Raw genomic sequence first — 144,179 nt, forward strand, 5'->3', positions numbered from 1 at the left:
AAATGTTGGAACATGTGAGGCAATACTGACCCTACGACTTATCTTAGAAGAAAGATTAAGGAAAGGCAAACCTACACTTCTAGCATTTGTAGACTTAGAGAAAGCTTTTGACAATGTTGACTGGAATACTCTCTTTCAAATTCTGAAGGTGGCAGGGGTAAAATACAGGGAGCGAAAGGCTATTTATAATTTGTACAGAAACCAGATAGCAGTTATGAGAGTCGAGGGGTATGAAAGGGAAGCAGTGGCTGGGAAGGGAGTGAGACAGGGTTGCAGCCTCTCCCCGATGCTATTCAATCTGTATATTGAGCAAGCAGTAAAGGAAACAAAAGAAAAGTTCGGAGTAGGTATTAAAATCCATGGAGAAGAAATAAAAACTTGGAGGTTCGCCAATGACATTGTAATTCTGTCAGAGACAGCAAAGGACTTGGAAGAGCAGCTGAACGGAATGGACAGTGTCTTGAAAGGAGGATATAAGATGAACACCACCAAAAGCAAAACAAGGATAATGGAAAGTAGTCGAATTAAGTTGGGTGATGCTGAGGGAATTAGATTAGGAAATGAGACACTTAAAGTAGTAAAGGAGTTTTGCTATTTGGGGACCAAAATAACCGATCATGGTCGAAGTAGAGAGGATATAAAATGTAGACTGGCAATGGCAAGGAAAGCATTTCTGAAGAAGAGAAATTTGATAACATCGAGTATAGATTTAAGTGTCAGGAAGTCGATTCTGAAAGTATTTGTATGGAGTTTGGCCATGTATGGAAGTGAAACATGGACGACAAATAGTTTAGACAAGAAGAGAATAGAAGCTTTCGAAATGTGGTGCTACAGAAGAATGCTAAAGATTATATAGGTAGATCACATAACTAATGAGGAGGTATTGAATAGAATTGGGGAGAAGAGGAGTTTGTGGCACAACTTGACAAGAAGAAGGGACCGGTTGGTAGGACATGTTCTGAGGCATCAAGGGATCACAAATTTAGTACTGGAGGGCAGCATGGAGGGTAAAAATCGTAGAGGGAGACCAAGAGATGAATACACTAAGCAGGTTCAGAAGGATGTAGGTTGCAGTAAGTACTGGGAGATGAAGAAGCTTGCACAGGATAGAGTAGCATGCAGAGCTGCATAAAACCAGTTTCGGGACTGAAGACCACAAGAACAACAAGAACAACAACAACTGTAACGTGCACACTTTGCCCCCCCCCCCCTCTCTTTTTCCCCTCACCCACTGTGAGGTGAGTTGGTTTCCAGTTTAATACCTTTCTTCTAGATTATAACTTCGCATACATTTTTCACACTATTGAGATTTGGTCTCCTTTTTAGCCTCTTCATCTGAAGTGTTAATACATCCCTATCAGGGAACTTCAGCCTTATTAGATGCCCTGTTTAGCCCATAGTGAAACATGTATTGTTGAAACTTTGCATCATGGTAACATGGTTTTCTCAAGAAATCATGGTATGAGTTGTGTGTTTTTCACCCATCCTCTGCTCAGGGGTCCCACTAAAACATTGAGTACATATCTGTTTTGTGCATCAATGCTATCGTCTAGTATAAAATACACTGCATCTCCATTTACTATTCAGGTGATTTGTGACTTTTTTCCTTCATATACAGGCTGAAGACTCATCAAGAAGAGACTTTCGAACTCACTTCTTCAGATACAAAGTAGTAGAGGGGTTTTGTGGGCGCACGACAGCAAGGTCTTCAGCGCCCGTGCAGCATCATAGTGAGACGGGTGTCAAGAAAAAAAGCTCAGAACATTTACATAAAACGGAACATAAAACACGGGGAACAATCATTGGAAAATATGTGCTCACCCACACCGAAGCGTGGGATGAAGCAGGGCGTCAGCAGTAAAACATGGACAACACAGGAAGAAAATGAGAGAGGGAGCTAAAACAATGTAGCAGATGGAAGTGTCTGGCTGACCGCAAGGAAAAAAAGGGAGGAGTCAGCCACTCTGCAATACACTAAAACCTCCAGCCTAAAAGTTTAGGCCAGAGTCCAGACACATCACAAAACTTAAAAACCCTAGACACACACGTCTCATCGTTTGCTAAAACACAAGGCAGATCCCCATCAACTTGTGCGTCTGCCCGTGCATCACGGTATAAAATGCAGTCTGTTAAAATGTGCCGGACAGAGATGTGCACACCACAGGCATCACAAAATGGAGGATCCTCCCGCCGTAATAAATAGCTATGCGTCAGAGGACAGTGCCCGATCCGAAGACGGGTGAGGGCCACCTCTTCCCGCCTGAGCAACCGGCAGGAGGAACGCCACGGCCGAGTGGTTGACTTTACAGACCGCAGTTTATTGGCCGTCACCGCCAGCCATTCGTCCTCCCACAACTCCATGCTCTTCCTGTGGAGTGCAGCGATGACTGACTGCAAGGGGATAGGACACTGGACCACATCCTGCTCTCTGCAGGCCACCTTGGCAGCCCGATCAGCCCGTTCATTGCCCCATATGCCGACATGACCAGGCACCCAGCAGAAGGATACCTCTTTACCCCGCTGTTGAAGCAAGTACAGTTGGTCATGTATCAGCTGGACCATCTCCTCAGTCGGGTATAGGTTCTGCAGTGATTGTAAGGCACTAAGAGAATCGGAGCAGAGAAGAAATCGATCGCCCCGAACACGATTCATCTGCTCCAGTGCCTTCAGCATCGCGTGGAGCTCCGCTGCGAAAACGGTATATTCAGCAGGGAGGCGAATCCGGGTAACATGATCAGGGAACACCACAGAACAGCCAAGGGAAGTCTCCTGTTTGGAGCCATCAGTATAAACGACAGTGAAAGCGTGATGCACATCTAAAATGTTAAAAAACAGTGACTGGAATGTAAAATCTGGCGTGCCATCCTTCTTAAAACGAGTCAAATCTAAAATAAGTTTGGGTCTTCGGAGGAGCCAAGGTGGAGATCTGCTCCAACCGCGACGTAAAACACGAAGACCAGCCATAGACATTGCAGCGAGGCAATCCTGTGCGCGAATCCCATAGGGCTGCGTCGCACGTTGCCGGTTATGAAATAACCGTGCCAGAGGAGGCTGAGCAACGGTATGGTATGCAGGGGTGTATGGTGTGGACAAAGTTTTATACGCCTGGCGGACCGTAAGTAGCCGTCGCCGCATATGAAGTGGCGGTTCACCAGCCTCTGCACAGAGGCTTGGTATGGGGCTAGTTCGGAATGCCCCAGTGGCCAACCGAAGCCCTTCATGGTGCACAACGTCCAAAATCTTGAAGTAAGAAGGCCTCGCGGACCCATACACCGTGCACCCATAATCGAGCCGAGATCGCACAAACGCCCTGTAAAACTGGAGCAGACAAGTCCTGTCAGCTCCCCATGTACTGTGGCTAAGACATTTTAAAATACTTAAAGCCTGAAGCGACCGCCGTTTCAGGTCTTTAAGATGAGGTAACCACGTGAGCCTCGAGTCAAAAATGAGCCCCAGAAATCTCACCGTGTCTTTAAAGGACAGAATAGTGTCCCTCAAGCGCAACTCAGGAAAGGTGAAAATCGAACGAGAACGGTTAAAAAGAACACATACAGACTTCTCGGTGGAAAACTTAAAGCCACTCTTCAGCGCCCAGTCATCCAAACGCCTAATCGTAAGTTGCAACTGACGAGTTGTCGTTGCAAGGCTTGAAGAAGAGCAGAACAAAGAGAAATCATCCACAAACAAAGAACACTGGACAGGACTTTTCACTATGGACGTAATGCTATTAATAGCGATGGCAAAGAGAGTCACACTTAAAACGCTACCCTGAGGGACACCATTCTCCTGCTCAAAGCGATCAGGCAGGACGTCACCGATTCGGTATCTAAAATATCGTGGCGAGAGGAAAGACTGAATAAAAAGAGGAAGACAACCACGAAAACCCCATTCGTGAAGCTGCTCCAGGATGAGACGCCGCCAAGTGGTATCGTAGGCCTTCTCGATGTCGAAAAAGACACCTAAAAGGTGATGACGGCGTAGGAAAGCTTGTTGGATAGCCGCCTCCAGGAGGGCAAGGTTATCGAAGGTGGAACGAAACCTCCTGAACCCACACTGAAAGCGACTAAGTAGTTGCCGGGATTCTAACATCCAGACAAGGCGGCGGTTGACCATCCGCTCCAAGGTCTTCCCTATGCAACTAGTGAGGGCAATACTACGGTAGCTACTTGGGCTCGTGCGGTCTTTCCCAGGTTTTAAAAAAGGGATTAAAACTGCCTCACGCCACGCGTCAGGAAAGTGACCCGATGCCCAAATGGCATTAAAAAGTGCGAGGAGGATGTCTTTGTTGCGCATTGTGAGGTGCCATAGCATACTGTAATGGATCCTGTCGTGACCAGGGGAAGTGTCACGAGCTCCAGACAATGCAGAATCCAGCTCCCACATAGAAAAAGGGCAGTTGTAAACCTCATGAGAGGTGGGCTGGAAGTTCAGACTACACCTCTCAGCAACCGCTCTATGGCGCTGGAAACCTGGATCCTGACTGGTTGTGGCAGTAACTGTCGCAAAATACGCTGCCATAGTCTGGGCAATGTCTCGCGGATCTGTGTGGAGAGTGCCGTTATTCATTACAGCAGCTACGGGGTACCTCCCTCCTCTGCCAGAAATTTTCCTAATGGTCTCCCACACAATGGAACTTTTGGTGGAACGATTAATGGTGTTCAGGAACTTTTGCCACGACCTCTTCTTGCTCTCACGAATAATGCGGCGACATCTCGCCCTCGCCACCCGAAAGGCTGCAATATTCTCAGCAGTCGGCCGACACTTGAACCGCCGCAGGGCCGCACGCCTGGTCCTGATTGCAGAGCGGCATTCGTCACTCCACCAAGGCACAGGTGGCCTTTTCCGGTGGCCTGTGGACTGTGTGATGGATGCTGCAGCGGCGTGGTGGACCGTTTTGGTAATATGATCCACCCACACCTCAACATTCGCACAGTGTTCGAATTGGGCCAACTGGCTATAAAGTGTCCAGTCAGCTCCACTGAGCACCCATCGTGGTGGTCTCCTTTCAGGGCCCACGCCATCTGGCAGGTGAATCCAGATTGGGAAATGATCACTGCCGTGCAAGTCAGCGACCACTTCCCAGTGAGCACTAGCGGCAAGAGCTGGAGAGCAAAGCGAGAGATCTATGGCAGAGAACGACCCAGTCGCCGTGCTGAAATGAGTACTCTGTCCTCCATTGAGCAAGTAGGCACAGGATGACAGGAGAAGCCTCTCAATTGCTCTACCCCTGGGGCATGGAAGTGCAGAGCCCCAAAGCACATTGTGGGCATTAAAATCACCACAAATAATGAATGGCTGGGGGAGCTGTGTAAGAAGGTCGGTGAGGGCCGCTTCATCAAGTGCATCATGTGGGGGCAAGTAAAGTGAGCATACAGTCAATGGATGACGCACGTGCACGGACACAGCGACGGCCTGTAGAGTCGTCGTAAGTGAGAGAGGCGAGGAGTGGTAGTCCGTCCTGACGAAAATACCTACGCCTCCTCCAGCTCTCTCTCCACGCAGGTCGTCCTTTTTGTGGAGTGTATAGCCTCGTATCTCAGGGGAGTATGATGGATGGAAATACGTCTCCTGGAGACACAGACACAGTGGTCTACCCTGAGAAAGTAGACGAAGTTCATCCACATGCGTCCTGAACCCTTGCAAGTTCCACTGGAGTATGGGAGCCATCTATGTTGGGGGTAGCACCTTCATCCTGTCTCTCCGACGGGGTGGGGAGACCGCAGCAGGTGGAGGGGCAGGCGTGGGACGAGATGATTGCCCCACACATACATCGTACTCCATCAACTCTGGGGAAGAGTCAGATGAAGCCTCGCGTAAAACAACATCCGCATGGTCAGATGGTTTACCACGGGATTTGACCCGCTGTTGCTGCTGCACAGTAGCTTTCTGTGGCTTGGTGGACTTTGGGGGAGAGGATGTGGGAGTGGTAATTGGCGCACTGGGCTTGGGGACAACCTCAGCTGTTGGAGGCGCAAGGGGCTGGACCAAGTCCGCCACTGTACCTTTGTCTGCCGTGCAAGGAGGGGCTACTGGCTCTGGAACACTGGCTGCGCTGCAAGTGCACTGACAGCTACAGGTGTTAGTGCCAACACTCACCACCTCAGTCTGCGTTGAGGCATCGACTTTTGGAGTAGGCTTCTGTACCAGGGATGCAAAAGATGTAGCAAATGTGGGAGGTTCCATCGGCTTATAAATCTTCTTGGCCTCACCATAGGGGATACGCTTGGTTGTTTTTATTTCCTGGACCTTGCGTTCCTCTAAAAATATGCGGCAGTCCCTACTCCAAACAGGGTGGTTCCCAGAGCAATTAATACATTTAGCCGGAGACGAGCAACCAACTCCTTCATGAGCAGCCTGACCACAGTTTCCACAAGTCGCTTCGCCTTTACAGCCTAAGGTGGTATGCCCAAAACGCTGGCATTTGAAACAGCGCATTGGGGCCGGGAAATAAGGCCTCACACTAAGGCGAAGGAAGCCAGCTCTAACATGTTCAGGAAGTTTTGTGCTACTGAACATCAGAATAAAGGAGTCGGATTTGACAAGAGTGCCATCAACCCTCTTCATGATGTATTGGACATCAACGATACCTTCCGGAGCCCACTCACGTTGCAGTTCTTCCTTGGGAATATCAGCTAGATCCCGGCATGTCACAACACCTTTGCTATAGTTCAAGGTGCTGTGCAGTTCAGTGTCTATGGCATACTCTCCAAGGCATTTAGCAGATTGGAGGTTAGTTGCTTGCTGAGAAGTGGAAGTTTCCACTAGCAAGGTCCCATTACGTAAGCGCTTCACCGATTTTAAGGAGCCACAGATTCCCTCCAATCCCTTTTGTATATAGAAGGGCGAAACCTTCTCGAAACTACCCTCCTTCCGTTTCACAATGAGAAACACATTCGGATTACCAGAATGCATTCTGTTACCTAAGACTGGACTGTTCAAAGAAGCGCCGGAGTCAGGGGGACTGACTGCACGGGCCCTCTTAAGAGACTGGGTGTTAGAACCTTCCAGCGGCCCACCCTTTCCGCTGGGAGGAAGAAAAGAAGATTTCGAAGGATCCATCTCGGTCCCACGAGCAGCTAGGGAACTAGAAGTCCACCTAGACAGAGCCCCGCGTGCCTAGGTAAGCCTTATACAACTGAGGTGCGGCAGGTTCCCCAGAGGTTGCCCGCTATCGACTGTTCCACCTCAACAGCCATGCATCTCATCGGCGCGCAGCACACCTTGAGATTGAGGGGTTTTTTATAGAGGTTTATTCCATCCTCGCGATCCGGGCGGTCAAGCCAAGATCCTCATTCCCTGAGACACACAACGTTCCACCGCCGCGCCGCACGGAGGTCGCTGAAGTATGCTCAGAGCTTACGGTGACAGGGGACTGGCGGCGCTTACCAGTCCCCAGCTCAGGAACCCCGGGGTCGCCAAGCCCGTACCCAGCAATTGAATGCTGAGCCCCTGGGGGCTTCTTCAGATACAATTTCAGAATGGAACAGTATAGCTTGGAAAGGGAAATACCATGTTACAAATACCACCTCTATGCCATAAAAAATTCATTTCTACTCTTCAAACTTGGAGATTGCAGTGCCTCACCAATAAACTCCTGTCTCACGATACAGTTGCCAAGTTGTACTTCCTTATTTTTGGCATGCTTTTCACATGCTGCTGAGCACAATTTTGTTACTGCTTCTTATAAATTCTCACTGAAATGTTACAAAGTATTCACCTTACTAAAGATAAGGGTACAAAATTTACTGATGTCTTCTATTCACTCTCTTCCTAACTCATGCTCATTTCTAGAAAGAGAAAAATGTATTCAAGAATTTTTTGCAGGAATATTTTTTCTCTAGACATATGCTGAAGAAAGAAATACAATTTGGTAATACAAGACACTATAATGTCACATCATAACGAAGAACAAATCTTGTAAAGGAAAAATAATAAATAAATAAATAAATCAGATTGAATAAGGTACGCAAGAGAAAATAGATGAGTTCTAATAAGAGCAGTCAGTAAATCATCTTTCTTTCTTTCTTTCTTTTTTTCGTTCTTCTTCTTCTTCTTCTTCTTCTTCTTCTTCTTCTATATGAAGCAACAACGAATGGCCACATATATTAATAATATGAATCAGTTTTAAAAATTATGAGCATACCTGGCAAGGCAGACTATTTAAGTACATCAGTTCTACAAACAGTTGCTATGCTGATTATTTTGCAGAGTGCCTGTCTCGTGACCACTCCTGAGCAGAAGCAATATTTGGCTCAGTACATTAAACACAGCAGCGAAGTAGTGAATATAGCTTGTGTGACCTTTAGTGCTCTTCTGCCTGTATGATTTTTCTAATTTGCCTACAAGATACCAAAATCGAAAATGAACACTGGGAAAATGAATGACACCGTTTAACAGTTTAGTAGTACAGTCTTCAAGGGAATCAATCTGTTGTAAAGTACACATTTGTAACATCTCAATCACAATTTATAAAATAAAAAAATAAAAAAATGTTTAATTGCATAAATAAAAAAATCTACTCACCAAGCGCCGGCAGTCGCACACATAAAAGACTGTTGTAATTGGCATGCTTTGGTAGCCAGGGTTGAAGGGGAAGGAGGAAGGGTGAAGGAGAAGGACTGGACAAGTCTAGGAAAAGGGGTACAGGCAAAGGGGTAGATTTTGGGAGGACAGGTCTAGGAAAAGGAGTACTGGGAAATGGGTAGATTTTGGGAAAGTCAGCCAGACCCCGAGTCAGAGGAGACTTACCCTTCTCCTAGACCTCTCCAGTCCTTTTCCTTCACCCTTCTACCTGAAGGACGAGCCACTGGCTCCAAAAGCTTGCCAATTACAACAGTCTTTTATATGTGTGTTCTGCCACTGCTTGGTGAGTAGATTTTTTTATCTATCCAATTACATAATTTTGGCAATTTATAACAAGCAACAATGAAGTCATATTCAGCAACACATGGAAGTTGCAATGCATGTGAAGAATAATTAACTACAGAATGAAAACATTAGGGTGAGACAGAAGTTTATTGGTGAGACACTAGCAACTCCAAGTTCAAGTAGTAGAAATTATCTTTTGATACAGAGGCAGCTTGTATAATACGTGGTATTTCACTTTCCAAGCTCTACAATTCTATTATGAAATTATGTCTGGAGATGTAAACTCGAAAGTCTGTTCTCAATGAGAGTACTTGAAAAAATACATACAGTGTCAAACACCCAAAACTTGCCCCACAAATATTCAAGAAATGGAAAGTGCAATCGTTTTACTGTTTTCATTGACTGGATTGGTAGTCAGGGGCTCATGCTAGTAGCCAATCAACAGACTGTAATAATGCTCAGAAAAAGTACTTTTTCTGCAAACACACACTTTTTTAAATGTAAAAAAGTCTATTGATATTAAAAAACTACAAGTAGGGTACAGTAGAATGTCAGTGGTATTTGTTGTAGGATTCCAGTGCAAGTCGTTCACAAGATATATTTTGAAAAGTTCCCACACTGACGCTTGTACAATACCTGTGTTAGCACACATTAAAGAACAACTCAAGTGCATACACTAGTTATGTGAATTCTGACCAGTAACTAGACAACTGACCACCACAGCTTATGTTCAAAATGACCACTGTCAGTGGAAATACACACTTCCAGTCTGGTATGGAACGACTGCTGCACACATGCTAGCATTGCAGGGGAGATGTCTGAGCAAGCTGCACTAATACATTGATGCATATCATTGGGTTTAGTTGCTATGCCCACGTAGAGAGTGTCTTTCATCTTTATCCATAGAAAAAGATCTACAAGCATCAAATCCAGGAAACTGGCCGGCCAAGGTACAGGTCCTCTGCATCCAATCTAACAATTTGGAAACAATTTGTGAAGATATGCTGTGGTACTTCATGCACGGTGGGCTGGACAGCCATCATGTTGGTACCACAGGTTCTTCCCAGTCTGCAGAGGAACGTCTTCTAGCATCCATGACAGGTGGTCTGTTAGGAGGCTGCAATATTTGTGCACTTTCAGTGTTCCACCTGTGAAGCACAGATCTATGAGGTGATAGTCCACTACCCCACAGACTCCAAGGACACTGACATTCCACTTGACAAAGCCAAGGTAGATAGTCAACAGAACAATGGCACATGTTTCGGCAGTTTACCTGGCCATGATTGGTAAACGTGGCTTCATATCTAAACAAGATACACGATACATCTGGAGTATCCTGCCTTAATGCCCATGTACAGAAGTTAACACGATTCTCATAATCGTTTCCATGCAGCTCTTGATGGAGAGAGATGTGAGAGATTTAACCACAGTCAATGGAGAATGCATGGGACACTTGCCTGACTCATGCCATTTCCTCAAGGGATTGTGCAGGTGCTAATGTGCAGATTAATTGCAACAGCAGCAAAAACATTACTTTTCCCCTCTTCTGTCATCACTTCCCTTCCTCTGTTACACCGCCTGTGTGTTACACTACCACTTTCACATAACTGGCTGAAGAGGTTGATAAATAATTGCCAAGATGGTTGATATCTATTGAGATATCTTGTCACATACAGCATACAAGAACGAACTGCATTCTTCTTATACCCGCCACACACCATGAGCATGTTAGCTTTTTCTGCAGTCATAAATCCTATCATCCGCTCATGACGTATGACTTGGACTGTTCCACACTAATTGACTAGCAAGTGAACGTAGCAACATCATACCTAGCAACTATGTACATTGAATGGCACAAGTATTGACATGGGAATATTCCAAATACAATATTTCATAAACAACTCACTAGAATCCTACAAAAACCACCAATGACATTCTTCCATTCAAAAAAAGTGTATGTTTGCACAGAAAATACACTTTATAAGTATTATTACACTCACTACTCGCTAACAATACGAGCTCCTGACCATCAATCCATTCTGTGAAAACTGCGTGTCAATAGCACTTTCCATTTACGAAATATTTACAGTGCAAGTTTTAGGTGCTTCACCCTGTATATTCAGCCCCTGTATGAAGAAAAACTGTCACAAATCACATGAACAGTAACTGGATATCCAGTATATTTTATTCTACATGTAACCATTGATAAAAGGGACAGATATCTATTGAATGTTTTAGTGGGCCCACAGAATGGACAACTGAAACCCATACAATTATTAACTTGATTTCTTCAGTAAAAAAGAAAACATTACCACAATACAAAGTTTAAACAATGCACATCTGTGTGTTGTGAACTTATGAAGTAAAATATCAAGTACGGTTAGTGGTTAAAGATCAAGCTTCTTAGATGTTGATTGCATTTTTTGAGCTCAGGTCTATGTTCTGTAACCCAAAATGCACGACCTTGCACCATGAACACCATTCATTGTGTTTATGAGGCCTTAAAAGGAGTGCTCACATGTGAATGAATTTAGATCTTGCTTCAAGAAAATCTTGAAAAAGCTGCTACTAAAATACAGAAGTACATACAAATTCCTGGAATCCTTTTATCGTCCTCTGTCTATCCTCACTAAATGCCTCATTCAACTTGTTGAAGAGAGTATTCTAGCAGCCACTGAGAAAATGGGGTGCATGAGCTGCAGATTGTGGCACACACTGGAATAAATGATACCTGTTGTTTGGGCTCCAAAGTCATTCCAGCGACTGGCAGAGAATGTTGAGAAGACCAGCCTCGTGAATGGAGTTTCAGTGAAGCTCACAGTTTCCAGTATTGTCCCCAGAACTGACCATGGCCCATTGGTCCTCAGTCAAGTAGAAGGAGTGAAACAGAGACTTCGAAGGTTCTGTGACAAGCTAGGCTGTGACTTCCTGGACTTGTGCAATAGGGTTGAGAACTGTAAAGTCCACCTAAATGGGTCAGGTGTGGACTATACATCAGAGGCTACTACTAAGGTAACTAACTGCATGAAAAATGAAATGATCGTATGGCACTGTTGGCCGGGAAGCCCCATGCGGTAGAGTCCGGCCGCCATATTCTAAGTCCTTTTTAGTTGACACTACTTCGGCGACTTGCGAGTTAGTGATGATGAAATGAGAAATATCAGTGCAAAATTGAAAGAAATACCTCCCACAGTTGACAGTATTAAAATCCTTATGGTTAGCTGCTGAAATTTTTGCAACACCAGAGATTGAAGTGCTCACAGAAAGCAGTGAAGCTCACATAGTACTAGGTTCAGAAAGCTGGTTGAAACCTGAAATTGATGGCAGCGAGATTTTGGGAAAATTTTAAGTGTATATCAAAAGGATACGCAAATGTGAAATGTACGAGGCATATCTGCAGGGAGTGGCAACTGACCCTTAACATAGACAAATGTAATGTATTGCGAATACATAGAAAGAAGGATCCTTTATTGTATGATTATATTATAGCAGAACAAACACTGGTAGCAGTTACTTCTGTAAAATATCTGGGAGTATGCGTGCAGAACAATTTGAAGTGGAATCATCATATAAAATTAATTGTTGGTTAGGCGGGTACCAGGTTGAGATTCATTGGGAGAGTCCTTAGAAAATGTAGTCCATCAACAAAGGAGGTGGCTTACAAAACACTCGTTCGACCTATACTTGAGTATTGCTCATCAGTGTGGGATCCATACCAGATCGGGTTGACGGAGGAGATAGAGAAGATCCAAAAAAGAGCGGCGCGTTTTGCCACAGGATTATTTAGTAACCGTGATAGCGTTACGAAGATGTTTAACAAACTCAAGTGGCAGACTCTGCAAGAGAGGCGCTCTGCATCACGCTGTAGCTTGCTGTCCAGGTTTCGAGAGGGTGCGTTTCTGGATGAGGTATCGAATATATTGCTTCCCCCTACTTATGCCTCCTGAGGAGATCATGAACGTAAAATTAGAGAGATTCGAGCGTGCACGTATGTTTTCCAGCAGTCGTTCTTCCCGCGAACCATACACGACTGGAACAGAAAAGGGAGGTAATGACAGTGGCACGTAAAGTGCCCTCCGTTGGGTGGCTTGCGGAGTGTAAATGTAGATGTAGATTTGTCACAGCAGACAAGACACTCAAATCCACTGAGTTGAGGCTGTATGTGAGATTGTTTGGACAAGACTCAGTATCAACGGTGGGCATAAAATGAGTGGATCCCTCCATCACTCACCAGACGTATCTCCTCATGTAACCGAAAACTTTAGAGAAAACCTCAGTTCGCTTGTAAGTTCCCCAATCATACTGTACCCATCAGTGGAGACTTTAATCATCCAACAGTTAATTAGAACACTAGAGTGTTGTTAGTGGTGGGCGTAATAAAAACATCTGGTGAAACATTGTTAAATACCTCCTCTGAAAACTACCTAGCGAAGATAGTTTGGAACCCCACTCATGGTGGAAATATATTGGATGTAAAGGCAACAAATAGACCTGATGTCCTTGAGGATGTCCACATCGAAACTGGTACCAGTGAAATGACACTGCAGTGGCAACAATGATTACCGAAGTACAAAGGTCAACTAAAATATGCAGAAAGATATATATGTTCAGTAAAAAAAAAAAAAAATGAGGAACTTGAAACTTTCAGCACAGGACAGGAGCGTGCTGAGGAGCTATGGCTCAAGTTTAACAGAATAGTTGATCATGCACTGGAAGGATACATACCCAGTAGAACAACTCATAATGGGAGGAAACTGCCCTGGTATACAGCTGCTGTTATTGCATAACAAGTGTAAAACGAAGTGTAGGGCTACAGATAGGGAGATGCTGAATGAAACACGTAAATGATATTTCATAAAACCCAAAGAAATTCTGGTCACATGTAAAGGCTGTTAGTGGCACCAAAGTTAGCGTCTAGTCCCTAGCGAATGAGACAGGAACTGAAATTGAGGTTAGCAGAGCAAAAGCTGAAATGCTTAACTCAGTTTTCAAATGTTCCATTACAAAGAAAATCCTGGGAGAATTGACCCAATTTAATCCTCGTACCACTGAAAAGACGAATGACATAAGTATTAGTGTCAGTGGTGTTGATAAACAGCTGAAATCATTAACATTGGACAAAGCTCCAGGGCTTGATGGAATCCCCATCATATTCTATACTGAATTTGTGGCTGAATCTCTCTTCTATCTGTAATCTATCGTACAGCCCTAAAAAAAAGATTTCAATGCTTTGCCAGAAATTTCCCCCCAGTCTTTATTTTACACAGCAGAATTAAATCTTCAGGTGGGATAATCTGACACAGTGTGCGCTGAATGTCATCTGTGGGAGGGGAGGAGATCATTGAAAAATTATCATCCCACTGTGGGCACTTCTGCGAGGATTTCCCCAAAACACCTGCACTGGCTTGCCACATTTCACCCGCTCCTGACAAATGCACCATTGTTGATCTTTGGGACCAAGTGGAACAATTATTTCTGCACATAAATGAAGTTTAAATCAAAAGCATCAACAATATTCAAGTAAATCATAAAGATTACATACAAATAGTAAAAAACAGTCTTACTTGATTTTCTCACCCTTGGAGCAATCTACGAGTACGAAATTTCATGGAACAATAAGTTACAATGATCAACTCACAAAAACGCTAACAGGTGCAGCAGCATTAACTCTGTCCCCCCCCCCCCCCTCCCCCCGTTTTATGACAAGGGAATAGCAAGATTCCATGCAGAACATAAACAAAAATCTCCATCTGTACTTAAAACATTAGTTGCTAATTGAATTTCAACTACTACTTCAGTAACACCATCACAATAGGTGGAAGTGTATGCCAGAATGTCCATGTTGTTATATACCGTAGGGTGACTGATGCCAAGACAATGTTCTGCAATAGGAGGTTTGCACAGCTGTTGAAACGTGTGATATTTATGCTCAGGACACCGGTCCTCCACAGTCCTGATAGTCTAACTGATATATGGCATGCCACAACTGCAAGGAATACGGTAGACATCGACATTACACAGACCAAGATCACTCCTTATGGATCATAACAGGGCCCTAATCTCAGACAGTATTAAAAAAACACATTTCACATCATATTTCTGAAAAATATGACCAATCTTGTTAGAAATGCTTTCTGTGTAAGGCAAAACGGCCATAGATATTCGTGCCACCTCATTACTATCATCGCTCACCCAGTGCGTGGTTTGTCAATGGCGCAACATGCGTCTCATCTGTCTTTTGCTAAGGATGTAGGTTGCAGTAGGTACTGGGAGATGAAGGAGCTTGCACGGGATAGATTAGCATGGAGAGCTGCATCAAACCTGTCTCAGGACTGAAGACCACAACAACAACCATTCTGTCAAAAGGTGACCTCAAGAAGGGCTAACTCAGCTGACATACTCTCAGAGTCCAAGATGACATGGGCCCTGAGAACCAAGGTACAAAAGATACCTTCACACTGAGTTGGATGGTGACAATTCTCATCCTGTAGGTACAAGTCAGTGTGAGAGGACTTCTTGTCAATGGCATGTCCCAAGTCATCATTATCTTTGCTCCTGACCACACATCAAGGAAGGGAATGGAGCCATCCTTTCCCACCTTCACTGTGAAACAAATATCTAACTGAATTCTGGTGTTCTAAAAAGTTGTTCAAATTCTCACTGCCATGAGACCAAACAATGAAAGTAACATACACAAATCTAAAGAAAACAAGCTGGCATCAAAGCCACCAACTCCAATTCATGTTCCTTGATGTTTTCCATACATAAACTGGAAATAATAGGTAACAATGGGTTTTCCACTGCAACTCCGTATGTCACTGAACAAAAAGCAAGCACAAGTCAACTCACAAGTACATAGATTCATTAATTCAAAGTCCAACCTAACCTCAATTAACCACAACGAATCAGACAGAGGAACACAAGTTAAGAGAGAGACCACATCAAAACTTTCTAGAATAACAGAGTCATCCAGAAACATTCCCTCTAATCAAAATAATAAATCTTCCAATCTTGATGTGATGGTCACATTAATGTGTTTACATTGGCCAACATTTGGATTTTGTTTCCAGAGAACTGTTTTGGATTCATTTTACAACTGCTTGAAAAATAACAGCTTTTTCTTGGAATTGGCTGGAAGGTGCCACATGGTTGCAGTCTGACAGGGAATTTCTGCAACTGCCTGGTATTTGAAAAGTTTCTGTGGCTTGAAGTCTAGTACTATATCTCAACATTCTGTGATGAATCGCATGGAAAAAGCAGCTTTATCCATGCTAGGGAATGGTTTAAATTTTGCACTGATGCCCAAGAATTTTCCAGTGGTTGATTGTATTAGTTCTGTTGCAAAGGGTGTTTTTAAACTGTCTTCTGATGTTGCAGAGGAGGCTAGGAGGGAAGCCTGTCATGTGTTGACTGGGACACATCCAGCCAAGAGTAATACAACAGCAGCTGAGGGAGCTGCTTTACATTCACTTAGAGTTAATTCAAATATTGTTATTTTATCTATGGACAAGGGCAATGCTACGGTTATTTTGGTCAAGTAGGATTACATTAAAAGAAATGCCGTTTTTATTGTATGTTACAGTGTTTGGCAGACCCCCAAAAAAGTGTACACAGGAAAACAGGTTCCTGGAGAAAAGTACCTTGTGGCAGGAGACGAGTAAGAGTATTAATTATTTGAGTAACATGCACTGGAGTTGACTTTGAAATCTGTGTGCTTTTTTTCAGGTATGCATATGATGCTTTTGTTGTTTGGCCTCATGACAGGGAGCATCTAGACCACCAGAATTCAATCCAGCCGAATATTTGTTTCATGACAGAATTGGTGTGTTGGTCAATAGGAAGGATGAGGCTACCTCGTACCATGCCATGTATACGAAGCCTACTCACATTGTATTTATAGGCTGCTACTTGTCACCACCCACCTCAGTGTGAAGGGGTATTTCATACCTTGGCTTGCAGGGCCCATGTCATCTCAGACTCTCAGAGTTTGTCACCTGAGTCAGCCAATCTTTAGGGCATCTTTCATCAGAATGGATATAGTGAAAGACATCTCAGACTGTGTAGCACTATTGACCAAATGTGCACTGAGTGAGTGGCACCAAATGTAATGTCCTCTTTACCTTACCTCAGAAGCATTTGCAACAGAATTGGTCATATTTTGCAGAAATACGATGCAAAATGCATTTTTTTTTAAATCATCTGTGTTTAGGGCCCTGTTAGGTTCCATAAAGAGTGATCTTGGTTTGTGTAATGTGAGTGTCTACCACATTCCTTGCAGTTGTGACATGTCGTATATTGGTCAAACTATCAGGCAAGTGGAGGATCAGTGTAAAGAGCAGTTGTCCCACATGCTTACAACAGCTAAATAAATGTGCTATTGCAGAATATTATCTTGGCACACGTCGTCCTATGGAATAAAACAACACACACATTCTGGCATGCACTTTCAGCTGTGTGATAGTGTTATTAACAAAGTCATTGGAATTAAATTAACAAGTATTCTTATAAATATAGGTGGAAGTATTTGTTTAAATTCTGCATGGAATCCTGCTCTCTCCTTTGTCAAAAAACACACACAAGCATAAGAGTTAATGCTACGTCAGCTGTGGGTTATTAATTTTTCAGTATCAATAACTTCCAACGTTGGTGATCTGTGGTTGTGTGACGGTGCTAGTGTTAGCAGAGAATGTGACTGTGACTGTGTGTGCGTATCCTTTGGGAATTGCTCCGCAAACCAAGTTGTTACATTCCCTTGCATGGTTGTTACTGGCTGCAGTTTTCCTTTGAAAATGACACGGTGTGCATTTGTCAAAATATCAGCAGTTGTCGATGTCACCAGACTACATCCCCATAAGTTACTTAAACACTGTATATGCCAGGAGAAATTTGGGGAAAACATCAGCAGCAGCCCCACTCTTTTTTAAAAAAAATATTAATTAATTAAAAAAGGAAATCACTGAACTGTTGAATGTTGCTTGTTTCAATAGTTTTCTGAACGAATGACTTATGTCAGTATGTCCAATGCCCGAGTGAATTCTTTTGGGAGGCTTCTGATTTAATGACTCATATAAGCTTTCCATAGCAAAATTTTCTTTTCCAATATTGGAATTTCTTCACATGAGACATTATACCTTTTCAATAACATTTTTGTACCTAAAACTCTTAGGTTAAATAATAATATAACTATGATAATATTCACTTACTTGCAAATAATTTGAGGAACAGCAAAACATTTAGTCCCCTCCTGCTAATAGTCTGCCATGCGGACAGATGAAAATAATCTGAAAACAGCAGCCTCTAAATTCAATAAACATTTCTTCCCTGTAGCTGAAAATATAGGAACACAAAACACCCACCCTCCTTTGGAAGCCACAAAACAATTTAACCTTACTCAATACATACCAACGGCAGTGCACTTCAAATGAACCTAATGAAATTATATCATATGATCCCTAAAAAGAATCAGCTCTTCTGGCTACTGTTGAATATCAGACAGGACATTAAAATTATGTGGTGTCTTAATCAGCAACACAATATGCTATTTATGTAACCAGTTTCTGAAAACTGGGCTATTTCCTTATAGACTAAAACATGCTACAGTGATGCCAATACACTATGGTGATGAGAGACATGTTAATACCCAACTACCAGCTTACCACTCTGCTGCTAGTTCTTCCAAAAACATCTGAGAATGTTTACAACAGGCTACATGTACATCTAACACAACATGGCTCACTGACACCCTCCCGGTTTGATTTTCACAGACAACTCCCCAGAAAGAGCAATATTCACACTTTCACAAAAGAAATTCTAAGTAAATTAATTATAAAAGATATCCTACGAGGATGTTTTGTGATCTTGAAGCTTCTGACGGTGTAAAAAACTTTCACAGTATGGCATCAAAGACCAACATTAGCTTGGGTAGAATCCTACTTACATAACAGGAAACGAAGAATTGACCTGACAGGTGAAAGTCAAACAATAAAATCAGAGTGGAGAACTATTAAATACAGTGTTCCCCAAGTCTCTAAACATGGAACACTATAATCTTCTTAGATAATAATAATGACCTACCGGCACTCGTAAACAAGGCAAATACAAGAATGTTCACTAATGATATAACTGCCTTGATAAACAGTGTGAAATCCTCAAGACAGATTACAACTGAAACATCAGGTATACAAATGGTTCACAGAAAATAGTCTATCATTAAACCTCTCAAAAACAAATATAATACAGTTTCAGACAGCAAATAACAAGATACAAGGTTTCGGAGGATGTATCAATGGTCAAGAAATTCATGAAACTCCACCTATAAGATTTATAAGCTTACAAACGGATTATCAATTAAAATGGAATGTACATATTGATCAGGTCAGCATGCTTTACACTAAGAGATATTTTGCCCTATAGAGCCAGGAAAGTAATTTTTGTCATATTATGCTTATTTCCACTCTGATTTTCGTTTGGTGTAATATTCAGGGGAACTGCTGCAAATGTGGAAAAAGTTTTTAAACTACAAAAATAGACCGAATTTGATCTGTGGTTGGACATCCTGTAGGCACCTATCCAAGACCCTTGGGATACTGACTCACAAGTCAGTATATCTGCTCACTGATGATATTTGTAATTAATAACAAAAAGCTTAACCAAACCAACTGTGACTCTATCCCAAATTATTCGCTGAATGCGGATTTCATGACATCAGCTGCAATGAGCACAGATGTACTGCCCAGTTGCGACATATGAAAAACTTTGTCAAACTGGGACTCAAACAGTTATCGGTTTAGGCTAGAATATGTGTTTGGATAGCCAAAGAGGTTAAGGCAACTGTTTGCAATAAGTGGGAAATCCAGGTTTGACTCCCAGTCTGGCAAAAGTTTTCATATGTCACAATTGGGGAATATATCTATACGAATTGTCATGAAATTCACATTCAGCGAATAATTTTGAATAATCCTCAGCCGTAACACAAAGCAGACGCAAAGCCTTCACAAAGGCTCAGTAACTCAATATAGTGCAAAAATAGTTATAAAGTCTTTAATATGGGTTTGCAATAAGCTTATACTGAATATAAAAAGGGGCATTGACAGGCCTTATATTCTCATGAGAAAACTGACAATTCCTCATAAACCATATTTAATTAAAATAAATTTCTAGAGCTATAAGTTGTGTAAAACACATATCATTATAAATGATATTGTAATATTGTATGCCTTGTATGTAAATTGTTTGCCATATTGTTTTCACTCTCTTATTATCCATACAGTATTGTATTCTCTGACTTCCCCTACATTACAGGACAACCTTTGTCCAGAATATAATTTAAGATCATGAAGTAAAAATCAAATCAAATTAAGAAATGGACCCTGTTGCAACTAAATTATTTGTACTGATCTCCAAGCAGAATGAACATATTTCCTTCCCCAGTACATATTAGTGTTTCCTGAAAAGGCAGTGGCCATCACACAAGCTCATCACTTCATAAGACCACTGGGAACAAGTTCCTGATCCTGTGTCATTAAGTGTATTATAACATCAGCTCCCCAGCAAGCTGGAAAGGCAGCAAAGTTCATCTTATGAATATGATGCAGAAGGTTGTTGAGCCACACTAATATGGAACATGGGTGAACTTTCTCTCAGTACCTATGCAATGCAGCAAGGCATTCAAAAAAACAAATATGTGGACCTCCTCCCTAATGGATGCAACACACTTCACTTCAGACTTCTGATTAACCCTTATTTCAGTGCACCCGGACGTTACCGTAACTTAAAGCATGGACATAATAATGCAAAGAAAGAAGAGTTGGAGAGAGGAAAAGAGAGGGGGAAACCACCAATGCTATAATTTACAACATATTTCCCCAAAAGAATGTGGGTTATGGAGTGGACATGAGCTGGATAGCACTTAACATACATTAGGAATATGTGATCCCATCGTGGGAAATTTTCCAATCACCTCCACAGGATAAAAATGAATGACACTAAACTTTTTTTGTCCAATTCAACTTCAGAAATTGGTTTAAATCACTTATTCTTGTAGTGTATGGTTCTTCCTCTTGAGAAAAGTGTTTTCTCACATATTACCAAAGCATCTATTTTTGGTTAATTTAAATACTCATGGTATGAATGCCAGCGGTTCTATTCACAGATTTTGAATTCTTAGTTTTTCCTCAAATTATTCTATCCCCAAAAACGTCCTATGTGTTTCCATATAATTCTATCCATTTATTGTCAGAAGTAAACTTCTTGTGTCTTCAAGTGTAACTAAATCAACAAAATCTTCTCCCTCATTCTTGAGAAGATAACATAAACTGTGACCTCTTACTTCCATTCACCTTCCATCTATAGCTCACGTGTAGAGAAAATTACATTTCGTAATGCGCAGATTGCTTCTGTTTTAATATTCTCTAAACTCAGTAATTACTGGTAGGTAAACTTAGTTATCCAATACACAAATACGTATTCCAGTGTTTGTCTAAAGCAACCCAAAGAAAATGTAGCAGAAGACAGGATTTCCAAATCTCCTCTCCCTTAATAAGAATGCAGTGACTCAATTACTGCACGACCATACTCAGGTCCATTATGTATAGTTATATTAATGTCTGATAATGTCTCCACCAAACCTAGAATCTAGCAGCCCTCTTTATTGTTAATTAACACTATCATCTTACCTCATAAAATTCTGTACAGTGTGTTGGCCGAACACACAATGCTGGAATGCTGGGGTAGCTGTTTGGCAGGTGGACTTGGGTGAGTGGTTGAGTCAGACGGAGTAGAGTGGAGTGGAGTGGAGTGAGGAAGAAAGAGGAGGTAAGCAGGATGAAGGGTGGGGGAGGGGTAGCTGGCACTTCAGATGGAGGCATCAGGTGGGTTGGTTAGGAATGCAGGAGAGAAGGTAACAAGTGCACGGGTCAGGAATGTGACAATACAGGCACTGGACCAATTGAAATTGTGCACTCAGCAAACACGATGACTCGAAGACATGGATTGGGATGCAATGATAGGACAGAGGAAGGGGGAAACATAAAATTGAACAAAAACAATGGTGAAATGATGCAAATTGGGAAAACACAAAACTCTCAATAGAAGAGAAAACAGCCATGCACAATCTCATAACAGACCCAATTTAATCATCTTCCCTGCAGACAAAGTGTCCACCATTGTGGTGATGAATAGCAGTGCTCACCAGCAGAAGACTTCCGACTCCCTCACCTACAAGCTCTGCCATAGGTATACCAGAAGTCCAACATAACTTCCAAACACTGATCAAATCCCTAAGCCAATTCCAGAATCTCTCTCCTGAACCCATCTCTCTCATCACCCCAATGACATCCCTGCACACCCACCTTCTACATGCCTCCCAAAATCCACGAACTGAACAATGCTTGATGCCACATTGTAACTGGTTACTGAGCTCCCACTAAAAGAATCTCCACTCTTGTTGGCTTACAGCTCCAACCAACTGCCCATATATCGGTATCAAAGATACAGCCTACTTCCTTCACTGACTTCCTGCTATCCCCACCCATTACCACCCAGATCACTACTCATCTCTGTTGATGCCACTTCCCTATACACCAAGGTCTCTCATGTCCATGGCCTTCCTAATATCAAATGTCCTCTCTCCCAAAGTTCTTCTGACTCCAAACCTACTACCTCTTTCTTTATACACTCTATCAATCACATTCCCATATACTATTACTTCTCCTTTGGGTGAGTGGGGGGAGGGAATTATAAAGCATGATTCACCTGCCTCTACCGCTGTCACTTTTGCAACCCACAATGTTATAACTGGCGTTCATAAACCACACTTGAAATTTTTGTATCCTCTCATTTCTATGCATTATTAGTCTTGCAGAAAAAGTGAACAGGACCTTTTTATAGGAGTTTTAATGTAGTTAAATATTGTGTTGGGATACTTTTTCATCTGAGGCTATAGTTTTTGAGTTAATTCAAGAAAAACGTACAAAAATAACCAAAAACAACCCCATTATCACACACAGCCCACACCTGCCATGGCCTGTTCCTGTCACAGACTTATTCCACACCATTAGAGACAGTACCAACTTGTCATATACCACTTATACCAGCTCTGCTACAATTACTGCACAGAATTTTATGTGAGCATGACCATCAACCATCTGTCAACGTGAAAAAAAGGTCACTGCCAAACTGTGGCCAAGAACAGAGTTGATCACCTAGTGGCAGAATGTGCTGCCAAGCACAACATGCCTTAGTTCTATGACTGCTTCACAACCCATGGCATCTGACCCATTCCTCCAGAACCAGCTTTTCTGAACTACACAGATCAGAATGATCCTTGCAACACATCCTTCACTCCTGTAATTCTCCTACCTCCAGTCTCCGCTAACCCACTGCATGCACAGCCTCTACTCAATGGAATCCTCCCCTCCAACCCACATATCCAATTCACATAATCTTCTTTGTGCACTGCATGAACTCACCAGTCTGATGCCCATGTGTCACATTCCTATTCCATGTCCCTGCTGCTTCTCCCTTCCTCATTCCTAACCCCTGCTCGTTCCCTCCAATCTGACAACTACCGCTTTCCAACCCCTCATCTCACTTCCTACCTCTACCATCCCAATCGACTCAACTCCTCACCCCAGACTATCTGCTGAACTGCAACCCTGGCTTTGCATGTTCAGATGACACAACGTAACAGCATAGGTGTGTGGGGGTGGGGAGGTTGGGGGGAGGAGCTGAGGATGGCATGGAAGCTAATTGGATAATTATGGTGACATAGGTGATGTGCAAAAATTATAAGATGGAAAGTAAGTAAAGGAAAATCTAGTGCTGAAGTAGAAGAGGGAGCAGGAGTTACTGAAGATGATGACTGAATGACTCTATTGAGAGCTAAAAATCAGCAGCTATCCCACATAAAAAGTAATGCTTACTTAGTTCACCAAGTGATAAATATATATATATCTCTTTTTCAGATTACACATTTGCAGACATTCAAAGGCTCTGACAGAATCACAAGCATTAAGCAACTTTACAAAAGCCAACAAGTCTTTGCTATTTCATTACTTACAAGATAAACATAGATCCTTGATGGATTATTTACACTAATGAAGTCAGCTCAAGCTTTTATAGTTGGTTATCTGTACTGACATATATATACTCTAAGTATTGCCAGTTTTAACACACAGAGACAGAGAAACAGTCCAAAATCTGCATGGGATACGATGTATCCCATATCCCAGAATGACGTAAAGGAAGCTGTAAGAGAGGAAAAAATGTAATGACTCACAATAGTGCAAATTTTCTGCAGTTTCAAAATTCAGCACGACATTCTGACACAGATCTAATGACTGTTCCCCTATCATAATATATTTTAAACCAGGCTTATTTAGCCTTCCATTCAACTTATCAAAATAATACAATGTCCACAACAACACTTTAGCACATAAGCTATGGTAACATATTGTTACAGCAATGACAACTTCACCATTTATATAAAACTGTTTACAAAATTCTTATAAGTACACCGAATTCCATTTTCAGCATTAACTTAATGCCGACCACTATCTCCCATAGAAAATATCACAGCTGCAATTATGAATTGACTAACAACATTAAACTGTAACAAGAGATTACCTCTTGTACTGAACATCATCAAACTGTTCACTCAAAAATCCACAAGATAAATTGTGAATACATGCAATGAATACTATATGTTCTCTTTGATCCATTCCTGTTAGAATTTGTTGGTCATTTTTATTTTCACCATGTTTTTATTCATTCAGAAGAATATTTAAGACAAATTCTAAATGCAATCGTAATCGCTCAACATCTTTAACATGACAAAGTAACATATCAAACAGACTGTTACAAGTGCATCAGTGTCACGATGTCAACGCAGTCTTTTTGTCAGAAGCATTTTTTCTGGACCAATAAATACTATTAATTTGCTAGTGTATCAGATTGCAGGAAAGTGGAGTTATATACTAATCTGATGGTATGAACACAACATATTATCACACTTTACAGGAATGGATTAAACAGTAGGAACTTCTAATACAATGATGGTTATGCTTTTCACCACTTTACAATTCTTTTTCATTCTATGTCCCACATACCACATATTACTAAAGAGAGAAACCTCTTGCGTACACACATTTAAGTTGCTTCAAATACTCTCTGCTGACTTAAAACATTAAATGAAATTTGGTCAGCTTATGAAACACAATTTTCACAAGATTAATGCTAAATTAAATAATGTTAAAATCATGACTTCATTTGTCTTTCTAAACTTTATGAGAAATAATTTCCTTTTCAGTGCACAAGTAACACAACCTGAGAATCAGTTCAGCAGTCTTACAAAGAGCAACATTATCAAACAAATATAGTTCATTCCACAGAGTAATAATACAGCAACTTTACTGATCATGCCTGAACCATGGCTGTTTAACAAAAATCAGAAAAGACTAATACCAACAGTCACAAAGCAAAAACATGATATAACATTGTAATTCTCTCTCTCTCTCTCTCTCTCTCTCTCTCTCTCTCTCTCTCCCCCCCCCCCCCTCCCTCCCCCAACACATATGATGTCCTTTACAGAAAACGACTGCAAAACAAAAGCAACATTCAGTAACAGTTTTAGAGTAACGCTACACCTACTTCATTACCTTTCCCTGCACATCCTTGTTTAACAAGAAAGCAACAAAAAGTTTCAAAACAGCAAGTAAAACAAAATGTTTGAAAATGACCATAATAAAAGACACAATCGAAGAATATTAGATTTTTAAGCGTATCCAGAAGTGTTCGTGTGAGCACATGATCACTGACAAGGCAAGGAAGAAATAAAAGGAACAGCAAAAAAAGGTCTTATATGTTATAAAATGCCAGAATGTTAAGAACTGCACAACAAGCATTCTTATAGCAAGTCTTTTATATGAACAAAAATTTCATGTGATTTTTTTTCCTATCCTTCATTTGGGTTCCCTCTCTTATGAGTGGTGTATCATCTTCAGTAAAATTAATTAAAACCAAACAACTGCATCCTGTATTTCAATAGAAGGGAAGGATAAGAAAAAGAAGGGAGTGGTGAAGAAAGGAAACACAGAAAAGTCACAACCATCCTGAAACTAGATGTAACTAAGCAACTGGACATTTGCTTCAACAAAGCAAGAAAGAAATGCAAACACATGGAGCAATGAACTTCATAGGAGATGTGTAGTATCTATTTAGATAACAGACTTTTTTCCATCGCCTATTAATGCATGGAACTGCACAAACTGCTGACAAGTATCTCTACAATCTGCAAAAGCAAGTTAACACCACATTTCAAGCCAGGTGTCACTACTTTTCGTGATTTCATCTTAACAACAGAATACAAACCTACTTTATGAAAACAACCAAGCAACTAAACACAGATGAATACTACCTACTGTGCTAATAGATTCCTTTTCACTCCAAGACCACCGGACAACTAATTAAAGAGTAAAATTATTTTATAGTTGGTGAAACTTATGTTCTGTTATTTATATGGACTTAGATGTGGACACTACTCATCATGTAATAAGCCTCTATAATTTCTAGGTTCAGATGAAATTAAAATGCGCTTTTAAACTTTGTAAGAGGGTCAAAGGCAATGACATGGAAAACAATGAAATTTGTCATATTAGTGTTCCACTCTAAAAAGGATCCAAAACAGATACAAAAATTGTTATTAATATGCCAACAGCTGGAACTACGGTCATGACATACAGATGAATGTAGCAAGATATTTGCCAAGATACGTACACTTCCTGCAAATCAAACACAATCAAATGAGTTTACGTGCCTCATCAAAAGGTAGGATTCAGTCCCAGTGGGTATCACATTATCCTCTGGAAAGGAATAAGCAGTACATGCTACAGACGCAGACGGGACAGTATAAGGTACCAACCTATATCCTTCTTACTGTTTTGCAATAATTCATTGCACAAAAAGAGATAATTAAACAATTTGTAAAAGCACATTTCAGATGATTATAAATACTGTCAGTTAAGTAGTACCAGTACTAGATTCTGATCCATTTTCAGAAAAGGGATGATAATAACAGTACTTAACTTTGAAGAAGAGCAGTGACACTAACATGACACATCTCTACCCTTTCTGTGATGATAATAACACCACTTGTGAAAACCGTAACCTATATAAATTAAATTTTCTGAAAAATATGAAAGGTATAAAATATCACTGTGCAACACAAATACTTTGATGCCTGTGTATTGAAAAATTACATTGAAGTTAAATTGGTATAATTATACAGGAAGTAATATTAATATTGATCCAAAATGGCCAGTAGTTAAAATGTAGCCACAATCATAAAAAAGGATCCACATCACACCTCCTTTGCAACATGGATGTCAAACACAAGCAATCTGGATGTCAAATAAAGAGGGCTGACTAGTATTTTTCTCTAAGGAAAGAAAAAAAGATTAAATACATCAATAAAATATCATAACAAATTTTGTGTGTGTGTGTGTGTGTGTGTGTGTGTGTGTGTGTAGGAATATTGACATCAGACACTGGTTGTATGACAAACATTGACTATAATCGAAGGAGCAACCTTAACACTTCCAGTTGTTTCAGTGGTTATGAATACACATTGTACAATAAATTAAAAAATACGAAAATAATATTTCTAGAGAACAGGAAAACAGTGAAAGATCTTTACACACATATAAAGAAAGCAGTATAAATATTCATGCAAAGACTAAGTTTGCATAACACTATCACAAATATCTTCAGTGATACTGTGGTAATCATTTCAGATATTTACTTCATTTGTCACACCATTCTTCTGGCAATATCAGAGTACATCAACACTTCTTCTGCTGTATAGCTTATATGCATACTTTCACAAGGAACAAAAATTATTCGCAAAGGAACTAATGAACCTCTTAGGGACTGAAAGTCTTACTTCATATCTCAGATGTCTTTGGGTTCACTTCTAGTGATCTTGCCACTATACTACCATCATTTAGCAGTCCACTTATATAGTATGTGATTAAGTAAAACTTTTAAAAACAGAGTATCCACAAACAATTTGCCCCATTTATTATATACTTCAGTACCATTAAAGCAATTATGGAAGTGAAATACACAATGAGGTTGGCAGTAACAACATTTCATTTCACGTGCAGGATTTGGCTGTCTTTTTTATGAGATAAGATGTTCAAGTGCCTGATCTCTGTCATTGTTACAGTTTGCCAGAGCTTCAGCAACACGGTCCTCAGGAAATCCTAGGTCAAGAAGCTGTGTTGTGGCCTCCAAACAACGTTCAGCTTCTTTCAGATCACATTCATTCACCGTCAGTGCTCGTTCTGCCCTATCTCCTGGATACCCTCTCTCCTCCAGTGCTTGCACCAATAACAGGAACTCAACCATCTATAAAACAGAACTGCTGTTAGTGATGACTAACCAACTAACAAATAAATAAATTAAATACTTCAAACCATGAGATATTATTGTAAGTTGTAATAATGACAATAAATGTATGTATGAAGAATTATCTGTATAATTCTTTAATCTGCCTGCTCCAAAATACTGTTCACAGCCAGAGGATTTACCACTCAAATTGTGAATACAAATATTCTTCTGCAAAGAGCATAGTAGCATATGCAGAAAATCAACATACAGATAACTAAGAAATAAAAATCTCCTTCAAATTAAATTTTTAGGTTTTTACTATCAAAAAGAGAAAATTTTGAGGAAGAAGCAAGTGATCTGAGACTGTTTTCAACCAGTTACAGATAGATCTCAGTTAAGTGTGCAACTTGGCATGCATCAGATGTACATACTTCAAACACTTTTGGAATGGACTGAAATTCCAACCTAGGATCATTACACTCTTTCCCATTTTCAATTAACTGTCTCATCAAACTTGGCATAAAATATAAATATTATAAAAGTAATTATTTTAATAAATATTTATTTAGAGATGGTGATCTTTTGGAGGGCTCACTACTTGCATACTTGTTTCTTTGAACACTAAACATATTTTGAGGGTTATTCCCTGAGCAAAATACAATTCCTTGTTTTTCCTCTCTTTATCCTTACATACTTTGGTTATATAACACAATCACGTTTACCACTACCACTGACTGTTCATGTTGCTTCCTGTCTTGCACAGATTGCCATCTGCAATTTTGTCGTTGGCGGTATTGGTTTTCAGATTGTCACAACTCTGTAAACCATATTCACAACACAAGAGTTTCAATGCTTTTTGGTTATCCAGTAGTCACGAAAGCACTCTGTGGTGGATGACAGAGAGTACATAAATTCAGAACAGCAGCAAATGTAGATGCACAGAAGTAATCTCCTTAATGCTTTACTTACAGAGCTAGCAACTGGTAATAGGAAAATCATTAGGCAGCAGTTCTGAAACCTCTCTGAGCTAAACATAGTCATGCACATAAGAACTAATACATGTTGTCTTCTTTCTTTTATGGCATCTTTTTCCTGCAGTCATAGCTATACAAATTGTCCATTAAACTGATTTTTGTGATTGTAAGAAAAGTCTTATTATGACCAAAGGTATTTCACTTTAAAATAAAGCATCTTCAGTGGTCACTGCAACAATATGGTCTTTCTTAGAAATTTGTTTGCTAGGATCATGAATAATTATTATGCTTTGGATATCGACTATAAACAGAATTAAGTAATTATTGTTACTCAAGCCCAAGCCCCCCTATACTTCTACACATGTTACGTAGATTTTAGCGCACATCACTTTCACTAACACTAACAATAATAATTTAACACTGTTTACAGAAGACAGTGAAAGCATAAGAACTACTTGTGATGTTAGCAAACAAAATTGTAAGAAACGACACATTGTTGCAGTGACCATTGAATGGGCTTTAAAGTAAAGCGATACACATTTAATCATAAGAGACTTTTATTACAGTTGCAAAAGTCGGTGTTAACCTATATAACTCAAATAAGAATTAAGTTTTGATGAAATTCAAAATTTTCATACATATGTTGTGCTTCATACTTCTAACATACAATAAAATAGTTTAGGTCTTTCCGCCAATCTCATGAAAAAGGAAACAGCCTAAGACATACATCATTTTAAAAATGTCACCTAAGGACAACAACCATTGTGTCTTGTAATACACAAACTATCTGAGACTCTCAATTACACTTTACTTTTCAACTTTATGAAAACTGGGGGGGATCAAATGACGAATTTACAGTGGTAGAAGTTGGAAAAAGTAACAGCTATTGAAAATGGTTAAACGGAAACCTCATTAATTCCTATTTCTACTTTGTTCAGAACAGTTCCTTGAATTATTGGTTTGATGTGGGCCGCCACAAATTCCTCTCCTGTGACAACCTCTTCATCTCAAAGTAGCACTTGCAACCGATGTACTCAAATTATTTGTTGGATGTATTTCAATTTCTGTTTTTCTCTACAGTTTTTACCCTCTACAGCTCTCTCTGGTACCATGGCAGTTATTCCATGATGCTGTACCAGATGTCCTAACATCCTGTCCCTTCTGCTTGTCGGCATTTTCCATATATTCCTCCTCACTCCTTACCTTATCAGCCCACCTAATTTTTGACAGTCTTCTGGAGTACCACATCTCAAATTCTTCATTTGTCTTCTGTGCTGGTTTTCCCACAGTCCATATTTCACTACCATAAAACGTTATGCTCGAAATGTACATTCTCAGAAATTTCTTCCTCAAATTAAGGCCTATGTTTTATACTAGTTGACTTCTCTTGGCCAAAAATGCCTTTTTTGCCAGAGCTCATCTGCTTTTTATGTCCTCCTTGCTATGTCTGTCATAGGTTATTTTGATGTCTAGGTAGCATAATTCCTTAATTTCATCTACTTCTTGATCATCAAACCTGATGTTAAGTTTCTTGCCATTCTCATTTCCAGTACTTCACATAACTTTCGTCTTTCTTCAATTTACTCTTAATCCACATGCTGTACTCATTTATACCATTCTACATCCTACATCCTGACATTCCGATGCAAGATCTGTAACTAAGTTTTGGAGCTCTGCGAAGTCTTTGGCCAGTAAGGCAATATCATCAGCAAATCTCAAGTTGGTAAGCCTTCTTCCATTAGGATTCCGAAGCAATTTTAGCACTATTGACCAAATTCTGACCGTTAGTGAAGTGATAAGAAGAGCGAATGAATACCAACTGCCTCTCTGCATTGCCTTTGTTGACTTTGAAAAGGCATTTGACTCCGTTAGCCATGTAGCTGTCCTCCAAGCTTTGAGTGAGCAAGGAGTGGGAGCAGCATACATTGAAGTGCTCAGGAAAATCTACGAGAATTCTTCAGCTTATGTTAACATCGGCGAATCAACTCAAGAATTCCGCATCATGAGGGGAGTCAAGCAAGGCAATCCCATCTCCCCAAAACTGTTCTCTGCTGTATTGGAAATGGCTATGTCAAAGTTGAGGTGGGAAGGTAAGGGAATTAGAATTAATGGAAGAAGGCTTACCAACTTGAGATTTGCTGATGATATTGCCTTACTGGCCAAAGACTTCGCAGAGCTCCAAAACTTAGTTACAGATCTTGCATCGGAATGTCAGCTGGTTGGCTTGAGCATGAACCTTTCCAAAACAAAAGTAATGTCCAACAAATGGGTCCCAGCTGGAGATGTGAAGGTCAAGGACAGTCTGCTAGAAGAGGTCAGTGAATATGTCTACCTTGGCCAGATTATAAATATGAAGGGAGACATAAGGCCAGAAATCTATCGACGCATCAAGCTTGGCTGGCAAGCATTTGGGAAGAATTCAAAAGTGTTCAGATCAAAAATGCCAGTAGATTTGAAGAAAGCAGTATTTGATCAATGCATTCTTCCTGTGATGACGTATGGCTGCAAGACATGGACACTGAACTCATTTACAAAAGGGAAACTTAGGACAGCACAGAGAGCCATGGAGAGATCAATGCTGGGCTATACAAGAAAGGACAGGAAAAGGGCAGATGACATCCGGTCTGTGACGAAGGTTAATGACATCTTAGAGACAGCAGGTTCCTTGAAATGGCAGTGGGCTGGCCACGTCACAAGAAGAAAAGACAACAGATGGATGAAGCTAGTACTGGAGTGGAGTCCGAGGGAGCACCGGAGGCCTAAAGGAAGACCACCAGACAGATGGGACAAAGACATCAAGAAGATCGCTGGTAACACCTGGCAGAGAACTGCCCAAGACCGTCCCACTTGGAGAAGACTGCTGAAAGCCTACCTGAATCCACGACTCGAAGAGGCCACATAATTTAATGATTGAATTGGCTGATGATGATGATGACATCCTACATCTATACTCCGCAAACAACCGTTAGGTGTATGGCAGAGGGTATATCCCATTGTACCAGTTATTAGGGTTTCTTCCTGTTCCATTCACATATGGAGTGCGAAAGAATGACTGTTTGAATACCTCTTAGAGAACTGTAGTAGATTCCTAGAGACACTAAAGCTAGTTCTGGAAACTTTGTTAATAGGCTTTTTCATGATAGTTTATGTCTATCTTCAAAAGTCTTCCAGTTCAGTTCCCTCAGTATCTCTGTTACACTCTACCACAGATTAAACAAACCTGTGACCATTCATGCTGTTCTCCTCTGTGTACATTCAATATCCCCCATTAGTCCTCTCTGATACGGGCCCACACACTTGAGCAATATTCTAGAACTGGTCATCCACCACCACTCCGCTTTATTTATTTATTTATTTATTTATTTTGTTGGTGCTTTAGGGTGTAAAACTGCTAAGATTGCAAGTACCCATATCATAAGAAAACACAAGCGCTAAATAAAAACCTGAGGCGAAAAAGGCAAAAACCCAATCAAGCAACTTTAAAAGAGGAGCAGCTAAGGACAAAGACATCCCTACAGAAAATTTCTCAGAATATCGTGAAATGGCGGAGGTCCTCACCAGGGGGATCAAATTTGCTTTGCAATGCCGCTGTGGAAAATAAAAAGTGAGACACGATAAACAAAATACACATCATCACCTGCTAAAACATCTGACAAAGTAGACGCCAAGCATAGATGTGAACATAAATATTTAAAAAACGGGCACTGGGTCAGAAAGCGGTACACCATCAAAGGCAGAGAGCAGTACACAGAGTGTGGGACATGGTCACCCCTTAATAAATGGCACTGACTAAAATGACAGTGTCAGACAGCAGCCGGGCTAGAATGACCACCTCGTGATGTGAGGCCTAGGGGAAGTCGACCATACTATTGGAAGAGATTTAATGTCCCGGAGTTTGTTCTCCAGGAGAGACGACCATTGTGCACTCCAAAAGGAACCTGTATCATGCCGACACACAGCAACACAAAGATCATTCATGGGAACAGAATGACTAGCAAGCTGAGGAAGAGAGCTGCAGCCTTTGCAGCAGCACCAGAAGCCTCGTTCCCTGGCACGCCACCATGGCCAGGAATCCACACAGACACCACGTTGGCTCCAAAGGGTGAACTGAGTACAGCATGCGACAGCTCTGATGAGTACTGAGAGAATCCGATCAAATGACTAAATTTGGAAGCCTGTGTCGCCAGACGTACTGGTTGGCCTGATGAAGGTCATAGAGCTTTATGGTAAAAAAAAAAATCTAGCATTAGTCAAGAAGGCAAAATAGCATCACCAAGTACAAAGTCACACCTATCACAATGGTTGGTCTTGGAACTGTTGGTGAAGACGAAGACACTGTCCCCAATCCGCATACGAAGTGCAAGAAACTACAATACACCAGGCCAGGACTGGTGTCCTTAGGAAGCAAATGGAATCCAAAATGAACACATACCTTGTCAAGAAGCCAGGGCAGCGTAGAGCTCACACCCATGGGGAACGTGGCAGGAAGCGTAAAGATATGCAGTGAACTCCTGGAGGCAACAGAGACAATGGGCAAAGCCCATATTGGTGGTCTAGAGAATCATCAAAAAGAGTATAGGATGGGTGACTGGGCACAGAAGACAGACAGCTCACGTGTCTGAGGAGAACATCCTGCTGGTAGGGCAACAGTAAGTCAGCAGTCTCAACATAAAGACTATCAACGAGACTAGTACAGAGGGCACCAGTGGCTAAATCTATCCCGTTATGGTGGATGGCATTAAGACGACGTACGATAGACTGAGGTGCACATAAATATACAATACATCCATAATCCAGTTTCGAATGGACAAGGGACTGGTATAAATGGAGGAGGATGGTCCAATCTGCTCCCCACAAGGTACCACCAGAAGTTCATACAGACAGTCTTGTCAGTGGAAAGCCAGAAGCCATTGCTGATGCTCCATGAGTAAAGATGATCGAGACACCACTGATGACACCATTCATGTAGACAGGTTCATTTTGAGAGCTGCAATAGATCGCAAAGTCATCAATGAAAAGAGAGCCTGAGATACCTGGCGGGGAACAACCCATAATAGGGTTAATGCCACGGCAATTACGACCACGCTGAGCACAGAACTCTGATGCACCCAGTTCTCTTGAATAAAAGTATCTAAAAGAGTCAAGCTCACATGTACCTTAAAAACAAAGCTGGATTTGTGCATAATACTGAGGATACTGTCTCCAAATCAAAAAATGACCGCAGTTTGGTACTTCCACAAAAAATTGTTCATAATATGACAAGATGACAAGAGGATCAACTGCAGTGTGGTGCCTATGGTATCCACATTGGGCATTAGTGAGGAGATTCTGAGGCTCGAGCCACCACACCATTTGACTATTAATCATACGTTCCACCACCTTGCAGACGCTACTGGTGAGGGAAATTGGGTTGTAGTTTGGAGTAAAATGTTTGTCCTTACCAGACATGGGAATGACAATGGCCTCACACCAGCGATTGGAAAATGTGCCATCTGTCCAACTGGGTTACATGTATGGAGGAGAATGCGTAGACCCTCAGGAGATAGGTGTTGCAACATCAGAATGTGAATGCCATCTGGTTCTGGAGCAGATGACTGGGACGAAGTTAGTGCATGTTTAAACTCCTTCATAATAAAAGCAGCATTGTAACATTCACGATTCTGGGAGGAGAAAGATATTGTCCTTCTCTCCATTGCCCATTTCAGAGGGATGAAGGCAGGATGGTAGTGGGTGAAACTCAAAATATCTGCAAAATACAGACTCAAAGTGTCTGAGATACCATTGTTCACTATGGTCAGACCAGGAACCGGGAAATAAACTGTGGTTCCTGAAAGTCAATGCATTTACCCCAAACAACTGAACAGGGAGTAAAACTGTTAAAAGAACTTTGAAAAGAAAGCCAACTAGTTTTTTCACTATCCCTGAAAATGCGGCAACACTGTGCATGTAGCTGTTTATAACTGATACAGTTCGCCATTGTGGGCTGGCATCTAAAAAAGTGCAGAGCTTGTCTCCACATGTGGATTGCATCGTCATATGCCTCAGTCCACCAGGGGATGGGGGCATGTCATGGCGAGGAAGAGGTAAGAGGTATGGAAAATTCTATGGCAGTAAGGACAGCATTTGTAAGGTCATCAATGCAGGGGAAATGGTGTTCACTGAAAGTAGCCAGTTAGGAGCAAAGCTGCCAGTCAGTTTTGTTAAGCTGCCAGTTGGTTGGATGCACAGATGGGATAGGCACTATCAAATGAATGACACAAGTGCAATTGTTACTCGGGTGTGTGTCGGAGAGAACAGACCACCCGAGATGATGAGCAAGCTGAGCAGTGCAGATCAAAAAGTCCAAATGGGAAAAGGAGTGTGTGGAATCAGAGAGAAATGTGGTTGTACCTGTGTTCAAACAGATTAGACTGAGCTGGCTAAAGATATCTACTAGTAGAGAGCCTCTCAGACAGGGGTGCTGAGATCCCCTAAGGGGACAGTGGGCACTGAAGTCACCGAGCAACAAAAAGAGAGGAGGAAGTTGAGCAATAAGTTGCAAAATGTCTGCCACAGTGACAGCAGAAGACAATGTTGAGTAAACGTTGCAAAGAGAGAAGGTGAAACCGGGAAGGTAAAGATGGAAAGCAACAGCTTGAAGCTGGGTGTTCCAGGAAATGGTGTGACTACAGACGCCATCTCGAATTAGCAATGTGACTCACCCACACGCCGGAGTCCCTGCCTCTGGGGGTAGGTCAAAATGGACTGGAGTGAACTGCCAGAGGTGAAAGTGATCATGAGGATGTAATTTTGTTTCCTGGAGGCAGAAAACCACTGGACAGTATCTGATGCTGTGAATATTCCATTGGAGAATAAAAATATCCAATGATAAACAGGAGGTTGTCAAATAAGGGGGCAGTAACTGTGGTGGCTGCCAAGTGCCAGAATTTGAACATGCACAATGACCAAGTTCAGAGGCTGGAGGATCTTCATCTATTAGTTTGACAGAAGTGTCTGTAATCACCTCCAGTTGGCCAGTGAACTAGTTGTTGGCAGTGCGTCCTGGTGAAATGGAGGTCAGCCAGGTGAGGGTATCGGATGGTGACACTGTTGATGAAGAACATCGAGGTGGGCAAATGGAAGATTGTTTGCCTTTGTTTGACTGCTTAAAACCTTAGTGTTTGTCAGGTGCAGATCCAGACATTGCCTGGCTAGATGTGCACACAAAGTCATTGTTCGGAACTACTAATTTTTTAATTTCCGTGTTCCTGTTTGCGAGGCATGTAATTTCGCTGGTGCAGGCAGAGGTTTGTTGGTATGGTGTGCACCCATAGCAGGTGAAGACGAGGGCGTGAGCTTTGAGCTGGACGATTTCAAAACTAGGCACTAAACTGGAAATCGCAAGTCTGCATAGCCATCTCCTTCATAGCTCGGAGTGTAGTTAGAACTGTGCTACAATTGCCAGTGGGTGGTGTACAATGTTTGTGGCTAGCCAATATTTTCTGTGTAATACGAATAGGAAGCTTGTTCTTCACCTGGATCTCCTGAACGGCTCTCTCATTGAGGTAGATTGGACAGTCACATGAGGAAGCAGCATGATCACCCTTGTAGTTGATACAGTGAGGAGGAAGAAGAGGAGACACGCACCCTCATGAGCAACCCTGCCACAGGTTATGGATTGGGCCGCATTTTCACAAGATTCATGGGTGTGGTTGAAGCACTGACATTTATAGCAATGCGTGGGATTCAGGATATATGGTCTGACAGTAACGGCTTTGTAGCCACCATTAACTTTTGATGGAAGTATCACATGGTCAAATGTGAGGTAAAGAATATGGGTTGGCACTAATTCTTTATCAACTCTTTTCATGACACAGTGAACTGCAGTGACTCCCTGTCAGTGAGATAGGCTGTTATTTCAGCCTCGGTCAGGCCATCAAGTAGCCAAGTATATATGACACCATGGGAGGAGTTCAGAGTGTGGTGGGCCTCTACTTCAACAGGAGAGCTGTGAAGAAGCGTTGCATTAAGCAGTTTCTGTGCCTGAAAAGCTCTATCCATCGCCAAAAGCAAGGTCCCATAACTGTAATCTAAAGTACATTTTCACAGGACCCCTTCTGTATAACAAACTGATTAACTGTTATGAAATTGTGACCGTCTTCCATGCGCAACACCACGAGGTATTGGGGTGCAGGCGGGAGAGCTGTTTATTCTTTCATCTCAACCCATTTACATTTGTGAGATGAGGAACTTACTGCAGAGAAATCCCCCATGATTTCCAGTGTTTCCAATGTCACACTTATTCGTGCTGCCCCCACCCCTCAAGGGGAGGAGGAGGGGGGGGGGAGGCTCACCTGCCTTAGGTGATAGCCCACACTTCAGGTCACACCTCCCAAACTCCAGACAGAGGGTTCAATTGGCATAGAGGGAGGTAACAGCTCAGGCAATCACCCCTCCCTGGGCCTGGCCTTTACCAGGGGGAATGAACGGGTCCTACTTGTCGATCTGGGACTGGGAATCATGTGTTGCCCAGTCACCTTTTCTGCATCAAATGTTTGGGCTTGCCTTCTTGGACGCACATGGAGGAAGAAAAAGTTAAGGAAAAAGAGACTACAAATACCAAAGCAGAGAAAGGGTAAGAAAAGGATGGACTAGGAAAGAAAGATGGATGGACACGATGAAACCATACACAGTTTTACCAAGAACTTTGGTTTCCTTAAGAAGGCATATGACTCATTCCCCAAGGGATGAGAAAGGAACAGGAGGGGGATAGACAATGCAGCACAGAAAGGAAAGTAGCACTGCAAAGGCTGGGGCCCTGTGGTAGCCAAGCACGTACTCACCAAAGAGTGGCGAGCCCCATGGGGTAGAACTGGTAGCATGAGTGATTTGTAAGCACTCTCCTTTGTAGGTTGATTGCACTTCCCCAATATTCTACCAATAAAGCGACATCTACCACATGCTTTACCCACGACTGAAACTATGTGCTCATTCCATTTCACACTGCCACAAAGTGTTACACACAGCTATTTGTATGAATTGTCTGATTCCAACAGTGATTCAGTGATACTCTGCTTTTTCATTTTGTAAAGTGCCCAATTTTACATTTCTTAACATTTAAAGCAAGTTGTCAATCTCTGCAATACTTTGAAATCTTATCAAGATCTGACTGAATATTTATGCAACTTCTTTCTGATATTACTTCATTATAGACAACTGCATCACCTGGAAAAGGCGTGATTTTACTATTAATATTGTCTGCAAGGCCACCACAACATGAACAACAAGAGTCCCAACACACTTCCCTCGGACACACGCGAAGCTATTTCTACATCTGAAAATGACTCTTCATCCTAGATAACATGCTGCATCCTCCCTCCCAAAATGTCCTCAATCCAATCACAAATTTCTCTTGATACCCCATGTGATTGTACTTTTGACAATAATCATAGGTGTGGTATTGAGTCAAATGCTTTTCAGAAATCAAGAAATACAGCACCTACCTGACAGCCTTGATCCAAAGCTTTCACTACATCTTGTGAGAAAAGTGCGAGTTGGTTTTCACATGATCAATGTTTTCGAAATCCATGCTGGTTGGCACTGAGGAGATCATTCTGTTCAAGATACCTAATTATGTTTGAGCTCAGAATATGTTCTCAGATTATACAACAAATCGATGCCAAGGGTACTGAACAGCAGTTTTGTGGATCACTTCTACTACCCTTCTCATAGATGGGTGTGACCTAGGCCTTTCTCCAAGAACTGGGCACAGTTTCTTGTTCAAAGGATCTAAGTCAGATTATAGTTAGAAGAAGGGTTAACTCAGCTGCAAATTCTGTATAGAATTTTACAGGGATTCCATCCGGCCCTGGAGCTCTGTTCAACTTTAACAATTTCAACTGTTTCTCAATGCCACTGACACTAATACTTATTTCATTCATCTTTTCAGTGGTACGAGGATTAAATTGGGGCAAGGCTCCTGGGTTTTCCTTTGTAAAGACACATTTGAAAACCAAGTTAGCACTTCAGCTTTTGCTTTGCTACCCTCAATTTCAGTTCCTTTATCAATTGCTAGGGACTGAACACTACATTTGGTGCCACTAACAGCCTTTACATACAACCAGAATTTCTTTGGGTTCTATGGAAGATCATTTGACAATGTTCCGCTACAGTAGTCACTGAAGGCTCTCTTGACAGCCAAACATGTTTTATTTAGTGTGTCTCTATCTACAGCCCTACACTTTGTTTCACACCTATCATGCTGTAATCTCTGTTTCTTTACAACTTTCTTTTCAGTGCCTGTATACCATGGAGGTTCCCTACCATTATGAGCTGTTATACTGGGTGCATATCTATCCAGTGCATGGTCAACTATTCTTTTAAACTTGAGCCATAGTTCCTCTACATGCTCCTCGCCTGTGCTGAGATATTACACTACTGATTTTCATCTAGTTTACTGAACATCCAACAGATGCTGTAATTCTTCTTCACTTTCAATGAGGATAGCAATGTCATCAGTGAATCTTATAATCAATATCCTTGCACACCGAATTTTAATTCCATTCTTTAACCTTTCTTTTATTTCCATCATTGCTTCTTCGATGTACAGATTGAACAGCAGGGGTGAAAGCCTACATCCCTGTCTTATACCCTTTTTAATCAGAGAACTTCATTCTTGGTCTTCCACTCTTATTGTTTCCTCTTGGTTCTTGTACATATTGTATATTAATCATATGTCCCTGTAGCTTGCACCATTTGATACTGTCTGACACTGTTTCCAGGTCAACAAATCCTATGAACGTGTGTCTATTTTTCTTCAATCTTGCTTCCATTATCAACTACAATGTCAGGACCGCCTATCTGGTGCCTTTACCTTTTCTAAGGCAAAACTTATCATCTGACAGATCCTAAAGTTTCTTTTTGATTCTTCTGTATATTATTCTTGTCAGCAACTTGGATGCACGAGCGGTTCAATTGATTGTGCAATAATTCTTGCACTTGTTGACTCTTGCAATTTTCCGAATTGTATGGATCTTTCTCTGAAAGTCTACTGGTTTGTAAACTGTCTCATATATTCTATGCACCAATGTGCATCGTTAAAAGTTGCTTTGTTGCCAATTCCCTCCATTATTAGTACTTTTATTTAGGTAGCAGAGTAATATTTGATATTCCTGATGCAGTGTGGGAAACAATTTATGATGAGAATCATTAAATTTGAATTTAAATTCAGGCAACCACCATACATGGATCCTGTTCGTCTATTAGTTACCAAGTTAACACTGAGCTGTGTACAATACTGTACTGTCTCCTTAGTGGCAAACATAAAATAACATCAAAGAGAATTAAGGTGATACTATACATGAACAATATAAACTTCGTAGAATGGATGAAAAGCAGGTTAATTGGTTTAAAAGACGGGGAAAAGGACCAAACTATGAGGTCATCAGTAGCTTGTTCCTAATAATCCTAATAAAACAATGCCCCAAGTGTGAGAATAAAACAGACGAGACATATAACACAACAGAAAGAAAGGAAAGACCACAAGAATGAAGGAAAGGCAACAAACACTAAAAGGAACAAAAGAGGACAATAGAACAACAGATAGATGCAAGACACAGTTAGACAAAACTAAAACAAGGAAGCAGATTACAGTGGCTGGCCAACCACGAAAATAAAGGAAAAGCCAGCCACCTTGCAACACATTAAAACCTTCACCCTAAAAGCACTAGGGTGGAGGACACAGAGAGACAAACGGCAGGCAATAAAACGCAGATCGAATGATAAACCCACCCTCAGAGATGAAACGTAAAACCAAATCAGCCAATGAGGCATTGCCTACTAAATTCAATGATAACAAGTCCAGCAACTGAAGATGAAGTCATAGGGCAGCCAAAGAAGGACATAGCAGAAGAATATGAGCCACTGTCAACTGGGCGCCGCACCGACACTGAGCTGGGTCTTCACGGCGCAGGAGGTAGTCGTGGGTCGCCCACGCATGGCCAATGCGGAGCCTGCAGAGAACCACAGAGTCCCTGTGAGACACCCTCCTCGAGGACTTGCACACATTTGTGGTCCCCTTAATGGCTCACAGTTTGTTGTGTGTACTGAGATTTTGCCATTCCGTCTCCCAAAGCTGAAAAGCCTTGCGGCGTAATAACAAATGCAAGTCAGTTGCGGGGATGCCCATGTCCAGGAGTGGTTTCTGTGTAGCCTGTTTGGTCATCCTGTCAGCAAGTTCATTTCCTGGGATTCCGAGGTGAGCAGTGGTCCAGGCAAACACCACTGAACAACTGGACTGTTCCAGGGCATAGATGGACTCCTGGATGGACATTACCAAAGGATGACGAGGGTAGCACTGGTCGATAGTTTTCAGGCTGCTCAAAGAGTTAGTACATAAAAGAAAAGACTCCCCAGGCCATGAACGGAGATACTGAACTGCACGAGAGATGGCCACCATCTCTGCAGTGAATACACTGCAGCCCTCGGTTAAGGAATGCTGTTCAATATGGCCACCGTGCATATAGGTGGAGCCAATGTGACCATCAGCCATCGAGCCGGCGGTGTAAACCACTTCAGAGCCCCGGAGCATGTCAAGAATCTAGAGGAAGTGACAGTGGAGAGCCGCAGGGTTAATGGAGTCCTTAGAGCCACGTGAAAGGTCCAGATGAAGCTGCAGCCGAGGTGTACACCATGGAGGCGTACGTGAATGGACTGCAAGTAAAGGTGGTAAAGGGAAGGACACCAGTTTGGAGAGAAGGGACCGCACGCTAACTGCAATTGTAAGCCCAGACCTGGGCCGCCGTTGCGGGAGAAGGACTGCTGCACGTGGGAAAAGGAGATGGTAATTCGGATATTCAGGTGAACTACGAATGTGTGCTGCATAACTGGTGAGCAGTTGTGCACGTCTGATCTGCAATGGAGGGAAACCAGCCTCCACCAGTATGCTGGTCACCGGACTTGTCCTAAAAGCTCCTGTTGCTAGGCAAACCCCACAGTGGTGCACAGGGTCAAGTAAATGCAATGCTGAAGGTGCTGCTGAACCATAAACCACACTCCCATAGTAAATTTGGTATTGGACAAGGGCTCCGTAGAGCTACAGCAGCGTAGATCGATCTGCACCCCAATTAGTATTGCTCAGGCAACGGAGGGCATTGAGGGGCGGCAAGCACTTCTGCTTAAGCTGAGGAAGATGAGGGAGCCAAGTCAATCGAGAATCAAAAACCAGTCCTAAGAATCAATGTCTCCACTACAGTGAGTGTATCATAATTAAGGTAAAGTGCGGGTTCCAGGTGAACGGTACGATGCCGACAAAAGTGCATGACACACGACTGTGGCTGAAAACTGGAAGCCGTGGGCTAAAGCAAGTGACTGCGCCTTGTGGATGGCTCCCTGCAGGCACTGCTCAGCAACACCAGTATTGGAGCAGCAGTACAAAATGCAGAAGTCGTCTGCATACAGAGCAGGTGATACGGAGGGCCTGACAGCTGCTGCTAGACCATTAATGGTCACTAAAAATAGAGAGAGACACTCAATACAGAGCCCCACGGGACTCCATTCTCCTGGATATGAATAGAACTATGGGAGGGACCAACTTGGACATGGAAAGTATGGAGCGACAAGAAGTTTTGGATAAAAATCAGGAGTGGACCCCAGAGAGCCCACTCATACAATGTGGCAAGGATAAGGATATAGCCAGGCCGTGTTGTATGCTTTCCGTAAGTCAAAAAAAGAGCAACCAAGTGTTGCTGTCTGGAAAAGGCTGTTTGGATGGCAGACTCAGTGGACACAAGATTATCAGTGGTTGAGTGACCATGGCGGAAGCCGCCCTGACATGGAGCCAGCAGGCCACGTGACTCCAGGACCCAACCCAACTGCCGACATACCATACTTTCCAGCAGCTTACAAAGAACGTTGGTGATGCTGATGGGCCAATAGCTGTCCACATCAAGCAGGTTTTTACCGGGTTTGAGCACCAGAACGATTGTGCTCTCCCGCCATTGGGATGGAAAGACGCCATCGCATCAGATCCAGTTGAAGATGACGAGGAGATGTCGTTTGTAGTCATCTGGCTGTGGATCCGATCAGGCCCAGGAGCTGTGTCGGGGCAATGTCGACTTCTTGAGTAATAAAACCCAGTACGTTGTCCTCGATGGTGAGTGTTCATCAGAGGTGAGGGTATCATCTGGAGTGCCCTATGGAAGTGTGGTAGGTCCACTGTTGTTTTCTATCAACATAAATTATCTTTTGGATAGGGTGGATAGCAATGTGCAGCTGTTTGCTGATGATGCTGTGGTGTACGGGAAGGTGTCATCGTTGAGTGACTGTAGGAGGATACAAGATGACTTGGACAGGATTTGTGATTGGTGTAAAGAATGGCAGCTAACTCTAAATATAGATAAATGTAAATTAATGCAGATGAATAGGAAAAAGAATCCCGTAATCTTTGAATACTCCATTAGTAGTGTACCACTTGACACAGTCACGTCGATTAAATATTTGGGCGTAACATTGCAGAGCGATATGAAGTGGGACAAGCATGTAATGGCAGTTGTGGGGAAGGCGGATAGTTGTCTTCGGTTCATTGGTAGAATTTTGGGAAGATGTGGTTCATCTGTAAAGGAGACCGCTTATAAAACACTAATACGACCTATTCTTGAGTACTGCTTGAGTGTTTGGGATCCCTATCAGGTCGGATTGAGGGAGGACATAGAAGCAATTCAGAGGCAGGCTGCTAGATTTGTTACTGGTAGGTTTGATCATCACGCGAGTGTCACGGAAATGCTTCAGGAACTCAGGTGAGAGTCTCTAGAGGAAAAGAGGTGATCTTTTTGTGAATCGCTACTGAGGAAATTTAGAGAACCAGCATCTGAGGCTGACTGCATTACAATTTTACTGCTGCCAACTTACATTTTGCGGAAAGACCACAAAGATAAGATAAGAGAGATTACGGCTCGTACTGAGGCATATAGGCAGTCATTTTCCCCTCGTTCTGTTTGGGAGTGGAACAGGGAGAGAAGATGCTAGTTGTGGTACGAGGTACCCTCCGCCACGCACCGTATGGTGGATTGCGGAGTATGTATGTAGATGTAGAATGTGCAAGGGCACTGAGGAGCTCCATCTCTGGGGCATTATAGGATTCACTGCAGCATGTAGTAAATGAGAGGACGTTCCCTTCCAGTCACTGTTTGAGTGTGCGAAAGGCTGGGGGATAATTCTCAGATGCAGACTCTCAAGCAAAGTGATTGGCAAATGCGTTTGCGTCAGTAGATAACACGCCATTTATGGTAACACCAGGGACACCTGTTGGGTCCTGGTACCCGAAAAGACTTTTGATCTTTGCCCAGACTTGGGAAGGTGACGTATGGCACCCAATGGTCGAGACTGCCAGGCAAACTACTCAAAACAATTCTTCAAAACAAACAGAACTTGCTAGAGACTAATGCGAACCTTTTTCTGCAGAGGTTGCCTCACAGATACAGGGAAAGTTGGAGTACTCCGCCGGCCTCCGCCGGCTTTATAAGGCCAGCGCAGCAGCAGTACAGCCAGTTCCTCGCCCAGCTAGGACCAGCTCTGATGGACCTCACTGACGCTCTTGATGAATGGTTGTCTACAAGTTACTGGTTTTGTGTGTATATAGTGATTGTTTGAGAAGAGTAGTTCAATTTCAATGAACAACATTATACTGAGTGTTCTACAATACTGAGTATTCTCCAGTGGCGACGAGTATAGTGGAACGAACCGACGAAATCATGCTTACGACAGCAGCACCTACGGAATGGCAACAATTCTTTCAAGGACTTCGACCAGTTTTTGGAAACTCAGACGCAACTGATCGCCGAAATCCGAAGCCTCCACTGCCCCATGACGCCACCGCCATTCCAAGCATTCAACAATGAAGTTGAAGAATGGGAAACATACAAACGACGTATCCGGCAACACTTCACGATTCATCAAGTCACCCAAGAAGACAGGCAGAACGCTTTTTTCTTGTCATGGAACCAACCAAAGATGTACATCCTGCTCACGAAACTGCAGCCGCTGTCCCCGACTCCCTCACCTTCACTGCCATCTGTGCGACGTTAAATGCCTACTACAAACACAGATATTATGTACTCGCAGCCTGTGTCAAGTTCTACCAATGCCAGAAGAAACCCGAGCAGACCTATCGTCAGTGGGCCACCGAGCTGCAAGGTCTCAACAGGAAATTTAAGTTTCACACACATCTTTCCAAGGAATCATACACTGATGACATAGTGTGTGACCACTTGATACAGGCAGTGCCAGATGCCGCTTTCTGCCACGACGCCCTCAAGTTAGAAGACCCGTCCCTCGAGCAGGTCATAGAACTAGCCTATAAGTTCGAAATGTCTACAGCCGCTGATCGTCGACTGGAATCCTGGGCAGATGTAGCAGCAATCCGTGATGATGCCATGACGGACACTCAAGACGTCGCAGCAATCCAGGGCTCAACGCCGCACTCCTACCCCCGCCGTGGTGGGAGATCGCCTCCACAACAAGACGCCGAGTCGCATCATCCCTGCCAGAGCCAGAAGCCACTGCAGCAACAACACAACCAGCAATGTCATCATGGGGATTGTCTCCGCCTGCCCTCCTGCCCCACCTGCTATTCAACACATGACAGAGAAGATTGCCCAGACCGCTGGGCGCAATGCGCACACTGCGGAAGGGAAGGCTATTTAGCGTCCGTTTGTCGTGCAAAAACAACTACCTCCAGCAACCGCCAGCCCAGGCCATATCCAGATGGGTTGAACAACACCCCAATGGATGTCAACCAGGTAGACAACTCCTCAACATAAATAATTTTTATAGATGTCACTATCAATAACAAGCCTCTGCGTCTGCAAGTGGACACGGGTGCAGCAGTATCCTTGATTAATTACACTTCATATCCCAACATTGGTTCACCACCCCTCTCTCCAGGCCCTAAGCGCCTACTGGCATACAATAAGCAAGAGATAGCTCTCCTAGGGCAATTCACGTCTCAAGTCAATTACAAATCGGTTCACCGTCCACTCACGTTTCTGGTTGTAAACAATTCGTCCACAGCACACTTATTCGGACTGGACGCCTTCTGGTTATTCGGATTTTCCATTGTGGACAATGTTCACCTAGTGTCTCAGCATGTTCCTTTTCCTGAAGTTGATGCACTCTGTAATGAATTCCAGGACCTGTTTTCACCGGGCATAGTCTGCGCCAAGGACTTTGAGGCTTCGCACCAACTCCATCCCACCGACCGGCCCCGCTACTTCCGGGCACACCACGTACCAGTGGCACTACAACAGCCACTCAAAGAACTCCAACGTCTTCAAGATGAAGGGGTTCTCCAGCCCATGTGGTTCAGCTTGTGGTCCACGCCTTTAGTCATCGTGCAGAAGCCAGGCCGCCGCCTTCGCCTCTGCGGTGACTAAGTCTACAGTCAACCCACAGCTTCTCGTTGACGACTATCCCCTTCCACAACCGGAAGATCTTTTTCGCAAATTGGCAGGGGGCTCCTACTTTACCAAAATTGACCTAGCAGAAGGATATCTCCAACTTCCTCTTGATCTTTCCTCCCGACGATACACTGTTATAAATACTCCTTTCGGCCTCTTCCAACTAAACCGACTCATGTTTGGTTTACCCAATGCTCCTGCAATCTTTCAAAGATACCTTGAACAACTTCTCACTGATATCGCGGGCTGTATAAATTACTTAGACAACATTGTCGTCATGGTGTCCTCCTCCGAAGAGCACATAGCCAACCACCGCCTCCTCTTCCTCCGCCTTCGAACTGCAGGTCTGAAATGTAATATTTCTAAATATTCATTTTTCCAACAATCTATTTCCTATCTGGGTCACATCATTTCCCAGAATGTCATTTCTCCATCTTTCTCTTATATCGACGCCATGAACAACCTGCCCCATCCCCAGGACCTTCATCAGTTGAAATCCTTCTTGGGCAAAATTTCGTATTACAGGAAATTTGTTCCTTCTGCAGCTCAAGTGGCAGCACCCCTGTACCACCTTTGCTGAAAAAATGTCCCATTCTGTTGGATCCCAGTCTGCGAGACCGCCTTCCATACCCTCAAACAGCAGCTCCAATCTGCTGCCTGTCTCATGCCTTACGATCAAAATCTTCCTTTGATACTTGCTACAGACGCCTCCGAGTATGGTGTGGGAGCTGTCCTGTCTCACAAATTGCCGGATGGCACAGAGCGCCCCATAGCATATGTCTCAAAAGCTCTCTCCACAGCACAAATCAAATATTCCCAAATCGAGAAAGAAGCACTTGCCATGGTTTTTGCCTGTTCCAAGTTCTATCCCTTTCTCTATGGCAAGTCCTTTCACATTATTACTGACCACAAACCGCTCCTCTCTTTATTTGCGCCTTCTGCACAATTACCGACCAAAACATCCCTACGTCTCCAGCGCTGGGCATTGTTCCCATCCCAATTTCGCTACACCAAGCATTTCCGTACCACCTCCCAGCATGCCAACACGGACGCCTTGTCGCATCTACCACAAGGTCCGGACCCTGCTTTTGACCATTTGAACCTCCTCGTTTTTCAGACTGATGATGACATCCAAGAGGCCCTGAAGGCATTTCCCATTACAGCTGTCAAAGTAACTGCACCCACCGCAGAACATTCCCTCCTCCGTGTCGTCCGACACCGCGTTCTCCATGGTTGGCCATCCTCGCCGCATCCTCAGGATCAACACCATCTCCGGTTGTACTATTCCATCCGACACCAGCTTTCGGTGGTGGATGGAGTCGTCCTTCGCTTAGCTTCAGCAGAACCGAGGGTCATCGTTCCGAGATCCCTGCAGCCGACAATCCTCCACATTCTTCACCAACGGCATTGAGGGATTGTTTGCACCAAATCCCTCGCAAGAAGGCATGTTTTTTGGATCGGCCTCACGTCTGACATCACAGAGATGGTGCAGCGCTGTACCGTCTGTGCCCAACAATTGCCCCCCCCCCCCCCCCCCCCCAAAATTCCTTCTTTGGCCTATGCCCAACGGTCCCTGGGAACGCGTCCACCTTGACTTCTTCAAAACAAACAGAACTTGCTAGAGACTAATGCGAACCATTTTCTACAGAGGTTGCCTCACAGATACAGGGAAAGTTGGAGTATTCTGCCGGCCTCCACCGGCTTTATAAGGCCACCGCAGCAGCAGTACAGCCAGTTCCTCGCCGAGCTAGGATCAGCTCCGACGGACCTCACCGACGCTCTTGATGAATGGTCGTCTACAAGTTAGATGTTTTTGTGTGTATATAGTGATTGTTTGAGAAGAGTAGTTCAGTTTCAATAAACGACATTATACCAAGTGTTCTACAATACTGAGTATTCTCCAGAGACGAACCTCTCGAAACACTTCTGCTTCAGTCATTTGTTAAGGTAGCAAACACGGGCATGGAGCCATTTAATATCTATGAGGTTCTCCAGGGAAGAATGCCGCTTATGCCGCTGTAGAGCTCACCGACACTCCTTAATCACTTCAGTGACTTCAGGCGACCACCGAGGGACTGCTTTACGCCTCGAGCACCCTAAAGAGCGAGGGATCGTGTTTTCTGCCACAGAAACGATTGTTGTAGTTACCTGCTCAACCATCACATCAATGTTACCGTGTGGGGGAGATTCAACAGTGACAGCAGAGGTGAAAGTTTCCCAGTCCACCTTGTTTAAAGCCCATCTGGGCAGGTGCCCATGAGCCTGATGCTGGGGCAGCGACAAGAAGATGGGGAAGTGGTCACTACCACATAGGTCATCATGTGCTCTGCAGTGGATAGACGGTTGAAGTCCTGGGCTGCAAATTGATAAATCAATGGCCGAGTAACTACCATGAGCCACAATGAAATGTGTGGTGGCCCCAGTGTTTAAGAGGCAGAGGACGGACTGAGACAGTAAAGTTACGACATCTCTGCCTCGGCCAGTAAGCATGGTACCACCCCACAAGGGGGTTATGGGCATTAAAATCTCCCAGAAGTAGGAAAGGTTTAGGGAGTTGATCAATCAGTGCAGCTAATACATTCAGGGGTACTGCAGCATCTGGAAGACGATATACATTGCAGACAGTTATTTCCTGGGTCATCCTTATTATGACAGCCACAGCTTCAATAGGGGTTTGAAGGGGCACATGTTCACTACAGACTGAGTTTAGGACATAAATGCTACCTTCACCTAACACTTGATTATAGTCGCTACGGTTCCTGTAATATCCCTTATAGCCCCAGAGGGCACGGGTCCGCATTGCCAGGAACCAGGTTTCCTGGAGGGCAATGCAGATAGCAGGTGCAAAGCTTAACATTTGCCGCAGCTCAGCCAGGCGGTGGAAAAAACCGCCACAAATCCACTGGAGGATGAGGTCATCATGAGACTGGGAAGGCATGGAACATTCAATGAGGCAGTTCACACCTCAGGGTCACCTGCTGCTACTGATTTCCTGAGCAGTGTATATACATTTTGTCTGAGTGTCTGGAGAGATCTAGGCCCTCAGCTGACACCAAAATCTCCACCCCATCCTCAGACGCAGACCTTGTAGGTAGTGGTGGTGTGGGTGCCAATGCTATTTCCTTGGTCATAGGGTTTTTTTTTTTTTTTTTTTTTTTTAATTTCTCTCGCTTCTACTTGGGTTTCCCTGGCTGAGAGGACTTCACTGGATCAGTCTCCGGGACTGAGGATGAGCGTGAAGCCCTACGACCAGCTGCTTTTGGGCTCTTCAGCCACTGGTGGTTGTCTTCTTTCCCACTAGCAGAAACCTGGGAAGGGAGGGACCCAAGGGATCCTTCCTATCAAGAGAATCCAAAGAAGACTTACGCTTCTCCGGCTTAGAAGTGGGGACAGACGTCCCCGATGGTTGGGGAGGGGTGTTGCTCCCAAAGTGGGTGGTGCAGGAGCAAGGGGCAGGTGTAGTCTTCAGGCTCTGAGAGGTGACTTGGGTTGGTGGAGCTGATGGTGCCAGAACTGTTGTAGCAGCGGCCTAAGACAATGTCATATGCACAGGATGCAGGCATTCAAATTTTCTCTTAGCCTCAGTGTAGGTCAGATGGTCCAGGGTCTTGTACTCCATAATTTTCCTTTCTTTCTGGAGAATCCTGCAGTCTGGCAAGCAAGGTGAATGGTGCTCTCCGCAGTTGACACAGATGGGAGGCGGGGCACATGGAGTATTGTGATGAGATGGCCGTCTGCAATCTTGGCATGTGATGCTGGAAGTACAGTGGGAATACATATGGCTGAACTTCCAGCACTTAAAGCACTGCATTGGGGGAGGCTTTACATCACAGCGGTAGACCATCATCTTGACCTTCTCGGGCTATGTATCGCCCTCAAAGGCCAAGATGAAGGCACTGGTGGCAACCTGATTATCCCTCGGACCCCAGTGGACACACCGGACAAAATGTACACCTCACCGCTCTAAATTGGCGCGCAGCTCATCGTTCGACTACAAAAGAAGGTCCCTGTGGAATATGATACCCTGGACCGTGGACCATATTTAAGCTCTTATGGGGCATGATGGTTACAGAAACATCCCCCAGCTTGTCACAAGCAAGTAACTCCCGTGACTGGGCAGAGGATGCTGTTTTGGTCAAGACTGACTCTGATCTCATTTTGGACAAGCCATCCACCTCCCTAAACTTGTCCTCTAAATGCTCAACAAAAAACTGAGGCTTCATTGTCACGGAAGATTCCCCATCACCTCTCTAACATAGAAGGTACCAGGGTGAATAATATCCGCTGTCATCCTTAGCCTGATATTCCTCCCATGGTGTGGCGAGGGAGGAGAACGATTTGAGGTTGTACTTCTGTGCGTTGAATTGAGCTCGGTATCGCTCAGAGACTGCTGGTGTTTCACCACCAGCAAGAGCTGATGGACTACGCTTCATCGCGTGTCATCTGCCCTGATGCCACCCACTCCGACCAGGGGCCCTCCCCACAGGTGACACCCAGCCGCAGCAAAGGCCACCTGGAAGGATGGACATTGCTGGGAGTCCCGATGCCCCAGGGGGATGGACATCTACCCTTTGGCATACCTGGGGAGTTTATGGTGCAGGCATCAGCAGAGTGATCCCTGTGTGGTCACGGGGCTACAACTAACAGGGTACATGGCGGCCCCACCACAACTGACTGGCTACCGTGCTGGATATCAGGTGCAAAGAAGTCCATGGTCATCATCAACGCAGAAAGTGACACTGCATAGTGCACAGTGGAAAACGCATGCAGGAAGGTGTCCTCGCCCAAGAGATGGAGAATGGGCGGGCTGCAATGTGATGACAAGAAAGTGGGCTAAAGCTCTCAATGCACGATGGACATGATGCACCCTGTAAGGTGTCCTTCCCCAGTTGGCTCGCTCTTCGGGAAAATTTTGAAGAATGGAGTTCAAACCCTACATGGGACCGTCACATAAAGGCCGAAACATGGGAAACTCCTTTAGTTGCCTCTTACGACAGGCAGGAATACCTCAGGCCTATTCTAACCCCCAGACCCGCAGAGGGAGGAAAGGCAATTGCTGTAAACCACTGCTGCTGTGTTTTGCAAGTATTCCAGCATGCTCAGACATAGGTGTAAATGACTTAATATGTGCCCACCAAATGACAGTCGCCCATGCTGTGGTATTATTTGTGATGACAAAATTTTCACTGTTTGTTTGTCTGCAGGCAATGATGATGATAGTGATGATGGATTAGCTCACTAAACTGGTGCTCAATATGAAGCCATTATGGCAGACATGGAGACTGCAATGCAGCTGGACCAAATAATTCTTTATTTATTTATTTGCAAACAACTTTGGTCAAACTAATGCTTATGAAACTCCTGTGTGTTTGTGTTGCACATAACCAACATATGGAACTGGCCCAGGAGAAACTTCCCAACTGTTCAAGAGCACAAAAATCGCTGGTTTTTTTTTTTTTTTTTCAGTATATAGTCAACATTTTTGTGAAAAAAATTATTATTTTTTTGTGAAATTAACATAATGTATGTTTTTGCAGCATGCAACCCATGTCATTCTATTTATGACTTTCTGGCCTTTTGATTATCCAAATGACTTATGGTCCCATATAAATGAGGTACCACTGGACTCCTGTCTCAGCCTAGAACTTAGTATACCTCCTATTGCTCTAACAGTATGCTCATTTCAAAAAATAGCCACATAATTCTTTAAAGATGATGAGAGCACCATGCAGAGCACCTCAAGTATGAGAGCAGATGTTCTTCCACTAATAAATTCTCATGTGCCTTGCACCCTCAGAGCTGCACAGAACTGTACTTTTAAAATCAAGTTGTTCAATTGAAAAGTTACAGACGTTCTTATTGTTTTCCCATTATATTTCACCAATTGTGTCACGCTCATGTGTATCATAATCTATTCCATATTTTTCAGTTATACAAAATTCATACAATATAGTCATTTGTAAACTACATTTGTGCTTCTGCATTCCCCCACCCCCCAATTCAGTATGTGGTTGTGCGATGAAATGTAGTTTTTGAGTATTTTTTGAAGCTCAGAAGTATTGTATGAAATGTATTTCATAGTACATCAATAGTTATGATCTAGTTTTTCCTTTCTTTGACCTTTTTGTTGTAAGTAAATGCTTGAATGTTTATGATCATGATATAAACATAGCTCTTATGAAGTCAAAAGGAGTGGCATAATATTGTGTTTATTATATTTTAAACAGTATATGATGTTCAATTTAATTTCTCTCTTCAACAGTACTGTTTACTGTCCACACTTGTAAATTACCATTATTTCCAACAATGTTGCTAGAGACAGTCTGTGATCATAAACTTGACAAAAATTCAAGACACACAGTCAGCTTCAAGAAAATCAGTAAACTTTATCTCAGGTTTTTATTCTGTTGTAACAGACCACTCTCCTGGCTGTTGTCTCTTCAGTTCTTAAAAGGAACCTGCAATTCTTCTAGAGTAATAGTTCATGAAACTAAAAGAAGAAGAACAAAATTAATTCAAAGTTATTTGTTTACTGTTCAGATGATTGACAATGGTGTCCTTGGGCATGGGATGAATTAAGATGCCACACATAAGCAACTGGAAATTGCAATGACTGCTGTCAAGTGAATGGAAGCTGCTATGAATGGGCATCTTGAGCAAAATATTGAGTGTCAGATACCAGAGATACCGAAGATACTACTACCCCCTCTCATTGATAATGTCACCTCTCCTGAAAATAAATGAGCTGTTACTATACACTGACTTCACTGCGAGTAATGTGTCAGTTGTAGGTGTAGGATCTTGTATATGGGAGGCAGAGACCAAGGAGAATTCTTGAGCATTAGAACAATAGCCCTTACCAAGAAGTCTGAGGTACTGTCTCATATTAAAACTGAATGTAAGCAAGTCGGACACATTATACGTTTTGGGAAGCATGTTGTGTCCTGTGTTAGGGGGAGTATGTGCAAAAGGCTAGGGGTCTGTTAATCACTGACAGTTCGAATGTACAGCAAATAATAGTACCTCTTATGAAAATTGTAGCAAGGAATGGGAAAGGGATCACTTGGTGCACTGTGTGTGACACTGGAGTCCACATTCAACAACTCAAGATGCTCTTCTGGACCCACAGAGGGAACAGGAAGCTACCAGCTACAGACAGTGGTGTACATTGGAAAAAATGATTGAACTGTACGAGACCCTAAAGTATTAGTGTAGGACCCCAAGTAATGCATCTATCAGGGAAGAATCTTAAAATTCTGATTCTTAACTGAAGAAGCTTTTGCAACAAAATCCCAGAGTTTGAAGTACTCCTAAAAAGTGGTGAAAGCACAGAAAACTAAAATATGTAAATGTGAAATTTGCTGTGATGAAGCACAATTATTACTTGATGGAATGTATCAGTCAACTGGAATATTTCACCCAAAACATCCACAAGCCCTACCACAGTGCCTCCATCCCAGAAGTCTAGCATAACCTACAATCCTTGCTCAAATCTTGCTGCCCATCCCAGAACTTCTACCCTAATACCGTATTCCTCCTCTCACCTCAGCTCTTATTGAACAACACCTTCCACTCATTGGCCACAGCCTGACCTCCCACATAGAAGACACAAATCAGCTCCTTCATCCTTGTCAACAGTTCTCATTACCACCTGGATCCCCAGTGATCACTGTTGATATCACAACCCAATACACCAACAATCCTCAAGGTCAAGGGATTGCTGCTGTCAAACATCACCTTTTTAAACATCCTACCAACTCCAAATCCACAAATTCTTCCTTTATACATCTGACTATTTATTTCATGACCCACAGCTTATTCTCCTCCAAGAGAAAGATAAACAAATGACGTAGCCATTGGCAAGAGTGTGTCACCCACATATGCTAAAAAGTCTATGGACCATTTACAGGAAATGTCCATAGCCACCCAAGATCCTAAACATCTTGTCTGGTTCAGATTCATTGAGAGTATCTTCATGATTTGGACCCAGGGCTACACATTTTATCATTTCCCTGGAGCTTCAATACCTTCTTTCCTATCCACTTGGTCTTTCTCAGTCAAGTGTGCCACATTCCCGGATGCTGATATCCACTTCTCTGACAGCTCCAAAAAACTTCTGTCCATATCAAGACCACCAACTATTAACATTATCTCCATTTTGTAACTGCCATCCCTTCCATACTAAAAAGTCTCTCCCATAGAGTCCAGCCACTTATGGTTGACATCTACATGATTAGCAGTCCCTTGTCAAATATTCTGAAGCTCTTACTGTCTTTCAGACAGGCACTGCCCTCCAAACCTAGTCTGCAGCCAGATCTCTCATGCCATATCCACATATGCCCCTAATTCTCCAAACAGATCCAGAAACCAGATGCAAAAGGAGCAACTTCATTCTCCAGTATCATCCCAAACCAGAAAAACTCAATCATATCCTCCACCAGGACTTTGATTATGAATCCAACGTAGCATTCCTCTGTCCACCCAATCTAAGAAATATTGTAGTCCATACTTATGCTGCAAATATTCTCAACTCCTTGCCACATGGGGCATATCTTTGTGGAAGACCCAGGGGCAAAATCTGTTCTACGCGTTGATGCATTACATCCTGTTCCAGGCCCATTACAGCCATATCAAGGCCATCTGTGAAAGTAGCCATACTATACACCAGTTCTAATGTAACTTGCACTGTCTTTATGTGGATATGACCACCAACTGCCCAAAGAGAACTGATCGGTACCACATTCCAATTTCATCACCCTGTTGCCTCTCCTTTCCTGTTGTCAGCCGTCCTACACTCCACCCTCTTTCCCCTCTCACCAAATCACACCAAGCAGACACAATGTGTGTGTGTGTGTGTGTGTGTGTGTGTGTGTGTGAGAGAGAGAGAGAGAGAGAGAGAGAGAGAGAGAGAGAGAGAGAGAGAGAGTGTGTTGAGTGTGTTAGGTAGCTCTGGAGGATTATGCAAGTTTACCAATTGTTCTTGACAGTTCTCTTGTATACTGAACCTATAAATAAAAAATAAGTTTCTAACTCTAATTCAGTCCACGTGAGACATTGGGAATGTTATGGCATCCAAATCTGGCACACAAAAATTAAAAACAGAGAACTACATATCTGCTTAAGTCTCACACTACCGTGATGAAGTGTGGAAGTTGTCTCAGAGAGTTCATACTAATGAGAGGTTTACCTTTAATTCTATTTATCCTCTCAGAACATTGCTCACCCTATGTTCGTGGTTTCTTTCCATGGAAGCCTGTGCCCCTTCTTGACAGAAAGCAATGTTCCTTGCTTCCCCCCCCCCCCTCCAAAATGTTCCTTGCTCCCCCACCCGCCCCCTCCACCAGCAAAGAATAAAATGTTCCAAACATGAGATATAATAAAGTACTGCACTCAAATCTAAACTGGAAAGGCCTGATTCCCCCACCAGATGTCAAATTTAGGTTTTCCATGGTTTCCCTAAATCTATTAAGGAAAAGGTTTGGATGGTTTTTTTGAAAAGGGCACAGTTGAGTTTCTTCCCCATCCTTTCCCTAAATCTATTAAGGAAAAGGTTTGGATGGTTTTTTTGAAAAGGGCACAGTTGAGTTTCTTCCCCATCCTTATCTGATCCGAGCTTCTGCTTCATCTCTATCATACTTCCTTCCATACAGTTTTCTATAACAAACCCAATGATCACAGCTGAAACATATACGTGGATTAGAATATTCTGGAAATGATGGGTACAACCAGTCTCCAGATACTAGGTGGCTGCATTCTCCCAGCTGACAGTAAATAGGCCCCTCAGAGACTTTCTGGTCATATAATCCTCTTTACCTTCTGTAACTAATTTCATTTCTACTGATATGACTCTCTTTCACTATCTTGATGTCATATTTATTCATTTATTTATTGACCAGATCAGGGCCTTACGGTCCACTCTTCCACTGGACCAAAAAGAGCACACAAAAAAATTAGAGACCATTCTCAATTTCAGTGAATACTTTTGGTTTGCTTCTGCACAGATGAGAAATAATTATGAGAGCAATTATAATTATGAATACAAATAATAATAATAATAATAATAATAAAAGACAATAATATTGGCTGACAAATATGGAAATGACAGACTGCTACTCATGGTAAAGACGAACACATTGAATTGCTGACAGGCACAATGGAAAGACCATTACACATTCAACTTTCAGACAAAGACTTCATCACATGCATTCACATGATTAAGCATACCTCAGTCGTACAGAACTGCTACCTCTGTCTGCTCAGAGCAGATAAACTGAAATGTGTGAAATGGAGGCAACAATCCATAGTGCAGGGGGAAAGGAGAGGGATAACAGGGTACAAGTAGTAGTGGAAGAGGAAACAATGCTGCCTGGCTGAGGGTGCATGAACTTACGAGGTGGCACAAGGTTACCTAGTAAAGTGCTGGGAGGCTGTGGGGAAGGGAGGGAAGGGAAAAAAAAAAAGAGTGGAAAGAAGGGGCACAGAGAAGGGGAACAGATCGGTGGGAGCACTGGTTAGAGAGCAGTGCACAATGATGGTGAGAGGATGCGAGTTGGGAGGATATGATAGGACAGGTGAGATGGATTGGGAGGAGGATGTGGGGTAAGTAGATTACACAGGTTGAGGCTCAGATGATTTCAGGAGTGGAGACCATCTGAGCATTTCAGAAAAGCTCGTGGTGGAGAGGAGGATCCTTATGGTCAGGGCAGTGAAGCAGCCATTGAAAGCAAACATGTCTCGTCCGGCTGCATGTTATGCACAACAGGGTAATCCACTTTGCTCTTGGTCAAAGTTTGGCAGTGGTCGATCATCCTGGTGGATAGCTTATTGGTCGTCACACCAATACAAAAAGCTGAGCACTGGTTGCACCATAACTGATACACAACATGATTGCTTTCATAGGTTGCCCAGTCTCTGATGGGGTAGGATATGTCTTAAGAGGACTGGAACAGGAAGTTTCTTTTTGGGGGGGATTGGGCAGGTCTTGCACCTGGGTCTCCCACAGGGATATGAGACCTGTGGCATGGTGGTAGGATTGGATTAGGAGATGCACAGGGATGGGCTAGGATGTTGCGGAGGTTGGGAGGCCAGCTGAACTCCATTTTTGGAAAGGTGGGAAGGATCTTTGTTAGGCTGTCCCTCACATCAGGGCATGATGATAGATAATCAAAAACCTGACAAAAGATGTGGTTGAGTTCTTCCAGTCCGGGGTGGTATTGAGAGCTAAAGGGGAGTTGCTTTGTAGCTGGTTCTCTTGGGTGATGGATGGATTTGGGGTGTACACTGATATAGCACAAGAAATCTGTTTGCAAACTATGTCTGGCTGGGGGTTAGTGTTTATCTGTTAAGATCTGTGGGAGGACTTCAGTATATTGGGCAAGGGAGCTGCTGTCACTGCAGATACCCCATCCTCTGGTGGCTAGGCTGCGTGGGATGAATTTCTTAGGAGTGGAAGCGATGACAACTGTCAAAATGCAGGAATTGTTGATGGGTGGTGGATTTATTGTGGACACAGATGTAGATGGAGCCCCCAAAGAGGAAGAGGCCACCACCCAGGAAGGTGGCACACTTGATGGAGAAGGATCAAGTGAAGTGGATGGAAGAGAAGGTGTTGTGGTTGTGAAGAAATGGCCCCGAGTCCAGGTCTTGATGATATCAACAATGAACCTGAACTGGACTTGGGCATTTTGGGGGGCTAGGAAAGCCGCCTCCTCTAGGTGGCCCATAAACAGGTTGGCATAGGAGGGTGCCATGCAGGTGCCCATGAATGTATTACAGATTTGTTTGTATACATTTCCTTTGTAGAAGAAATAGTTTTGTGTTAGGATACAGTTAGTAAAGCGCATAAGGAATGAGGTAGAGGGTTTGGAGTCTGAAGGACATTGGGAGAGGTGGTGTTCAATAGCATGAGCATGAGGGATGTTAGTGTATAGTGAAGCGTCATCAACAGTGACAAGTAGGGCTATCTTTGATGTGGAAGACTAGATTTTGGGCAATTGTTTGGAAGTCTTGGTCAATCACGGTCAAAACTCTTTCAGTGGAAGCACAATAACCAGCTCCAATGGGGTGTCTAGTATTGTAAAGTTTGTGGGCTTTGGGGAGCATGTTGAAGGTGGGTGTGCAGGGAGTGATAGGAGTGAGGAGGAAAATGGCTGCAGGGAAGAGGTTCTGGGAAGGGTCTATGGTTTTAACCAGGGATTGGAGGTTATGTTGGACTTTCAGGATGAAATCACTCTGGCAGAGTTTATGGATGAGGGGGGGATCAGAAAATTGGCAGAGGCCTTCCAGTAGTTAGTCACTGAGATTCATGACAACATTGGTGGAATCTTTGTCTGCAGGTAGGATCATTAGGCCAGGATCTATTTTGAGGCTGTGTATAGCTGTCTTCTGTGAAAATGTTTGCATTCTTAGTATGTTGGGGCCCAGCTGGAGGTAAGGAGTCCCTGGAAAGTGACAAGGGTGTGGTTAGGTGGTGAGGGGAGAATCATGGTTACATGGTGGTATGAATTGGGAGAGGTAGGGTTCAATGTTGGAATTGGATTAGCTTCGGTTGGTGCGATTGATGGCAAAGAAGTTGCAGTGATAGGGAGAAGGACACTAGGTCTTTGACAAGCCCAACATGATTCAACTTGGATGTAGGGTTAAAGGTGAGGCCTTCAGAAGGACTGAAACTCTGTTGGTCTGAGGATTTTGATGAAAAAGTTAACAACAGTGTTCTGGGACTGGTTCAGCTCTAGGTTTGGTGAAGTGTTGGAAGGGATATTTGGGGGACGTGGCAAGTTGAAAAGGTCAGCTACCAAGGTCTGGATGCTATGAGGTGGTGGTATGGAGGAACGGGGCGGGTAGGACAGGTGTTAAACAGTGGTGTCCCAAATAGCAGAAGGTTTTCAGCAGGCTGGGTAACTTATGGATGTAGAGCTATGAGTGCTCTTCCAGGTGCAAGAGATCAATTTCAGAGATGTGATGTACATATCAGGGACAGCGCACTATGAGTACCTTGCAGAGGGAGCAGAGATGGTTGTGGGATGTATGTACCATGGAGATGTGTTTTTGCATTACCAGGTGCATGAGGAACAGGGACTGACAAAATCTGAAAAGGTAAAGGTGACTGTGAAAGGTGAGGTGGGATCCAGAGAAAGGAATTTTTATAGTTATGCCACTGGAGGGGGAGATTCCATAATGCAGGCAGCATTTAAGGAACACTATGTGGGACTGCATTTTTACCCAGGATCAGGGATTCTTTGTGAGGGGAGCTGGTTACCAGAAGAAGTAGTACACAAATACATAAAAATACACAGAAATAAGCAACAATACATAAAAATACGCACAAATAAATATGTAAAAAATGTTCACATATGGAAAAAAGAATGGAACGAATGATATACGGGAATATGAGCATGGTGGGATCAGTGGAGAGGAGGGGGGTGGGAGGGAGGTTGGTCGAGGTTCACACTTTCGTACGGATGGGTAGGTGTGGATGACACATGCGAAAATATGTGACAATGTGGAAGGAAATGTGCTCACTACAAACGATAAAAATATCAGTGGAAAGAATTTAGGACAAGAGAAAGTGCACCAACAATCTGCACAGTCATGTAAGCATGTGTTCTGTGTGGACAAGACCACTGATACAGTGTGGCTCAGAAGTCAAAGCATATGCGGTTTGTAAGGGAATAAAAAACACAGGAAAGAAGACCCGGGACAATGAGGAGAGTAATGCTCTAGAGAATAGTACAAAAGAAATCATCATCATAGGATTGTGGTACAGAAGAAAGGCTGTTAGGCAAAATCAAAACAATGGAAAGCAACTCAAAGTGTCATTATGGTAGAAGAAATCTATCTTTTCAATAGTTATTGGTACTCCAACATGGGCAAAGGATCCACTACTGTTGTCATGAATCACTGTGACTACCTGGCAGAAGGCCTCCATCGATTGCCTGACCCCTCCCCCTATAAACTATGCCAGAGTGATCCCATCCTGGAAGTCCTACACAATCTCCAATCCCCACCGAAAGCCTTAGGGACTTCCCAAATCTGAATCAATTTCCCTCCTCAGCCCTATCACACCTCACATGTCCACCTTCTACAATCTGCCAAAAATCCACAAACCCAACAATCCTGGATGCTCCATTGCAGCTAATTATTGTGCTGTCAATGAAAGAATATTGTCCCTCACTGACCAACATCTCTAACCTATTGCCCAAAATTTAGGGTACCACATCAAAGATACCAACCATTTCCTTCACCGACTTTCCACTACACCGCTTCCCTATACACTAACATCCCTCATGCCCATGGTCTTGCCACTACTGAAAACTTCCCCTAGCAATATCCTTCAGATTCCAAACCCACTATGTCTTTCCTCATACACGTTACTAACTATATCCTAACACACAAACAAATACACGGCACAGTCATGGGCACTAGCATGGCATTCTCCTAAGCCAACCTGTTTATGGGCTGTCTAGAAGAAACCTTCCTAGGCTACCAACACACCCTGATCTGGTCAGGTTCAGTGTGATATCTTCATGATCTGGGCTCAGGGCTAGGGCATCCTATCCTCATCTCTTCAGAATCCCAACACTTCCTTTCCCACCAACTTCACTTGGTCCTTCTCAACCCAGTGTGCCACAGTGTTAACCTACACAGCCACACCTCTGTCCACTTTAAACCCACCAACAGTACCTGTATTTTGACAGTTGCCGTCCCTTCGACACCAAGAATATACAGCCTAGGCACCTGGAGATGGCATCCTGCTGTGATGGCAGCTCCCTTGCCCAGTACACTGAAGGTCTCACAAAAGCCTTCAGAGATAGACACTGTCCCCCAGTCCTAGATCCAAACAGATTTCCCATGCTATATCCCATCACACCCCCAACCTTCCCACCACCTCCAAGAACCAGCTACAAAGGAGCTCACCCCTCTCCACCAATACTACCCCAGACTGGAACAACTGAATAACATCCTTCCGGAACAACTGCACCACATCCATCATCAGGGCTTTGATTATCTACCATCATGCCCTGAACTGAGGGACATCCCACCCAAGGGTCACTCCCACCCCACCTAAAGTAGTTTTCTATCACCCACCCAACCTCCACAACATCCTAGTCCATCCCTACGTCACTCCAAATCCCAACCCCTTCCCACAGGGATCATATAACTGTGGAAGACCTAAGTGCAAGATCTGCCCAATCCACCCGCCCAGCACTTCCTGTTCCTGTCCTGTCACAGACTTATCCTACCCCATCAGAAGTGAAAGCTGCAATGTTGTGTACCAAAGCTCCTGCAATCATTGCACACCTTTTTATATTGGTATGAACAACAACCAACTATCCACCAGGATGGGTGGCTACTCCCAAATTGTGGCCAAGAGTAAAGTGGACCACCCTGTTGCATGAACATGCTTGCTTTCAATGGCTACTTCACAACCTGGTCCATCTGGCCCCTTCCCTTCATCACCAGCTTTTCTCAACAGCACAGGTAGTAGTTATCCTTAAAACTCATTCTCTGCTACCGAAATCATTCCGGCCTCAACCTGTGTGTTCCCACACCCTCTACCAAGCAGTTTCAGCCCCCTCTGTCCTATGACCCAATTCACATCCCCTCCCACTCATTGTGCACTGCTCTCTGCCAATTCATCCTGCTTCCTGCTTTTGTGCTCCTCTCCCCTCCCCCCCCCCCTCCCCACTGCACCAGTTAGCCTTGTCTGCCATCTCTAGTCCCTACACACTTTGCCAGGCAGCATTGTTTTCTCTTTCCCCACCCATACCCTGTTACCCCTTCCCCTTCCTCACTCCACTATGGACTGTTGCTTCCTTTTTGATGCATTTAAGTATGCCTGCCCGCAGAAGCCAGGGATAGTAGTTATGTGTGTTTGAGGTGTGCTTGCTTGTGTGAATGTATGTGAGTTTCTCTTTTCTGATGAAGGCTTTGGCCAAAAGCTTAATGTGTAAAAGTCTTTTCATTGTGCCTGTCTGCAATACAACATGTCGTCTTTACGATGAGTAACACACTGTCCTTTCCATAAATGTTGACAGTCCAACCTGGGCTTTATCTTTATTTATTTATTTACACATTAAGTTCTGTAAGACCTAATTGAGGAGCAAATCTCCAAGGTCATAGAATGTGTCAGTACATGAAATTACAACATAAAAGAAATAACAGGTAAAAAAATGAAATGTTTACGAACCTGAAAAAAGTCAATCCATAAGTTTAAGTAAACGCAATCAACAATACAACAAGAATCAGCTTAATTTTTCAAGGTTCGTGAACTTACACCAGTTATTGCCCCAACCCCCCATTTCTGAGCCAAAAATATCTTCTTAGAATGGCAAGAATTGTGCCAAAATATAATACCATATGACGTAAGTGCATGAAAATAATCAAAGTAGACTACCTCTCGTGTTGAATGATCACTCATTTCAGATACAGTTCAAATAGTAAAAATGGCAGCATTAAGTCTTTGAACAAGATCCTGAATGTGGGCTTTCCACAACAGTTTACTATCTATCTGAACATCTATAAATCTGAACCGTTCAGTTTCACTAATCATATGCCCATTCTGTGAAATTAAAGTGTCAGGTTTATTGAATTGTGTGTTAGAAACTGTGAAAACTGAGTCTTGTTCTGATTTAGCACTAGTTTACTTTCTACAAGTCATGAACTTAGGTCATGAACTGAACTATTTGAAACCAAGCCGATGTAGTACATAACATCCTTTACTACCAAGCTAGTGTCATCAGCAAACAGAAATATTTTAGAGTTACCCAAAATACTAGAGGGCATATCATTTATATAAATAAGGAACAGGAGTGGCCCCAACACTGATCCCTGGAGTACCCTCCACTTGACCATACCCCATTCAGACCCCACAGCCCAGCCATTCTCAACATTGTGAATAATGACCTTTTGCTGTCAGTTGCTGACGTAAGAGGTGAACCAATTGTGAGCTACTCCCCATATTCCATAACAGTCCAGCTTCTGGAGCAATATTCTGTAATCAAAACAATCAAACACCTTAGTTAAATCAAAAAAATATGCCTAGCGTTCGAAACCTTTTGTTTAACCCATGGAGTACCTTACAAAGAAAAGAGAATATAGCATTTTCAGTTGTCAAACGACTTCTAAAGGCGAACTGTACATTTGATAGCAAATTATGTGATATAAAATGATCAATCATCCTTACATACACAGCCTTTTCAATAACTTTAGCAAACACTGATGGCATAGATATAGGCCTAAAACTGTCTACATTATCCCTTTCTCCCTTTTTATAAAGTGTTTTCTACTGAGTACTTTATTCGTTCAGGAAACTGACCATTCCTAAAGGAAAAATGACATATATGGCTAAATACAGGGCTAACATGTGTAGCACAGTACTTTATTATTCTGCTAGGCACTCCATCATAACAATGAGAGTCCTTAGTCTCCAGTGATTTAATTATTGAACTAATCTCCCTCTTGTCTGTATTACAGAGGAGTATTTCGGACATCAATCTCAGAACAGCATTTGCCAAGAAAGTTATGTGATTCCCTGTAGAAACTAAATTTGTATTTAATTCACCAACAATGCTCAGAAAATGATTGTTAAATAGTGTGCCTATATCTGATTTACCAGTAACAGAAATATTTTTACTATGAACTGACTTTATATCGTCGACCCTATGCTGCTGACCAGACACTTCCTTCACAACTGACCATATGGTTTTAATTTTATCCTGTGAATTAGCTATTCTATTTGCACACCACATACGCTTTGCCTTCCTAGTAACATTTTTAAGCACCTTAATATAGTGTTTGTAATGGGCTACTGTAGCTCGATTGTGACTACTTCTAACATTTTGATTTGATTCCCACTTTGTTCTACAAGATATCCTTATCCCACTAGTCAGCCACCCGGGCTGCCTATTACTGCTAGTACCCAGTTTAGAATGTTCTAATGGAAAGCAACTCTCAGAGAGCACGAGATATGTATTAAGGAAAGCATTATATTTATCATCTATGTTTGAAGTCACCACACACAACTAATCTCTGGTACTGCCTATAAAGTGAATCAAGAACCCTCTCTGGCTTGAGCAGAAGTGCTCTGAAGTCAGAGTTAGGGGACCTATACACAACGACAATTAGAAGTTTAGTTTTACTAAATTCAATTGCCCCTGCATGACATTCAAATATCTGTTCAGTGCAGTGCTGCGATACATCTATGGACTCAAACAGAATACTGTTTTTTTTATGTACATGGCCACTGCCCCACCCTGCAATGAACTCCTTGAAAAACAGCCAGCCAATCTGTATCCTGGTAAAAGAAGCCTTGGAATTGTCAAATTATGTAAGTGGTGCTCCAACATACCAATAATTTCAGAGTCAGCATCTATAAGCAGTTCACTAACTTTATCTCTAATACCATTGTTTAATAATAGTCATCAGTTTAGCACACTTGAAGCCACCTTACCATCACCAAAAACTGAAGGGACAATGAAAGAGGATAAGGTTGAAATGACAGTGATAACTGCTGTTAAGGAAAAACAGACTTTCAATACAGAAATTTACAGACAAAGGGGAGAGAATAGCGATTTTTTTTTGGGGGGGGGGGGGGGCAGGGGGGTGTTCTGACAAGAATTTGCTGCAGACAAGTATATGGGAGAGATAGCTATTGTGATAGTAGGTGTCTTTGTAAGTTTGAAAAGCATTTAATGTCTCTGATATATTGACAATGATCATTCCAAAGTTGGATTCCTGAGGTAGAAAATTACACTGAGAAAATGACTGTGTTATGTAGTGATGTACAGAAGATTGCTGTGTTTTGTATTGGTACAGAGAAGATTTGACTTTAATAAGAACCAGTACGAGGACAACTATTTCTGCTGTGCTGTGCTGAGATCGTGGAATAAGAGCTGAAGATAAACAACAGGGAGTGCAATAACTGAAAAGAAGGTACAGTAAACACAGAATATGATAATCTCTATGCTTATTGGCATGTATTCATGATAACTATTTGTAGGCAGGAGTAATACAGTTGAAATAGTGAACTTTACAAATGTATCACACACACGCCTTCATTGCCAGTTCCAGCTGACACGAGCTCTCATTCGAACGTTCTTGAAGAATAGAATTACCATACTTATGTACTGGAAGTATTAGTGATTATAACAGTTTGTCTTTAAGCCTGAAAGGAAACACATTTTTATGCTTCTGTAGTAAATTATTGTAGTAAATTATTCATAAGTTCTTTGCAGTTAGTTCTGTAACATTTAGGACTAAGGGAGGATGAGATTCATGAATGAAGATGTGATACGTCTTTTGTCAGCAACTAAGACTGCTTGCATTTTAGATCTGTATGCTGTGACCACTCTGATATAGTAAGCAAGCATGTAAATGCTGGCAGGCTGTGCACAAGTTTGCTGGACTTTTACTTATATACAACTGAAGGTTGTTAGCAAATAAGTGAACATGTAATGAGGAAAGTAATGGACTCCCTACTGATCCTCATACTACATTTACCCCTTGTGACCTTTTTGTTCCAATCATTATACACTGTTGGTGGCATGTAAGGTATGTGTGGAACCACTGTACAGCACTCCAAAAAAATTTCTGTTTTGGGGATTTAGCAGCTAGAACATCAAAGCTGACAGTGTCAAAACTTCGCTGAAGTCCAAAAAGCACAAAATAGTTGCCTCTTGTTTGTCCATAGCTTGTTTCAATTCTTCAGTCACTTACATAAAAGCAGTTGTCATGCTGAGATTTTTGGCTGGTATTCGTAAGTAATTAGTAACTCAATATTGAACTAAGTATTCCAAAGCTTTAGATAATGCTGATAGGAGGTAAATGAGCCTGTAGTTGGAGGGTCCTTTGGCAGATTCCTTCCTGGATAATTGTTTCCTTCCAGGCTGTTGGGAAGATGCTAGAGATCAGAAAGTGGTTAAAAATGTTATTTTGGGTAGTAGTTGATCAATGCAGAAAGTGATCATTTTCACTGTAACATCATTGTATCCTGCAGCTGTCGAACAAATTCGTACAACTGACTTACTGACTATATTAAACATTAGAGCTGCAGTATTTTTTTTTAGTTTGCACCCTTGTGCATTGATCAAGTAAAGATGCTGGTGTGGCAAAATACTGATTTAGATCTTCAACAGCAGTTAGAGGTTCAGATGTAGGTTTTGGGTTGTCAATTCCTGTATGTAAGATTTTTCCATGAGATATCAGACATGTAAGAAGCCCTCAGTTAAGAAATGAGCATATCTGAGTTTTGAATTTCTCTCAGACTGAATAACTTGGTTGTGTATTTGCTTGCAGGCAAGAAAATTATCAAAAGTCGGCATATTTGGGATCATCTGTAGGCCATGGTGCAGGCTCTATCTTTACTCTTACAGTTTTTAGAGAAGTATGTTTATCCTATAAATTATTGAATCTTTAAGTGAAATTATATACTACATGATTTATAAGAGCATTTAAATCTACATACATACCATACTATGCAAGCCACTGTATGGTGCACGGCAGAAGGTACATTGTACCACTACTAGTCATTTTCTTTTCTCTTCCACTCACAAATAGAACGAGGGAAAAACTCTCTTTAAGCCTCTGTAGGAGTCTTAATTTCTCTACTCTTATCTTTGTGGTCATTATGCAAAATGTAAATTGGTGGCAGTAAACTTATTCTGCAGTCTGCTTCAAATGCCACTTCTCTTAATTTCCTCAATAGTGCGTCACAGAAAGATCGTCTTCTTCCATCCAGGGATTCCCATTCAAGTTCACAAAGCGTCTCCATAGTACCTGTGTCCTGACTGAACACACTGGTAACTGTGGTGTCACCGCCAGACACCACACCTGCTAGGTGGTAGCTTTAAATCGGCCGCGGTCCATTAGTACATGTCGGACCCGCGTGTCGCCACTGTCAGGATCGCAGACCGAGCGCCACCACACGGCAGGTCTCGAGAGACTTACTAGCACTTGCCCCAGTTGTACGACGACTTTGCTAGCGACTACACTGACGAAGCCTTTCTCTCCTTTGCCGAGAGACAGTTAGAATAGCCTTCAGCTAAGTCAATGGCTACGACCTAGCAAGGCGCCATTAACCATTTCAAGATAGAGTCTCACTTGTATCATCAAGAATGCTGTATACAAATGATGGATTAAAGTTAAGTATTATAGCAGCTACGTACTTTTCTTTATAGCATTCATTACGTATCCTGTTTCAGACCTAAACAAGCCTGCGTAAGTTGACGCGTGCCCTTTCGGCTTCCTCGCCTTGTGTCTCGACTGTCTTGTCTAGACACAACAGTAACAAATCCAGTAGCATGCCTCCTTCAAGCTGACCTGGTAGGGATCCCAAATACACTAACACTACTCCAGAATAGGTGATGCTAGTGCTCTGTACATTGTTTCCTTTATAGATGAGCTACACTTCCCCACAATTCTCCCAGCAGAACGAAGTCAACGATTCACCTACCACACCAACCTTACAAGCCCATTCCATCTCGTATTGTTCTAGATATGTGTCAAGCAACACACTATTAAAGATGTATTTAAATGTTTCATGATTTTTTTTTCTTACTCATCTGCACTAACTTACAATTTCTGCAAACTGCCATTCATCGCACTTACTAGAAATTCTGTCCAAGTCATCTTGTATCCTCTTACAGTCACTCAGCTATGACACATTCCTGTATATCATAGTGTCGTCACCAAATAGTTGCAGACACCCAGCCAGTCAGATCATTTATGTCTATAGCAAGAGCAATTCTATCACACTTCCCTGGGGACTCCTGATGATACCCTCATTTCTGATGAACACTAGCCATTGAGGACAACACACTGGGTTCTGTTATTTAAGAAGTCTTTGAGCCACTCACATATCTGGGAATCTTACATTGAAGCTATTTTCTGCTGTTACTTGCCAAGAAATACCACAGGTGTCAGCTGTAAGCTCACACATATTCATGTACTTGAAAAAAGCCACTTCTTAGTGTTTATTCTTTGCACATTGCAAAAAGTCAGTCATGAATATCACATCATGAACAGATATGCCAGGCACAGGTATCTTATCAGACCACATCACTCTATTTGGAGATATATCAATGAACATATGGGTGTCTGCTGCATGGTTAGTTGGTCCAAGTGGAAGCAGTGTAAGGTTTAAGCAGGGATGTATAGGCCTGAATTTTTAAACAAATGGACAGTCATTTAGAAGATTTATGTTTATATCTCCAGCCACAATTATACGTGCATACAAGTTTGTGTATATATACTGCCACATCATCCTCCCATCTGCTACATCTGTCTCATGCTAGCTGGAGGTGGTACTCAGCTCCTCCAACAGGAGTATGATATGAATGCAAGGGTTCTGAAACATGTAGTGTAATTCTGACAAGTGTGCTGGTAAAGACTGCACATTTGCATCTGTGAGTTCTAGCATAGAACCATCATGAGTCACCTATGTGAAAAGCCAACATGTAGGATGGACAGTTGTCTGACAACTGGAATGGCCCAGTGTTTGCAAAATGTGAGGAGAATGAGAAGGGAGGGGTGCACAAAGCCAAAACAGTCAGTGCGAAGGGCAGAGAAAGAGTGTAATGGTCAGAGATGTTTAATGTCAGGTAAGCTTCCATAAGAGAGCGTGTGATATTCAAAGCTGCATTAGTTATATGAAAAGAAAGATCAGTTGATACAATAGCAACAAAGTAAACAGTATATCTAAGTGTAAGGAAGTAACAACAACAACAGCAATTTTACTGAACCAGAATAAAAAATAATAATGTAAAAGGAAATAGTAAGAACAATAGGAAAGAGTATCTAAGACTATGTTACTAATGAATAAAATTATGATTTGAAAGTAAATTAATAATCAAGATCAAATAACTGTGAGAGCAATGAGAAAGTACTGAAATTCAGACTATGTTGGTACTGAAAGTATGAAAATTGAACAGTAAATTGAATTAATTAGTAGTACAAGTAATAATAAAGAAACAAATGATAACAACAGGAAACTATTTTTAAGGAAAAAATTAGAAAGTTCAACACTTATTAACAAAAGAAAATAATTTGGGGCTCACAGTTGAGATTTTTAAGAACCGTGTTGCCGCTCACTGACTTCTTTCCTGCAGCTGTCTTTACAATTATCCTGCCCTCACATTCTGGATCCATAACTAGGAGATTGCAATGTTAAATATTTTCATCGTTTCATATGTAAGCTCCTCTCACCTAGTCACTCATGAGTTTGATAGTTTCCTCTTTGCCCTAATGGCTTCAGATAAGTCAAATAGGATATGAACTTTATTATGATAGGTCTATGTTTTGTCGAATTTACCAGCCAGCACCCTATTCTCTAGCTCCTATCAACAGCAGGTTCTAAAAGCTATACATGAAATTTTTCAGGAGCAATACTAATGAACACACCCGTATTTTCACAAAGTTATTCTGGTATTCCAAAGACTCTCAGATTATTAATTTGTTGATACCGTTCTGTCGCAACTGATCTCTGGATAGTCCTACAATACAAAGTAACAGATACAACGTATCTTGTCATACATTGTAACATATAATCAATACGTACTATTTATATTTATTTCCGATTCTTATCATGTCATTATGCAAAATTTGTTAACAGTATAATGTGATCCGCAGAAATGCTGATTATAAAAATAAAACAGTTACACTGAGCTGAAACAACTCAAGAGCAACAAACTAAAATACATAAAACCCCACATGTAAGACTACTACAGCACACGTCACTAGTTAAGAGTCTCTGAACATTTATGTTAGACTGTCTATGTGGCACGTTGGCAAGTGAAAATGACTGCAAGCCCACAAGTATGCTACAAATTGTGCTTGCAGCCCACAGGAAATTGTGAATAGCACAAAAAGAGCTTGTGTTGTAAATTGGTACAACGTTCACTGCCAGCCTGAAAAGGATCCCAGGCAATAAAAACTGATGAAATTGTCATGGCAAAGGTCACCTGTATATAATACGTGCCACTAAAGGCTCACAAAGTTACACGAGTGCTTGAAGAAAAAAAAATACCATATTCTGATAATGTCGTGCAGATATTAGTACTAACTGATTTGATTTGTAAATATATTTTTCAGATGCTCTCATGAAGATGGCATTTATGCCACAAGATCACACAGACCACTTCTGCTCAACTTATGTTTGAATGTGCACACACTGTATGAAAATATAGAATGTACAGTAAAAGCCAAAGACCTGTTGTGGGGTGAACCCCAAGTCCTATGAGTGTAACAAATTGCTGTCTAACTATAATGAACAAAGCTTACTCAGTCTAATTCAAACCATTAATGATAACATGCTGCTTGTAGTGTTTGAACTCATCAACACAGATAAACAACTTCCTTGTTCCATCAGTCTATGATTTCTTTTGAGATCAGTTTCAGTAACAATTTTTTCTTAAAAATATAACGATGCTGAAGATTTAACACTTTAATTCATATCAGTACTCTAACAAAAAGGACAGGAAAAATATATATAATTACATATAGCTGTCCTACTAAACAAATGAATTAGGGAACAATGTTTTATTACCAGTAAAGACTGTATTCATTATGATACTTATTTGCTATTAATTTTTCCATCTACTCACCTTCTTGTCATCACTTCCCACGAGTTGACAAGCTCTTGCTGTACGTGGTAAAGGAAAACCCATTTCACTTATGTGTATGGCAAGATTTTGTTCTTCAACACTGAGTTCAGCAAATGGATTAGGTAGTGGGCATGCACATTTTTCTTTGTTAGTGGTCTTCAAAGCCGCAGACTGGTCTGGGCTATCCAAATCTGGCCAAGGTTTCCAGTTCTGTGTTAGACACACAATCACAATTCATTGTTGAATTGATCCTCTCAAGACCAATAGCCTTTGAATAAATGCATAAAATTTTCAGATTGGTAAGTCACTAATAATATTATTACTGTAACTAGATTTTTCAACACACTTTGAAGATGACAGCTGCTGGAACAGGCTGCTAATTTTTCATGCTATTTTTACCAAAAATTCCAGATTACATTTCCTTATGGTAAGTCTTAAGCCTGCATTGAAAAATAAATTAGAACAAATAAAAAATTATTTTAACAAAAATGTAGAAGGCCAGAAATTAATCACTGTATGTACTACAGTACTAAACAAAGGGCATAATAACCCTTTCTCATCCCCTTACTTAAATGTGCTTCGAATTTCTGTACCATCACTGGTGAGTTCTTATTTTATTTAATGCTTGATAATTTCAGATTAAAGAGTACCAAGCAACAAAGAAAACCAAACCCACTCTTTCAATATACCTACTGCAATGTTGGCGTCTTTTTTATATTAACTGATGTTTGTTATTGTTTATGCAATATTTAACTGTAGTATCTAGTTAGAACTTAACATGTTAAAGTGCGTATGAAAGCTACCACATCATCCAAATACTTGGTTGCTAACAGCTCATAGTATTCTGTATAATGGTGGCAGAACTGTATTAATGTGATAAGACAAGATTTAGAGAACATAGGAATATTTTAAGATCAAGTTAGATAGCCAAATAGAACCAAAACATTAGTTCCAAACTTTCTGTACATTCATTAGCATCCAATGAAGTAACTTCCTGGTAGGATTCTCATACAAGGCATGAAGTAGTTACTCTACAAAGAATAAAATTTGATGTTTGTCCTTAAAATTGCTAGCATTAGCTCTTCATCCAATTCATTAATGAGAGATCAGTTTCATAACATAGCTACTTCCTAATTAAATATGTTATCAGCAGTCAATCACACTTTGAAAACAGGAGGAACACTCATAACAAAGGTACAACTAACAAAGAAGGACAACTTTCACAAGCATTTTCAAGTTTTCATTAGGGAAAGAAGTGTAATTCACAACCTTGCATAGAAGTTGGTAAATAAACACCAATAGGTGATAGTAAAGCATTACATGGGGAATCATTTTCTGATTTTTGGTTGTGGCATCAACAGTCAGTGTCTACAATGGCTCAATACAACTGATTACATACTAGGTCAATGAGATAGGAGTGCGAACTTAAAGTATTCACATTACTGGTGGTGGTGTTTTTAGTAAATACGAACAAGCTATTAGTATCTGGGCTGCACCAGTATTAAGGAAGCTGCAGATTGTTGATGAATTTAGTGTCACCAACTCCGAGGAAATAGCTCTCGGACAATATACATATAAGAAATAAAAATGTCATACAATTGCACCAAAAACATATCTCCCCCTCACCACAATGCCAACGAATCATGGACCTTGTTGCTGGTGGGGTGGCTTGCATGCCTCAGCAATACACTAGGTTTGAACCATAACTGTTGAGAGACCAGACAAATGTGTGGTTTCCAAAGAGCAGCAGCAACATTTTCAGTAGTTGCATGGGCAACAGCCTAGATGATTGACTGATCTGGGATCATAACATGAATCAAAATGAGTTTGCTTTGCTGGTCTGTGAATGGCTGAAAGCAAGGGCAAGCTACAGCCACAATTTTTTCCAAGGACATGCAGCTCTACTGTATGGTTAAACGATGATGGTTACCTCTTCAGTAAAATATTCTGGAGGTAAAATAGTCCCCCATTCAGATTTCCAGGTGGGGACTACTCAGGACGATGTAGTCATCCGGAGAAACAAAACTGGCATTCTACAGGTAGGAGTGTGGAATGTTAGTTCCCTTAATCGTGCAGGTGGATTAGAATATTTCAAAAGGGAAATGGATAGGGTGATGTTATAAATAGTTGGAATTAGTGAAGTTTGACTGCAGGAGGAAAAGGACTTGTAGTACAGGGTTACAAACACAAAACCAAATAGGGGTAATGGAGAAGTAGGTTTAGTAATAAATGAGAAAACAGGAATGTGGGTAACTTACTATGAAGAGCAGTGATCGCATCATTGTAGCCAAGACAGACAAGAAGTCCACACCCACCAAGCAGTACAATTTTGTACACCAACTAGCTTCCCAGATGAAGAGACTGAAGAAATGTACAATGAGATAAAAGAAATTATAAAGATTGTTAAGGGAGATGAAAATTTATATTTGACGGTGGACTTACATTCAACAGTAAGAATGTTGTAAGGTGCGGAGCAAGTGAAATACAATGTTTACTGTGTGTGCTTTTAAAAAGAGAATAGAATAGTGCTTAACATCTAAGAGTTTATATAAAAATAAAATATATCTGTAATGCAGGTTGACTTAGCAACATATCAAGTGTGTATAGTGTTTGTTTGTTTTTTTACTTTGTGTCTATGTATGTGTGTTATTACATTCACATAAAGTTACAATAAAATTAAGATAAAAATCACAGCAGGTTATGGGCCCAGGGCAATAAGAAAATAGAAAAGCTAAAAACTAGAAGGCATGAATAAGGAAGAAAAACAGTTAAATATGTTTCAAGAAAACAAAGAATTTTGTGATATACAAGTGCTTAAAGATAGTAGTACATTCCATTTGTGGGATGTCGAAATTAGAATATTATTTAAAACGCAAGACCTGTGTGATATTGTGGATGCAACTGTAATACTGTAAACTTGCAAAACTTTAGAAAAACAGAAAAAATGGCAGAAAATGGGTAGCAAGGCAAAACATTTTATAATGAGAACAATTGACACTGTGTTCTGAAACTTCCAAGGCAATGTATGATAAACTTAAAGCAATTTATAAAAGAGATGCGTCTCAAAGAACTCAGCAGTTGCTTTAAGAATTTTATAGTTTCAAGTACGATAAAACGAGACACATAGCTAGTAATACAAGTGCACTACAGAATATAGTATTTGAACTGAATTGTCTCCAGTCAGAAAAGATGACAGATATTATGATCGTACCCAAGATATTGTCTATTTTGCCAGAAGAATACAAATACTTTTCTCCAGCATGGGATTTGTCACCCAGTGGTGAGAAGACTATGGAAAATCTAATTGCAAAGCTTATAAGAGAAGAGGAATGACTGAAAACAATAACCAAGAAGAGAGTATTGCCTTTGATGTTGGGTATAACAAAAATAAAATAAAAGATCTAATTTGTAAAAATTGTGGTGGTCGTGGGCATTTTGCAAGAGAATGCAAGAAGCCTAAGAAGAAAGAACACTGTTCTATATGCAAGAGGAATAACCAAAAAGAAGAAGAGTGTTACTTTAAAAATAAAAATAAAATTCAAAAACCAAAATTGAGATCTCTCAAGCCCTGTCCTCATTGCAAAAGACTAACCACAAAGAAGAAGATTGTTATTTTAAGAAAAAAGACAGCAAAAGAATATCTTTTGCACTTTTGAAGACATAGAAGAAGATCTAGTCATTCAAGAAAACAAGAAACAAGACACTGATGAACAAAAGAAGATGGAAGACACTGCACATATTGCATATGAATTTAACAAAGGAAAGATTTCACAAGAAGACAATGAGGAAGAAGATATGATCATGGTTGTTTATAGTGCATGTACAGGACATTTGTGTAGCGAAGTGGACAAGTTAACAAATGTGAGACAGTATGATAGTATTGTAAAAGTTGCCAAACAAGGTGGATCAATGAAAATAGTTGCAACAGGAAACTTTGTAGGAGATAACTGTTCTAAAAGATGTTATGTATGTTCCTACACTGAGCAGAAATCTAATGTCTGTAAATGCAATCACTGAAAAAGATTGTACAGATGTATTTACTAAACATGCTGTTCAAATCTATAAAGGTGAAATACCTGTTTTGGAAGGACAAAAAGCAAGAAATGGGTTGTATAAAGTGAACATTAAATCAGGAATGCAATCACTACTGACACAAGAAGAAAAACAAGAATGGCATAAGACAATAGGTCATCCAGGCATAAGCTGTACTTCAAAGATCAAGAGAATGTGTGAAGGAGTTCCTAATAGTTTATGCTCAGCAGAACAATTGTGCGAAGCTTGTGTGAGAGCTAAATTAACAAGAAAACCATTTTCTACTGTGAGAGAAAGAGCAACAAGACCTCTTGAAATCATACATACCGATATTTGTGGAGAGATAGAACCCCCAACATTTAATGGATATAGGTACTACATGACAATGTTAGATGATTTCACCCATTTCTGTGTAACCTACTTGTTAAGATATAAGTCAGAAGGTGAAAGATTCACAAGAAAATATGTGTTAGAAAGTGAAAATAAGTTCAATACAAAAGTGTCAAAAATAAGATGTGATAAAGGTGGTGAATACACCAGCCGTGAGTTTAAGAACTGGTGTGAAGGAAAAGGAACTGTGCTAGACTATAGTATTCCTTATAGCCCTCAGTTCAATGGGAAAGCAGAGAGACTAAATCTGGCAATAATGAACAAGGCAAGAGCTATGATATTCGATAGCAAACTAAAGAAAGAGCTATGAGGAGAGGCAGTGCTCACAGCTACATACTTAATCAATAGAAGCCCAACTATCAAAGTGCCACACCTGCAGAGAAGTGGTTTGGGAAAAGACCAGATCTGTCAAGACTTCAAATTTTTGGATCAAGAGCTTTTGTCAAAAATTAAGTCTATTTGAAGAAACAAGATGTAAGAAGTAATACATACATTTTTGTTGGTTATGCACCAAATGGCTACAGACTGTTTGATGCAGAAAGAAGAAATATTGTTGTGTCAAGAGATGTTGAATTTGAGCAGAAAGTGACAAACGAAACTCTACAGAAAAATCTTGTTAATGGTGAACTACCAAATGCTACTAGCAATCAAGAAAATGAAATAGAAGACCATGAAAATCAAGGAGAAGAAAATCAAGAAGTAATAACATGCAATGAAGACACAAGAAACTACAACCTTAGGAAACGAACAAGTTTGAAAAAAACCTGTAAAATATGATGATTATGAAACAGCTTTACTTACCTATGAAGAATGTATGAGTGGTCCAGACAAAGAAAATTGGTTAAAAGCAATTGAAGAAGAAAAGAGATCTCTTCAACAGAATGAAACATGGAAGTTGGTTAGTCCAGAGGAAGCAAATGGGAAAGAAATCTTAACAAGCAAATGGCTCTTTAAAGTCAAAGATGATGGACAATATAAGGCCAGACTAGTTATCAAAGGTTGTCAACAAGAAAAGGATATAGATTTCAAGGAATTATTCAGCCCAGAAGTAGATATATCCCCCCCATGAACCATGGACCTTGCCGTTGGTGGGGAGACTTGCGTGCCTCAGCGATACAGACAGCCGTGCCGTAGGTGCAACCACAACAAAGGGGTATCTGTTGAGAGGCCAGACAAACGTGTGGTTCCTGAAGAGGGGCAGCAGCTTTTTCAGTAGTTGCAGGGGCAACAGTCTGGATGATTGACTGATCTGGCCTTGTAACACTAACCAAAACAGCCTTGCTGTGCTGGTACTGCGAACGGCTGAAAGCAAGGGGAAACTACGGCCGTAATTTTTCCCGAGGGCATGCAGCTTTACTGTATGATTAAATGATGATGGCGTCCTCTTGGGTAAAACATTCCGGATGTAAAATAGTCCCCCATCCGGATCTCCGGGTGGGGACTACACAAGAGGATGTCGTTATCAGAAGAAAGATCTACGGATCGGAGCGTGGAATGTCAGATCCCTTAACCGGGCAGGTAGGTTAGAAAATTTAAAAAGGGAAATGGATAGGTTAAAGTTAGATATAGTGGGAATTAGTGAAGTTCGGTGGCAGGAGGAACAAGACTTCTGGTCAGGTGACTACAGGGTTAAATGCGGGTAAGCTACTACAAACAGCATAGTGAACGCATTATTGTGGCAAAGATAGATACGAAGCCCACGTCTACCACAGTAGTACATTTTATATGCCTACTAGCTCTGCAGATGACGAAGAAATCAAAGAAATGTATGATGAAATAAAAGAAATTATTCAGATAGTGAAGGGAGATGAAAATTTAATAGTCATGGGGGACTGGAATTTGTCAGTAGGAAAAGGGAGAGAAGGAAACATAGTAGGTGAATATGGATGGGGGGTAGGAAACGAAAGAGGAAGCTGCCTGGTGGAATTTTGCACAGAGCATAACTTAATCATAGCTAACACTTGGTTCAAGAATCATAAAAGAAGACTGTATACATGGAAGAAGCCTGGAGATACTGACAGGTTTCAGATAGATTATATAATGGTAAGACAGAGATTTAGGAATCAGGTTTTAAATTGTAAGACATTTCCAGGTGCAGACGTGATCTCTGACCACAATCTATTGGTTATGAACTGTACATTAAAACTGAAGAAACTGCAAAAAGGTGGGAATTTAAGGAGATGGGACCTGGATAAACTGAGAGAACCAGAGGTTGTACAATGTTTCAGGGAGAGCATAAGGGAACAATTGGCAAGAATGGGGGAAAGAAATGCAGTAGAAGAAGAATGGGTAGCTTTGAGGGATGAAATAGTAAAGGCAGCAGAGATCAAGTAGGTAAAAAGACGAGGGCTGGTAGAAATCCTTGGGTAACAGAAGAAATATTGAATTTAATTGATGAAAGGAGAAAATATAAAAATGCAGTAAATGAAGCAGGCAAAAAGGAATACAAACGTCTCAAAAATGAGATCGACAGGAAGTGCAAAATGGCTAAGCAGGGATGGCTAGAGGACAAATGTATGGATGTAGAGGCTTATCTCACTAAGGGTAAGATAGATACTGCCTACAGGAAAATTAAAGAGACCTTTGGAGAAAAGAGAATCCCTTGTATGAATATCAAGAGCTCAGATGGAAACCCAGTTCTAAGCAAAGAAGGAAAAGCAGAAAGGTGGAAGGAGTATATAGAGTGTCTATACAAGGGTGATGTACTTGAGGACAATATTATGGAAATGGAAGAGGAAGTAGATGAAGATGAAATGGGAGATACGATACTCCGTGAAGAGTTTGACAGAGCACTGAAAGACCTGAGTCGCAACAAAGCTCCGGGAGTAGACAACATTCCATTAGAACTACTGACAGCCTTGGGAGAGCCAGTCCTGACAAAACTCTACCATCTGGTGAGCTAGTTGTATGAGACAGGCGAAATACCCTCAGACTTCAAGAAGAATATAATAATGCCAATCCCAAAGAAAGCAGGTGTTGACAGATGTGAAAATTACCGAACTATCAGTTTAATAAGTCACGGCTGCAAAATACTAACACGAATTCTTTACAGGCGAATGGAAAAACTGGTAGAAGCCGACCTCAGCGAAGATCAGTATGGATTCCGTAGAAATGTTGGAACACGTGAGGCAATACTGACCCTATGACTTATCTTAGAAGCCAGATTAAGGAAAGGCAAACCTACGTTCCTAGCATTTGTAGACTTAGAGAAAGCTTTTGACAATGTTGACTGGAATATTCTCTTTCAAATTCTGAAGGTGGCAGGTGTAAAATACAGGGAGCGAAAAGCTATTTACAATTTGTACAGAAATCAGATGGCAGTTATAAGAGTCGAGGGGCATGAAAGGGAAGTAGCGGTTGGGAAGGGAGTGAGACTGGGTTGTAGCCTGTCCCCGATGTTGTTCAATCTGTATATTGAGCAAGCAGTGAAGGAAACAAAAGAAAAATTCGGATAGGTATTAAAATCCATGGAGAAGAAATAAAAACTTTGAGGTTCGCCGATGACATTGTAATTCTATCAGAGACAGCAAAGGACTTGCAAGAGCAGTTGAATGGAATGGACAGTATCTTGAAAGGCGGATATAAGACGAACATCAACAAAAGCAAAACGACGATAATGGAATGTAGTCTAAGTAAATCGGGTGATGCTGAGGGAATTAGATTAGGAAATGAGACACTTAAAGTAGTAAAGGAGTTTTGCTATTTGGAGAGCAAAATAACTGATGATGGTCGAAGTAGAGAGGATATAAAATTTAGACTGGCAAAGGCAAGGAAAGCATTTCTGAAGAAGAGAAATTTGTTAACATCGAGTATAGGTTTAAGTGTCAGGAAGTCGTTTCTAAAAGTATTTGTATGGAGTGTATCCATGGATGGAAGTGAAACATGGACGATAAATAGTTTGGACAAGACGAGAATACAAGCTTTCGAAATATGGTGCTACAGAAGAATGCTGAAGATTAGATGGGTAGATCACATAACTAATGTGGAGGTATTGAATAGGATTGGGGAGAAGAGGAGCTTGTGGCACAACTTGACTAGAAGAAGGGATCAGTTCGTAGGGCATGTCCTGAGGCATCAAGGGATCACCAGTTTAGTATTGGTGGGCAGTGTGGAGGGTAAAAATCGTAGAGGGAGACCAATAGATGAGTACACTAAGCAGATTCAGAAGGATGTAGGTTGCAGTAGGTACTGGGAGATGAAGAAGCTTGCACAGGATAGAGTAGCATGGAGAGCTGCATCAAACCAGTCTCAGGACTGAAGACCACAACAATAACAACAGTAGATATATGTTCATTGAGACTGTTGTTTGCACTGCCAGCAGAGAAATTTCCATATAAGAGTGTTTGATGTCAAAACAGCATTACTCTATGGGAAACTGGGTGAAGAAATTTGTATGAAGATACCTGAAGAATACAAAGAAGCTGGAAAAATCTGTGTTTTGAAGAAAGCTCTGTATGTATTTGAACAAACCCCATCCAGATGGAATAAAACTTTGACAGATTTCCGAAAATCAGAAGGACTAATTCAGTTGAAATCAGATCAGTGCATATTTAAAGATGCAACTGAAGAAATGTACATGGCTATACATGTTGATGATGGAATCATAATAGGAAAAGACTTGGAGAAAATTGAAAATATACTGAAGAAATTTGAAATGGTTGTGGTACAAAATCCAGATGTGTTTATTTATTTATTTATTTATTTATCTTACAGCTCAAAACATGCATTTAACATGCATGGGCAATGTTACAGTAATTACATTTAGATTATTGATACACCATATATATAGATTACATGCTATTAAGTAAAAGATCATTTAAATATATTTAACATAGCATCCCTGAGGTCAAATCATGTCAGCACCATATTGTATGGGCACTTCAATATAACCCATTTTTAACTCATTTTTAAAAATTCTAACAGAAAGCTGTTTCAGGTTGTTTGGCAGAGAATTGTAAAATATTGCTCCCTTAATGAATGGGGTATCTGTTTTAGATTCAATCTTCTGCTCACCATATGTACTTAGGGATACAAATAATGAAGACAGACAAAGAAAGTACTAGAAAAATTCAATATGACTGACTGTAAGGCCATGAAGACTCCATTAGTTCCACAGGGAAAGACAAATGAAGAAAATCAAGAAAACAAACACATTGAATTTGCATATCATGAAGCCATAGGAAGCCTTCTTTATTTGTCATGTAAATCCAGACCAGATCTTGTATTTACATTAAATAATGAGAGCGGCTTCACAGAAGACCCCAAGAAAAGGGATTACAAAAATGTAAAAAGAGCTCTTAGACATCTACAAGGTTCCAAGAATTATGGTCTTTTCTATAAGAAAAAAGAAAGTGAAGAAGATGACAGTATTCATCTAAATGTTTATTGTGATGGCGATTATGCACAAGATTTAAGAGACAGAAGAAGTACAAGTGCATACATAGTTCTTTGTAACGGTGCTCCCATTAGTTGGTGTTCCAAGAAGCAAAGTGTGACAGCTACTTCATCAACTGAAGCAGGATGCATTTCAGCAGCAGAATGCACCAAAGAAATAAAACACATCAATACCCTAATACAAGAGTTTACCAGAAGAAAAGTGAAAATCATTCTTCATGTAGACAATCAAAGTGCTATCCAAATGATCAAATAAGCACAGTTGGTTAGACGAGGCAAACATATAGATGTAAAATTTCACTATGTTAGCGAACAATACAGAGAAGGTTTGTTCGAGATAAAATATTGTAATACGGAAGAACAATTAGCAGACATACTGACCAAAGCTCTACAAAGATCAGAGTTTGAGAAATTTAGAAATGCTATTATGAAACAATTACCATAACTGTGTGATACCTAAATTTGTGAAGCTTGTGATTTAGAGTCAGTAAAAACAAACACTGTATTTTAAGGGGGGATGTTGAAAGGTGCGGAGCAAGTAAAATACAATGTTTACTGTGTGTGCTTTAAAAAAAAAGAACAGTGCTTAACATCTAAGAGTTTATATAAAAATAAAATATATCTGTAAGGTAGGTTGACATAGCAACATATCAAGCGTGTATAGCACTTATTTTTCCTTTGAGTCTATGTATGTGTGTTATTACATTCACATAAAGTTACAATAAAATTAAGATAAAAATCGCAGCAAGGAAAAGGAAGAGAAGGAAAAATGGTAGGTGAATACAGTCTGGCAGAAACGAATGGAAGAGGAAGCCGACCGGTAGAGCTTTGCACAGATCATAATTTAATCATCAGTGACATCTGCTTTAGGAATAATGAAAAAAGGTTGTATGTGCGGAAGAGATCTGGAGACATCATAGGTTTCAGATTTTGAAGAGTTGTGGGTGAGAGTGCTAAACAGCAAGTTAATCTGCATTTTTTCCCGAATGATATACAGACGAGCTTGATGAAAATCTATTAAAAACTAATAATAAATTGGAAAACGCAGTTGCATTCACACACAATAATTGAAAAGACCAAGCTGATAAGGTGAGCATTAGCAAGGCTCTCAATAAAAGTCAGAAGAAAAACAACAAAATAAGTAGATAAAGTCAAGGATAAAACCACAATACAAACAGGGTTAAAAAGGGGGCAGGTGACTGAATGGCTACCTACTTAGAAATAATGGGTGACCAAGCCAAGCCACTCTGTGACACAAAATCACACACTCAATGTTTTGGGAAGAATTCTGTACATCACACGAAATGTTAACACACAAATCATACTCAATTCATTATCGGTTAAAATAGAGGGCAGTTAGGAGACCCAGATCAGCCCTCACATCGTTATATAAAACACACTCAATAAAAATATATTGTATCTATAGGTTTCTCTCACATATTTTACACACTGCTGTGTCCTCGCAAAGTAAAAGAAAGCCGTACATCAATGGGCAGTGTCCACTGTAAGCTGTGCAAGGATACTTCTTCAGCTTATCTTGGTCGGAAAGAGGTATGTCGCGTCTGCACTGAACGTTTCACAGAGCATGGCTTATTATTCTTCACTTTCAGCCAGCCTGTCGGGGAACGCACAGCAAGCAGAAGATGGGAGGGAGCAAGCCTCCTTGGCAGCCCCATCCGTGAGCTCATTTCCCTGAATCCCTGTGTGCCCTGGATGATGATTTCCTTGTCTTGCTGTTGCAAGAGAAGGAGCGTATCCTGCACTTCTTGCATAATCTGATTTCCTGGGTACATATGACCAACAGTGAGGAGGACACAAAGGGAATCTGAGCAGATGAGGAATTTCATGCTATGTTGCTCCCTCATCTGGTCCAGTGCCCTCAGTATAGCAAACAATTCCACATAATAAACTGAGAACTACTCTGGGAATCCCATCCTGAGGGCAATGTTGGGCAACACGACAGAGCAGCCAATAAAATCCCCCTGCCTGGACTCAGCTGTGTAAATGTTTTTAAAAATGTTTGGCAATGTAAAATCTTATTAAATTTAAGTTTTGAAAATATAGTGTGGGGTACAATTCTTTCTGTAAGCAGTCAATTCAAAAAGTCACCTGGACCTCTTTAGATGCTAGGGGGATCTCTTACTCCATGCCTGACTCTGGACCATAATGCTTCCCCCCCCCTCCCCCTCCCCCTCCACCCGTAGTAACTCAATGCTCTTCCTTGCATGGATTCTAAATGGCATTATTGCCCATGGAATGTGAGGTAACAGCCACTCCAATGGTGGCTGTGGAATGAAGATGGATACTTGCAATTTTTGGAATGGACAAACCCTTGTGTGCTTGGAGCAGGTGTTGAATAGACAGTAGAGGCTCACCAGCCTTTGCAAACAGGCTAGCAACTGGACCCATGCAATAAGACCCTGTTAACATCCTAATACCCTTGCGATGAGATCCATAAGCCTGGCATCCATATTCAAGCCGGGATCACATGGAGACCTTATATAGTTGGAGCACACATACCAGTCAGCTTCCCAAGAGCTATGACTGACATATTGAAAGATGTTTAAAGCCTAGAGACATCTCAGTTTCAGTTCTTTAAGATGTGGCAGCCACATGACCTCATCACACGAAGCCAAGATGTTGCACCTTTTCCTTAAAAGTGAGAACGGTACCCCCTGTTTTAAAACAGGTACACTTAAAAAGAGACTGGGAGTGATTAAAATCAACATAAATAGTTTTCTCCAACGAGAATTTAAAACTGTGGTGTTAGACCATTCCTCCAACCACATGATCATCAAATGCAATTACTGAGTAGCCATTACAAGGTTGGAGGATGCACTAAAGATGGAGAAGTTGTTCACACTGTAGTGTGGGCGTAATACTGTTTATCACAATGCCGATTGCCATGACACTTAGAACACTCTCTTGAGGCACACCATTCTCCTGCTTACAATGGTCGGACAGAGCATTCCCTGACTTTTATCTGAAATACCTGTCCGAGCTGAAAGAATGTGTCATAGTGGGTAGAGGCCCATGGAGGCCTCACTTATAGAGCTACAATAAAATGTTATGCCTCCAGATAGTATTGCAGGCCTTTTTCAAATCAAAGAAGACATCAATAAGGTGTTGCTTACAGAAGCAAGTTTTATGAATTGCTGCTTTGAGCAGGGTCAGGTTATTTACTGGGGAGTGATATCTCCTGAACCTGCACTGGGACCGACTAAGTAGGGACGTGGTTTGAAGAACCCACTCTAGGCACCAGTTGACCATATACTCCCTTGTCTTTCCTATGCTGCTTGTTAGACTAATTCTACGATAACTAACGGGGTTGGTCAAATCCTTCCTTTTTTTTTAAATCGTGATTAAAATAGATGCTTTCCACAAGTTGGGAAAATCTCCTGTCACTCAAATTTAATTTAAAAGTTGGAGGAGGATATCCTTCAACCACGGATCCAACTGTCTCAACATGCTGAACATTATCAGGTCACGATTGGGTGTAATATCACAAGCTACTGACAATGAAGAACCAACACCCACGGAGTGAAAGACTGGTTATATTCCTCAGTGTTGGTAGAACAAAAATAAAAACCAACCCTCTCCTGTGCCTCCTGATGACAACAGATGGCTAGAATTGGCTGTAATGGTCTTATGTGATTGAGACACTGTACTACTGGTAGTCGTGAGTTCTGCCTTCAGATGCTCCTGATGGTTTCCCATAATTTATTTGCATATGTGGACCAACTGATGGAGTTCAGGAACTTTTGCAAAGGCCTCTGTTCATTTTCTCAAATTATTTTCCTCACTTTTGCCCACGCCATTTCAAAGATTGCAAGATTCGCATCTGTAGAGCACCAATTAATTCTCTACACAGCTGCCTCTTGTCTCTGACAGCAGACCAACACTCATGACTCCACCAAGGGACATTCTGCCTCCTAGGTGTTCCCATTGACTTCAGGATGGACTCATCAGCAGGATTAGATTAGATTCAGTTTTTGTTCCACAGATCCAAAAATGAGATGATTCTCACCCTCAGAAAATATAAAATAAGAAACATAAAACATTTGAATATATTACTCACTTCCATGATCATATATCAGGAGATTGTCAAAATATGTGAATTTGTTAATGTAAACTCGAACTGCAAATATTTACAGAATTAATACACTGTCAGAATGAAACACAGTTATGCACTTTTCATAAATTTATCATACACAAAATACCTAATCTTGATTACTGTGACCAAGTGCTATCAAAACTGAAATCCAAAAGACATTTTTAGTTTATTGAAAATACATGTTTCTGACTATTGAACCTCTTTTTGGACCAAGGTAAGTTATTTTAGGTTTTTGAGTAGATTGTCCATATTCCTAGTACTGATACTATGTATTGAGCTAATGGTTAGAAACAGAGACATATTACTTACAACAAATTTCATTACGGAATAATTACACTCAGAAACAGTGGTTGGAGTACCCATTTCCTTGAAGAGGTTTCTACATTATGTTCTTTAATTTATGCCAAAAATGTGTCTTACTACAGGCACTTTAACACAACCTTTTCAAATATTTCTGAAAAAGCTATCAAAAGTGGATGCAATGTGATACTCCCAGTCCCACACTGTCACACTCCTCAAAATCAGCCAACTGCCTGCAAAACATCCTGTTAGCATTTTGAACAACTATCTCAGTGGCTTCCTTTTGGGATATGCTTCATCAGGCAGATAGATCCAGATAGGGTATAGCTACTACTGTAAAGGTCGTCCACTCCCCATTCAGCACTACGTGCAAGGACTGGCAAGCAGAAGGAGAGGTCTACGGCATTAGATGAACCCATAGCAGTGGTGAGTTGTGTAGCTTGACCCACGTTCATCAACATGATGTCTGTAATCCACGTTAGATACTCAATGATCCGAGCCATTGGGGAAGTGGTGTTAGAACCCCATGGCGCACTGTGTGAACTAAAGTCCCCAAAAGGAGAGAGGGAAGGGTTAGATTACCAAGAAGATGTGTGATGACCTCACTGTCAAGTATCTCATGAGTCAGTAGTACACGAAGCACACCGTGACAGCAATATGCACCACTATCCAAGCAGGGATTGCTTGTAATGTTGTGGTTAAGGGCACAGGTGAGGAGTGGAATGTGTCTTTGATGAATTTGCTACCCCATCTTTCATCCTGTCACCAGTATGATCGTTTTTTCTATAGAAGTGATAGACTCCAAGAACAGGCACGTCAGTCTGTTTAAAATTAGTCTCTTGGAGACAGAGGCAAAACAGTCAGCCCTGTACAAGGAGTCTCATTTCCTGCAGATGAGTCCCATATCTATTCATATGCCACTGGAATATGGGAGCCATTTCAGCAGTGTGGTTTTCATTTACCTCTGCCCTTGCACTTGGGTGGTGAGACACTTGTACATCAAGGGAGAGAGGAGGGACTGCTTAAATCTTGTGACAAGGCATCGAAATCCATGATATCCTCATCAGTCAGACGTACCAGAATGATGTCCAATGGTGCCTGGGACAGCTTTTGACGCATACGTTGTGACCTCCTTTGCTCTCTTTCCCTTCGAGGACAGTAGGCAAAGGGGGCTTTTGGGGTGCCTTCTCAACACTACTTCTGTAATTGTAGGTATTGGTGGTACATTGTACATTGTTAGTAACAAGGCATAATCTTTGGAACAGGCTTCTGAACTGTGGAAGCATACGAAGTGGCAAAGGCAGGGGGTTTTGTCACCTTATTTTCTTTTTTGACTTCTGCATATGGGATCTGCTTGACTTCTTTTATTTCCTGACCAGGGTGTATACGTGGACGACGAAAAAAAAAAAATCCCGGGTTTCCCTGTTAAAAATACACTTTCTCCCGGATGAAAATACACTTTTTCCTTGTTAAGTAACAGTATACTTTTCCTCGGAACTGTAAAACTTATCAATTCTTTCAGTGGTTGTGGTCTTACACCGGCGTAGAATTTCCCGGCACTTTAGAAAACTAAACTCAGGGGGAAAAACACGTTTTGGAAAGATGTCTGATGTGCAGCAACATTACACTGTATATTTCGTATTACGAAAGTATAAATTCGAATTCCACCAAACACCGCATGTTACTTTCCGTAGAATTGAAATCGAGATTGCAATGTGCTTTTGTAAGCCGGTCGTAGCTCATGTCAAGCGATCTCGCCAGCCGATGACAGCGGATATTCAGAGCATAGGACATGTGATGTAGTCAGCCAATAGCAACATCACTGTTAAGCAGCGCGAACAAATAAATCAGGAAAGGTAATGGTTTAAATTAATATACATAGTGTTGCTAAAAGAAAAGAAAAGCTTTCACGTACTCTATAATATTGGCCTCTAAGGTTATTAAGCTGCAAGAGAAGCTAGGCTTTCACACGTAATGTTGATCTTTTTTGCGCGTGTTTCACTCCAAGTTACATCACAGAAATGTGCCAGTAAGTTTTTTAAAAACGACATAAATGCCTGACCTTCTGGGCTCGAAAATATTCTAAATGGTCGTTCTCAAAGATTTGAATTTTGAATGAGAGTCAAACGCTCTGTTTTAAGAAATTCATAGGACATTGGCGCACAGAGTTCATCTTGTGTAAAAGGAAATTTACTTTACTTGAAAGTAACACTTTTCAAACAACCATTCGGAATATTTTCCCGCGACGTTATATTCGTTTCAGCAGTTACGCCAGATGACAAGCGTTGCCGTGCTTGTGCAGCTACGATGACGCAGGAAGCTCCTACGTACGTACGTGTAAAACATTAAAAGACCTTACATTATGTCATAAAAGAAACAAGACGTTAGAGCAGGCCTTCCCAACCTGTGGTCCGCGGACCACTTAGGGGTCTGCCGGCTCTTTCTAGGGGTGTCCGCGGCCACCTTTCACCAAATCGTGTAAAATGATGAGTAAAATTATTGAATAAAAATGTGGAAATCAAATTCATAACTACTTTTTTTTCGTGTGAAAAACGTGTGTACTTTTACTTCAGGTCATATCCCCAAGCAGCCTTTGCGGTTCCTAAGTGAGAACGCATATACTGTTTAGTGCCGGAGGATGCGGCTTCTCTGATCGACTGTTTCGCAACAATATGGGGGTCGTTTGTGCGCCGGCTCACGACGCTAGATGCGCTGAAACCTTTTACGCATGCGCGGAGCGAGCTTTGTCGACCAGCCACAGTGCTCGCTGCCATGTATGCGGCCCCAGGCATCATTAAATGTTAAACTTGCTTTGTCAGTGCACTACATATTTCATAAGTCGATTTTTGATCAGTTTATTACTCCTAAGATGGATCGGTGGATGAAGTCAGGATCATTGAAGCAGGGTGCAGTTTTTCTATCGCCTTCACAACAAGGGAAGTTTCCAGTTGAAACGAATGAGGAGGAAGGACGACCAAAGGAAGACTTTAAATACATTTGAACATTTTTCTTCGGATTTCATGAAAAACCACACACACACACACACACACACACACACACACACACACACACACACACCACTGTTACGAAATATGCATGCTCCTTACACAACAGTAGTCAAATAGTGGAAGTGAACAGACCGTAAGCTGCAGCTTGTCAACAGCACACAGTTTGGATGTGACGTTGATTGCACTTGTAGGAAGACAGCTCCATCGTGTGAAATTTCAATTACCAAGTAATTTTAATCAGGCTATAGTGTGTTGAACAAAGGGAGTAAATCCACTAGTAAGGATCTGGATAAAGTGGGAATTCAAATTGGATCGTTAATTTCACGTTGTTTTCATTCATCTCTAAACCAAAGACTAGTGATACATAGGGGGGGTCATTGGGAACATGGCACTTGCATTAAGAAGTTTTCAGTTCCCATGGGTTTCGCTCTGAAATTTAAAGTTACTGTGCTCTTGACTGACTAGGGGTCCGCCATGGATTTTCGACTGAAGAACGGGTTCGCCAGCTGAAAAGGGTGGGAAGCCCTGCGTTAGAGGATACTCCAAGAGCATGGGAATTTTGTGAACCCTACTAAAATGCATAATTTGGCTTAAAGTGCACATTCGTATGTCCAGATTCAGATGTACCAGTACTGTATTATCTCATAATTGGTTCTTTATTATGGCATAATGCCATACTTGCTAGACGATGAAAACGTGCACTTGAAATGTAGCGAACAGTTGAAACTAGGCAATAGTGTGGAATTAAACACTTCGTTTCAAATAAATTGACTGCCTCAGCAGAAAAATTAATTAAAGTCAAATTTCTTTAACAAACCAACAAAGATAACTGCAAGGCGATTAACGCTTGACTGTCATAAAGGTAGAAACAAAACAAAATCTGAAACTAATAACTTATTTTAGCCTTCCGTAATTATGAGTATGTATTTTAATTCACTTGATAGCTCCCGACCACAGAAATCCGTTTTGTTTTCGTTTGACGTGAGAGCAATAAACGAAGAGGAAACACCAAAATCACTTAACGTAAACACGGGTCACGTAGAGACTACCACCTCCCCACTAGACTGCTCTGTGCACCAGGTCCGGATCTACGATATTTCCTAACCGGGCCAATATTAGATAGTGGCGCTCCCCATCCCTCGAGCGTTTGAGGTAGGAATATTGTAGCGCACGTCTTTCTGAAGTGTCTGATACATAAAACATATATGATCGAGGCAACGTAAGACACGTTATTTGGTCTTAAGCGTGTCGAAGTGCAATGCCACGCCTCTTCATACAGCATTCTTCTACGGCACGTCACTGTATTTCGCTCTGTGGAATTCAAATCCTGGGTGGGATTATTTGTGACCGGCAGAACAAGAACTCTTCAGAAAATTTGCAGTCTTAACTGCCTATTAGCTAATAACTTGCTGTTCTGTGTGACATAAAATTATATATAGGATACATAAAACGAGTAAAGACAAGAGACAAGCAAGACAGTACACATTTCTTCAATCCTTAAGCCCTGGCTTTTTTTTCCTCTCTATCTTGCCGCAGCTTTATATGGCGTACTTTCCTTTCTGGGAAAGAATCTATTATGCCATCAAAGTTCGTCAACGTTTTGCTACATGAAAAAACGAAATGTCGTTGTCTAATATCAGAAAACCCGTTAATACAAATAGTACCCAAGACTGGTGTGGTTTCTCGATCTGATTACGTGTATTTTGTCACTGCCTGCTAGATAAAACGAAATAGCCTGCCTAATATTGCAGCAGTTGTTACACACACACCAAATAAACGAGACTGTTTTGGCACAAATGGTCATTTTTATAACACGACAGAATATAATTCAGGAAGCACCAATATCAAAAGCCCATTAGGCCTACTACAAGCAAAAAGTTTTATGTTAGGAAATAATTTCATATTTCATTCATACTCTCTAGCTTCAGAAGCATGAGATCGAAAAGTAGTAGTATGTAATTTTTATATAAATTTGGAATCGTCATATACTTCCGTAATTTGTGACAGTCTCCGTTTGTTCTCCTTCCTCGTTATAACAAACGATCTTCTCATCACTAATTCTGTAACTATTCCTGCCAGTGTCAAAATTTTTCTCTGATTAACTTTACTAACCCTGCCACAATCACCGGTTTAGTTATCCCGCATTTGTTCTCCGGTTACGCAATATTAAGAGCTCGTACAACGCGTTTTCCGCGCTACTCCCAGAATAGAACTTTAGCGGCTGCTAGCTGGGGACTGTAGTGTACTGGTCTGGCCAAAAATTTTCTGTCAAAATTTCATTTTCTTGGATACACGGAGAAGACAACACGTAATCTTAGTTGCCTGTTATTTCTGTTAGTCGTTTATTTCCACTCTGGTAGCCTGAATCGATTGAATTCGCTAGTAATTATAACAACGCTGATGATTTGCAAACCCAGTCAACCAGGAACAGTTTACAGCGATTGTCATTCACCCTTTCGGCTTTATTCGCTCAGCTCGTATAGACCCGTTCCCTTTTGTCTGCAGTAAAGTATTTTTCTAGATGCGACAGGGATTCCCCTGGCAGAGACATCACGTACACTACGCACGCATTCAAAAATCAATTTACGATTCATTCAGAAATCCACTTAGAATTTGATAAAAAATGTTCAGAAACCAACAGGGATGCGTTCAAAATCATATGAGTAATCGATAGACCAACGTGCGCTGGATGCTAGGCGCTTTGTGAAACAAGGTCTTTTTCCTCAATAATATGAATTTGGTGCATGCCATGATGCCGAGAGTTGATGAGTTTGAGTTCGATGCTTCTGTCTCAGTCCCACAAGTGGCAGGTGAAATAAGTGTCCCCTCACATAGAGCCCCACTTGCCTGAGGTGCATCAGTTTCCCCAGAGGTTGCCCACTAATGACTGTCCCACCCCAACAGCCATGTATCTCATAGGCACGCAGCACACCCTGAGACTGAAGTTTTTTTTTTACACCATCCTCATGATCCAGGTGGCCAAGCCAAGATTCCCATTCCCATTCCCTCTGGCACACAATGATACACTGCCATATCCTGAAGTGATCTCTGAAGCATGCCCAGAGCTTACGGTAACAGGAGTTGCAGTGCTTACTAGTACCCAGTTCAGGATCCCTGGGGTCATTACGCCCATACCCAGCAAACAAACGCTGAGCACCTGAGGGCAAAAGAACCAGAGGTTGTTGAACCCAAACACAGAAAATGACGGATGGAATGTAACAATATTATGAAAAGGAAAGTTGCCACTCACTATATAGCGGAGATGTTGAGTCACAGATAGGCAACTGTAGCCACACTCAGTGGCTACAGTTGCCTGAGACTGCAGACAGTCTTTTGTTGTGCCTATCTTCCAACTCAGCATTTCCACTGTATGGTGAGAGGTTGTTGTGAGTTTCAGGGTGAGTATTAGGCAACGTTTGACTAGAATAGGTGAAAGGAATACAGTAGAAGATGAATGATTACCTTGAGAGATGAACTACTGAAAGCAGAGGATCAAATAGATAGAGAGACAAGACCTACCAGAAATCTTTTATTTATTTATTTGTTTTTATTTACATTTTCTTTGCGTGGAGCCATCGTAATGATAGCTTTTGCAAACGTCAGACATAATACTATGGTTATATTTACACCTATAAAATACACTATATTCTGTAGCTGTTGCTTTTTATGTCCATTTTTTACATTTATCAAATTACAACTGATATGCTAATGCCTCATGTTACAATCACTATCTTAAAATTCGTTGAAAGAATATAAACATTTTTCTATTAGAAAACATTTTAATTTTGTTTTAAAAACAATTCCCTTGTACGTTCCTAGAGAGTTTGGTAGCTTGTTATACCAAATCAAACCACTGATATATGGACTTGTATCAGTGATTTTTAACGTTGTTCTGTTACGGAAATAGTTACACTTCGTTCTAGTGTTGTGATCATGTACATCACTGTCCTTGATAGCTTCTGTTGGTTGACTTATAAAAAAATACAACTATTTTGAAGATGTACAGAGAACATATTGTCAGATATTTGTGCTGCACAAACACTTCACTTCATGACATGAATCTCTATGTCCCATCCCATGTATATGTCTTATTGCTCTTTTCTGTAGTAGTAGTATTCTTTTTAAATGTACAGTAGCTGCACAGCCCCATAGTTCAATTCTGTAATTGAGAAAGGGGTAAAGTGTTCCATAATATACTAATTTCAGTGCTTGGCTAGGAACTACCTTTGCGAGCTGGCTGAGGAGATATATGGCCCTACTGACTTTTCCACATACGAAATTAATGTGGTACGTCCACTGCAAATTTTCATCAACATACACACCCAGGAATTTATAGTTACCATTTTCTGTTGCAGAGATATTACACACACAGTTCATATTATTGTGGTGAGACCTGCCTGTCTTAAATGTCAGTAGTTGAGATCTGGTGACATTCACCTTGAGTCCCTCATCATTGAAGTATTTTGTTACTTCTGTTACACCACTAGTAGCAAGAGATTCTAGCTCATTACATGCACTCCCATAGAACAAGAGTGACGTGTCATCTGCATAGCTTACAGCATGAGAGTTAATGGGTTGTGCAATGTCGTTAATATATAAAAGGAAGGGTCCAAGGATTGAGCCCTGTGGTACACCTTGTAATACAGGTTCACTGGTGGACTGGGAGTTCATGATTTTTTTATCTAGTTTGTTTGACAATTTAGTGCTTTGCTTACGATTCAGCAGGTACATGGTTAGAAGATTCATGGCTCGATCCCCAATAGTATAAGATTTTAGCTTTTTAAGAAGTACCCAATTGTTTACCGTATCAAATGCTCTAGTCAGGTCCAAAAATATACCTGCAGTCTGCATCCTCTGGTCCAACAGACAGTAAACTACCTGGATGAACTGTGTAATTGCTGTGGTTGTACTTAGCACTTTTCTGAAGCTATGTTGCAAATCTGCAAGCAGTTTATGTTTTGTGAAAAAGGCACTTAGCTGAGAAAGGATAATGCTTTTGAATATCTTACTAAAAGTGGGAATTAATGATATTGGTCTATAGTTGGAGACATCTTCCTTACTTCCCTTTTTATACACTGGTTTCACTACACTCATTTCTAGAACCGTTGGATACATGTTCTCTCTAATACTACAATTAATCAGGTGAGTAAGAGGTTTATAGATTTGTAATAGCACTAGATACGCCATCCCATCCAGATGAAAATTTTTTCTTCAGCATGTACAATGCCCTGCGAACCTCCTGCTCATTCACTTCCACAAATTCAAATTCGGTACACCGGGTGATATGGCATCGGGTCTCTATCTGTGAATCTATAATATGGGTTGATTGTTCACCAGAAATGTAGTAGTTATTAAAAATATTACATATAGTATCTGGGTTTTTTATAATGTTACCATCATGTCTTACGCTGAGTGGTTCCATGTTCATCTTGTTGGGACCTTTTCGGTATTTGTCAATATGCTTTGCTTAAGTTGTGAGACTGTTCTATTGTTTTGCTGTTAATCTGCTTCCTTAGGTTAACAATTTCAGTTTTAAAAGTTTTCTTGGCCCTATTGTATTTTTCCTTGAAAACCTGCATAGTAGTAGCTGGTTTATATCATGTACTTGCTGCCTGAGCCTATTCAGATTTATTGAGAGTTTTAGTCTAGGATTACTTCCATTTTGACAGTGTTTAACTACCTTCTGGATTTCTCTGACTGGACAACTATATTCATAATGATGCAGTAGGACTGAGTAGAATTCATTCCATTTCTCATCCGACCCTTTTACCTGGTACACAGAATACCATTTCTCATTCGCTAGTTTGTCTTTAAGAGCATTAATATTTGAGGTATCCAGCATTCGTTTCTGTAGCACAATTTTTGTTATTTTAGGCACAACTGAATTTTTGTATTCTATCACCTGACAGAAGTGGTCAGAATAAAGAAAATCTAAGTTACTGTAATTTACCTTATCTATAACATCTTTGTTGCTTATAGCATAATCTATTCTAGTTGAACATGTGTCCGTCACTCTGGTGTCAGAGTTAACTATATTTACAAGATTGTATGAGGTCAGTACATAATTGCGTTTCAAGTTTACTATACTATTCGAGTTTTCATCTATATTAAAGTCACCTAATATAGTAAGGTCATTAGAACCGGCCTGGCCAACAACACTACTAAATTTATCCATAAACAACATTACATCAGCATTTGGTAGCCTATATACCGGTACTCCAATCATTTTATGCTTTGGTAACTTAAGATCATTACTGTGGAGTACAATACCTGTCATTTCAATTGATCCTTCTTTGGTGTGGTGTTCAAAAAGGAAATTTTTTTAGCTTCTATATCCTTATTAACATAAACCGCCACACCACCACCTTTATGGTTTTGCCTACAATAACAATTTGTTAGTATGTAACCTAATTTATAATATATTATTTCACTGCATTTTAGCCCATGTTCTGTCATTACTAGTACATGTGGCAAGTGTTTCTCTATGAATTTTTGTAGAATGTCTAGTTTGTTTCTGAGATATTGCACATTTAAGTGCATTAACTTTAAGGGTGTTATCCCTTCTTGTTTATTTAGCATCTTGCATGAATCAAAATTGTTTGAGTTACATTTTGCATACACTGGTTTTTTAGAACTGACCTGCAATGACTGATCACTTATTTCACAGCCTGGGTTTTCTTTGCTTCCTATCCGAAATACATCCCTGAAAACTATTATTATTGTCCATTATTCTAAAAAAGTCTCGTGGTTGTAGCCCAGAGCAATTGGAGCTTTCTCCACACTGTCTTTCTCGCACAGTTTGCTTATGTGGGAAACTAGCTTGGCCTTCCCTTTCCTGTTTAAGTGGAATCCGTGTTTTGTGTGTTCATCACGACTCATCTTACTTAAATCTATCAAATGTGCAATGCTAAATTTATCACACAGTTTCTTTAGCTCAGAATTGTTGTGTCGAATCTCTTTGTTTACACACGACCACAGTGGTAAATCATGCCGCACTGGCACGTTTGTGATGACAATGTTCGTTTGAAATAGTTTTGGTAATATGCTACGGAAGCATCGCAGGGCTGTCTTGCTTTCGTTTTTGTTTACGTCGTTGCCATCGCCAACAATCACAATGTGAGCGTCTTTGTTCAATTGACTTGTTTCTGTTGTAATATTCTCCACCACTGCATTTAACATTGCACCAGGTTTGATTTTCATGAAAACTGAATGCTTTGAAAGGATACTTTCGCGAAAAAATTTAGCTAGATCTTTTCCATGACTGTCGGCAAACAGAAGGAGCCCTTTGGTGCATCTTAAGGTTGGCAAGTTCTTTTTTGGTTCTTTAGCGGGAGTTTTGTGATTACTTTCTGGTTCGTTTATGTCTGTTGTGTTACCACAATACGCTACTAGTGCTGAGAATATGTTTGATAATGGTATCACTGGGGCTGTACTTACATGTAGTTCTTGTTTGTTTGTTTTTTTTGGCACATGCCACATTTTCTGCGCGGAATGACTATTAACAACGGCGTTGTCTTGAGTTAGGCGATAATTCCGATCCACTGCTTTACATTTAGTTTCCAGCTCTTGATATTTCCTCAGAAGTTCTTGATATTTTGTATTGATTGACATTAAAATCGTCTGTTACTATATTTATTATTTTTTCTTTTGTATTTAGCATGTTCATTATTTCGTTTTCCGCGGCACTTACAAAGCACTGTCGGCATGTCCAGTCATGTTCGTCTTTTATATATTTCAAATTGACTTTGACACATTTATCTTGGTACCAGTACTTGCAGTCGGCACACAGGATACCTCTTTTGACCTTCTTCACGCAAATTTTACAAACCTCACTATCACTTTTTAAAGAAACTGAGACATCACTACGCAAAAAATGTTCACTCAATGCTGCCAGTTAATTCTTGGATGTCACAGGAGATATTGAATTTAATTCATGAAAGGAGAAAATATAAGAATCCACCTAATGGAGCAGGTGGAAACCAACACTAACGTCTAAAAAACAAGTGTGGCAAAAAGTGAAAAACAGGTAAGCAGGAATGGCCAAAATATAAGGATTTAGAAGCACATTTCACTGGGGAAAATATAGATGCTGCCTTCATGAAAATTAAAGCGGGCTTTGGAAAAAAGAGAAGCAGCTGTACAAATATCAAGAGCTCAGATGGGAAACAAGTACTAGGCAAAGAAGAGAAGCTGAAAGGTGGACGGAGTGTATATGGTGGCGAGTCTATAAAAGGAAGATGAACTTGAAGGCAACATTTTAGAAATGGAAGAGGAATCAGATGAGAGATATGATATTGCGAGAAAAACTTGACACAGCACTGAAGACTCAAGTCAAAACAAGGCCCCTGGAGTACACAACATTCTGTAAGAACTACTGACAGCCATGACAAAACTATTCCATCTCCTGACAAGATGTACGAAATGGGTAAAATACTCTCAGACTTCTAGAAGAATGTAATAATTCCAGTTCCAAAGAAAGCAGGTGCCATCGAGTGTGAATGACACTGAATTATTACTTTAATAAGACACAGTTGCAATACTAAGACAAATTCTTTACAGAGGCATGGAAAAACGTGTAGAAGCTGACCTCGGAGAATATGAATTTAGATTTCGGAGAAATGTAGGAATATGCAAGGCAATATTGACCCTATGACTTTTCTCAGAAGATAGGTTAAAGAAAGGCAAAGCTATATTTATAGCTTTTGTAGACTTAGAGAAACATTTTGACAATGTTGACTGGAATATTCACTTTGAAGTTCTGAAGGGAGCAGGGGCGAAATAAAAGAATGAAAGGCTAGTAACAACTTGTAAAGAAACCATATATGCCAGTTATGAGAGTCAGAGGGTGTGAAAGGAAAGTAATAATAGAGATGGGACTGAGAAAGGGTTGTAGCCTATCCCCGACATCAATCATTCAGTCCACTGAACAAGCAGTAAAGGAAACCAAAGAAAAATTTGAAGAAGGAAGTAAAGTTCAGGGAGAAGAAATAAAAATGTCGAGCTTTGCTGATGACACTGTAATTCTATGAGACACAAAAAAGGACTGGGAAGAGCAATTGAACAGAATGGACAATGTCTTGAAAGGGGGCTGTAAGATGAATATCAATGAAAACAAAACACGGATAATGGAGTGTAGTCAAATTAAATCATGTGATGCGAGGGAATTAGTTTAGGAAACGAGATACTTAAAGTTGTAGATGAGTTTTACTATTTGGGAAGCAAAATAACTGCTGATGGCTGAGGTAGGTAGATATAAAGCGTAGACTGGCCATGGCAAGAAAAGCGTTTCCGAAGAAGAGAAATTCGTTAACATCGAATATAGATTTGAGTGTTATGAAGCTTTTTCTGAAAATATTTGCCTGGGGTTTACGCATGCAGAAGTGAAACAAAAATGATAAACAGTTTACACAAGAAAAGAATAGATTGGTTGGTTGGTTTAAAAGAGGGGGGAAGGGACCAAACGGCTAGGTCATCAGTCCCTTGTTCCGAATAAAACAATGCCACAAGGCTGAGATTAAAACAAGTGAGTCTGACAACACAAAACAGAGAGAAAGGAAAAACCACAAGAATGACAGAAGGGCAACAAACACTTAAATGCACAAAAGGGGAGAAGAAAACCACAGAAACACAAGAAACAGGTAGAAAAGATTAAAACGACAAAACAGATTACCATAGCTGTCTGACCATCAGAATAAAAACGAGAAGCCAGCCACTCTGCGACACATTAAAACCTTCACCCTAAAAGCATTAGGGTGGGGGACACAAAGTGACAAATAACATGCGCTAAAACTTAGATCAAATGATAAAACCCACCTTCGCGAATAAAATGTAAAACAAAATTAGCCGATGAGGCATTGTTAGATAAAATTAGCGGCAACAAGTCCGGTAACTGAAGATTTCATCGCAGGGCAGTCAGAGTGCGACAGTGCACCAGAATATGGGCCACTGTCAACCAGGTGCTGCATCGACACTGAGGCAGGTCTTCATGGCACAGGAGGTAGCCATGGGTCGCCCAAGCGTGGCCAATGCGGAGCCAGCAGAGAACCACAGAGTCCCTGGGAGAGGCCCGCATGGAGGGCTGCCACACATTCGTTAATGGCACGCAGGTCGTTGTGTGTACTGAGACTATGCCATTCCGTCTCCCAAAGCCAAATAACCTGGCAGCGTAAAAATGAATGCAGGTCAGTTATTGGAATGCCGATCTCCATAAGCAGTTTCCGAATAGTCTGTTTGGCAAGCCTGTCAGTGACATGTCCTGGGGTACACACACACACACACACACACACACACACACACACACACACACCACTGAATGACTGGGCTGTTCAAGGGCATAGATGGACTCCTGGGTAGTCGCTACTAAAGGAAGACGATGGTAGCACTTGTCGATAGCTTGTAGGCTGCTCAAGGAGTCAGTACACAGAAGAAATGACTCCCCAGGCCATGAACAGATGTGCTCAAGAGTACGAGATACAGCCACTAGCTTTGCAGTGAAAACACTGCAGCCATCAGGCAAGGAATGCTGTTCAGTATGTCCTCCATGGACATACGCAAAGCCGACGTGACCATCAGCCATCGAGCTGTCGGGGCAAACCACTTCATGGTCCCGGTACATATCAAGAATCGAGAGGAAGTGACATTGGAGAGCCGCGGGGTGAACAGAGTCCTTTGGGCCATGTGAAAGGTCCAGACGAAGCTGCAGCCTAAGTGTACACCATGGAGGTGTATGCAAACAGACCTCGAGTATAGGTGGTAAAGGCAAGGACTACAGTTCAAATAGAAGGGATCGGACATGAACTGCAATTGTAAGTCCTGACCTGGCCACCGATGCAGGAGATGAACTGCCATGGGTGGTAAAAGGAGATGGTAATTCGGATGCGCAGGAGAATTACAAACGTGTGCAATGTAACTGGTGAGCAGTTGTGCACGCCTGACCTGCTATGTATGGACTCCAGCCTCCACCAGGACGCTGGTCACCGGGCTCGTCCTAAAAGCTCCCGTCACTAGTCGATCGCCACAGTGGTGCACTTGGTCGAGTAAACGCAATGCTGACGGTGCCACAGAACCATAAACCAGATTCCCATAGTCAAGGTGGGATTGAACAAGGGCTCTGTAGAGATGCAGCAGTGTAGAGTTGGTGTTTCGCAGACAGCAGAGGGCACTGAACTGCTGCCAGAACTTCCGCTTAAGCTGACAAAGGTGAGGAAGCCAAGTCTATCAGGCATCGAAAACCATTCCTAAAAATCAATCTGTCTCCACTATAATGAGAGGATCATCAGTTAGGTAAATTTCTAGTTCCAGATGAATGGTACGATGTCAACGGAAGTGCATAACACACGACTTTGCAGCCGAAAAATGGAAGACATGGGCTAGAGCCCATGACTGCGCCTTGCGGGTGGCTCCCTGTAGGCGCTGCTCAGCAACACCAGTACTGGTGGTGCAGCATGAAATGCAGAAGTCATCTGCGTACAGAGAGGGTGAGATGGACAGCCCTACAGTTGCTGCTAGACCATTAATGGCCACTAAAAATAGAGATACTCAATACAGAGCCCTGCAGGACACCATTCTCCTGGATATGGGGGGAATTATGGGAGGCACCAACTTGGACACGGAAAGTACAAAGCGACAGGTAATTCTGGACAAAAATTGGGAGCAGGCCTCGGAGACCCCACTCGTATAATGTGGCAAGGATATGATGTCGCCAGGTGGTGTCATACACTTTTCATAAATCAAAATAGACGACAACAAGGTGTTGGAGTCTGGAAAAGGCTGTTCGGATGACAGACTCCAGGGAGACAAGATTATCAGTGGTAGAGCGACCATGGCAGAAACTACCCTGGCATGGAGTCAGCAGGCCATGTGACTCCAGGACCCAACCCAACCGCCAACACACCATACGTTCCAGCAGCTTACAAAGAACGTTGGTGAGGCTGATGGGCCAATACCTGTACACATCAAGTGGGTCGTTGCCAGGTCTGAGCACCAGAATGATGGTGCTCTCCCACCATTGTGATGGAAAGATGGCATAGCACCAGATCCAGTTGAAGATGACGAGGAGAAGCCGCGTAGTCAGATGAGAGATGTTTAATCATCTGGCTGTGGATCCGATCAGGCCCAGGAGCTGTGCCGGGGCAATGTGCAAGGGCACTGAGGAGCTCCCACTCTGTAAATGGGGCGTTATAGGGTTCACTGTGGCGTGTAGTGAATGAGAGGACTATCCCTTCCATCTGCCACTTGAGAGTACGAAAGGCTGGGGGGGGGGGGGGGGGGGGTAATTCTCCAATACAGAGGTGCGAGCATAGTGCTCAGCAAAGTGCTCGGCAATCTCGTTTGTATCAGCGGATAACACACCATTTAACAGCGGGAACACCTGTTGGGGTTGGTACCCAAAAACTCATTTGATCTTTGGCCTGACTTGGGAAGGTGACGTATGGCACCCAATGGCCAAGACGTATCTCTCCTAACACTCCTGTTTACATTGTTTGATGAGCTGGTGAACATGGGGATGGAGCCATTTAAAAACGACAAGGTTTTCCAGGGAAGGGTGCCGCTTATGCCGCTGTAGAGCTCACCGATGCTTCTGAATTACTTCAGCGACTTCTGGCAACCACCAACGGACTGTCTTTCACCAATGGCACCTTAAAGAACGAGGGATCGCGTTTTCCGCTGCAGAAACAATTGTTGTAGTTACCTGCTCAACTACCGCATTGATGTTACTATGTGGGGCAGATTCAATGGTGACAGCAGAGGTGGAGGCTTCCCAGTCCGCCTTGTTTAAAGCCCATCTGGGCAGGCGTCTGTGGGCCTAATGCCAGGGCAGTGACAAGAAGATGGGAAAGTGGTCACTACCACACAGTGTCGTCATGTGCTCACCAGTGGATAGACGGGAGAAGGCCAGGACTGCAAACTGAGAGATCAATGGCCAAATATGTGTCATGTGCCACCTGTATTTAAGAGGCACAGGTTGAGTTGTGACAGTAAATTTTTGACATCTCTGCCTCGACCAGTAAGCACGTTGCCACCCCACACGGGGTTATGAGTGTTAAAATCTTCCAAAAGTAGGAAAAGTTTAGGGAGTTGAGCAAACGGTGCAGCCAATGCGTTCAGGGGTACTGCACCATCTGGAGGAAGACATACGTTGCAGAGAATTATTTCCTATGTCATCCTTATCCTGACAGCCACAGCTTCAAAAGGGGTTTGAAGGGGCATAGGTTCACTGCATACTGAGTTCAGGGCATGGACATGGACACAGACTCCACTTGACACTATTATAGTCCCTACGGTTCTTATAATATCCCCTATAGCCATGGAGGGCAGGGATAAGCATTTCCAGGAATCAGGTTTCCTGAAGGGTAATACAGAAAGCAGGTGTAAAGCTTAAGAATTGCTGTAGCTCAGCCAGGTGGTGGAAAAAACCACCGCAATTCCACTGGAGGACGACGTTATCGTGAGGCTGGAAAGGTATGAAGCGCACAAGGAGGCAGGTTATGCCTCAAGGACACCTGCTGCCAGCAGTTGAGTATTTGTACCCATTTCTATGGTGGAAGAGGCATCAGCAATATCAAGGTCTGCAGGGGACACTAAAATCTTGACTGCATCCTCAGATGCAGAAGTGATAGGAAGTGGTGGTGTTGGAGCCACCAGAGGGTCCTGTTTCTTAGCAGACGACTTCTTCTTAGTTTGCTTGCTCTCTTGCTTCTCTTTGGGAGCTTGCTGGGAAGACTTCTCCGAAGCAGCTTCACGCATGGAGGAAGTCCATGAATCTCTCTGTCCACCAGCTTTTGGCTCCTTGAGTCACTGGTGAGTGTCCACCATGGCATTAGTGGAGACCTTGGGAGAGAGGGGCCCCAAGGGACCCCTTCCACATGAGAGGAGCCAGAGGAGGTCGTTGCTTCTCCAGCGGGGGCGGGGGGACCAATGTCCCCTTCGTTTGGGGTTTGGGGGGGGGGGGGGCGGCTTGCTCCTGAAAAATATGCTTTGGGAGCAATGGAGGCGGATGTATTCTGGTGGCCCGGAGGGCCCCCTGTTCATGGCACAGCGTGAGGAACCGCTGCCACTTGGGACGGTGATGGTGATGTAGCTGCAGCGTATGTCAATGTCAATCAAATCGGGTGTAATCTTTCAAATTTAAGTTTAGCCTCTGTGTAAGTCAACCGGTCCAGGGTCTTTTACTCCATAATTTTCCGCTCCTTTTGGAGTACTAGGCAGCCTGGCGAATAGGGATAGTGGTGCTCTCCACAGTCTATGCAAGTGGGAGGTGGTGCACATGGAGTGTCTAGGTGCAGTGGTCGTCCACAGTCTTGACATGTGGCACTGGAAGTGCAGCGGGAAGACACGTGCCCAAACTTAAAGCACCGCATAGGGGGTGCCTTTTCAGGCAATGAATCACCCTCAAAGGCCAAGATGAACGCACCGGTAGCAACCCTGTTGTCTTTGGGTCCCCTGTAAACGTGCCGGATGAAATGAACACCCCACTTTTCTAAATTGGTGCAGAGCTCGCCGTCAGACTGTAAGAGGAGATCGCGAAGGAAAATGATTCCCTGAACCACATTGAGGCTTTTATGGAGAGTGATGGAAACAAGGAGTATCACCACCACCCAGCTTATCATAGGCAAGTAATGCTCGGGATTGGGCTGGGGATGCTGTCTGAATCAAGACTGCGCCGTTTCACACCTTGGACAGTGCTGTCACTTATCCAAACTTATCCTCAAGGTCAACAGAAGAAGATGACATACCCCAGACTGACTCTTTGCCTTTACAAATGTCTGCTTGTGTCTGTGTATGTGTGTGTGTGTGTGTGTGTGTGTGTGTGTGTGTGGGCGCGCGCTCGCGCGCACGAGTGTATACCTGTCCTTTTTCGCCCCCTAAGGTAAGTATTTCTGAGCTTGAATTTTGTGTGTATGTTTGTGTGTCTATCAACATGCCAGCGCTTTCGTTTGGTAAGTCACATCATCTTTGAACCACCTCCTGACAAACGGCAACACAGAGATCATCAGAGGGAATATAAGAACTAGCGGGCTGAGGTACGACGAATGTAGCCTTGGCAGCAACGTCAGCAGCCTCGTTTCCTGGCAGACCGACGTGACCAGGAACTCACATAAACATCACAGTGGCTGCATCAAGAGTGAGCAAGTGGCAGTTTTCCTCAACTCATTGAACTAAGGGATAGGCGATGTACAGTGCACATAGACTTTGAAGGGTGCTGAGTGAGTTATCAGATGACACAATTGAGAAGCCTATGTTGCCGGATGTACTCCTGGGCCTGATACAGGGCGAAGAGCTCTGCTGTAAATACAGAGCAGTCTCCTGGGAGCCAATTATGAAGGCACACCTGACACTGCGACCAGTCCAAGAGCCATCCATGCACACAAAGGTACTATCTCAAAGATCAATGTGAAGTTTGTGAAACTGAAGGCGATAGAGCGAGGCTAGAGTAGTATCCTTAGGAAGCAAATGAAGGCCAAGGCGAACACAGACCGCCGCATGAAGCAAAGGTGGTGAATTGTTCACACCCACCAAGAAAGTTGGAGGCAGCGTGAAGTTAAGCTGCCAGAGCAAGAGCCAAAAGCGAACTCCAGGAGGTAACAGAGAAGAGGGGCGCACCCCATACTGGTGATCACCAGAGTCATCGAAGGAGGCGGCACAGGATGGGTGGCCATGCATGGCAGACAAACGGCATGCATACCTGGCGAGGTGAAGTCACAGGGGTAGGACAGTGGTAATTCAGCAGCTCCTGCATACAGAAGACTCTCGACTGACCTAGTGTAAAATGTGCCAGTGGTCAAACGGATGCCACGATGATGGATAGTATTGAGACAGCATACAAGGGACGGATGTGCAGATGCATAAACAAAGCACACAGTCTAGTTTCGAACAGACAAGGGACCAGTACAAACGGAGGAGGGTGGTTCAATCTGCACCTCATGAAGGGCACGTAGGACATTGAGGGACTGCACACAGTGAGCTGCCAGGTAAGACACGTGGGAAGACCAAGAGTGTTTCCTATTGAGCATGAGCCCCAGGAATTTCATAGTTTCAATGAACGGAATAGCAACAGGCCCAAGATGTAAAGATTGTGGGAGAAACCAATTGCACCACCAGAAATTCATACAAACGGTTTTGTAAGTGGAAAAACAAAAGTCACTGTCGATACTCCATGAGTAAAGATGATTGAGACATCGCTGAAAATGGCGCTCAATGATACAGGTCTGTGGAAAACTGCAATAGATGGCAAAATCATCAACAAAGGGGAGTCTGAGATGCCTGGCGGGAGACAGACCATTATAGGGTTAATGGTGATAGCAAAGGGGACAATGCTCAGGACAGAACCCTGAGGCACACCGTTTTCCTGAATAAAGGTGTCCGACAAGGCAGAACCCACACTGGCCTTGGAAACTCTGTCTTTTAAAAATTCCTCAAGGAAATGGTACAGGCAACCACGGAAGCCTCATGTGTAGAGAGTACGGAGAATATCATTCCTCCAGCAGGTGTCACAGGCTTTCTCCAAATCGAAAAAGACGGCCACAGTCTGGTATTTCTGCAGAAAACCATTAATGACATACGTGGACAAAGTGAAGAGATTGTCAACTACAGAACAGCGCACTCCAAATCCACACTGCATTCATCAGTAAATTGTGAGACCCAAGCCACCATACCAGCTGGGCATGAATCATACATTCCATCACCTTGCGAGCACAGCTGGCGAGAGAGATGTGGCGGTAGCTAGAAGGAAGGTGTTGGTCCATACCAGGCTTAGTATGGGTATGATAGTGGTTTCACGCCAGCATCTGGGAAACGTTCCCTCTGCTGTACGTATTAAGCACAAAGTGCTTGTCCACAAGAGAAAGGTGGTGCAACATCTGAATGTGAGCAGCGTGTGGCCCTGTAGTGGAGGATCAGGGTGACGTCAGAGCATTATCTAGCTCCCTCATAGTAAAGGCAGCATTGTAGCACTCACCTTCTGAGAAGGGAGGGGTATCACCCGAGCCGAGCCTCCACCGCTCATTTCCAATGGAGGAAGGCAGGGTGATAATGGGAAGAGCTCGAAATTTCTGCAAAAAAGTAGCCCAAGGTGCTGGAGATAGCAATAGGGTCAGTGATGAAATCGTCTGCTACTGTCAGGCTGGAAATTGGGGAATGGCTCTCAGTACCAGAGAGCTGTTGGAGTTTGGCTCACAAGACAGACGTTGGGATGGAACTGTTAAAAGAACTAGTGAATGAAATCCAGCTAGCTTTTTTGCTATCCCAAATAATCCGATGACACTGTGCACGCATCTGTTTATAATGAACACAGTTTTCCATCGTAGGATGACTCCCAGGGACTGGGACAGGGCGTGGTAAAGAGCATGTGCGAAAATGGAACATTCTGCGGCAGTAAGGATAACATTTGTAAGATATTCCACCTGGTCATCACAACTGGGGAGAGAGGGAGGAGTCAATCTGCCAGTCAGCCTTAGTAAGCTGCCATTTGGGAGTGCACGAGGTGGGGTAGGAGTCAGTAAGTGGACGGGAAATGGTTGCTTGAGTAGGTGTCAGAGAGAACGGACCACTTGAGATGATGGGCAAGCTGGGCAGTGCGGAAGGATAGGTCCAAATGGAAACAGGTGTGCAAGGAATCTGAAAGGAATGTGGGTGCTCCTATGTTAAGGCAAAAGAGGTTAAATTGATTAAGAAGGTCAGCCAAGAGGGCACCTCTCTGACAGGTTCTGGGAGAACCCCAAAGGTGATAGTGCGCAATAAAGTTACTGAGCAACAGAAACAGGTCAGGTAGCTGTCCAGTAAGATACAGGAAGTTTGTCCTGGTGACGGCAAATGACAGAGGGACATAAATGGTACAAAGGGAGAAGGTCAAGTGAGGAAGAAAGAGGCAAACTGCAACAGCTTGAAGACGGGTAGTCAGGGAGATGGGTTGACTGTGATTATCATCCTGTATGAGCAGCGTGACTCCCCCATGAGATGGAATGCCGACCTTTGGGGGAAGGTCAAAACAGACTGCGAAGAAATGCAAAAGATCAAAGAGGTCTTGAGGGTACAATTTCATTTCCTGAAGGCAGAGTAGAAGTAGACACTGCAATTCTAAAAGCAACCATAAATACTCTTTGTTGGATCAAAGGCTGTGAACATTCCATTGGAGGAGAGCCATGAGGAAAAAAATGAAGAGGTGTCACCTCGGCAGCTGCCGAGCGCCAGCCTGCGAAGACTCGCTGCTACAGGGCACAGAGGCAGGAGGATCCTGCTCCATGAGGTCCACAGATGCATCGGCTTTCTTGTACTGTTGGCCTGCAGAGTCCTGCACAGAAAAACGGTTGGTGGTGTGCACCAACAACATGGAGACCAGCCAGGCGAAGGTTTCACGTGGTGATGCCATCGAAGAGGATCTTCGAGTCAGTGAAGGAGAAGACCGTTTGCCTTTTATTGACTTCTTTAAGCCTTTCTGGATAGTAGAGGAAGACTCAGGTGTCGGTTGGCTGGAGGGATGTAGGAAGTCTTAACAGGAGTATTCCTTCTATCCTTTCCAGCCTGCCAGTTGCGTAGCTGCTGACTTCACCACGTGAGGCGAGTTTGAAGGTTTGTTGCACAGCTGGACGAGGGGACGGTGAAGCTATGATGACACTGGGCAATTTCACAACCTCAGAGCTGAATTTGAGGTTGCATGTCTGCGTGGCCATGTCCTTCATGAAGCGAAATGTAGCAAGAACAGTAGGCTACTATAAGTGCCACATGGTACATCGCAGGGTTTGCGATAGCCAATAACTTGCAAGCGACCAGGTAAGGAACTTTTTCCTTTACCTGGATCTCCTGGACAGCCCTCTCATCGAGATACACTGGATAATCTTGAGAGGAGACAGCATGGTCACCATTGTAGTTGATACAGCTGAGAGAAGGAGGTGGACAACCACCCTCGAGCGCATGCCTACCACAGGTTACACATTTGGCCGGGTGTCAACAAGACATTAAGAGCGTTGTTGAAATGATAACACTGGTAGCAGCGCATCAGGTTTGGAATGTATGGTTTGACTGTGATAACTTCATAGCCTGCTTTGATCTTGTACGGAAGCACCAATCTACAAAAGATGAGAAAAAGTGTGCGTGTGGGGACTAAGGTGCATCTATCATTTTTATCACCCAATGGACCGCAATGACACCCTGATCCGGCAGATATGTTTGGATTTCGCAGGAGAACAGACATGTAGCATGGAAGGGAAAAGATGTTGCAAAGGCTGACAAGCAAGAACCTGTCAAAGTGCGTCAAGACCCCTGGGGGGATGGGGGGGAGGGCTGTTTAAAGGTATTACGTGCTTTAGAATATATAGGCCAAACCATCTAATTTTGCATAAATTGGACAAGTGAAAAAATTGTAATTTATTTTTTAAAAAATCAACAAGTATCATTTTGCACCATCATGGAGGTAACAATGTCTAAACTTCGTAACTATGAAATGCTATAAAATGAAAACAGAGAGATTTGAGGTAGGCTTATTAATATTTCAGTGAAAACATGTTTGTAGACACAAACAACACAACATACATAGAATTACAAGCATATAAAACTATACGCACTGACAATATTTCCCTCAAACTAGGTAATCCAATTCTCAAAGATGTAGAGAATCAAGTTTTTGGTTGTCATCAGTGACAAATACATGAAGTGGGAGGACCATACCAGCAAATTATTCCCATTGTAAGCACTAGCCTATTGAGAAATATGTCTAGGACAGCAAATACACTGTTAACAATGACAGTGTTTGTTGGTAATGAGGATCACCCTGTGGCTAAACATGCCTTGGTGCATGGCCAGCACATCTTGGCACAGTGTTACACCGTCCGGGTTATCTGGATACTTCCCACTGACACCAACCTATCAGAACTCCGGAGATGAGAACTTGCCCTTCAGTATATTCTCTCTTCCCGTTACTCACCAGGCCTCAACCTCCGCTAATTTCAAGTTGCTGCCCCTCGTACCTCACCTGTCATTCAACCACATCTTTGCCTCTGTACTTCCTCCTCGACTGACATCTCTGCCCAAGAACATCCCCTAGGCTGTGGCTAAGCCATGTCTCCGCAATATCCTTTCTTTCAGGAGTGCTAGTTCTGCAAGGTTCGCAGGAGAGCTTCTGTTAAGTTTGGAAGGTAGGAGACGAGGTACTGGCAGAAGTAAAGCTGTGAGGACGGGGCACGAGTGGTGCTTGGATAGCTCAGTTGGTATAGCACTTGCCCGCGAAAGGCAAAGGTCCCGAGTTCGAGTCTTGGTCCGGCACACAGTTTTAATCTGCCAGGAAGTTTCATCTCTGCCCAACTTCTTTGCATTTTCATATGTCTGCCTGTGTCTGCATATGTGTGGATGGATGTGTGTGTGCGCGCGCGCAAGTGTATACCTGTCCTTTTTTCCCCATAACTTAAGTCTTTCTGCTACCGGGATAGAAATGACTCCTTACCCTCTCCCTTAAAACACACATCCTTTCGTCTTTCCCTCTCCTTCCCTCTTTCCTGATGAAGCAACCTTGGGTTGCGAAAGCTTGAATATATCAACATACCAGCGCTTTCTCGTTTGATAAGTTACAGCATCTTGTACAAATAAATTCACAAAACTTAATAACATGACTGTCCCTTCACTACATACATTTGCAATAATTATGCACATGAAAGCAAATAGTACTGAATAGTTAAGTAGAGACATGTATGATTACAATATGAGAGACAGAGAGAATTATTACCCGCAGAGGAAATGGCTCAAGTTCACCAAAAAAGGTCCCATAACTGTTGGGCAAATTTTTTACAATAAATTACCACTCAGAATCAAATGCAATGAAAAGTCATTTGTTTTCATAAATAACTTAAGATGTTATTTTGTATAATCATCTCTATGTAGCCTAAAAGAATATCTGGAAATTTAACAGCAGAGAGGATCTCCTTCAAACAAGAAAGACATCATTAACTGTCCGTATATCTGTAAACAAGGAAGCACAAATATGCAATACACGTACTTCCAATATTGTGAAAAGAATAGGCTGTTACATGCCATATAGTGGAAATGTTGAGTCTCAGAGACGCATAAGAAAAAGCCTGCTAAACAAGTAAGCTTTTGACCAAAAAGCCTTCTTTTGACCCCCCTCACCCGCCCCCCACACTCACTTCAGAAGAAGGCTTTTTGGCTGAAAGCTTACTTGTTTAGCAGTCTTTTTGTTGTGCCTGTCTGTGACTCACCATCTCCACTACATGGTGAGCAACAATCTATACTTCCCATAATATTGCCGTTACCCCATCCTGGATTTTCCATACATGTATTTTCTCATTTTGAATCATCCTACTGCAGCTTCCTCTTTTTTGTTTGTTCCAGGTACCTTGGACAGACATGGTGCTACAATGTGATGCTGTCAGAGTACAAGATAGCGGAGATTAGTGACAGCATGGTGCACACTGTAGAACTGAAGCGTAAAACTGCAAAAATGTGAAGAGGGGTGTGTGAATTTCGTGTGCACAATGTGTTGTTAGTCATGTTTTTATCATATTCACCTTCTTAAAGGAATTTTTGTTAGGGTTGCATATTTACCTAAGTGCAATAAATTACATTTTGACTAAATCACATATGTCTGTTTAATGTTATAACTGTATAAATGTAATTGAAACTGTATGTCCTGACCACATCTACAGTATGGATTACTGAATAAATAAATACACAAATATGCTAGGTTTCATCTAAATCTGATACAGTGGCTGAGGATTTTTTTTTTTTTTTTTTTAAGTTGAAGTGACATGGAATGATCCCACGACTGGTTCCAGAACTGCTTGGGATATACTAAACACATGCTGGCAAGATTCAACATTCTGCTATATCATCTAATACAAAGTTCCCCGATTAATAGCCAGAAAGACCCTCTGAATGTTAGAAAATATACCCTTCTGAGTCAATATAAATGTACTACATTTTGTCTGCTAAAATATCCTTAAGGAGACGTGTGTCCTCTCTCTTATAGCAAATTGGTGTATATGTAATATGAGGTAAGGGTTTTGAAAGAAAGCTGAAGCTCTTATACAACAACACAAAACTATCATGCAAAGCCGAGAACACGCCATGAATAGAGAATTACAAAGCAGTTACCTGCAGCTGTGATGAAATGCTTTGAAGCTTGTATGACTGAAATTCAGCCTGATAACGGAGCAATTTGGTCAAACTTTAATTGTAAACAAATTTATATCTACTGAAGAACTGACACCACAAACATATGTTGCCACAGATTAACAGCTAATGAATGAAGGATTCCCACAACGACTGCAATTTTACAATAGTAAGAACCAGGTTATTTTGATTTAATTATACATGTGGCAACTGATCCAACACACACCAGGTGTTACCTTCATCCTGTGACGTACAGTAATGATGCTGTCGTGTGCATGTAACGTAATTCACTCGCAAACAGGAATAGAACAATTGCTTCTTTTTGCCATCTATATTATGTTTGCAATGTATGCTGTAGAGACCTATGGATCCCAAGCCCGAGGTATAGGATAGATTGAAAGTTAACAATTTGGGAGATAGTTGGGGCAGCCAACAAATGTGAATACAAAATCTCAGACCTGCATTCACAAAGTGCAATGTGCATGCAAAATCTGATCACCAATCATATCAAAATGCAAATATTTACATAAAATTAACAAACTTAACTATGAATAGAATTTATCTTAACAAAAACACACAAATATATGTCTGTCTATGATAACTGGCACTAACCTCTAATCCTGTGGAACCAAGACTTGCTGGTCTGCTTGACATTACTGTAGGTGGTGTTGGTCCTCTTCGTTTTTCTTTCAGTTCTCTATCAAGTTCTTTCATAATATCTGGCACACTTTTAGACAGAGCACCATAGCCAGCACCATCCTGCTGGGAGGATCGCTGGTTAGTTGTCGCTTCATTATAACTGTCACCCCATAAATTAGGGTAGTTGACATTAGCACTACTCTTCTGTTGGACTGGTAAAGTTGCGAAACCCCCTTCCCTCATCATTCGATAACCTGTGAGGCCATTCAGATGTGGTAGTATAACAGAGTCCTTATTGCTTTCCACCACCATGCCATAGTGTTGAGAAGAGTTGTAGGGCAAAGTGTAACAATTAGGCACAGTACTTGTTACTGGTATTGTTGGCTGAAGAACATGAGCCAACTCCTCCATATCATTTATTGTCTTTAATTCAACTGTATCAAAAGGGTCTGAAGTGTCTGTTTCAAAATCTGACAGATTGAAGTGGTGAGAGTGATTTTTATGATGGGTAGTTGTACTGAGGGGCATGCTAATGGGAACTGGGGTAAGTATTGATGCATATTGTTGTAGTAGTTGTTGTTGCTGCTGTTGTTGTGAGGCCTGTTGTTGTTGTTGTTGCTGCTGCTGTTGTTGTGAAGCCTGTTGTTGTTGTTGTTGTTGTTGGCAATGTGAGGTGGAAGCATCAGCACTATTAGCTTTAACACTCACTGATGTAGAAACAGTTGCTGGGACAGTCCAATCAGTTTCTCCCTTTGAACTTACGTCTTTCTTTTCAGCATTATGTTGTTTGATGTTTTCCCTCCTCCTGGATACAAGTTGTTCTTGCAGTTTTCTCCACTCTGCAATCTTTCTAAGCACAGTATTTTCTAAAGAGAAGTCATACTGCAACAAAATTCAAAAATTCGTTAATTAGTATTCTGTTTACAGATATTTTGCAACTGTTTCATGCTGATGTACAAACTAAAATGCTCACCACTTCATCCACTGATGCTAGAGGTGCTCTATTTTGATAGCCAACAGGTAGGTTGATTTTTCTTGGTGGCTTGTATTTTTCACTTATTTTAACAGGAACCCCATCCATAAGAGAGCTGGCTGAATAAAGAAAATATCTCATAACAGCACCAACGAAAAACATAACACTGCTTGAGTAAAAGTATTTTCAATGAATTCGGTGAACACTGAATAGTCAAATTGGAGAATGAAACAAAAATGATCCTTTGAGATGGGCTATTTCCTGTAAGACTTTATAATTTTCTAACCAACTGGGGCTAGAATTAAGTTTTCCAAAAGCTGTCGTTAACAATTACTAATACTTATTATGCCCCCACTGAGATAAAGTATAAATTCTAAGATTTTTTTCTTGTAGAAAGGAGAGGGTGTGGAAGCAAAGGACATCTAACAGCGGTGCATCATAATCCAAAATTATGAGACGTCAAATGCAATTAACGTTATTCCAAAGGTCACAAGAAAAACATATTTTCGTATGCATTGTGAATGGTGTATAAATATCACATACATCCTAGTATAACCCGAAGCCACAATATCCAACTCACGTGAAACGTGGTCATATCACTATCTACTTTCTAAGCATCACAATTTATAATGCTGGAATTTATTCATAAAAACTAAGTCACTGTTTGAAATTTTCAATATAAAACTAAACATAGTCAGAAACTAGAAAATACCTTGTTTGTCATTATCTTGTCCATAGTGAGACATGGCAATTTAATTACATCCACCACGAAAGTAATAGTAAATCATTTCCACTAATTATTAGTAGATTTAATCACGAACTTTCAATACTGTATGTTCTCCACTTGTAATTCGCCTTCACTCCTCGATCTAATTGGGCGGAAGAAAATCTCTTTACCATTACGTTATTAGAAAAAGTAATGCCATCACGTCCAAATCTGGTAACAAAATTTTATGATCCAAACACACGTTAATTAAATTATTGTCTTAAGCAACAGAATGTCATACACGAACGATACAAAACATTTTTCACTCTTCCCAGCTGACAAATGTCATCTGTTACGTTAGCAATCTGTGCAACTCTGCAAAATGAATTTCCCTACAATCGATAATGGAAACTATATTTTATTTTCAAAAGTTGTCAGTCTATTTCCTTCCGCAGTATTAAAAGAAATAACAAACGACTGAAAAGATATAGGACATTGGTCACTGCGCAGTATATGATTCTATCACTAGACGAAAGTCTTATTACTTTTAATTTCTTAAATGAGGTGCACAAAGGCCAATTAACACCCGCCGTCATGTCATATCACGTCAAAATATTCTATAATGTATTTCAAGTGACAGCATTCATACAAATCATTAGCGATATAAAATATAACGACCCGTCAGGTCAAGGTTTCTCCGGTAGCAAATTTTGGCGGTGTCGTCGTCTGCTAACATCGTAAGGTAACATATTATCGCCGCGCTCATTCACGTTACAGTAGTGGATTTTGTGTCTTCCTAAATCGTTATCTTCTTAATGCGCTTTGTAAATATTTTTACTAGTCACTAAATGTTGATGTTTTAAACTGTTTCACTTCTCAACAGTTTACCACACAAAACTGACCAAGAACATTCGTTACATAGTTTACTTTGACCATTAATAAAGTTTATCGTTGTTAGTACCTCAATTCCGATTCTATATTTCAAACTTTTGCATCACGGATGGTATCTCGTAACCTAACTTTTATTTTCGGTACTGGGCTACGCGAACTAGCATGATATAACATGACGGACTGTGCGAATACACCCTGAAGCTTGTTGAAGAGGCTGTTCCCGAGACTATCGATGAAAGAGCGTGCAACCAACTACCGATTGTGGTGCACGTTGGAACAAACGGTGCGTGTCGTTTAAGCACCGAGGTCATTCTTGTGTCATTCCAGCGACTAGAAGAGAGGGTTAAGAATACCCGCCTTGCTCACGGAGTGTATACCGAAACGATAGGGAAATGAAGGTGGTGTATTTGTTTCAGTAGACAATAAACTCAAATCCACCAACATAGAAAAAGTATAATAGGAAACTTCTATCGACCGTCAGATTCTCTTTCTGATGTAACTGAAAAGTTGAGAGAAAACATCAGTTCACTTGTGCATAAGTTCCCTAATGATACTGTAGTCATTAGAGGAGACTAAAATAGTCCACCATCCATTATAGTGTTTTTAGCGGTGGGTGTGACAGCACATCCCATAAAACATCACTAAATGCCTTCTCTGAAAACTACCTAGAACTATAGTTCAGACTCCCACTCATGATGGAAATATGTTTATCGAATGTGCGACAAAAACATCTGATATCTTTGAGCAATTTCACATCGAAACTGGTATCAATGACCATTAGAAAGTTATAGCAACAATGACGACCAAAACACAAAGGACAATTGTCCCAAGCAGAAAGATTTATATGTTAAGTAATCTAGACAGGAAAACAATACTGTCATACCTCAGTGAGGAACTTGGAAGTTTTAACTCAGAGCAGGAGTTTGTAGAGGAATCATGGCTCGTGTTTAAAAGAATTGTTGACCGTGCACTGGTGAGATATGTACCCAGTAGGAGGGTTCGTAATAGGAGAGATCCTCCATTGTATATAATCTCCGTAAAGAAAATTCTAAAGAAACAGACTAGTGCATGACACATATAAGACAAAGCATAAGGCTATAGACAGAGAGATGATGAATCAAACACATTTGTCAGTCAAGAGCGAAATATGCTAAGATGTCACTGACAACCATAGCAGAATATTGTCAGATGATCTTCCACAAAACCCAAAAGAATTCTGATCATATGCAAAGGCTGTTAGTGACACTGCCATTGGTGTCCAGTCACTCATGAATGAGACTACAACTGAAGCCCAGAGTAGCAAAGCAAAAGCAGAAATGCTTAACTCTGTTTTCAGATATTCCTTTACAAAGTAAGACCTAGGAGTATTGCCCTAGCTTCATTCTTGTACCATTGGAAAGACGAGTGAAATTCATGTAAGTGTCAGTAGGGCTGAGAAAAAGAAAAAATCGTTAAAACTGAACAAAGCCCCAAAGCCTGACTGTTTCTGTAATCTATAATGTATTGCAAATCCCTCAAGCCAAAAACATAAGTTGGGAGAAAGTGTAGGTCATACCTGTCCACAAGAAGGGTAGCAGAAGTGATCCATTTGTTGTAGAACTTAGAACATATTCTGTGCCCAAAGGTAATGAGGTATCACAAAAAGAGCGACCTTCTTCATGCCAAACACTATGGATTTCGAAAAAACAGATCATGTGAAACTCAACTCTCACTCTTCTCATATGACATATTGAAAGCTTTGGATCAATGCAGTCAGGTAGGCTCGGTATTTCTTGATTTCTGAAAAGCGTTTGACTCGGTGCCACACATACGCTTATTGTCGAAAGTACAATCATATGGAGTATATAACCTCCCTCTTTGAATGAGAAGAAGACTTGCGTCGGCAAAGAATATTAATTATTACAGGTGCACCAACTTTATTCGCACTGGACATCGGTCTTCATAATGAAATAATAGCTACAGCCTGGAACGGTATAATATAAAATATTTACAACTTTAAGAACCATCTGACATTTGTAGGAAAAGAAAACTATATATCATTAGACTGTGCCATTATAATTTACTCAGTGAAATTAAATGTTCCTTTCAATGAGAGTAGTGTCTATATAGGACATATACTTAAAGACACTTTTATAAGTTTCATGCAGTGATTTACATACAATATAAAAAATTACATTTTTTCTAGATCATTTTTGCATTAGATCGTAATTTATTAACTATTACTCACAGTTTCTTTACCTTCATCCCAGTGGACTTTAATTCATTTTATACTCAACATACAACAGTTTCACACACTTCATTCGATTTAGTCTGTTCACTTAACATACAACAGAAAAACAATGGAATTATAGACGTTGGCTGCGAGTGATCTTTATTTAAATTAATGGGGAACGTTGAAAACTTGTGCAGGATTAGCATTGGAACCCATGTCTCCTGCTTACTAGACAGATGTTCTGACCACTAAGCCATTTGACATGGTGATCATCACAACTGCATGGACTACCCTAGCATGCCTCCCATCAGACCCAAATTCTCACTTACCTACACAGTACTAATGTAGTGCCCCTTGCCCATCATTCCCATTACTCGTGGTATTTCACCGATTCTCATGAGTTCAAGCCTGGTGTGCATTCACACTGAAGAGATCATCGGCCATCGTTGCCTGAATTATATTTGTGGTGCCTGAAATACTGTAATGACAATAATTGGCAGGGAGAATTTGGGTTTGACGGGAGGTGTGGAAAGACAGTCCATGCAGTTGCACTGTGTCTGCAAGAACCAACATAAGTTTCAAAAAAGGTACTTTGAATATTTTTTCTGTAAAAGAAATCAAGAAATAGTCACTTATCTTGTATTTGAGATAAAATGTGGTTCATTCATTGGATGTACACCTCCACAGCAGAGTGGTCAGTGTGGATGAGTGCCATGCAGGGTACCTGGGTTCGATTACTGGCCAGATTGAGATTTAGTCCATTTGGGGCTGGGTGTTGTGTTGTACTCATCATCCTTTCATCATCATCATCGATGCACAAGTGACCAAAGTGGCGTCATATAAAAAGACTTGCACCAGGTGGCTGATATCCCAGGTGGAGTAGCACACTCAAAAATGCCATACAATCTTTTAATTCGTAGTGGATTGGAATAATGCTTATGATAGATGTGAGATCAGGAATGGTGAGACTCAGGTACAATGATGTAACAACAAAGGACCCGTCATCTGTATCAGGAACCTCCAGGAACGTTTTTTAAGGACAATCAGGTTATCTGCTTCCAAGCTGCTTTGGGAAGGACTCCAGGAAGTGGCATCGATGTCCAGAATTGGTGGTTTATGTAGAAAAGACGTAGACGTTGGAATTAGAGTGGTTGCATATGCAAGTTACTTGCACGTGCAAAAAAATATATAACCCAAGTGAATTATTCGTTCAGTCTAGTAAGTATTATACTAAATACTTACATTAATTTTTCATCGCCTCTTAAGCAACAGACATATGACCAAACTGCTTTTACATACACACTAAACAGGACACGTCCATCAACTCTGATACCCTTAATCAATACTTAACCTAAGATCACAGTGGTCAGACTATACGAACATTCTCCTCTGACACATCAAGTGCATCTTTTCACTTGAAAAGTAGACTAGCCTTCTATTTTCTAGCTCCTGTTGCTACACCAACAACATTTGTGAAAGGGTTAGACATACATTCTGGTGTGCAGCCAAGGCATTTCCTCTATAAAAAGTGAAGCATAATGGGTCATTGTAATTTACTTCCCCATTTCTTAACATTATTATCTGAGCAGAAAATTATGCTTACTGTCATTAGCGCAGTTGTAGTACTAAGGCCTTACTCATCCTATTTTATTGATTCTGTCATGGTATGCATTCAGTTATTGAAAATACTTCAAGTCATAATGAGGGTACACATCTTTAAATTTTGTTGTAGGCCAATAGGTAATTTTTGTGGGGAATTTGAATTGTCTGGAATAGTCCAATATATACAGGGTGCAGTACATAAAACCAGTCCACAAAGCCAACACATGAAAATAAAATGAAACATAATGAATTGAATACCATAACTCTCCTTCACAGTAGGTGCTGAAAGTGTCCTCTGTGCACTTCAGCACACATATGAGCATGCTTGAGGAGATTCCTATATACCTTGTCAGTTCTTGCCTTGAGATGTTACTGATAACATCCTGGATCCTGATCTTGAGGTCTTCAACTGTGTGTGGATTTGTTTCATATACTCTTCCCTTTAACAGTCCCCACAAGTAAAAGTCACAAGTGAACAAGGCTAGTGACCGAGGAGGCCACATCCCTTTGCTGATTGTCCTCTCTAGTGCAAACGTCTCAAATGCTGAGTAGGTGTTTTTACAAAACGTTTGATGTTTCACCTCCATGTGGTATTCATTGATTTTAACTTTATCTGACTTCTTGTCAAGCACACAATTAAATTTTGACAGTAAAACTTTCAATTGCTCCTGCTGCTGGAGAGTGATATAGGTAGACTCTATGACTTTATCCTGAACTAATTTTTCATCTTCACAACTGATACTGCTATAATGAAACGAATCATCAACCTTCTCATTAACACGAAGATAGCCTTCACCAACCCTAAGCTAATTTTACACACTTCTCCCTTAAGAACTCATTACCAAAAATATACCTCTCTATCAGATCCTCCATTACTAAGAAGATACATTCTGTGGCCATGTCCCCTACCATCACACTAACATGAGTTTGGATTTTTACTGGTTTCGACTTACTACCCAATGCACCAACAATCCTGCAGTGTTGATCTGGGTCGATTGATAGCTTTCGAATTTTACTTATTTCATCAAACAACACTCTAGACATAACACTGATTATTGTTTCAATATCAGTCAAGATAAGTGTTGGAATAGTTTCTATAGTTGCTTTGATACATGCTTGCACTATTTCCCTGGAACCTTCAGCACACATGTGAAAATTATCTGTTGATTTATCTCTCAAATCTACATCTTCATTACACCTTAACAGGTGACTACATAAATCAGTTGCACCCCTGCTCCATCCTATGCCCAACATGGCGGGTTAAACGTCACTGACACTGGTTTGTTTAGCTATACACTATACACTCTTTTGTCACTTTGACAACATGACTGTGGGATTTTGATTACGCCAATCGGTATCAACACCATTATTCAGTTCAGGTTTCTGTTGCAGTAAGTGTTACTATTTTCATTAAAAGGCAGCTGATTCTTCTGGCTGTAATGCCCCTGGTTGATTAAATTATTTTCTGTTGTACTGAACTGTGATGTGTTTTGAGCACTGGAATATCACTGATTATGGCTATTGTGACTACTCCAGGGATGTACTCTATTATTTTGATAACCTGTACCTATCATCAGTCCTTATCCTTCTCTTATGATATGTAGAGTAATTATTTACGTACCCACAAGCACTTGACATCTGAGGCGCCAGCGGTGGGGCAAAAATGGAGTGTGAGCGTCAGCTTATAGATTACGATTGTTGCTGCACTGCTGATGTGGTGACTTTGCCTGATTCATTACATTCCGATTCCTATGAGCATCTCCGTTATTATTAGCAGCCTCATCTTCATTTATTAAATCAGTGGAGTCTGAAGTCCGTGCCATGTTAGAAGGTGGCCCAATTTTCAGCTGTTCTGCGCATTACCCTCCACCAGCCACTGGCAGTCAATAATATTCATGCTTTTTCCGAGTGGCTAGCAGTGACTTACAGCTAGAAAGCGAGAATCTCGCTCCTACATGCCACACTGTTGCTGTACTTCGCGACAACCGAGTTATTCTTTCAACTGTCAGTTTTTTAATTCTTTTTTTTTTCTTTAGTAGTGTATATGTGCATGTGTATCTGTAAATGCTTAAGTGCAATTAAAAAAAGCCATGTGACAGCAATAATGTTAAGTGCTTCACAAGCAGGGGAGGAGAATTAATTACCTAATTATAACTTTTTCAAACATGAATTTGAAAGTAGGTCTCCTACTGTTGACGTCTGAAGAAACAAGAACGGACTCCAGAACCATGTGGTGTCGGCAAGAGAACTGTAAAGAGAATTGTAAACGAAAGTGTCGGGGCTGTAGGTTTCGAGTCGCCTGGAAAACATCGAAATCGCAAGGAACCTGTAACACAAATGGATGGTTTTAACAACGATGTTTTAAAGTGCTCCATATGAAAGATGAATGCCAGACATCACAAAAAACCTGTTACACTTATGCAGGAGAAAATTAGCTTCAATGGTAAGCGCTTCATCAATGTAAAGAATTCCAAAAGACATTGGTTCCTGATATACACTCCTGGAAATTGAAATAAGAACACCGTGAATTCATTGTCCCAGGAAGGGGAAACTTTATTGACACATTCCTGGGGTCAGATACATCACATGATCACACTGACAGAACCACAGGCACATAGACACAGGCAACAGAGCATGCACAATGTCGGCACTAGTACAGTGTATATCCACCTTTCGCAGCAATGCAGGCTGCTATTCTCCCATGGAGACGATCGTAGAGATGCTGGATGTAGTCCTGTGGAACGGCTTGCCATGCCATTTCCACCTGGCGCCTCAGTTGGACCAGCGTTCGTGCTGGACGTGCAGACCGCGTGAGACGACGCTTCATCCAGTCCCAAACATGCTCAATGGGGGACAGATCCGGAGATCTTGCTGGCCAGGGTAGTTGACTTACACCTTCTAGAGCACGTTGGGTGGCACGGGATACATGCGGACGTGCATTGTCCTGTTGGAACAGCAAGTTCCCTTGCCAGTCTAGGAATGGTAGAACGATGGGTTCGATGACGGTTTGGATGTACCGTGCACTATTCAGTGTCCCCTCGACGATCACCAGTGGTGTACGGCCAGTGTAGGAGATCGCTCCCCACACCATGATGCCGGGTGTTGGCCCTGTGTGCCTCGGTCGTATGCAGTCCTGATTGTGGCGCTCACCTGCACGGCGCCAAACACGCATACGACCATCATTGGCACCAAGGCAGAAGCGACTCTCATCGCTGAAGACGACACGTCTCCATTCGTCCCTCCATTCACGCCTGTCGCGACACCACTGGAGGCGGGCTGCACGATGTTGGGGCGTGAGCGGAAGACGGCCTAACGGTGTGCGGGACCGTAGCCCAGCTTCATGGAGACGGTTGCGAATGGTCCTCGCCGATACCCCAGGAGCAACAGTGTCCCTAATTTGCTGGGAAGTGGCGGTGCGGTCCCCTACGGCACTGCGTAGGATCCTACGGTCTTGGCGTGCATCCGTGCGTCGCTGCGGTCCGGTCCCAGGTCGACGGGCACGTGCACCTTCCGCCGACCACTGGCGACAACATCGATGTACTGTGGAGACCTCACGCCCCACGTGTTGAGCAATTCGGCGGTACGTCCACCCGGCCTCCCGCATGCCCGCTATATGCCCTCGCTCAAAGTCCGTCAACTGCACATACGGTTCACGTCCACGCTGTCGCGGCATGCTACCAGTGTTAAAGACTGCGATGGAGCTCCGTATGCCACGGCAAACTGGCTGACACTGACGGCGGCGGTGCACAAATGCTGCGCAGCTAGCGCCATTCGACGGCCAACACCACGGTTCCTGGTGTGTCCGCTGTGCCGTGCGTGTGATCATTGCTTGTACAGCCCTCTCGCAGTGTCCAGAGCAAGTATGGTGGGTCTGACACACCGGTGTCAATGTGTTCATTTTTCCATTTCCAGGAGTGTATTAAGAAGACAATTTTTAGTTCAAAGAAGAGACGTAGATGCAACATGAACTACATCCCATGTAAAGATTCACAATACAAGAGAAGGAGATAGTTCAACAGTATCTTACCTTGATGAAAGATGGGCCAATTAGAATCATTTCAGGAAAATCTGCTGGAAAATGAGTGCTGGTACTGTCAGTTTTAAAGTTTTCATAGGAGTAGCTTCTCGGATAATTTTTCTGCATGCTCGCTCTTCTTAATATTCACTGAATCGCTTGTGCATGAGGCAACAGACAACATCCCACCTGTAGCGTTGGCACAGTCTATGCGGCATGCTCAAAAGCTTCAGAAAGATTAATTTGACGGGGAAGTGATGATGGATATAAGCCTTGAACCTATCATCGTAAATTTACAATCAGATTGTATGGAAACAGATTCAAATAGAAATGATGGTGGTATTGCCATGTAGACTTTGGAACAAAGTAATAATATTTCTTAGGTTTAAAGACTCATGGTTTAAAAAAATGTGTTTGTCGACATATCAGTTGCACACATAATAATGAGAACCGCCTAGCCGTTTTGATCACGACTTTGCATCCTTTGAATTGTGCAGACTATAATGTTCAACATATTGTCATGTTGTATGCTCTAATAACATGCGAGAAATGCAGCTGAATAAATTCGTCAAAAATCCGATATTTGCACATGTAAACCCTTGTCATTTTCAAGGCACAAACCAGATAAGGCCCTAAAATGACAATAACTGTTACTTGTTGAGATATCGGTGGTTTTCGATGTTATGGGTCATCATTCACTGGAGTTATTCGCACATGATTAATTGTTTCCTTGTTCAATGGATTACAAATACGGTCTCTCACTGTAATGTCTAACGTGTTGGTTTGCACTCATAATGCCCATTAACAGAAAAAAATATGACAGCTTACTGACCATTTTTACGATTGGTCTTTTCTACCACTAATTCTTTTTTGCTCACACTTAACTAGAGTCAAACCATCAACACACATACTTCATACTCATTTTTAAAAATTCTATTATGTAGAAGCAGTTGTGAAGCAAATATAATGATTTCGGTTTGTGTTTGAAGTTAATTATGTTGTGTATTAAATTTTTACTTATAATACAGTTCAAATCGCAATAAATTATAATTATTGCAACCTGTTTCAATGATCCTGTCATTAGGCAATTGTCATTTTGAGAAAAATTGTACTTCACATCTTCACAAAGCTGTGTGAGCTGTTCTCACCTCTCGACGTCATGCAGAGTAAATCCATGGAGCATTGGACGCAACATCGTCAAGATGTGAATTAATATGTCTCTCATGACGTTTGATCGAAATTGGTTTTAATATTTACTATTCCCCTCATAGATTTGAACGGATAATACGATGTACCGTAGGCAAATGAGCCTGACTGTTGTCTGCAGCAACACAGTTTGGCAACATGGACTTTGTTTGCCAGCTCTCTGCTGCTGCACATGTGCAGGTCTCAACCCTTCACTGCTCCTCCTCTACGTGTGGAAGTGCCGCCTTAAGTGACACGACCTAAAGTACAGATCAAAAACGTTCCAAATTTGCACTGCTTTTCTCTAATGTGATTCAACAACTGGCCTTTAAGAATACATAACATGTCTTTGTGTGATATAGGTTCATCCCAGAAGCGATCTTGCTCAAATATTTCTCAAAATCCTGTGTTAGACTTCCTTGTCTATGATTTTATAATTCTGTATTAAAGAGTTCCTTTCTCAATTTTTCTTGAATGCATTTTGACCAATGCTTTGCTAAAAGGCATTTTTGAGTTGTTCATATGACTGAGAGCATTATGCAGTGTGGTAGCTTATAGGGCAGCCTCGCCCTGGATAAAGCCTGTGATGAACTGAATCTTTTGTCGGTCATACCACCTTTAGACAATACTTTTCTACGAGATTTAATGAAACTAACAGGATGTACAGTTTTCTTCTCTGGTATGAACACCTGAAATTGTCTATGTTTGAGGAGACTTTCCCCCAACTAGGTAGAAGGAAGGGTGAGACACTCCATTAAATTCTTACTGGTATACTTTTGCAGCGATTGTGTACCTGACCATACATCATCAATTCATGCATTGTTTTGTGATATTGGAGTATTATAGTGGTCACTGGCTCCATTTACTGGAGCTACATTTGGTTGTTGTGTTGTTCTGGTCTTCAGTCCTGAGACTGGTTTGATGCAGCTCTCCATGCTACTCTATCCTGTGCAAGCTTCTTCATCTCCCAGTACCTACTGCAGCCTACATCCTTCTGAATCTGCTTAGTGTATTCATCTCTTGGTCTCCCTCTATGATTTTTACCCTCCACACTGCCCTCCAGTACTAAATTGGTGATCCCTTGATGCCTCAGAACGTGTCCTACCAACCGATCCCTTCTTCTGGTCAAGTTGTGCCACAAACTTCTCTTCTCCCCAACCCTATTCAATACTTCCTCATTAGTTATTTGATCTACCCATCTAATCTTCAGCATTCTTCTGTAGCACCACATTTCGAAAGCTTCTATTCTCTTCTTGTCCAAACTATTTATCGTCCATGTTTCACTTCCATACATGGCTACACTCCATACAAATACTTTCAGAAATGACTTCCTGACACTTAAATCTATACTCGATGTTAACAAATTTCTCTTCTTCAGAAACGCTTTCCTTGCCATTGCCAGTCTACATTTTATATCCTCTCTACTTCGACCATCATCAATTATTTTGTTCCCCAAATAGCAAAACTCCTTTACTACTTTAAGTGTCTCATTTCCTAATCTAATTCCCTCAGCATCACCCGACTTAATTCGACTACATTCCATTATCTTCGTTTTGCTTTTGTTGATGTTCATCTTATATCCTCCTTTCAAGACGCTATCCATTCCATTCAACTGCTCTTCCAAGTCCTTTGCTGTCTCTGACAGAATTACAATGTCATCGGCGAACCTCAAAGTTTTTATTTCTTCTCCATGGATTTTAATACCTACTCCGAATTTTTCTTTTGTTTCCTTTACTGCTTGCTCAATATACAGATTGAATAACATCGGGGAGAGGCTACAACCCTGTCTTACTCCCTTCCCAACAACTGCTTCCCTTTTGTGTCCCTTGACTCTACATTTGGTGTGTTATCACAAATCTGACATTTTACCACATTTAATTCCTTTTTCACACGATCAATTTGATCAGTTAATTTACCTTGAACCTCTTGTTGCCATTTGGGAAGATCTTTAATCAACGTTTTCCTTAAGAAACCAAGTTCGCTTTTGACAGCTTGCACTGTCATGCCCTGTTCAACACATATCCCAGCGACAGTCTGATCTATCACATTCCATGGCTCTAATTAGAATTTGTCCGTAATTTGATAAACTTTTTTCTTTTAGGAATTCCTCTATTTTGCTTTCAGGCTCAACAGGTAGATTTTCTGTGCGTAATACTAACTGGTTCACTCTGAGCTTCACATTATTTCACTCTTTTTTTGGACCAGTCTTGCACTATCTCCGGAAGGCCCTTAATGGTCTCCTGAAAACCAGATATTTCGGTATTTATGTGATGCAGATTAGGTCTTAAAACTTCTGTTACATGATTACCTCCTTTTACTTTAAACTGTTTGGTTTGTTTCTTAAGTTGTTCACTGACTTGCTCCACTTGTTTCAAAGTAAAAAAATCGTTAGACATAATGTCTTGCTTATGGTCTATGTCGCTTATTCTTTGATCTATAGAGGATATACATGTTTTTTGTTTCTGATTCATGGACTCTTGTTTTTGTTTTAGTACTGAAAAGCCATTAAACATGCTTTCGACTTTTTGCAAAATCAGTGCAACATAGTATCAGATTCAGTCGTGAAGGCTGATGTTACATTATTTACTATGATAACAATGATAGAAATAATTGCATATGGATCAATAACTAGATTAAAATTCCTAGTATTAACATCAGCAATAGAACTAGAGGTCACAATATTGGATTCTTTATACATGACAGTTTCTGATGGCATTGTAACACTACTCGCTGTATCTGAGCCAACAAATATATTTACACCAGCGAGCTAGCTATTAACCATCTGAATATTTTCATTTACAGAATCAGTATATGCTATTTTCAGAACTGCTGGCGAGATAACACCATAACAAGGAATAGTAAGTCTCTAAAACGGTATCACTTTTATGCAATACAACTAAAGATGTTACAAACATAATGCTTGGCGTTCGTTAATGTAATGTGTCTTTATTCATATATACATCACAAAAGGTACTGTGACTGAGAGCGAGAATGGAAACAAAACAGGGTTTTGCATTATTCCCACCACATCCTCCCAGTTCTAGCCAAGTGGCCAATGAAAAGTCAGAACAGGAAGACCAGTTGGAAAGCGCTATGTTTTGCCTGCATGCAGGTTGTATTCATTTACATGCTAAAGTTATTTTTCGCACACTGTAGATCTGTCACAAACATGTTACCCTTGGTGGTATTTCTTATAATTAAATATCAACTAACGACATATGGCCAGAGTCATCAGAAGATCCTACTATGAACAAAAACTTTATTTCACAATTTCCAATGATCTGTTTGGTCATGTGCTTAGAAGCATCAGAGTACCATGTCGAAGGTCACAGGTTTAAGGCTTATTGTAACTTAACTTCCTTTTTATCTCCGCGTTTGTGATGGGTTCTGAGAGCAGCAATGATATTTATATTCTCACTCAGTACAAATATTTGACGGTTTTTTTCGACTATGTCATGATTTTGATGGGTGCAGTTAGGCAGCAACCTGTGACTTCAGCCAAAATTGGTGTGAGTAAATAAACAGCAGTGATATTTGGAGAGAAAAGTGCCTATATGCAGACACACATCTCGTTTTTTTTAAAATAGAAAATAGTAAAAAAATGTACTTTAAAAGTAAAAAGTAAAAGTGCAAAAGTAATTTATAATGTCATGTGCCATTTACGTTTCAGTGGTAGGAAATAAAGGAAAAATTATTATGATAAAATCTTTTAAAAACTTTATACTTATCGAGTTCCAAAAATAGTTGCCATTATCGGATCCCATGTACAAATAATCAAAATAACACTAAACAAAATTAGGAGAAGGTATTAAATTGTAGAAATCATAATCTAGTTTCAAAGTAGGTATAATACACCTTTCATAAAGTTGCAGAATTTCTGTATGTGAATTCAAGAGCCCTGTTATGAGATGTTCCTGTAGGATTTATTTCTGACAGTTTGGTTTTGTGTCATATAAGAACTATCCCGCATTTTCCCCAACAGTTTCGCCTCTGATTGCGTTTTCAGTGTTATTTCTCTCTAACAGTATAGTCATTCTTCACAAGTCATTGTTATTAAGCATGAAGGAAGAAGCAAGACAACATTAAACAAGCTCTTCTTCAAGATCTTTATCCACACATGTAGGTCTGCCTCTTTTTGTTTTTGCTGCTTCATCTTGCTGGATGCCCTCTTAAGGTTGGTTTTTCAACGATTAAACTGTTCACTGTCCTTCTTCCAACTCACCTGTTTTTTAACTACAACAGTAGGCATGCTCAATTTTCTTTGATTAACCCTTCCTATTGCCCCCTTGGAATCAGCAAGAGAATTACAAGGGGATAAGAGTGCACCAATAGGGGAAGACTTAAAATTTGCAAAAAGTAAAGGGCCCTATATAAGGAGCATCAGGAGGTCCAGTTTATGTGACTAAAGTGTACATTTCATACCAGAATAATTTTTAACGAAACATCTCAATTAAAATGTAAAAGTGTTTGATACAAGAAATGTATCAATGCACTATAGATAATTTTTGTGTTTGAATACCTTATAAAACATTGCTATGAGAAATAACAGTTTTCCATACAAGCGTTTACACTCTGTGTAAATAATTGCACTTCAGGTAGTTTATTTGGCGCCCGTTTGATAGCATTCATGGAAAAGGGCTAAAGTTCAACCGTAAAGTACACCTACAACAAACATTTCTGGGAGAAACTTATAAAGGCACATTTGCATGCCATGCGTGAGTTTCCTCGGAAATGCTAAATCTTAATTAAATAATTAATCTCTGACAAATAAATAAATTCTATGGCACAGAACTGCAGCGCTATGTCGCTGATAAAACAAAATACAATTAGGACACTCTTATGTTTGATTAAGAAGGGGGAGGTCTTGCAGAACAACTGGTGTGGGAAGCACGTATACTTTATTAACTGGCACACCGCCATATTTGATGTTATATAAGAACACTGCGAGTTGCAATCTTACTAGGCACTCGATTCTGTAAAGAATTTATATTTATGAAAGTAAGTAGAATTATTTAACTGTAGGCTTATTCATTGAACATATCTGATTTAACTAACTGTGTAAACTTTTTTATGTTTAGTAGACAGTCACCTCTGTACGATGTATTGACATGGCTGGCAAATTATTCTAATATTGAGATTTTGAGTCCGCACCTACCGCATCAGTCTTTGGAAACGATTTAAATACGAAGTCCGATTATTTGAATCACATTTCACGGTCAACTACGAATAACATTGCATTTACGAAAAAGCCATTGTCAAGCATCTGATACCAAATAATTAAATGTCCACGTTCCAGATAAGCAAATATTAATTACAACCAATCACTATCATACATATACAATAATTAATGTTTTATTTATTTTATTTATTTTATAATGGCGACCGTGACAGGACGTTGTTCAATTTTGTCATTTGTTACATTGTTCTCTTTGTTTCATGTGAAAAATCAACTTTCTGGACCTGGACGTGAATGTACGAGAAATAACAAAAATCTGAAGATATTTTCCAATTCTAAAATTTTGCGGGAAGACGCAACGAAGCTTCCAGCAAAATAAGGTAAGACACAGCATCTTTGCATTGGCAGGCTTGACCAGACGCATAATTCAGTGTATTAGCTCTTCAGTAGATTCTGTTGTATTTCTTTCGCGCGTAGCAGTTTTCAGTGATAAATTTCATTCTCAGTGCTTTTCTTTAAACAATAACTTCTGCAACAATACCAATACACGAGTGTACAATATGGCCGACTTCTGTACGATACGTTGTAACATGGCCAGCAGCCATTAAGAATAATCCGATATTCAGTTTACATTTTTAAATTAACAAACAGTCATTGTTGCTACGAGCGATTCATGTTCAACTGCATTTTATTTTAAAACCAGTGTCAAACTTTATTTTCTTGAAGCATACCATACGTGTGGCATGGTCATATCTAGAAAACAATACGCAAAGATGGAACAGCAAAGACATACTATTCAGACGCAATCCGACTCGGACGAGAGACAAATGTTAGAAAATGACTTTACGACAGCAACCGGTAGTGACGATTCATCAAATATTGACGCAAGTGTTAACGGAAATTTTGACAATAGGCCGTCCACCACAAAAATTTCAAAGTCTCAGTCAGAGCCCATGTTAATACATGACGTCACGTCTAATGACGCGGCGGGGGCAGAGACCTTGCAAACAGTAAACATTGCCAACATGTTACAAATGTTAATGAAACAAAACGCAGAAAATATGGCAACCTTAAGGATGCAGAACGCGGAAAACCTGACAACCTTAAAGACACAAAATGAACAGTTAAAGGCACAAAATGACGAAATTAAATCTGACCTCATAGCAATCAAGGCATGTAATGACACTTTATGTAAACGTGTGGAACTTAATGACGCCACACTGACCAAACAGATGACTGAACTCAGTACGAAATTTTCCAAGTTTAATACGAGACAAGAAAAGACTACAAATGACGTGGCACTTTTACAGACACAAGTAAAAAACCTTAATGTCACGTGTGAAGCTCTTACTGAACAAATTCAAACATATCCTTCAGTACATGACAACCTTGAAAAACGAATTACTGACGTGCAGAATAAATTTGGCGATGTTGAACAACAACTGACTGACAGATTACAATCTGATGCCACAGCTCATTTTCAAAATATTAATAAAGAATTTCATGATTGGGTAGAGAGCAAAGACAAACATTTTGATAGATGCATATGTGAAAATTTACCAACAATTGTGCACGACTCCGTAGCGGAATACATCACTAATAACAAACAGCTGATTAGTGACGCGGTACAATCCGTCACTGCACCCATGAAACAATTCACCGATCAACCACAGTCTGAATGTAACGAAAATATCAGTCAAAATGTACAGTTCAGAAACCAATATACATTCGAGTATGACGCACACATACCGCACACGACAAACACACAAGAACAAAACACACCACGACTACAACACATACCACGACGTGCAAACACAAACACAAGCTATTATCATGGTAAACCACAGCAACATTATCGTAATTACTCGCCATATGAACATTACAGTAATTACAGTGGAACAAATCCATATCATAATGCAAAGGAAGAAGAAAGCTTAATAAAACACAGGCAATTTCAGACTTTCATCCCAGAAAAACGAACCATTCATCCGGTGATTTTTCTTTAATCTTTTAGTAACGCATTTCCACGCACTTAGAGTGACCGTAAAAAGATTTCATATATTGTCGGTTACATCCAGGGCGATGCAGCTGTCTGGGCATACAGTCAAGCTGACGTATGTACCACGTACAGTGAGTTTGAGCGTGCCTTTCTGAACAAATTCTGGCCGCAATCCGTCCAGGAGCGACTCAGAAGACAAATTTTAGAACCTGAAACTTTTAACAGTAAAAATGGTAACTTACGCAGATATTTTGAAAAATACTTGAACATGGGACATTTTTTGGACGAACCAGTCGCAACACGTGATATACTCCGTGCTTTGAAGGCCAAATTGCCTTTCAACATTAAAGAAAAACTCTTACATATTCCGGATGTCGATCCAGATTATTTTTTAACGGCTTTAGATTCGGTTAACATGTTACTAGAAGATCAGCGCTTCTCGCGGCAAAACAGCAGCCACAATGTTTATACTAGTGGTATGCAAAACATGCAGGCTTGCCAACTCAATTCTGGCGCGTCCACAGTTGGATACGCGGTACAGCAAAAACAGCAAACTCACATGCTGTCTCAATACGGAAATCAAAATCAACACTCGTATTCCAATACAAACAACAGTTACAACAGTAATAACACTTCATGCGGCAATCCATACAAAAGGCACCGCGGTAATAACAACAACGGTAACAACAGATACAAATGTAACAACAAAAACACAAACAGAAATAGAAATAATAATAACTACGAGCCAAGACAGCATCAAGGCTGGGCTCGTAGCGACCAATACTTTCATTCAAACACTGCTATACCACAGCAAACCACCAGGACAAAATTGGAGCATACCTTACGACCGACAGGTAAGTCATAATGCGCAACAGCAACAACAACTGCAAAAGTTTGGAGATCACAACAGGCAATATCCGAATGTGAATATAATAGAAGTGACACCTGATACACAACCTCAATCTCTGTCAGTACCTAATACAAATGCTAACCCAACAAACTAGAAAGTCACTTCTATGCCCCAGGTCGTGGCTGAAGAATTCTTGGGGGGGCGACTTCAATGTTAATCAGTTATTTGACACCACCATTGAACAACAAAATATTGATTTGCCTAATAATTCTAAACAAAAACTACCTGTTTTATTTATAAGATACAACCACAATGAGAATATATCAGATGAACTTTTGCAAGACAGTACACAATGTCGTTCAAACACAAATGAAATTGTTTTAGCCTCTACTACTGGTGTAGTAGGTGGGATTCCAACTACTATTATCTTAGATACAGGTGCAGCTGTGAGCGTTTTGTCTTTTAATTTATATAAAAAGATGTGTGAATTGGAGCCTGTGCCTGAGTTTCCCGCCCAAAACTGTAAAATAGCTACTGCTATAGGTAATAAGTCATGTAGGGTTAAGAAGCAAGTTTTTGTAAACATTAAAATAGGTAATGGAACCGTACAATGGCCATTCCTGGTTGTACAAAACCTTGTGACAAATTGCATATTAGGATTAGATATTATGAGCGAGGAGGACTGCATTATAGACTTCTCCAAAGGTAAATGTATTTTAAATGATAAAGGCAGTGTAATTATTATTGATTTGGACAGGAGAACTCTAAAGCATGACAAACGCTGTACAGGGTACAAGGTTCAGTTAGTACTTGACAATGACATTCAAGACATGCAAACACACTCATCTGACACAGAGCTAATGGACTTGAAAACATTGCTTGATCATAAGATAAATGAAGCTACAGCTCTCAGTGTACATGAACATATGAAACTACAGGAAGTGTTATCCAAATATTTACAAGTTTTTACCAAACGATTAGGTGTTATCAACACGTATGTGTACAAGATTGAAGTTAAGCCTCACAAGATCTTCTACCACAACACATATAACGTACCGTTATCTCAACGACCTGCTGTGTGGCAAGAACTAAAATAAATGTTAGACTGGAAGGTCATTGAACCATCCACCTCACCTTACTGTAGTCCTCTACTTGTTGTCAAAAAACCAAATGGTAGCATTAGGCTAGTGTTAGACGCACGAGCAGTTAATGAAATAATTTTACCGGTTCACACAAAACCCGAAAATTTAGAAGAGCAATTACAGAAATTTCTAGATGCAAAATATTTTTCCACAATAGATCTCGCTAATTCAATTTGGCAAGTAGGTATCACTCCTGATTCTCCAAAATATACTGCATTTATGTTTGGGGGGGGGGGGGCGAACCTATCAGTTTTGTGTTCTACCCTTCGGATTGAATGTCAGTTCTGGGGTATTCATTACAGCCCTGGATACCGTGCTTGGCGATGATTTAGTTGAGACAGTCACACACTATGTAGATGATATACTGATAGCTACACAGTCTTGGAATGAACACATTGACACACTTCAAAGAATTTTAGAAAAATTTGCACAAGCTGGAGTCACAGCCAATCTTAGAAAATCAAAATTTGGTTGCAGTGAGATAAAATATTTAGGACATATCATTAATTCACAGGGCATACGTCCTGATCCCAGTAAATTAGATGCTATCAGAAACTTTCCTAGCCCTCGAACAAAAAAGCAGTTGAAATCTTTCCTTGGGCTATGTTCATTTTTCAGACGTTTTTTACCACAACCACTTTTGAACAGTAAACATCTGTTAAATCTACTCAGAAAGAATCAAGTTTGGATCTGGTCGGAACAGTGCCAGAATGACTTTAATACAATTAAACATGCTTTAGTGAATGCAAACATATTGAGCCATCCAGATTTCAATTTAGATTTTTGTATGACTTGTGACGCTTCATGTACTGGCTTGGGCTGTTGCTTATTTCAAGTTGTAAAGAATAAAGAAAAGGAACAGATAAGAATTATTTGGTTTGCAAGTCGTACTCTAACTGAATGTGAGCGTACATACTCCACTACTGAGTTAGAAACACTTTCCATTGTCTGGGCATTCAAGAAATTCAATTATTATTTATTTGGCAAACATACAGTAATTTATACCGATCACCAGGCCCTGACATTTTTGTTAACTTGTAACCTTGTACATCCTAGATTATCACGATGGGCAGTTACTCTTCAGAACTACCCTTTTTAAATTAAGTACATAAAAGGTAAGGACAACACCATTGCCGACGCTTTGTCTAGACTTCCACAAGGTATGAATGAAACTAACAGTGACTTAGAAAATATAAATGACTACAGGATTCTCTTAATTCAAGACAAGCAGTATCACCAATATTATATTAATATGTGCAGAAACATGGCTAAATGACAAAAATCTGATCCTCACTGGTATAAGATAATAACATTACTGGTAGAAAAACACAATCGTCCTTTGACTAAGTATTACAAGTTACACAATGATGTGTTATTTTATCACCGACATCCAAATGCTACTAACTGGTGTGTATGCATTCCCAAAGAGTCTGAGCGTAATTTGATTTGGCACACACACTTAGTTTGGGGTCATTATGGGACGAAAAAGTGTTTGGCAAAGCTCAGCACATACTGTTATTTTAGCAATATGAGAAGAAAAATTTACAGGGAACTGAAAACATGTGTCATATGTCAAAAATCAAAACCTCAGAATTTATCCACAAAAACAGATTTACATTCTATTTTATCGAGTAAACCCCTGGAAATTCTGTGTACTGACATCAGTGGACCGCATCCAGCAAGCTCTGGAGGCGTCAAATATATCTTAGCTTTTTACGATATATTTTCTAAACATGTAAAACTTTATGCTTTAAAATCCGCCACTGCAAATGGTATAATACGAAGATTCTCAAATGATTACCTGATGCACGTGGGAAAACCTAAAGCAATTCTGTCAGATAATGCAGCATACTACTCTGGGTACAAATGGAGAAATTTCTTGAAGGACAATAACATTAAAAGTATATTTATTTCAAGGTTTAGTCCACAATGTAACGCGACTGAGAGACTTTTCCGAGAACTAAACCGATTCATGAGGACCTATATTTCATCAAAACATACTAATTGGGTGTCCTACCTAAGTCTTTTCGAAGATGTACACAATAACTTAAATATTTACAATACAAAATACACACCTAACGAGATCATGTTCAATTGCAAACAGAACGATCAATGGATAGAACCATTACCTAAGTTGTCAGACAAGGAAATCACACCTGAACAGAAAATAAAAGAAGTATTGACTACACTGACACATCACGCACAGATACGAAACAAACATCACACAAGCATAATAAAAAGAAAACAAAAATTCAAGGTAGGAATGCTTGTACTACTTTGTACTCATCATAAATCTGTAGCACTCAAACGACGCAATGCTAAGTGGCGTCTGCTATATGAAGGACCTTATATAATTGTTAACATACCGCATCCTGGTGCGTATCTGTTACAACAACCTAGAACTAACAAAATTATTGGGCTATACGCACACCGAGATCTTAGTGCATTTCATGCTAAATAATGTCAAAGTCATACCCATGAAAACATTGCTAAGCAACTCGCAAAACTCTGTTTGCTACAACACAGATAATAAGTAGTATAGAAATTTTCATTTCAGCTGTACCAGTGACACAGTTGAAGACAGAAGAACTTTTCTTTCAACGCCGCGGCACTACCAAAAGGACTGAATATTAAGGTAAAATTTATGATTACGTAGCAGTGAATGATATATTAATTTTTCACGGAACATATGTGACTGTAGGTATCACTGACTTGGTATGACACCTGACAAACCGACAGACATCATCTGTGAAGCGATCTTTTACTTCGAGAAATAGATTAGACGCACATCTCTCAGCAAGAAAAGCATCTACCAGTAGCCAAGGCCACACAGACACTATAAACACACTCACAAAACGCGAGGAATCTAACAGTTTTCCTTCTCTTATTATTTTGAATATTTATTGAGTAGTGAAAACGCCTGATCTTGCCTACTGATGTAATGAATGTTGTGTCTAACCTATCTTAATTTCAGATGACATCACAAAAAACATCGATAAAATCCCAGCAAAACCGTTAAAGAGAACGTAAATATCTGCAAGTCATGTAATCAAATGTGACACAATGTAATAATTTATAGCTATGTAATGATGATGTAAACATGTTTATATGTAACTGTATTATGTTTATGCTAAGAAAATTTGTGACGTGTATATGTATGATTACTTATGTTTTTTTTAAAAAAATGATGTATAATGTAACTGTTACTATGTGAAAATTTGAACGATAACGAGTGCCAAAATGTGAAAAACTTGCGGAGTGAACCACTGTTCACGGACATTAACGTACATCACTAAGTCCGCAACTACGCAGAAACCTATGTGAAAGAAACTGTTAATGCCATTCATCATGCATCGTACCTTTGTAAACGCGATGAACGATTTCTTTGATAAGTAACTACAAACATTTAGGTGAGCTATATTCAGCAAAAAACTGAAAATGTGAAGTGCGTAATTGGTGCATCGTCTAGTGACATTACTACAGTACCTAACTTCAAGATGTTAACTGGATTAAATGGTCACAACGTGCCTGTCCAGAAAACAACACGACGAGTGGAAGAATTTTGGTTGGAACTTCAGGGAATGGAATGTTCTCGAAATGTGACGGACACACTTACCTGGACTGTCCAAGGATCGACGCCAGCTATGTGCCGTTCGAGGTTCTGCAACCAAACTTCCACGGAATATCGAAAACGAACTGCATATGGACCAATTACTCGACAGGTCACGTCTGATCTGTAATAAACAATGCTTTCTGTAACAACGAACTGCATCACAACGACTGTAATGGAAATAGGAAATGGACATGCTTATCTATCAATTACGTTGTTATACAGCGATGTTACTGTGATCAAAAAACTTTACCACGACGACACTAACCTGTGAAAAATTATTGTGCAGCAGATGAATATGAACGGTAATAACGACATGATGTGTATAGGTCAACGCACCTGAAACAAAAAGACATTTTTCTTTGAAGCATTTCAATGCAATACTATGTAACTAAGAACATTCAACAATCTAAAGTTGTATTGTATTATAACAAATATTGTAATTTTAAAACTAAGTTACCTGTCATAAAATGTACTCTTCATATGTAATCTTGGTGGAATATTTCCTTTATGCAACGACTAAGAAACGTGCGTGCACACGAACAATATGAACTGCAATACTGTGCCGCGTGATCTAAATTTACGATATAACGGCAGTGCCGGAGTCACACAGACGCTTCTGCGCATGCGCGCACTCTATTTTGCCAACATAAGAACTTTTACGGCGCATGCGCGTCATTCAAATTTTGTATATAATCTACTGTATAATGTATGTCATGTAAATAGTTGTAGATAACTTAGATTTTCTTGTGCCTTTAGGTGAATTGCTCGCCTGCAGGTGTGTCCTTTCGCCTCGCAATTCAGGGGGCAATATAAAGGCACATTTGCATGGCGTGCGTGAGTTTCCTCGGAAACGCGAAATCTTAATTAAATAATTAATCTCTGACAAATAAATAAATTCTATGGCACAGAACTGCAGCGCTATATCGCTGATAAAACAAAATACAATTAGGACACTCTTATGTTTGATTAAGAAGGGGGAGGTCTTGCAGAACAACTGGTGCGGGAAGCACGTATATTTAATTAACTGGCACACCGCCATATTTGATGTTATATAAGAACACTGCGGTTTGCAATCTTACTAGGCACTCGATTCTGTGAAGAATTTATATTTATGAAAGTAAGTAGAATTATTTAACTGTAGGCTTATTCGTTGAATATATCTGATTTAACTAACTGTGTAAACTTTTTTATGTTTAGTAGACAGTCACCTCTGTACGACGTATTGACATTTCTGGCAAATTATTCTAATATTGAGATTTTGAGTCCGCACCTACCGCAGCAGTCTTTGGAAACGATTTAAATACGAAGTCCGATTATTTGAATCACATTTCACGGTCAACTACGAATAACATTGCATTTACGGAAAAGCCATTGTCAAGTGTCTGATACCAAATAATTAAACGTCCACGTTCCAGATAAGCAAATATTAATTACAACCAATCACTATCATATATATACAATAATTAATATTTTATTTATTTTATAAACTTTTCTAGAAGCTTAACATTTCACTTGATACACAAATAGCTTTCTGATTTCATTGTTTAAAGCAGCTATACGAAAAAAACACTGAACATAATTTTCACAAACGAGTACAATTATTACAAGTAAACATAATTTTCAGAGGAAACATTTTTCACACGTAAGTAGGCAAGTTTTGAAAGAAGTGTCAGTGCTTTAGACCTTAAACAAAAATCAGCTGTTTTTATAAGCATGGGGGTGAAACATAGCGCTTTCCGACCGGCCTTCCACATCTGATTTTTCATTGGTCACTTGGTTAGAGCTAGGATGACATGGTGGGGATATGCTAAACCCTGTGTTGTTTCCTTTCTCACTGGCTGCGCTCCTTTCAGAGACATACTTTGGATTTCTCTAAGGCATCAATAGTTGTCTCTGTTGCCAAGGTATTGTCACAGTCTCACATATCAGTCGCAACACTCACTGCTGTAAAATTTGTTACCGTTTGACAGCTGGAGTGACACTAGCACTCCAAGCTGAGAGTAAGGAGTACATCAAATGTGTCTTAAACCTTTAATGCATAGTGTAACTCACCACCTTCAGACTTCATTTCTTCGATGCAACCTGTACTAAGCAACATTTTGCAACAAATTCGTTGTGTAGTTAAGTGTATACACTCTACTGCAGCTGCTAGTAGTTCTTCATAGCTATCGTAAATGGCAGGAAGAACTGAACCAGTTCGACAATCAGCTGTGTGAATGTACTGCTGCGTGTCTGTTTTTGGGGGAAAATAGAGACTTTTTTTGGTGTTAGTGCGCTGATTTATGGGTTTGAAAAATACTATTTTATTCTAAAAACGTAAGTAGATATGGTGTAGACAGTTAATTCGATTGTCTTTATGATAGATTTGAAATTAGGTCTGTTTTTGTGTTTGTAGCGACTGTCAACAATAATGCCTTGTTAATTTAACTAAAAAATTTTTCAATATTTTTTTCGTAATGTAGGCACTATAAACTAAACGTGGTAATATTTACTGCTTGAAATAAAAAATCGTGCATTTAAGGGTGAAGAATAATGTTTGTTTCGCATCCCTATCCTACGTGATTTACGAAATATTTGAATTATTACTATTATTTTTTTGCCTCAAAGAGTTTGTGTAATAACAGAAGACAAATGTTTGTAAAAATGATTCTAAAACAAGCGCAAGTAGGGATAAAAATCATGAATCTAGTGGTAAGCTACAACATATTCGTGAAGAAACACTTGTGACATTGGGTAGAACTGCAGCTTACCACATTGATATCAAAAGAATATAAACACACAGATTCACATATAAGAAGCACAAATATGTATCACTATGTCTGAAAGGGATTGGTGTCCCATTTGTCGTCCTGTAGGCCTACTATGTTTTAGTCATTGTCGCCTCTTACCACATATTATTCTAAGTGGACAATCAACTGCCAGATAGTGGAAGAAATACGCTGTGCGCATAAACCCCTAGTTCTCAAAGCCAATAACACTGTCAGAATGCTGTCATATGTTAAATTTGCAATTAGAGACATTTCATCCAATCACATATTCACTACTTTATCAGTATCGGAGAAATGCTGTACCTTCTGCTTTAAAAGGTGGAATATATTGTCACGCATCCCGCATTTTATTTGTATGCCTTCCACATCCCTCTGTAATGTACGCACTGATAGAAGCATGAAACATTCTGACAAAACCTGTATCCCTGACTGCTGTAAAATAATAAATTTAGAGCAAACAGCTTATTTTCGTCTTTCCATCTTGCAGCAAGTTTCTCCTTCTAATCTGATTTAACAACAAACCAAGGGCATCTTTTTTAAATATTCAGGTCCTAAAATCTTTCAAAATTTGTTTGTCCTTCTTCATCAGATTCTTCTGATACAGTTTCTGTTGGTGTCTGTAACTAAAATGATAGGCATTTTCCTTGTCCCGTTACAGTTTTGCAGGAAGTCTAGCGATCTGCAGATTCTGACACTTAACATGCTTTTGCAAGACATGAGTAATTGCACTTAATCTAACCATTTTATCGCCAAAGCAGGTCCGTGTTGACGATCCAGATGAATCTGGGAGTGATATATGGAGAGTAGAACTGGATGATTTTGTGCCATATGACTGTTTTATAGCTTTAGACGCATTATCGAAGCTTTGTGGCGGTTTCCTCTACATAGTCAGTTGAGGTAGCTTATTCAGGATGTCAACAGAATATACAAGGTCTCCCACTCAAATCTTCTTGATTTCAAGGACCCATGTAGAAAAACCACAGTAGATACGACAGTGAAAAGTGCGCCACATTGTAGAGCATCCAAAGAATTTATATTCCCGCGTCGGAAGCGCCAAGTATCGTCCCCAGAGTGCAGCATTGTCGCATGAAGTGAAAATGGCGACTCCACAGCAGAGTGCGCAAGCTGTAGTGTGATTTGCAGAAACAAAATCGCTGATTACTGTGCAAAGAAATTATCGTCGTGTGTATGAATGTGGTCCACCTGATGTGAGAACAATTAAGGAATGGCATAGGAAGTTTCTGGCAACAAGAAGTGTTCTGAAACATTCTGGCGGTGCATGTTATGGAATTTCAGAAGAGACAGTGGAGGACATCAGACAAATGTTTCTCAGAAGCCTACGTAAGTCAATTCGTCAAGCATCTAGGCAGTTTGGTATACCTCGCTCAACATTGCATCGTGTAGTTCACCAGCATCTTCGTATGTGTGCTTACAAAGTGCAAATTCTGGAACATCTGACGCCGAACGACAAACCACACTGACAACAATTTACTATTGATATGCTGCAACGTATTGATATGGCTGCCAGCTTCTTGGAAAGATGTTTATTCTCAGATGAGGCAACCTTTCATCTATCAGGAAGAGTTAATAGGCATAATGTTCGGATTTGGGATTCGCAAAATCTGCACATTGAACATGTTCGTGATAGCCCTAAACTAAACATCTGGTGCGGGCTGATACACGACAGGATTGTTGGACCATTCTTCTTTGCGGGACAAACAGTAAATGTGTCAGTGTATCCGGACATGTTGGAGCAGTTTGTGTACCCTCAGATACAAGACTTGCAACCCAACATCATTTTTCAACAACATGGAGCTCCGTGGCATTGGTCAACGGCTGCTCGGACGTTTCTGGATAGGCAATTTCCCAATCGTTGGATCAGACGTGGAGGACCCATTGCCTGGCCACCATGTTCACCCAACATCATGCCGCTTGGTTTCTTCATGTGGCGATTCATGAAGGACCACAAGTATGTGACCAAGGTGGACGATATTCCTACATTGCGGCATTGTATCACTACTGTGTGTATTGATGATAAATAAATAAATTCTTGGAGATGCTCTACAATGTGGTGCATTTTTCATTGTTGTATCTACTGTGGTTTATTTTCTGGGTCTTTCAAATCAGGGAGATTTCAGTGGGACATCCTGTATATTGTGGGCACTTATGGACTGGTTTTGTTCGAAGCCTAGTGAACAAATCTTAACATTATTATAAAGGGTGTGTTTTTCATAAGATCTTCTCGCCTACTATTCACTAGCAATTTTCTGCTTCTAAAACGAAACATTAATACACCTGTAGTTTGCAAGCAAATCCTGACGATACAGTTCAGTAACATGATGATATATACCTCTCAGGGTCCTTAGGAAACCTAAGAAAATACAGATGTGGTTCTTCTTCTTGTTGTTGCTGAAATTTATTGCGCTACAGACGCTCCTGTTTGTAAAAACCAATGTACAAACCAAAATAAACAACTACCATTCGCTTTCGCGATCGCGTCAAAATCAGCAGTTTTACTTCCTGGCCGCTTAGCGCGCTGCTTGCGCAGTAAGCAACAAAATTGAGGCGAAGTGTCGTGACTGTTATGTTAGACTGTGGTGTCGTTGTGACTCCAGCAGCCATACTCGCAGACGAATTAAAGCAGAAGCTCCTGATATATTCAGCTCGTTCATTCATTGCAAATTTGTAATCTATTGCTGTCTTTTCCTTCTTTGAAAGCGACAAACTACCCACCGCGCACTCGTCATTTATGTAGTGGTATACAGTACGAAAAGTATTTAAGGAGCCTCCCCAAAGCTAAATAAGTCTGCTGATTGTGTGAAGGGTATTCTAATTTGTGCAAACATTTTTTCTGTATTTTCTGTCTTTGAAAGAAGGTCTTTACATAGTAGTACGTTTTGTAGAAAGTAATTAAATAGAAGCTCCTTCACTGTTAAATAAATGTGCCGATTGTATGAAGTATGTCCTAATTTTGGGGAAGCATTATAATTCGCTGCCAGTAAAGCATACTTCATCCTTTACTCTTGAAAGTAGCTGAAGCACCAGCAGAAGTACACCTGCATCAGTACCAGAATATACTTTATCTTTGCAAATGCTTAATTTGAAGGCGTTCATGTTTGGAAAAGAATTCTTCTAAAGTAACTATCCTGCAAATTTTATTTTATGCCTTAAAATAAAAAAATGAAATGAGCATTGTTGGCTGGGAGGCTCCATCCGGGGAAGCTCTGCTGGCGAGTGCAAGTCTTATTTCAGTCGACGCCACGATGGGCGACTTGCGTGCTGGTGGTGAGGATGAAATGATGATGAGGACAACACAACACTCAGTCCACAAGTGGAGCAAGTCTCCAGCCCAGCAGGGAATCGAACCCGGGCCTGCTGAATGGGAGGCAAGTACGTTGCCACTCAGCTAAGCAGGTGGACACTTCATACATTATAGGTGGCTGACAGTGAGACTAAGTCACCTTTTAATTCTTTCTCACGTGTGTCAATTTTTTCCTATTTCGTGTTCTGGCAATGAGTGCTGGTTCATTTTAACAGTTAAATCAACATGTTTTGAATATTCATTCGCAAATACATGTTTCATGTTTAATTTGTTAATAATCGACAATGACAGGTTCCATAAGCCCTCAGAAATGTGAAGGTGAATAATAAATTTTTTGCAGGTGGCAGGACTCGAACCAAAACAACCAATATAACACATCTTTATCGTCCATTAGTTACCCAATACACCACAACACTCAACTGGAATTGAGTACTTTGTTTTATGTCATATGTCCCTGAAACATTGAAACGCTAATAATCGTTATGTGAAATTTAATATCAATAAACTGCGCCTTTTCGAGAGATTCTCAGTGTACTTGTGGTTTGGAACAGCATTTACTTATAGGAAATGCGTTATTGCTGTGATTTGCTGTACAATCAATGAACATTTACATACTTCAAAAAAATTGAACAATTTATCCACCAGTGCAACACATACTTTATAAAACACACGCCACACAAAAGGCACTCGACCAAAAGGCAAAAGAATCCACACTTGCATCTACAACTGCTGCATACAAAGATACAGAGTTTAGTCATCAAATAATCCAAAAAATGACAACATAAATCTACACTCTTCCTTATTTAATAACTTACAGACTCCAATATTATCACACAAACATTGACATCTAACTGAAAACAATGGTTTAGTTAATACATCAGCAAGTTGTCCTTTAGTGTCCACTTTTGATACTAGAATTTTACCAGCACTAAATAACTCTCTAACAAAGAAGTGTCTTATAGGAACAGGCTTCATTCATCAATGAAATTCAGGACTCTGGGCAAGCCAAATAGCAGTTTCACTGTCAATCCGTAAATTTGGTGCTGCTTTCAACTGACCCAATTCAATTAAAAACTTCTTCATCCAGACTATCTCTTCAGCAGTTTCGCTAGCAGCTACATTCTTAGCTCCAGTTGTGGATAAGGCAACAGAAGATTGCATTTGATTAATCCAGGAGATAGGTGCCCCAGAATATAGACAAAGAACACTTGCCCTGTGCCAGAGTCACCATCAAGATCCCCTTTATGAGCTGTTTTTATAAACAAGTCCACAATTTGTTGAACCTCTCAGGTGCCGTAGAATCCTCTTCACTCTCACATCATCATGATCTGTTGGTTTTTTCAGGTTTATAGGTACCACACTGACAGCATACGCAATATCAGGACACATCCCACACCAGAAACAAAATGCTCCAACAACTTGTCTGTACAGAAGCTCAGAGGTATGAGGACTTTCTTCTGCATTACTGTCATTTATAACTGAAGTAGATACAACATTGTAGTTACCCATGTTGAAGCGCCTCAATATCTTTTCTGCTTAATGAGATTGACTTAGATGAACAAGTCCATCTTCTTGTTGATCAGTTTCCAGACATAAGAAAAATGATGCAGATGTTGAAGTAATTTTGAACTCTTCTCTTAAATCACTGATAAGTTCTTGAAGTTCCTGTTTGGTGTGAGCTGCAGCAATCAAACCATCATCAACATAAGGCACAAGGAATATTTTCTTAGAGACTTTTAGTCTCTTGAAAAGACAAGAGTCAACTTCGCTCCTCCGGAAGCCAAGTTCAGTGAGACTATTACTTAACTTTTCATTCCAGCAACAAGGAGCCTGCTTCAGTCCATAGAGACTTTGCTTCAAGCGACATACTTTCCCAGACTGATCACCACATCCTTCAGGTTGCTGCATGTATACAGTTTCTTTCAAATTACTGTAAAGGAAAGCAGTTGAAACATCAATTTGTACAAGTTTCATGTTCTCAGTTGCTGCAACACAGTACTGCTCAAACTATGGACATGCTAGCTACAGAACTATAAGTTTAATCATAGTCAGCTCCTCTCTGCTGTGAATAACCCTTGATACCAGGCTTGCCTTGAATTTGTTCACTGATCCATCAGCATGTGTTTTCACTTTGTATCCATCTGTTCAGTATGGCCCTCTTTCGTGGTGGTAGTTCAACAAGGTCCCATGTTTTATTTTCCCGAAGAGCTTTCACTGCACAATCCATGCTTCCTTTACTGTGAAGAGGAGTGCAAACTCATTAGATCATGAGATGTAATCTTTGAAGAGAGGCTACCGAAATGTGAGAAACTTTTAACTTCTCCAGGGACTACTTTTAATCAGTGGGACCTGATATCTTAGACTGATGACCAGTCTGTTATTGATACTGAGAGTGATGAGAATGACAGATCAGTGAATATAGATGAAGACCATCAGGAGGAAGATCAAGGAGACATAAACGAAGGAGCCTTAC

General features: G+C 41.2%; 1 protein-coding gene across 2 annotated transcripts; it reads right to left on the reverse strand.

Moving 5' to 3' along the window:
- Positions 1-23,249: 23,249 nt before the first annotated feature.
- On the reverse strand, positions 23,250-113,261 carry LOC126198898 (probable basic-leucine zipper transcription factor Q). Of its 2 annotated transcripts, XM_049935518.1 has the most exons (6): positions 112,938-113,261; positions 112,226-112,344; positions 112,015-112,134; positions 111,226-111,372; positions 71,260-71,469; positions 23,250-28,272 (listed from the first exon to the last, which is right to left on the reverse strand). In XM_049935518.1, the coding sequence occupies exons 1-6, from the start codon at positions 112,969-112,971 to the stop codon at positions 28,045-28,047; spliced, it is 858 nt and encodes a 285-aa protein (XP_049791475.1). In that variant the 5' UTR covers positions 112,972-113,261; the 3' UTR covers positions 23,250-28,044. The 2 variants fall into 2 exon arrangements, with proteins under 2 accessions (XP_049791475.1, XP_049791474.1); XM_049935517.1 differs by having other exon boundaries at positions 111,226-112,134.
- Between the last annotated feature and the right edge of the window lie 30,918 nt (positions 113,262-144,179).

This window comes from Schistocerca nitens, chromosome 8 (assembly GCF_023898315.1).
Source record: "Schistocerca nitens isolate TAMUIC-IGC-003100 chromosome 8, iqSchNite1.1, whole genome shotgun sequence".
Classification (NCBI taxonomy): Eukaryota; Metazoa; Arthropoda; class Insecta; order Orthoptera; family Acrididae; genus Schistocerca; species Schistocerca nitens.

Coding starts and splice junctions, on each gene's coding strand:
- LOC126198898 (XM_049935517.1), bottom strand. CDS start 112,971: ATGTCTCACTATGGACAAGATAATGACAAACAAG. Junction 112,345..112,937: donor ACAAGATAATGACAAACAAG/GTATTTTCTAGT, acceptor TTCTTTATTCAG/CCAGCTCTCTTATGGATGGG. Junction 71,470..111,225: donor TTGGTTCCACAGGATTAGAG/GTTAGTGCCAGT, acceptor TGTCTAACACAG/AACTGGAAACCTTGGCCAGA.